This window comes from Micromys minutus (assembly GCF_963924665.1).
Source record: "Micromys minutus genome assembly, chromosome: 8".
NCBI classification, from domain to species: domain Eukaryota; kingdom Metazoa; phylum Chordata; class Mammalia; order Rodentia; family Muridae; genus Micromys; species Micromys minutus.
Genome location: NC_137977.1, coordinates 64,076,579 through 64,220,757, shown reverse-complemented (window position 1 = coordinate 64,220,757; position 144,179 = coordinate 64,076,579). Strand labels below are relative to the sequence as shown.

Here is a 144,179-nt window from a genome sequence, read left to right as displayed (position 1 = left end):
TATGTGTGTATGTGTGTGTATGTATGTGTGCATGTGTGTGTATGTGTATGTATCTATGTGTGTATGTGTGTATGTATGTGTATGTATGCGTGTATGTGTGTATGCATATGTGTGTGTATGTATGTGTATGTATGTATGTGTGTGTATGTGTGTGTGCATATGTGTGTGTATGTGTATGTATGTATGTGTGTATGTGTGTGTATGTGTGTGTGCATATGTGTGTGTATGTGTGTATGTGTGTGTATGTGTGTGTATGTGTGTGTGCATATGTGTGTGTATGTATGTATGTGTGTATGTGTGTATGTATGTGTATGTATGCGTGTATGTGTGTGTATGTGTGTATGCATATGTGTGTATGTATGTGTATGTATGCATGTATGTGTGTGTATGTGTGTATGTGTATGTATGTATGTGTGTGTGTATGTGTGTGTATGTGTGTATGCATATGTGTGTGTATGTATGTGTATGTATGTGTGTATGTGTGTATGTGTGTGTGCATATGTGTGTGTATGTGTCTGTATGTATGTGTGTGTATGTGTGTGTGTATGTGTGTGTATGTGTATGTGTGTGTATGTAGGTGTGTATGTGTATGTATGGTTATATGTGTGTATGTATGTGTATGTGTGTGCTTTTCTTTGTTTAACATATTAATCTCTGATTCTTCTTTTCTGCAAGTGTCGCACTATTGTTATCATACCAGAATAAAATTCTTCTGTGGGTGTGCATCATATTTTCTTTGTTCACCCAGTTGATGGCAGACACTCAGGCTGGTCCCATATTTCCATTCCATGGAATAGTTGTTCAGTAAAAAAAACATTTTTTACCTGACATATTTTAAAAAACAATCTTTAGTATTTGTGTTAGGGTTTTACTGCTGTGAGCAGACACCACGACCGAGGCAACTCTTGTAAGAACAACATTTAACTGGGGCTGACTTACAGGTTCAGAGGTTCATCTGTTATCATCGAGGTGGGAACATGGAAGCATCCAGGCAGGCCTGGTGCAGGAGGAGCTGAGAGTCCTACATCTCCATCTGAAGACTGCTAGCAGAACACTCATTTCCGTGTAGCTAGGACAAGCAGCTTAAAGTGCACACCCACAGTGGCACACCTACTCCAGCAAGGATACCTTCCAAATCGTGCCACTCCTTGGGCCAAGTCTTCGTTTTCATTCAGTTCCAGGATTTTTTTAAACTTCCTCTTGTGTTGCAGTAAATATTAAAAAATAAAATATCGATTTATCTCTTCACTGGTCTCACTCCTCAAACCTGACCCCAATATGGAGCTCACAGGGAGAGGTGCTGTTAGGAGGTGCGGCCTTGTTGGAGGAAGAATGTCTCTAGGAGTTGGCTTTGGGGCCTCAGAAGTTCAAGCCAGGACCTGATGATCTAGATGTAGAAGTCTCTCTCTCTGCTGTGATGCTTCCCTAGGACCATAAGGGACTAAGCCTCTGAACTGTGAGTCAGCCACAGCACCAGAAACCCTGAAATGTGTATGGGTGTGTACTCCTCCCCCAACTGTGTTTATGTTTGTGTACCAGACATGTATATGTGTAGTACCTGACAAGACCACAAGAGGGCAGAAGATCCCCTGGAACTGGACTTAAGATATGTTTCTGAGCCACTGCGTGGGTGCTTGGAGTAGAACCTGAGTTTTCTGGAAGAGCAGAAAGCGCTACCTTCTGAGCCACCTTCAGCACTCCTGATACCTGCAGATGTTCCCTAGCTCTCTCCTTTGTACCCCTCTATCCCAGATGCTTTTTTAAGGATTTATTTATGTATTTATTTGAGTTCTGTAGCTGTCTTCAGACACACCAGAAGACAGCATCTAATCCCATTACAGATGGTTGTGAGCCACCATGTGGTTGCTGGGAATTGAACTCAGGACCTTTGGAAGAGCAGTCAGTGCTCTAAACCGCTGAGCCATCTCTCCAGGCCCCCAGATGCTTTTATTCTGGCTTGGTTGAGGTATTTGTGGTACTTGTCACTGTGGGATTCTTTCGGGATCTCCATTTCCTTGTTGAACTTTTCTATTTTCGTCCACATTTCTGATCTCATCCGTTTCGGTAACTCCTTTATGCCGCAGGGTTTCCTTTCTGAGTCATTTCTGTCCTTTATCCACTTGCTTGTATTCTTTATGAGATCACTGGCCAGTTTTGCTACTAAACGTTTGAGATCTTCATCCAGGATTTTACCCATTTCTTTCTGTGTCCTTTGAGTTTGGTGGTCGAGTCAGAGTCTTTTGGAGAAGCCATGCTTCCTTGCATTTCTCCCTGTCTTCCGGTTTTACCCAGAGGTCTTCTCAGTGAAGCAGCCTGTACTTGAGGATTCAATCCCCAGTCCCGTTCCGAGCACAGAAAACAAGCGACCGTAGTAGCAAGAACACCAAACTATATGAGATACAGAAACACACAAAACTCAACAGAAGTGACGACATGCTAATATATTACCAATGACTATAAGGATGACAGGACAGCTTGGGTGTTTAGGATTGTGGTGCTTTCAATGAGATATACCTCATATTCTCAGGCCTTTGACTCTTTGGTCTCCCTCTGGTAGTGCTGGTTCGGGGAGGGGGCCTTAGGAGGTGTGGCCTTGCTGGGGTGAGTTTGTCACCAGAGATGGGATTCATGCCATTCTCAATTTGCCCCTCCCCCAGGGCTTTCTGCATGTGCTTGGGGACGTGGGCTCTCAGCCTCTTGCTCCTGCCACTACCCTGCCTGCCTCCGAGTCGCCCCACCCTCATCTCCTCTTTCCCTTCTGGAAATCCAAATAAACCCTTCCTTCTATAATTTGCCTTGGCCATGGTGCTTTGACAATACCAGTAGAAAGTAAAGAATAAATGGTTATGTTGAAGGAATGTGGTGAGAGATGGAGAAGAGGGTGATGCGAAGTTAAATTAAAGAGGAGAGGAATTGAGAGAAATGTTATGATGGATAAAAGAAGAAATTGGGGGAAAAAGTGAAATAACAGAAATATTTCCCAGTCATCAAAAAGATTTAACCAAAATTTAATTAAAAATAAGAAGGGAATAAAAGAACGCAAGTATTCGGGTCAGGGCTCCACGTCCCCTTTCACTGCCTTGGTGCTGCATGACTGCATCTGTCCTGTCCTTTGCCTCCTATTGGTGATAAAATACCACCAGGAGGAAAGGGCTTAGCTCAGCTCACCGTTCCACATCACAGCCCATCACAGAGGGAAGACAGGACAGGAACCTGGATGCAGAGGCCATGAAGGGGTGCTGCTTATTGGCTTGCTCCTCATGGCTTGCTCAGCCTGATTTTCTATACAACTCAGGACCACCATCCTAGCGTGGCACCACCTCTATGGGCCGGGTTCACTTCCAGCCAGCATCAGTCTAGAACATGCACCTCAGCTTTGCCAATAGGCCAAGCCGGTGAGGACGTTTTCACAGCCGAGGTGCCCTCTTCTAAAATGACTCTGGCCTGTGTCTAATTGATAGAAAAACTAGCCAGTGCATCATCTTCTGTTTCTTTGTACTTTTGAAATATAGTGTCTGTCCTATGAGGCTTTCAGAAGTTCTTCCTTTCCTATTCTTTTTGAAAAAGAGCGCGCTTTTCTTAGGCTAACACGTCTTCATTGGGTCAGGTGATTCTGATTCTAGCCTGAGAACTTTCTCAGTAGGTTTGTTCATTGAAACAGGGCCTTACACACCTAGGCTGGCCTCCTGCTTACTAGAGAGCTGAGAGAGACCTTGAACCCTTGATCTTCCCAACACGTTCTCCCATGTGCTGGCTTCAGACGTGTGGCACTATACCCAACTTCAATACATTTGTAAAGACTGTATAGGAATGTCACTGTTTTTATCCTTGGGGAAGCTTCCAATGTCACTGCATAGGAAAGAAAAATCAGATGATACCTGTGATGGATTGTATTCACTTGGGCCAGGGAGTGGCACTATTAGGAGGTGTGGTCTTGTTGAAGTGGATGTGTCACTGTGGGTGTGGGCTTAAGATTCTCGTCCTAGTTGCCTGGAAGTCAGTCTTCCATTAGCAGCCTTCAGATGAAGATTTAGAACTCTCATCTCCTCCTGCACCATGCCTGCCTGGATGCTGCTGTGTTCCTGCCTTGAGGATGATGGACTGAATCTTTAAACCTATAAGCCAGCCCCAATTAAGTGTTGTCCTTATAAGAGTTGCTTTAGTCATGGTATCTGTTCACAGCAATAAAACCCTCACTAAGACAATACCAAAGTGTCCACACAATGGAACATTTCAGCTTGGTATGGTAAGATGGTAGTCTTCCATCTCTTGAGGGTCTGCTAAGAGTCTCCTCTGGGAGGTGAACCTGATCTAATGACCAGTTTTCATAAGTACTTATGAGGAAAACCTAACATTACCATCTCAGTAGAGTTGGAGAAAGGATTTGATAAAATCCAATACTTTTTAATAATAAAATGAAAAAGATACTCAGCATACTTAAAAGCGGAAGGTGACTTCCTCACCATCATAAGGATATTTGTGAATAATCAACCTCCAGTATTGTACATGATGGAAGAATGGAATCTTCCCCAGGGATAAAAACAAGGCAGAGAGACTGGCCTTCACTTACACAATTGCAGTATTGTACTAGAAGTCCTGGCCAGAGCAGCTATGCAAGAAAGGAAATAAACATCATCTAGACTGAAGAAAAGAGGCAGAACTGTATTCCAGATGATTCTACACACAGTAAGCCCTATAGAAAGACAAGTCTTGTAATCTCAGGACCCTGGAGGACAAAGCAGGAGGACCATGGATAAAAATAAAGCCATATTTCCCTAATTACAACACTATCTACTGGCATAAATACAAACATATGGACCAGAGAAATAGAACTAGGTATCCATATAGAATGCCCTGTATTTCATATACAATTGATATTTGATAAGAGTGTTAGAGACAATATACAATATGAAAACTTTGTGTTTCGAAACAAATGGAGTGCCAGAGCAATGTGTCAGTGGTTAAGCACTGGCTGCACTTGCAGAGGACTCACGTTCAATTCCCAGCACCCCACAATACTCTCTGACTTGAGTCCCAGGGGTCTTGTGACCTATTCCAGCCTCCGTGAACACTAGCAGGCAAGTCGTGCATAGAGATGTGTGCGGGCAACACCCCCAGGCATGTGAAATAAAACCAATGGAAAGAATAAAATTATCTAAAAATTTCTCCACAGATCTATGTAAATGAACAAGAAGTATATGATACCCAGCATTCGCGGTCAGTAAATGTATATAAATAAAAAGCAAAACAAGATACCAATTCACTGCTACTCAGGCGGCGAGGAATAACAAGACAAAACGGTGAATGCTGTCTAGGTCAGGCCCTCAGATACTGAAACATAGAAGCAACATGCCTGCACATCTAGATGTGACACTCAAAATAACATGTGTTAACGGTTTTTCTTGTTTTTAATCATGTGCTACAATTTGGAGGAAGAAACCATCATGTACCTTAGAAACACAACAAACAAACAAGTAAAAGTTAGGTACAAAGACAAACATATAAAATGTGTTTTTAGTCATTTGAGTACACTTCGAAGTATACATAAATCTACTATTAATAAACTTAAGCTTCATCAACATCTATGCACACAAACAGACTATATGTCACGGCGCTCACAGCCTAGAGGAATGTTAATAGCTGTAAGGACTGTTAATTACAACTATGTGAGGTTAACAACAGTGTGCTGCTCTGATACTTTCGTGGCCACTTTAGTGAGTTCAGGCTTTTGCAAGTGTGTCCCCATCGCCTGCCTTCCAAGTAGTTGCACACCTCATAAGACTCAGTACTTTGGGGCTCACTGTATATAACACATACAGGATACAAAATACATGTGTGTTAGTCAGATGTTATCTCCAAAGATCTGTTATCTCCAGTAGTGGATGTCTAGTGTAAGTGTGAGGAGCTTAGAAGTGACTCAGAGTTTGATGTGGACCAGGAGCAGAAAGTAGAACACAAAGAACTCCAAGCTGCTGTCTTAGCATCATATATCACCATAGCAACACGATAGTCCTCAGTGCACCCTACTTACCACCACCACATCCCAGGCACACAGCATCACATTCTCACCATAACTGACACACACACACACACGAATCACACACACACATATCACACACACACATGACATACACACACATCTCACACATACACACACACATGCATCAAACACATCACACACACACATGCATGACACACACACATCTCACACATACACACACACATGTATCACACACATCACACACACATGTATCACACACATCACACACACAGATGACACACACACACTTCTCACATATACACACACACATGCATCACACACACAGATGACACACACACACATCTCATACATACACACACATGCATCACACACACACACATGTGTCACACTTTGCATGCTGTAGCTCACCATCACAGACCCCATCATCTTTGTACTCCATCACCATGGGATAGCTAGGCAGTCATCACTGTAACCTGTTACAGGTAACCTGGGATTTCCACAGCTCTTGGTGCTTAGTGCTGTCTATTCCTGGACACACAGTCATCTGTAGCACAGGCATTGTGGTCAGGTGACTTAATGTAGATTGTCCTGAAGCTGTTTGTATTTTAATGTTAATTCCACTTCCCCAGGAAGGGCTGCCTAGTCGTATGACTCCAACTGAACCTTTCCATTTTAATTAGTAAAATAAAGGAAAGCCAGTGACTGGGCAGGGTGAGGGAGGTAGAGAGGGCTGAGAGATCGGAGGAGGTCAGACGATGGAGGGGGAAGATCATGGCAACATGGAGCTTCTCAGGGACCAGCTAGACCCAGGTGGGATTGGTTAGTGTTAAAAAGCTATGAACATTAAGGATTTTACAGGTCTAGTATCTCATATAAAAGGCAGTTTGTATCTTTGTCTATTTGATGTAATCTTGTTGTGTAGAGGGTTTGTGGATTGAGAGTTGGATATATAAACTTGTATGAAAAGCTATCAGGCTGTAGAGTTGTGTTTGTGGGATTTTGGGGTACATAAACACCCTAGGACAGAGGCAGAGAATAGGTGTTAGTAAACCACCAAGGGAAGGGAGTTGTGTGGACAAGTTGGGCTGTGGTGGTGGCTCAGACCGGGCTCCAGAGGTGCGTGCGGCTCCGTATCAAGGTTGGGCCTGAGGAGTGAGACCTCAGGGCCGGAAAAGAAATAAACATTTTTTAATATTTACTGCAACACTTAATATCAGCTGTGCAGACAAGATCATTAGAATAACAGTTTTTCTATCTCATGACCAGGAAACAATCCTGGTGATGAAATATGATCCTATTGTGTTCCTGAATTTTCTTCCCCTCCTCCTTTACCTCCTCTTTCTTCTCCTTTTCCCCCTCTTCCTCTTCCTCTTTCTCCACCCCCTCCTTCTCTTCCTCTTTCTCTGCACCCTCCTCCTCTTCCTCCTCCTCTTTCTCCTCCCCCTCCTCCTCTTTCTCCGCCCACTCCTCCTCTTCCTCCTTCTCTTCTTCCTCCTCCTCTTTCTCCACCCCCTCCTCCTCTTCCTGCTCCTCTCCCTCCCCTCCTCCTCTTTCTCTGCCTCCTCCTCCTCCTCCTCCTTTCTCCTCCCCCTCCTCTTCTTCCTCCTTCTCCTCTTCCTCTTCTTCCTTCTCCTCCTCCTCTTCCTCCTCATCTTCCTCCTTTTTCCCCTGGCAGAGAGAGCATCATGGTGCAGGATTCGTCACCTAAGGGTAGCCAGGAAGGAGGGAGGAATAACAGGAAGGCTCCAGGGATAAAACAAACCCTTCAAAGGCAAGCCTCACTGACTTCCATCTAACATCATCTTTCCAAGTTCCATCGTTCCCCGGTAGTTCATTCAGATTTTGAATTCACCAACGACTTGAAACATCAATGAATTCACAATTATATATATGCTGTCTTAGTTTGGGTTTTACCGTTGTGAACAGACACCATAACCAAGGCAACTCTTACAAGGACAACATTTAACTGGGGCTGGCTTACAGGTTCAGAGGTTCAGTCCATTATCATCAAGGTGAGAGCATGGCAGTGTCCAGGCAGGCATGGTGCAGGAGGAGCTGAGAGTTCTACATCTTCATCTGAAGACTGCTAATGGAAGACTGACTTCCAGGCAGCTAGGATGAGGGTCTTAAAGCCCACACCCACAATGATACACCTACTCCAACAGGACCATACCTCCTAATAGTGCCACTCCCTGGGCCAAGCATATACAAGCTATCATATAATGCGTAACATATATTACACATACGGATTAATTAGATTGCCTTACAGGATAGGGGCTGGGTTGTCCCACAGTGGCGATATGTTTTCTGGAGAGGCTGAGAACCTAATGGATGCTCAGCCCAATAAGTTGGATGCCTCAGCAGAACAGTTAAAACCTGTTACAGAGAGACAGATAGACACACACGAGTGCGCGCACACACACCTATTGGTGTATCTGATCCACCTATTGGAGAATGTTATCCACACTGGTGGTGTGTCTTCCAACTTCAGTGTATCTGTCAGAAGATCATCCTGTCTTAAAGGAAACGACAAGTGCACTCCTGTGAGGGAGGTTATCATCTTCCTGCTGTACTCTGTTCTGTTTTTAAAGGATTTATTTATTATATATAAGTGCACTGTAGCTGTCTTCAGACACATCAGATCCCATTACAGATGGCTGTGAGCCACCATGTGGTTACTGGGATTTGAACTCAGGTCCTCTGGAAGAGCAATCGGTGCTCTTAACCACTGAGCCACCTCTCCAGCCCTCTGCTCTACTCTTAATACCCAAGGCAGATTTGCTGAATTAATATTACCCCAAGGTGATGCTCAACCCCCTCTAGTCTGTCTTCTTACATTCAATACTGTCACCTTGCCCAACTATTTCTCTAGTGAACATGCCACAAAAGTAGCAGGTATTACAAGTGGCCTAGAGATTCTTTTTCCCTATCTGTGTAGCCTGTGGTAAAACCCTTGGGCCACTTGCTGGAAAATCGGTCTCTGTGCCCTATGATGCTGACCTGTGATCATCCTTGAGTGAATTCAGACGAAGCAGAGCTCAGTGTAGAAGACAGGCAGGATGTGTTACATAACAGTAGGGGACACGTTCAAGGGTGAGAGCCAAGCTCTGAGAACCTCGGCCCTGTTCCAAGATAACACACGATGCGGATTTGGTCCTCCATGGAACTCCATGATTCCTCGTGGGACCCCTGTGCTCCGGCTGAGCGGGACACACACTTTTCAGCAAACCAGCCACCTTTGAGAGCTTGTAACTCTGTCTCCTCACATTCTGCTGAACACTGTCCCAGCTGTCACCGCTGTTCCATCAAAGGAAGAGGTCTTTGGATTACTGTTAGGGAACGTGATGTCTTACCTAGAGTTATGCTCTGATTGAGAATCCAGAAGGAAAACATGTGGGATGCTTGCTACAGAAGTAGTAGGCCTTGTGTGTGCACTGGGGGAATTGGTGGGGAAAGCGAGCCATGCTTAACATAGGAATAGATGGGGCTGGGCATCATCTTGGGTGAGGTTAATTTTTTTCCTTATTTGTGTATTTATTCATAACTCAAAGCCACAGCACTATTAAAGGAGAATTATAACCGTCTAAAGTGCTAAACTCACAGGTGTTCTTTCCCATAATAGAACAAATACACATTTCCCGAAGGTCTGGGCGGAGCAAACAACCCTTTAAAACAAATAGAGGCAGACTGCAAATAATTTCTGTTAACGTTCTTCTGCAAGGTGGAGCCAACTCAAGTCCTCATTTCACCCGCCAGTCCCCTGGCTCCTCTCCTGTCTTCCTTTCTCAATCACAGGGACACTCAAAAAGACTTCCATGCTTCCTGCTTAGACACCGCCTGAGTCCCGGAGGCCGTGAGCACTGCTGGCCACGGATGAGCTCCTGAGCAACTTTCATCCAGAATCTCCAGGGAAATCACGAGCAGGAGCGCAGCTCAGCGATGGCTCAGTGGCATTTCCTTAAACAAGAGTTTTAACTGTCAAAGTCTGACATCTGACAGGCCATCTGAGCCCCACAAACAAACCAAAAGCAAGCATATTCTTATCTCTTCCTTTGTTTTTGAAAAGTTAAGTAGACTATCCAAATGGAAAAGAAATATTCAAAGGGTTTGGGCCACTAAGTGAACCAGTCCTGCACAGGTAAATTGGGCTGCGAGGCCAGGTAGGGGGCGGATCAGGCAAATAGATAGATGGTGCCTCCCACTGCCTCACTTCAGGTGGGTGGGCACACCATCAGCCTTCTGGAAGAACTTCTGCGGCTCCTGAACTTTGTTCTTTCCAGCATAATCATATGCTGTCACACTGGGGGTCAGTTGGGTCGGTGTGACATATATGATAGGAGTTGCTTCTGTGGAAACCCGCTTCAACCCCTGCGGACTTCCGAAGCCCAAGCTCTGGCCAATGTCTGCGTCTGCGTGAGACTGCTAAACTTGTAGAACCCTTTGCTGAGCCCGGCTTCGCACCGCCGCTGCCTGAGCGACCACCCTAGAATAGAGAGGTTAATTTGTTAAACTGTTGTAAGGCTACTTATTTGTGAATTCTCTTCAGTATGAACTTGCACGTCACTGTGCATGACACGCTATGCCTCACGTAAGGTTTGCTATGGTGCAACTGTGCTGATTCTACGTTCACCAACGTTGCTCCACTAGTCAGAGCAGAGAATTATAAAGTCAGGTGGCAGGTGGGTGGTACTCTCTTACGTAGACAGAGAAGCAATCTCCAAAGTGCCAGGCATCTTTTTGTTATGCCAATAAACCGGCTGCCTCTGGCATTCTCCAGTAGCTTCAGGAGTAGAATTGTGACTTTCAGCCTCATTTCCCAGCCTCCTGGAGTACTGGAAGGCTGGAGATTGAGACTATTACCAGTGGCCATTGATTTAACCTATCACACCTACATGATGATACCTCCATAAAGAAGGGGCACCACTAAAGACTGGCTTCAGGGAGCATCTTGATAGTAGAAATTTGGAGGATCTTGGACTCTAATGCTTTTCTTGAGGACAAATGTGCTTCCTATATTCCTGGGCATCTCTTCCCCCTGGTGTTCACCAACACTCTGTCCTTTAAATAAACCAGTTAGCAGGTTTCCCCCGAGTTCTTAGCACCATCATTCTAAGTCAGTCCAACACGAGGAGGAGGAGAGCTGGAAAGGGTGACGGAAGCTGGCCTCATCTATCACATGGGCGTGAAGCGACCTGACGAGGTACTTTAATTGTAAGGGGGACCGGAGTACCTCCCAACGACAGTATTAAAACTGGACTGGATTTTAGGACACCCAGCTGGTATCCACTGCAAAGTCGCTTGGCTAGAAGTTGCCTCACATTTCTTTGTGACCAGAAGTTAACAAAACAAAGCAAAACAAACAAACAAAAAATCCACATCACCACCACTACCACCACCATCACCACCAAAATATCTGTGAAGAATGTTAAATAGAGACTAGAAAAAGAAAGAAAACACCCAGGTCTCTCCCATTCTGTCCCCATATTGTTAGAATATCACTTTGGAATATTCTGGAAGCAAAGAGTGTTGTTCACCTCTGCATGTTCCCACTCTGTGGTGAGCTACACTCGCCTGTGAGAAAAGTTGGAGCCCGCCTAAAGAGATTCCCTACTGATCGCAGAAGATGCTCTTTAGAAAGTCATATGTCAATCAGCTTTACAAAGATTATGATACCAACTAAACTCCTGAGCAACGGATTGCCTCCGGGATCCTACAGGCCTCTTTAGCTATAGCTTTGGGTAGGAAGACAGGCTCCCAGTGAGTCAGTTTCGGGCACTTCCTGGACATGTGGTGGTACAGGGTGATGTCAAATACAAAGCACAATGAAAGTAGTTGTCACAGTGAAGAAAAATTGGTTGTACTTTAAGTCAGTGTGGTAGCTTAAATGTGCTTGGCACCTGGGAAGTGGCTCTATTAGGAAGTGTGGCCTCACTGGAGGAGGTCTAGCCTGGTTAGAGAAAGTGTGTCACTGTAGAGGCGGGGTTTGAGGTCTCATATATATGTTTAAATCTGTCCAGTGTGATCCAGTCTCCTGCTGACTACCTTCCAATCAAGATGTAGACCTCTTGTCTTCTTCGGCATCTTGTCTGCTTGGAGCCTATGATGATAATGGACAAAACCTCTGAAACTGTAAACCAGCCCCAATTAAGCATTAACCTTCATAAGAGCTGGTTCTTTACAGCAATGGAAACCCTGAGACAGAAGTTGGTACCAGGAGTGGGGTATTACTGTGATAAGGAATGACCATGTTTTTGTTAAGAGGAATGTAGATTTGGGGACTTTGAATTTGGAAAGCCACAGAATGCTTTAAGTGGAACTTAGTGGGCCATTCTAGTAGGAATATGGAAGACATTGATGATGAGGGAGATTTGAACTCTGGAGATCATTTTTATGTTTTTGGCGAAGAATGTTGCTGCTTTTTGCTCTTGTCTGTAGAGTCTGAGGCTGAGATGAAGAGACAGATTAATTGCATTGACAATGGAAGTCTCAGAAAGATCCAGCATAGACTTTGTCCTCTGGTTTACTTTCATGAAGAGCATTTTGATCAAGTATAGCAAGCTTAAAAAGAAAAAAAAATACAGAATGTATGGATTAAGTATTAAAGTGGCCCACCAGGAAGTGCAATGGAGCTGAATCCTGTCTTTGAGGATATAAACAGATTAAGGGAGTGGTGACTTTGGGGCAACATCCTGCCCACCTAAGCTTATTGTTTATGTGTTTGCAGTTGAACAAGCAATAGTTACCCTGAAGTGATATCTTCTGGGAAGTGTTTTCTGAGAGCAGTGGAATGTGGTGGTTTGAATATTTTTGGCCCATGGGAAGTGTCACTATTAGTAAGTGTGACCTTATTGCAGGAGTCATAGCCTTGTTAAAGGAAGTGTGTCACTGTGGAGGTGGGGCTTTGAGGACTCATATATACGCTTAAGTGTATCCAGTGTGATCCAAAGTCTCCCGCTGGCTGCCTTCCAATCAAGATGGAGAACCCTTGTCTCCTCCAGCACCATGTCTGACTGTAGTCTGTCATGCTTTCTACCATGATGATAATGGACAGAACCTCTGAAACTGTAAGCCAGCTCCAATTAAATGATTTAAAAGAGTTGCCTTGTTCATGGTGTCTCTTCACAGAAACCCTGAGACAGTATTGGTGGGAAAAGTTTAAAAACACAGTTGAGTTTATATTCAGTATAATCAAACTAATGCCTACAAAGGTAAGACATGGTTGGGCTAAGCCCCAATGGTGATTTCAATACCTCCTGGTGGATTTTGTCCCTTCTGCTCCTTTCGTGGGTGTGTTTTACTTAACACGTATGTTCAGGATGGATTGAAGCATTTACTTGTCCCCCAAGCCAGAGCCTTTGCAGTTGCTAAGAACCTGCTTGCTTTTATGTTTCCCCGTTAGAACATGCCAACTTTCAGCCCAGAATGGTCAAGGTCTACACATGACAGGACTGTCACACAGAGCGTATGCTACCTTTTATCAAAAGCCACTCTACCGTGGCCACCTGCAAATTCTGGAAAACTTTAAGGAACCACACATTCCTGTAAGTTAAAAGTAGGAAAACTGAATGCAAGGTTCCCTCCTCCAAATGTGTCCTCCAAATGCATACTAAGGTTTTAGGAGCCAGGGCTTTAAACTGTACTAAGAATGAGGCCCTGCAAGTAAAACCTGGTGTGTCACACTTAGGTCAGATCTGTTAAATCTTTTCCTCCAGACACAGAGGAGTTTACCTGAGGATCTCTTGAGGCTGTTTTCTTTCTATTGGCAGAAAATTTTACATTCCCTTGTACTACATGTGACCTATGTCCAAGGTTCTCCTGAACCTCTTCATTTCAAAGGTGGCCCTAACCTTTCTCCTGTTTCCAGATGGCTTCTTCTAGTTCTTTCCTTTGAAGAGAGGGACAAGAAGGGTATAACACAATCTGACTGATCTGACCTGGAGCCCCGTCCTGTCACCTTTTCTTTTTTTTTCTCTTTTTTTGAAATAAGGTTGGTTTTGACTTGTAATCCTCCTACCTCAGCCTCTCAGGTATTGGGGTCATAGGTCTGTCTCCTTGCACTTGGTAAGATATGGACTCCCAAACTGAGTAACTCGGCTTGTAGTTGACAACAGGGGAAATGGGAAAGAGATGAGCCTAACAGGGGAAGGAGATGCCCAAAATGAAAGGTAAGAATTTGCAATATCTAGCACAGTAACAGGCACAGAAGGTGGGCAGTGACTACAGGCTGAATAATGAACACTGTCATTCACCACAGAGGAGAGCTTGGGAGCAGAGGGGCTAGAGAAGCCTGAATAGTAAGTTTTGTGAGTGTTTAGGGCTTTAGAAAGGGATTTCTCATAGGGGTTACAGATGAAAGACAGGTCCAAAACGATGAGGACTAAAGTCTGATTATTTTGGATTCAAAAACTGGGAAATCCCTGGTGACCAAGGTTCTGCAGTTGTACTGAGGAGGCAATGCTTGAGGCTGAAGAGTCAAGAGTGGGCGGGAAGGGACAGACTTTGAGAAATAGAAAGAAGGGAGATGAGACATTTGTGCGCATATCAGTTTGCATGAGGGGAGGCTGGAAGGCTGTAGCCAACTATTCATTTCACCCACGATTTCTCCACGGAGATGGGTAGAAACACTATGCTCACTTGCTGCTGTAATTTCACAATCAAATTAAGCTACAACTTATGAACAAACAGGAGAGGCAGGCTCTATTTCAGTTATGACTTGTCTTCATGTAGGAAATAAAAGCAGGTTGTGGTCAGTATCATCAGTCCAACATGTACCTATTATTTCTATTAACGGGACCAAACTGAACGGAAGGCCGACTAGACAATGATGCAACTGAGGCAGGAGGATAAAGGTTTCAGACAGGGCAGAGCAAATGTGGTTCACACCACCAGCTTGGGTAGAACCTAGACATGGTGATGGCAGTTGATGGGAGCCCAAGTCTTGGTTTGGTTTTATGGACTGATAAGTGACCTCCTGTGGAAATGGAGGGTTGATGAGGACAGGGGTTGTCAGACTGGGAAATCTCTGGGACCCATAGGGGGCGGGGATAGAAAACAGGCCCGTTTAAAGGACTGCAATGCGTTTTTTAGAGTGTTTCTATTTGTCTTCTCCAAAAGTTTCTGCTGAGCCTCTTGCTGCATCTAGAGCAGACAGGCTTTCTGTAGGAAGGGCTTGGTCCTTCCATGGATGGAGACTCAAAAAACAATTTGAAAGTTCCTTCTCCATGTACATTCCAACTTGAGAAATATTCTACCATTATGCAAATACATGCAATTAACTCTCCTCTTACACAGTGTGGTATGGATGTAACTTTAATTCTCAAAATTCTCAAAAGGTGTGACACAAATTTTCTTAAGAATGATGAGTCAGGAGATCCTATCCCGTTGGCTCACCAAGATATGTCAATCATAGGCACACTGGTCCAAGTTCCTAGAGTTTAAGTCTTATCCTCCAATGGCAAGCCAGTATCCTCAGGGCTGGCTTCTTATTGGCTTGTAGATATGGGCGGGGTCACCCATTTGGCTTCCACTGGCTCCGCCCCCATTCCATGCAAAAGAAGTCAGAGTTCTGGTGAGCCCATGTGATTGGTCATGTGGTCGATGACGGATTCGCCCCACCCCTTCAATGACGTCACCACCAACTTAAACTCTCTCGAGAGCTAGCCCAGAGGTGGTGAGGGCTCTAGATTCAGGGGGTCCAGGGGATGGGGTTGCGGCAGGCCCCACCCCCTCCAGATCCTCGAGGTCCTCAGGGTCCTGGGGCCTGGAGGGGCCCGTGAAGTGAGCCCAGGGGTCCCCAGGCACACTCTACACCCATTGGCTGGCCTCGTCGGCATGCAAATAAGGCAACGTCACTTCCTGAAGCAGCTGAGCGCCATCTTCTCTTTCTGGCGCGCGGGAGGAGGGACGGGCGCGGGGCGGGGGTCCCGCCGCGTAGGCGGAGGACGCGGCGGTGTTGCGACGGCGGCGGGTCGCGGCGCTCCTCGCGCCCCGTGGTAGGTACGGCCAGCCCGGCCTGCGCCGCCCCCGACCCTCCCCGCCACCCACCCGCCGTCCACTCCTGGGTCCGCCCCGACGTTCCCACCGCTGTCCGCTGTGCTGTCCTGTCCCCACTGTGGCCTGCCGCGCCGTCGCTACCTCGGTGCCTTCGGATTCCCGGACATTCTAGTGCGCGGCTCGGGTCCCCTCCGCGCCCGCTCGCGGGTCACGTGGGAGTGGGGCCGTTCTGGGGAGGGGGAAGGGCGGGGACTGGGGACGGGGAGGACAGAGGAGAGGACTGGGCAGGGAAGGGGGACCTGCGGAGTCCGCGCTCCCGGAACAGAGGCCCGGGGATGGATGGGGAGAGGGGGCGGGGCAGGGACGGGACGCCGGGCGTGGCGAGGGAAAGTGGTTGGGAGCTGAGGGAAGGTGGGAGAGGGAAGCTACCCAGAGGAGCGGGAGACTCCGCGATAGCGGGCATGGCGCCCCTCTGCGGTGACCCGGGAAGCAAGCCGAAGCCTGAGGATCAGCCGGTTGGCGAGGAGGGCGGGATGCAGGGCAGGATTGTGGCCACGTCTGAAGCGCGGAGTTTTCTTGAAGGAGAGACTGGTTTCAGGCACTGCCGAGGGCAAATCCCAGCCTCTCCATCCACGACACTAGGGCATTCGTGGCTGATACGCAGATGCTGGATGTAAAGTTTAACTTTGCATCTGCCATTTTAGAGGGATTGAAATAGGTTTTATTTGCGCACAGTTTCTGCCAAGGTTTGATTTGATGTAGTGTAGCGTAAAGCAACACATAATTTAAGTATGCTTGAATTTGAACCAAAACTTGTTTGAGTGCGGTGCTTAAAGCTAATGCGATTAGGATGAGCGATCACTCCCATACAGGTAACTAACCTGCAGTATGCATTAGTATTGGTGCAACCTTCGCCTGAGGGGTTTTGCTAGTTCGGAGCTTGGACTGGTCTAGTCTGATGTGGGAACAGGGGACAGCATGTTTTAAGAAGTTCTGGAAAGTGCGATGTTACGCTCTGGTTGGAAGTTACGCATATTGCCTGGAGATATCACAGGCGGTAGTGATATTGGCCACATTACGATGTCTTGGGTTAGATGGAGGCCATGCTCAGAAAGTAGCGTTGACACAGTGGTCCTTAGGTAGAGGTCCTTAAGCACAGATTTGTACTTAGGATAGGCAGGAAGCGAGGTCATTTCAGGCTATTTTAGGCATCTTGTTGAGAAATGAGAGGAAGAGAGGTCTGGATCATTGGCTTTAGGGGATAACAGTTAATGTGGTTTTTAGCTTGAGGTTGTCTTGGGATTTGACGATACCGTTTTCATTTGAAATCAAGTTTTCAATGCACTGTTGCTCCATTGGTGGTTTCCTGGGAATACCAGGTATACCCTGGGAAGGTAGGGCTTAGCTTCTCCACACTGCACCAAATCTTTGGCTGTTGCCAACTTGTTATTTAGAGAAAGCAGATTGATGAAGGTCAGGTGGCTAGAAAGGGGTTTTCCTGTGGGTTGAGGCAGACTTTTCGAATCACTGTTTGGAAGTTGCTAAAAGAAAGTCTTAATAGTTGGGCATCTCACTGAGTTTTTGACTTAGATTTTATCAAACTCCTGATGATTATGTGTTGTGGTTTTCCAGTGTTGTCATCTCACGGCTGCTTGTGAAGTAAATTCCTTGTATTGTTCTGCAGGTAACTGAGGCCCAGAGAGATGAGGTGATCGGTTAGGTTTACTTAGCTATAAAGTGCTTCAGTTGGTTTCATCCAGGAAAAAGCTCAGGACTTGTGCTGTGTCCCTTGCTGTGTTGCCACTCAAGAGAAACCATTTTAAAAATCAGATTTAGCTGGGCATGGTGGTACATGCCTTTAATGCTAGCACTCAGGAGGCAGAGGCAGGTGAATCTTGGAGTTTGAGGCCAGTTTGGTCTGCAGAGTGAGTTCAGGATCACCAGGGCTGTCTTGAAAAACCAAAAAAAAAAAAAAAAAAAAAAAAAAAAAAAAAAAACAAGTAAACAACCCAAACCAAAATAAAACCCAGATTGTATAGAAACTAAGATGTTTTGTGTCTTAGAGGGATTATCATCTGATCATTTTAAAAAAATGTATTTTGAAGTATGTGTGTGCACCCGTGTGTTATGTGCACATGAATGCAGGTGCTTGTAGAGGGAGAAGACCGTGTTGGGTCCCCCGGAGATAGAGGTTGTCAGCCAACAAGCAAACATTGGTGCTGGGAACCAGATTTGGATTCTCTCCAAGAGCGGTACATGCACCCACCCACTGAGCCATGTCCCATTCCTTTACATTTCTTTCTGACTCCCTAAACATGAACTGAGCAAGGACAACATGCCAAGGGAGTGGGAGACATAGTCCTCGTCAGGGAAGAGTGTACTAACTGGTTATCAAATACAAAGTGATCAGTCCTGAAGATGTACGTGAAGTAACATTATGCAGACTGATCAAGTTGTCTTTAGGAACATATGCATACACATAAGGATGTAAACAGTTTATGAAACGTGCTATGGGTTTGGAAGATCAAGGAGAGGAATGTGGGAGGGTTTGGAGGAAAGGGAAGGGGAGTAATGTAATTATATTAAAAATAAAATAATAAAGTACGAATTTATTAGAACTATTTTTACATGGCATGATACCAAAGCAACAATAGGATCTCCTTAAGAAATGTTACTTTATACAGGAGTCAGGTAATTTGAGGTATTTCAGTTTTGGTAACAAGCAGGTTAAAAAGTAAGTTCCTGTACATAGGTGGGTAGGAAGCTCAGTTGGGTACCAGCTACTCTTTGCAGAGGTGAAGGGGATATACAGATGTAAAAACAGGGTCCCATTGCCCCCAGATAACCCAGCATTCTCTGTGGTCTTGTATCTTAGGATGGATAACACCGTGATTAGAATATGGTGCCCTTCCCAGAGTGATTGTCTACAGTAGACCAGGGATGTTGGAAGGGTTGCTTGGGCATTATAAAGCTTCAATAATTGCCTGTTTTTTTTTAAATTAAATTAATTTATTTTTTTTTAACCACAATAACAGTGAAGGAATGGGGGGCACTTAGAATTGAAAATGAAAGAAAAAACCTAACAGTTCTTGCTTGGCCGTGTTCCCAAGCCATGAGCAAGTATCTACAGAACTGCCTTAAAGCTTGCTGGTTTAAACACATCCTCATTCTGTGACCACTATGCTTCAGAGAGCCTCCCAGTCTGTAAGCGCTGTTGTTTCTGAAAGTATGCCACGACCTGGGTCGTTCTTCCTAGATCCCCAATAAAGAGTAGGTCTTCTCTGTGTGACTTGACACTGTTCTTTGTAAATGGTGAATTTGACATTTTTGTTAGAGCTGAGTGGATGGGGCAGAACCACCAGCGTTTGGAGACTGAAAAGCCCTAGAAGATAACATTGGAGTTTGAAAGAGGAAATAGAAGGTCACTTGAGAGAGCAAGTGAACATAATTAACTTTGGTCTTGTCCTGCCTTGTTCTAGCTAATGTGTTCAGTCTGGCTTGCACAGTGACTGTGGTGTTTGGAAATGCACCGTTGGGGTTTCCAACAGCTTCTTCTGATAGTATAATTTTTCAAAGTGCATTCTATTTAAATTTTTTACTTAAGGTTCTTTGTTTTGCACCACTAATGGTCCCTGAAGCTCCAAGACAGCCTTTCCTAGGTAAATGACCTGACAAGAAACTTAACTTAGAATTGGCCCACTCCATAAACAGTGTTTCTTGTCTCTAAAAATGTCCTCCCTGTTAATCGTCTGCCTCCTCCCCTGGTTTGATTCTTCTAGCTTTGAGTCCTAATAGTTGTTAGATTAGGGTATTCTTTACCTCACTGGTGTTTGATGTGATCTGTTTGCCTAGAGTGTTGGACCTCAGTCTGTATCCAGCCATCTGACCATTTAAAATCTAAAATTTTTGTTTACCTAGCATTTGTGGTGTTTTGTGACATTCTTTCCTTGCGGGAAGTTCAGTACATTAGGGAAACAGCCAATAGGTGGTTGCAGCACAGTGACGGAACTAGTGAAGGAGGTGTCCCCATTGACCTGCCGAGTCCCAGAGACTGTCCTTTCCTTACATAGGGGTTACAAAGGCTGTTGGAGGCTTGATGCCCTAGAAACTGCTGTTGAGCTTTGGAAGGTGGTACCAATTACAAGTCTATTTAAAAAGCTAGTAGACTATATGGTTTTTTTTTTTTTTTTTTTTTTTTTTTTTTTAGTTGTGAAGTTAGTAGCTAAAATATTTCCTAATACTTTTTAAAGCTTTTATAGTTTACACGGTTAAAGATATCTAAAACTTGGGTGTGTCTGTCTCTCTTTCAGTTGCATAGAAGAGGTCAGAGGGCATCTTAGAGAAGTCAGTTTGTTCTTTACCACCTGGGTCTTGGATCTGTCTGGTTTGGCAGCAAGCACATCTACTTACCGCGTCATTTCTCTGCCCTGAAAGTATTTGTTGCAGTAGTTACAGATTTACAGAAGAGTCACAAATGCAGTACAGAGAGGTCCCCAATCATTTGTGATCAAATTGTCAAACAAGATCTGATAATCATTCCCGAAAATGTTCTTACAAACAGGAACATCTACACAAAGCCATCAGAACCAAGAACGCAGTCAGTTACACTGTTTAACCTTAGACGCCTTTGAAGATTTGGGAGTCATTCCAGTGATATCCTTTGTAGGAAAAAGATTCAGATTAGGGCTGCATTGTTTAGTTTATCCTTATTCTGGAATAGATCCTTAGTTCTTTTTCTTCCCTTTCCTGATACTAACATATTTTTACATTACAATAATTGTGTGTTTGTGTGCTTGTGTATTTCACCAAGCAAGGGAGCTTGTAAAGTCAGAGGGTAGTTGCAGGAGTTGGTTCTCTTCTGCAGGGACAACTCAGGTTGCTTTGCTTGGCGGCAGGTACCTCACTGCCTTCATGCTTTTATATATGGAGGTCAAATAGTTACCCTTCTATGTTCGGACAGTGCACTTCGCATTTCAACAAAAAGACAAGAATTGCAGTTTCACTCAGAGGTGCAACCATGAAAATGCAGAAGGAGATGACGTTTCTCAAGACCTTATTTCTAAGCAGAATAAAAGCAAATATATGTGGACTCTTCTGTTTGGTCATTTTGTGTGCCCTGTTCTCTCTCTAGCCCTGCAAGCCCAAGTTTCAACCCCCTTCCCCAGTGCAAGCCACAGGCTTCTCTCATTTTTATGTTTGTGGTGGCAAAGATAGACTTGCCTTATGATATTTCTTAAAATGTAAAACTTGTTGATCTGTAAAGAGAATTGGTGTGTGCAGCTGTCACCAGTCCTGCAGGAGAACATGTCAGCACCTCTAGGGTCAGTCTGTTTACTCGTTGGCCTCCAGCAGCCATCTACTAACCTGCTCACTATAGACTCGGTCTCTTCAGATATCTCATGGACTGGAGTATGTGCTCCCTCACTGTCAAACGGCATTGCTTTCTCTGGACATAGCACATTTGCTTATTACCCATGCACCGTTTGATGGACACCCAGTTGTGGCCCATGTTTACATGTTTAAGTAGCTGCTACTCTTACTTTCTTCCGACCCTGACCACTCAGTCTGTGTCTTCATTTATTTTTTGGAGACAGGACCTCACTGTATAGTCAAAGTTATTATTGAATTATGGTCTTTCTGCTTTAGCATCTTGGGATCATGCCTATGACGCTACCTATGTTTACTAGTAGATTTACTGTGAAGACCTTTTTGTCCCATGCTTTATCACATCTTTAGCTTTTATTGGTCTGGGCCACCTCGAGAGCACTTTGTCGATCAGAAGAACATTTTATCAACAGATTCATGATTCTGAATTGGGAAGTTCCGTGGAATGTGGAGATAGCTGACCCTCTGCTGTGTTGGGAGACTGAGGCTCAGTGGTGACTTGGTAGCTGGGACCAAACTTTGCAGACGTATCTTTACTATGTGGAACTCCCATGTGGTCCTGGGTTTGCATATAGAAATGGAGTTCTTAAGAACGAAATGTGCTCTTTTTTTCCATCTAGTCTTAGAGTTCATTTGGATGGCGTTGCTTCCGCCATACTTGAGTGGTTTGGCTAGAAAATTCTGTGCAGCGTTCTGGTAGCTATTTCAGAATCTGTCCTGAGAGGAACTTAGGGGAGAGGTACTGCTTCATGCATTTTTTTTGAAAACTGCCACAGGTTAAAATCTGTTGCTACCATTTTCCCGGTGCCTAAACAAACTGTCTTTGCTTTGGCTTGTGGAGACTTATCCCAAGCTTTCGTTGTCTTGTTGACATGACTGGTACTGGAACTTTCCATCTTGTCTTTACCTTGCTTTAGCCTTAGACTTCTTTCCCTAAGGTACTGTTTCTCTTCTCCCACGCCCTCCTTCCTTTTGTTCAGTTTGTGAGACAAGGTCTCATATAGTACAGCTGGCCCTTGAGCTTGCTCTGTAGAGGAGAACGCTTGTGAATTCTTGACTCTTGCCTCCATGTCTCAAGTTCTGATTTTTTATTTTTTGTTGTTGTTTCTGGAACTTATGTTGATCACTCTGGCTTCAAACTCAGAGATCCCCCTGCCTCTACCTCCCAAGTGCTAGGATTAAAGATGTTTGCCATCACCATCCTAGCCCCTTGATTTTTAGTAGAAGGTGGTATTTAGAAACTAAGATCCTGTACCTCTGCTGCTGTCTGGATGTGTGACTGCTACCGAGTTCTCACGGGCAGAGATGTGGACTGAGTTATATATGCACATTCGTGTCCATTGATGCATTGACTTTTATGATTTACGTTTGCATGTTGCAAACAGTGAGGTCACATTAGTGCCTCCTAATTAAGAACAGCAGGGTTTATCTTAATTTTTACCTTCCCAGACATTTTTAAGTTGGTCTTACTGAGAGGTAATGCACGTACCGTAAAGTTGTTGTTCGCAGAGTTAAGTATACTTTGCTAAGTTGGATTGTTCTCTTCTTTTGAGGCAGAATTTTGTTAAATAATTTAAACTAGCCTCCAACTGGTGATCCTCCTGCTTCATCCTCCCAAGTTTTGGGATTGCAGGTGTGTAATATTACCCTATTTACAGGTGTTTGAAAGGTGTCATCGTCCTTTTCTACAAGCCCTGTTCCCTCCACTGTCATTGACCCGTTCTCTGGCAGAAGGCAACCACTGCGATCTCTAGATAGGTCTCTCACTTTACGTATAAATTGAATTATAATTATGTATAAATTTTGTTCTTTGTGTCTCACTTCTCAGCAGACTTTCCAAGGCTATAGCATGTATTGGTACTTCTTCCTGCCTTCCTTCCTTCCTTTTTTATTTTTATTTTATATATATTAGTACACTTGTAGCTGTCTTCAGACACACCAGAAGAGAAGAGAGCATCAGATCCCCTTACAGTTGGTTGTGAGCCACCATGGTGTTGTGCACGGCTTTCGTAATGTGATGTATGTTGGAGTTGTACTTGAATAATTATCTGGGCATCCTTGCCTAACTTTTTTTCTTGGGTGAAGCTGCTAGCTAGCTTAGGTGGCATCTACACACTTGTTCCCTTGAGGAATTCAGGCTGCCTTCTGAATTGGCTGGCCTTCGTACCTTACCATTGGCATTATGTGCCAGTTCTGATTTCCCCACTCCTTGCCAGGCCGGTACTTTTGCTTTTTAAAATGACTAAGATGTGCAGCATCGGATGTGGAGAAAGAGGAACACTTCTCCACTGCTGGTGGGTTTGTAAAAACCACTCTGGAAATCAGTCTGGCGGTTCCTCAGAAAAATGGACTTGAAGACCCAGCTATTCCACTTCTGGGCATTTACCCCAGAGATACTCCAACATACAACAAAGATACATGCACCACAATATTCATTGCAGCTCTATTTATAATAGCCAGAAGCTGGAAAGAACCCAGATGTCCTTCAGTAGATGAATGGATAAAAAATGTGGTACATTTACACAGTGGAGTACTACTCAGCTATCAGAAACAGTGGCCTAATGAAATTCTCAAGAAAATGGATGCATCTAGAGAATATCATCCTGAGTGAGGTAACCCAGTCACAGAAGAACAGATAAAATATGCAGTCACTGATAATGGAATACTAACCCCAGAAAGCCCTGAACGCCCCAGAAACAACCTATAGACTGTGTGAAGATCAAGAAAAAAGGGAAAAAAATATATTTTAATTAAAATAGAACTGTATCACATCCCCCTTATCTTTCTACAGCCCCTCCCAGTTTCTCTCCTATCCCCTCAAATTAATAGCCTCTTTTCCTATATTATTGTTACATATGTACATATGTGTATGTATAGGTACCCACAAATACTTAATTACAACCTTATAAAAATGTATTTGTATACTTTTATGCAAAAATGCTTAAAAATCTGTACATTTATCTTTGTTTTTTTTTTTTTTTTAAAAAAAGATGTACAGCATCCTTTCCTGTGTTTTGTAAAAGGATGTTTAGATCATTGCTCATTTAAATTAATTTTTTTTCATTTTTAAAGATACATTGTATTTTATATGTGTATTTTGTCTGAATGTATGCTTGTGTACAGTGTGTGTGTAGAACAGACAGCTTCTATATGAGTTCCGAGATCAGAACCTGCGTCCTCTGCAAGAGCAACAAGAGCTCTTAACTCTTGAACCATCTCTTCAACCCTGTTCAGTTAGGAATTCTTTATTCTGGATAGATCAGGAATGTAATTTAAAACAATTCCCCTCATTTTTGTGGAATTATTGCTTTTTTGGTGTTGCCCCTGGAGACATTAGCTTTGTTGAAGTTTGCCTAATATACCTTTTCTTTTGTTGTGGGTGCTTTTGGGTACCATAGTGAGGCTCTGTTGCCAAATCCAAAGCCATCAAAATTGTGCCTCGGTTTTCATCTAAGAGTCTGCAGTTTATCGTTTCCCCGGTGTAGAGGAAGTGGTGGGGGTGTGTGGGGGGGGCGGTGGAGTGGGAGCGTCTTCTTAGAGGTGGGGGTGGGGAGGGCATGGGAGAGGAAGGAGATAACATTTGAAATGTAAATACATAAAATATCAATAATTAAAAAAAGAGTGCAGTTTAGCTTATGTTTTCCTGTTAAGTTTTGATAATGGAGGGAAGAGTCAAATGTCATCCTTTTGCTTGGTTAAGTTTCCTTAGCACCGCCTGCTACCAGTGATACTGTAATGTGTTACTAGCTCTGCTAAAATGACTTCTGTATATGTACGTGTATGTGTACGTTTTAGTTACAGTTCTTTTTTTCTTCTTTAAGGAAAATATCAAAAATGTTTCAAATTCCTGTGCAGAATCTTGACAACATCAGAAAGGTACGGAAGAGGGTGAAAAGCATCCTTGTGGATATTGGCCTTGAGAGCTGCAAGGAGCTGCTGCAGGTGAGTGACAGTGGTGAGGCTGGAGAGTGTCCAGTACTAAAGGCTGGCAGTCCTACAATCGCTCTGAGAAAGGAGAGGAAACTATCGGGGTCCCAACAGTTTACTTACCGACTTTAAAGCAAAGATTGACTTATTGTTGAGAATCCTGCTAACTTAGTTGTTCAGTACTAGATTTCAGTTACAAATAAAACCTAATCCAAAGTCTGAAATATTCTTAATAAGGTTAGGAAACTGGTCAGGAGATATAGCTCAGGGGCAGAACACTTATATAGTTCATTCACATAGTTCTCTGAACCAAATTTTCTACAAAATATGAAAATTCAGACAGACACTTTCTGTTTCCACAGCCAAGAATGAAGTTAGCACAGAGTGAGCCAGGGCTATGAGTAGACAGCAGCTTTGTTTAACATTTCATGAACTGTTTACACCATCAGTGTGAGCTGACCAGAAGTGTGTGACTATGACCCGAGCTCACCCTTGACCTGTTGCTATGCAGTGCTGGCTTTGACATATATGTGCATTGTACACGTGCCTGTCAGGCCATCCAGTAACCCATCAGTCCCTTGTAGTGAGAATTTTGGTTTCTTTGAAAAACTCAGGAATAAAAGAAATATCATGGGAATATGATTGTGTCTTAATCCCAGGTGTGGGACATGGGATTGTCCACGGCAGCTATAATTTGCCTCATGCTCTAGCACGGACATGATTTTGCTAGTGGCAGATAGTTTCTGTGATTGAGTGACATTTGGAATTCTGGGGACTTTTCAGAGGGTGTGTAAATTCTAGCTAGAGTCCTGAGAGTTGGGGGCTTTTGGTAGATCACTGGTTGTGGTTTGTTAAGTAGTCGTTTGTAAAGAAGAAATTAGATATACTGACAGCAAGGATCAAACTTGCCCCACAAACTTGAAACCACTCTTGGATAATGAATGTTCTTTTGCTTCAAGGACTTCCTTCAAGCTGTAGCAGCAGTCAGCCACATTAGCTGTTGGTTCTTTCTCCCCGAAGTAAGGTTTTCTGAGGTTAGACTTTGAGACGGCCTCACTGTGTTACAAGAACAAGGCTTACTTTGAACTCAGATCTGCCTGCTTCTGTCTGGAGTGCCAGGATTCAAGGCGTGTATTACCGTGCCTGGCTTAGGTTGGCATTTTTGTTATGAAATTCTAACATCCTTTTCTTATTAAAGATTTACTCATGTATATGGGTGTTCTGTCTGTATTATGAACATCTGCATGCCAGAAGAGGGCATCGGATCACATTATAGATGATTGTGAGCCACCATGTAGTTTCTGGGAATTGAACTCAGGACCTCTGAGGCATCACAGCAGCTCCTATTTGTTAGATTTTTAAATTATGCTTTATGTGTTTGGATTTTTGGTTATGTGTATGTATGTATACCATGTATACCATGTATACCATGTATACCATGTATGCACCACGTCCCTGCAGAGATCAGAAAGGGGCATTGGATCACCAAGAACGGAAGCCATCATATGAGTTCTGGCCTTTTTAAGAACAGTACCTGGTCTTGGCTCTTGAGCCATCTCTTCTGCCCTTCTTTATTTTTAATCTTTATTTTATGTGTAAGTATTCTGCGTGTATGTCTGTGTACCATTTGTGTGCCTGATACTGAGGAGGTCAGAAGAATGTGTTGGATCCCTTGGTACTGGAGGTACCCACAGTTGTCAGGTACCTTTGCTGAGAACTGAACCTGGTCCTCTGGAAGAGGGCTCAGCGACCAGTCCTTTTAACCACTGAACTCTCTCCAGCCCCTTTCCTTCCTCCTTTACCTGCTCAGCCAACACTCTGACACATACACCTGTCATCTATCATTGCTTGTGCTCCTGGTTTGGAGTAATATTTTACTCCTGATTAGGTAGCTGAAAGGTTTTGATTGGATACTGAATGTTGGTTTGTTTTATGCTTGCTGGATTTTGTATGGTCTGCTGTGCTGGGTAGTCTTATGTCCATCTGACAGCTAGAGTCATCTGAGAGAACTGTAGGGCATATTCTTAGTGATTGATAGGGGAGGGCCCAGTCCAGCCCAGCTCATTGTGGGTGGTGTCATTGATGGGCTGGTGGTCCTGGGTTTTATAAGAAAGCAGGCAGAGCAGGTCATGAGACAGACTAGCATTGGTGTAGGGGTAAGGTAGTGAGTGTATTAATTACTATTGGTCATTAACTGTTAATTAGTGAACTGACTCAGCTAATTCCTTCTTGATTATAAAGATAGTACTATAAACGGCAAATGTTATAAAGTGTAGCTAATTGTTAGGTACAGAGTGAAATTTAATTGCCATATTTAGAGAGGTTGACCTATATACTCTATTGTTGGGCTTCCAGTCTCTATGCATATGGGTGTCTGTTTACAGGTTTTGTTCCCCATGTTTGTACTGAGTGGTAAGTTTGCTGGCTTTTTGGTTATGTTCGTCTTGTCATGAAGTATGTACTTCACTGACTTGCGCACTGTCAGGACTTTGGGAGTGTTGCTGATGACAGGCTCATCTGGTCCTGTCATTTACCTAGCCTATAGCAGTCATTCCTTACTGACCACGGGTGCCCTTCATCCTTTTGAAGTGTCACCTTTCAAAGGAGTAAACTTTCCACATGGTGCATCATGACACCCCTTTTCTTTGGGCTTTTCTGAGCCCAACTTTGGCCTTCCCAATTGTATATTTCTGTTCTCTGTTTTAATGCCAAAAGGTTATAGCATGCAGATGGTTCTGTTGTTTCCACTGGAACCTTGCTAGGTCCAGTTCTCTGATGACTTGTCCCTTGAACATGTTTCATTAGTTCCCTTTATTGGCCCTTGTTTTGGGTTCCATGGGGTGACTTTGAGGGCACTGCATACCTTGACGTTCTCTCTGCTTCTTGACAGACTTTGAAGTTTTTGTGAGTGCTCTATCACACACACTTTATAGTGCATGCCAAAGGTAAAGCAAGCATAGGTTTTTACCTAGAAAAGTGTCACGGGCCATGTGAACTAGATGTGAAATACTCTGGCACATTTCCCTCAGCAACTGCTGTCAAGCCTGTGGAACAGCTTTCTTTATTCAGAGCCTCTGATTCCGGCAGCATTCTACACAGTTCTGCATTCTGCCCGTTTATCCGCTCCTGGCACTGTTGGCTACAAGTCTCCTGGTTGTGGTCAGGCTGGGCTGACTGCATTTGGTTCCCTGGTTTCTGCTTCTCTGCGTCCTGAAAGTGCTCATTACAGCACTGTCTCCGGCACAGGGTCTGCCTGTGCAGTTTCCTAATGCCTGCCTTTCTCAGCTGAGACGGAGCTTGAGCTCTCTCATCCTGTTCGGGTCCCAGAGTCTTAAACTTTCGGAAGCTTGGTGTTGATGACAAGTGCTGTCTGCTTCTCCCCATTTTTCTCCTGTCACTTGGGTGTGTCCCCAGTCCCTTCCCTGCAGTTTCTTTGGTGTGCTGGACCTGGTGCTGTTCTTTGCCCTGGCCACAAGTGCCTCTTCACTTCATGTCCCTCTGGTCAGACAGCTGCCACTTAGCTCACTGGCTCCAGTGTCCACTGTCCCATTTTCCCCCCTTTTCAGAGGAGCAAGGGGTGGTTGTTGTCTTTTGTGTGAAAAATAACTTCTGGGGTTAGAGAAATGATTCAGCAGTAAGAACCCTGACGGTTCGTTCAGAGGACTCAGGTTTGATTCCCAGCATCCATATACTGGCTCTCAATCATCTGTAACTCCAGTTCCAAGGGATCTGACATCCTGCTCTGGCTCCTGTGGACACTGCATACACGTACATGAACATGTAGGTAACAAATACACAAAAGTAAAGGAAAAAGAGAAGGGGAAAGAAGAAAACACTCGGTGTTTAGATCCTGCAAGGTGATCAGAGGGAATGACTGGGAATGGACTGTTGATGCTGACGTCAGCTCTTCTCTTGACTGTTTATGTGCTGCCGGCGTTCATGGACACTTGAGCCTTGCTTATGTGCATAAAGTATAGGTAACATTTTCTTTTGGGACAGAGATCTCTGTTTATTTCTTATAAAATTTTACTTTTAATTTGGATGATTTAAACCTTTTTCTTAACATGCATACTTTAAATGTCAGACTTTGTTAATGACTGTGTTTTCATTCTTTGCCATATAGATTTATGAGGTGGCAGATTGTTTGGTCATGGATTTAGTGCTTGTAGGAGGGGATTATATACACAGGGCCTTGACTCATGGTCTGTTTCACCTTTTTATTTTCGCAACAAGGTGTCATTAGGTTGCCCAGGTTGCCTTTGGACTTTGGGCTCCACTTGCTTCAGCCTGGTATTACAGGCATTCACCTTCACTTCTAGCTTTAAATATTTCTGTAATTCACAAATTGATGTGTTTGTTTTTCTTCCCCCCCTCAAGGATCTTAAAGGCTTTGATCCAGGAGAGAAGTACTTTTATAATACATCATGGGGAGATGTTTCTCTTTGGGAGCCTTCTGGAAAGAAAGCGGTATGTGTTTTGTAATTTGTTTTCATTAGGGGCAAGTGAACTGAGGCTGGACACACCATGACTATTAGGGCTGCTGGTTAATGGGGTGGGTTGAGGTGGGAGGGTCGGAGCAAGAGTCACTGCTGATGCCGACAGCTGTCTCCATGCACTGTGTGGTGACATCTAATGCCATACTCATCATTAATAACATCCCAGTCAGTGGGAGATTACATGTACAAAGGTGATTGTTTGAGATCATAACGGAACTAAAAATACTTGTCTGGTGATGTAGGTCATATCGTGATATATTGTATTTTTTGTAGGAATGCTAATCTTGGGGGGGGTGTTTGAAGATAAGGTTTATAGCCCTGGTTGTCCTGGAACTAGCTCTGTATACCAGGCTGGCCTTGAACTCATAGAGATCCGTTTGCCTCGGCCTCCTGGGATATTAAAGGTGTGGACCACACTGCCTGACTGATGCTGGATGTAACAAGGCCATGTGGCTGGACATGTTACGGTAAAGTGCACGCAGTCAAGTCTAGAAAACAGCACTTGGTACTCGGGACTGCCACGGGTGGCATTGTGACAGCTGGTGTTACAGTTGTAGTTGTCTGAAGATGTGCACTCAGATGAGGTACTTACATGTAAAAGGTTTCTCCAAAGTTTTTATCTGTGTGAACCCTGAGCTTGCAGGTTCTCCTGGAAGTTGTGGTGAGGCAGATGGTGACCACTGCCAGCTTCCTGAAAAGTGCACATTGAGACTACACTAGGTTCATAGTTTATAAATTCTTAACAGTTAACTTTTAATGTTCTTACTTTATAATTTTGACCTTTTATCTTTTTGACTTTTGTAAGAAAATACAATTAGCTTAATAATACAAGTACATCTGTGTGAAATATTCTTTCATTATACCGTCATTTCATAAGCTTTACCTACTTTTAATTTTTTGTAATATTGTGCACACATGCCTGTGCACATGCACACACTCAAACACACACACACACACTCATACTCACATTTTTCCACCCAGGCCTGTTGAGATTGGGGTCAGGTTTGACATCTCCTACTTCATCCCAGGATCCCCGTGGAGGGTCTGTGGGGCAGTAGTGTCAGAAGCCATCTCTTCTGATACAGTAACGCCCTCCTGGGTTACCCTGGAGTGACCATCTGGCTTACCATCTATTGTTACACATAGAACATAGAACCAAGGTTCTCATAGAATTGTAGGAGATCTATCTCACTGTTGTGGACTGAAGCCATGCAGAAAGGGAGCAGGGTTTCCCTGCTCGCACAAGGAGCACAGGTTATTATGAGCTAGGGGTGGCTTCTATGAAAAAGCAAAGCTTGCAGTGTTGTGTAAAATCATTTATCTAAGAGCTATAGTTCCTTGGGGTGTGGATTCAGTTTACAAATCTGATCCAACCTAGGCTTCTGTTGATAGAGCACAAGGCTCCTTTTGCAGGAAGACCCATAGCATGGGAACAGTGTTTGTTGAAACCCAGAGATTCGTGTATCCAGGAGTATGTCGCTATTACAGTCCATCTCCACGTATCCTAGACAGTCAGAGAATGATCAGCTGTGGACCGTGGACTTACCTCTTCTCCAGCAAGAGTTGTGTTCTTGTTTTTCTTTGTTTATATGTGAGCGTGTGGGGAGCACACATGTGATATGGGGTCAGGGAACAGCTTGAGGGGATCAGCTCTCTCCTTTGACTATGTGTATTCCAAAGATGAACTCAGGTTGTCAGGTTTGGTGTCAGGTGTCTGTCCTCTGAACCATCTTGCAGGCCTGAGAGTAGTCTTCATGAAATGATTTCTCATTGATCCTGGCTAAAGAACTGCAAGTTAGTATAGTAATAGAATGGATTGATTTTCATTGAATATTTTAAAGTAACTTATAAATAGTGTTTCATTTAGATGGTAGTCTTGTGAATTGTTTGAGATCTGTAAATATGGTGTGTGGTCACATTGCCTTTAAGAAAGACTTTTCACAGTGAAACCCTGTCTTGAAAACCAAACCAAATAAAATAAAAAGAGACTTTTATTGAAACAGATGTCTGTATGGACTTTCAGGTTAGGTTAGTGTCAGGTTCAAAGTGTTTGAGGACACAGGCTTCGGAGGTGGCTTAGTGGAGTGTTTGCTATGAAAGCAAGAAGACCCAAGTTTGGATCTGTCGTCCTGACCTAAAATACAGGTGTGGCTGTGTACTGTGTAACCCTGGAGCTGTGGAGGGACAAAGAGAAGACAAAGGGTCATTGGACCTTGCTGCCTACCAGCCTGGCTTCAAGTTCACTGAGACAGGGAAGGACAGAACAAGGCACCCAGGATTCTCCTGAGGTCCTCTACACATGCGAGCACACAGAAGACATACATACATTTTGGGGGCAAAGCTGTCTTGGGAGCAGCGGTACAGAGTAGAACTTAAGCATACTTGATCTGGCACTAGAAATTCAGGGCTTTCTGGTGTGTCAGAGCAGGGACTGCCAGGACACAGATGAGGTGAGAGGGAAGGCCCGACCCTGCTCTTTCTGAGATGTCTCCTAAATTGCTGGGCCAGCAAATGGAGATGTGTTGTTTGGAGAATGAATACATTTTCTCCAATTTAGCTTATTGACAATGTTTGCTGACATGTTTATTTTAATAATCCAGTCTGTGTTTCTCACACATACATATGTGCACATACAAATAAGTAATGAAAAAATATTTTTAAAAAAGAATTTTTTTTTAAAGAAACATTTCTATTATTTCAAAATCTTGCTCTTTAGTTATATAGACAAGATCCCTTGAGACAATTGTGATTTATTTTGTAAAGTTTAGCTTGTGGCTTCCAGTATGTACTTTTGGGAGTGTGTGTGGGGGTGTCTTGAAGTTTAGAATCTCAAGCCCCAATGAATTTTCTTACTCAAAAATTTTGAATATCTACTTATATACAATAGCATACGCTGTATATAATTACTGGGTCAAGTATTTTTTTTTTTTTTTTTTTTTTTTTTTGGTTAGATTTACTTGTGTATGCACATGATACTCTGGCAGGTTTCTCTACCATCTGGGTCCTGGGGAATACAGGTGAGCAAGCTTGGCAAGAAGTACCTATTGAGCTATCTTGCTGGCCAGAGTTAGAGGTTTTGAGTTGGAATATTGTATACATTTCTGCTGCCGAGTGGTCAGATGAAAGCCTGCTGTATAGAGATAACACTGGATCACAGACTGAAGGGAATGATAAAAGTTAGTTTCTTTAGTCAGGGAGTTGTTTGTTGGAGTGTTTAAGGCCTTGGTATAAATATTAATAACAGGGAGCCAGAGAGAGAGATGTCTTAGTGGTTAAAAGCACTTGTTGCTCTTCCAGAGGACCTGGGTTTGAATCCTCAGCCCTCCATGGAGACTCAACTGTCTGTAAATCCAGTGCCCCCTTTAATCTTCTGTAGTCACCAGGGACATTGTACATGGTGCATTTACATACATACACATTACACAAATCTTAAAGTTTAAAGACTAAGTTATAACTATAGCTTGAGATAATAGAGATTAGTGTATTATAGCTGCTGTGCTGTGGGAAAACAGTATGTACCATGTGTAATACTGGCCTATAGCCCCATGTCGTCGTCTCTTTTCTTTGGGGAAACGGGATTTAGGAACAGGGGTAGCATGGCAACAGGAATGTTGCCACCACACTGGCCCATGTGGCTTATACTAAGCAAGGTTGGGGAATCAGGATACATGAGGCTTTCTTAGGGAAGAGAACAGTGCCCATCTGATTGGTTTCAGAGGACAGGCCTTACACTGTAGAGACTTGGGGTGTATGCAACAGTTCCTGCCCTGACTTCTCTTAGTGATAGACTGGTACCTATGAGTGTAGGCTGAAATCAATCCTTCCCTCTCCAGTTGTTTTTAATCACAGCAATAATAACCCTCGATAGGACACTCTTCTAAGTTTATGTAGACCCCCTCTGTGGTGTGTGGGTGCCATCTGTTTGGATGATGTAACGATAGATTTTAGGGCCTTTTACATGTTTAGCAAGCTCTCCACTGTTGCTCTGTATCTCTGATCTGTGTTTTTATTCATTCATTTACTTGTCTATCACAGACAGGGTGTTACCATGTTGCCCAGGTTGACCTTATGCATTCTACCCTCTGGTTTCTTCTTGAGTAGTTGGGATAACAAGCCTGTCTTCCTAGTGTATCAATGTAGCCTAGATCTTAATTGTCTCTGGGAATGGGGAAAGTAGAGTTAGGAAGGTCTTACAAATTGGAAGTCAGGTCAGTTTTAGCTGAATTCCAAGTTTTACAATTTGGAGTGAAGGGGAAAGTGATGGATGGGAAGGTGGAGGAAAATAACTTAGTGGCAGAAACATAACTGAGCTTATTTCCATTGCTATGTTTTATTTAAAGGACAGAATGGAGTACAGGTTGGAGTGCCGAGAGAAGTGGGTTTAGGTGATCACTTAGAGTCAGCAAATGAGAAGTTTGGACTAAATCCAGTGTTTCTATAGTCCATAACTTAACAGTAGTTGATCATCTCCCAAATGGCTAAGAAAAAGCACAGAAATGAATAGTATTTGAGACATGTGAAAACTATGTGGAATTGGACTAAGTACCCACAAACATGGTTTTATTGGCAGCACAACTTAATTAACTCCTGAGCCTTCTGGGAGAGGCAAAGCAGAGGCCAGGGTACTGCAATATGACCTCCCAATCGGAACATTAGCCGGGAGAGTGCACTGTTCCTAGGAGTTGTGATATTCGTAGTGAAGTACACAGATGAGGGAGAGTGTAAGGGAAACCTACTTGTTACTCTGCCTAAGACTCTCTTCTCTTTTGACAGAGATACCGAACAAAGCCATACTGCTGTAGTCTCTGTAGGTATTCAACGAAGGTGCTCACTTCCCTAAAGAATCACCTGCACCGATATCACGAAGATGAGGCTGACCAGGAGCTGATGATCCCCTGCCCCAACTGCCCATTTGCCTCCCAGCCCAGGGTGGTGGGCAAGCACTTCAGAATGTTCCACGCACCTGCACGGAAGGTCCAGAGCTACACAGTGAACATTCTGGGTGAGGCGAAGACATCAAGGAGTGATGTGATTAGCTTCACATGTTTGAAATGTAACTTTTCCAACACTTTGTACTACAGCATGAAGAAGCACGTGCTGGTGGCCCATTTCAATTACCTAATTAACTCCTACTTTGGATTGCGAACTGAGGAAACAGAGCAACAAAAAGCAAGTGATCCTGTTTCTGTGGACACAGTTCTGCCATTTGACAAGTACTACTGTAAGAAATGCAGTGCCATCGCCAGTAGTCAGGATGCCCTGATGTATCACATTTTGACATCAGATGCACATAGGGACCTGGAGAATAAGCTGAGGTCTGTGATTTCAGAGCACATCAAGAGGACTGGGTTCCTGAAGCAAATGCATATTGCTCCAAAGCCAGTGACTCACTTAGCTTTACCGCCAAACAGCAGCGCTCCGAGCATTGCAGCCCCTCCACCCTGCTTCCAGCTTGCTCTGCCGCAGAACAGTCAAAGCCCTGGCACTGTGCAGTCAGTGACTGTGGCCCCAGGCACTTCTGGGAGCCTTACACACTCCCCACCTACCACTGCCCAGTCTCACGTCGCTCTGGTCTCCAGCTCTTTGTCTGTGTGCCAGAGTAGCCTCACCCTGCAGCAGCCAGCTCCCCCACCTGTTTTTCTCTCTCACAGTGTTCCACTTAACCAGCCTGTGAGTACTTCTGTGCTGCCCCTGACTCAGCCAGTTGGGCCTGTGAATAAGTCTGTTGGAACAAGCATCCTTCCTGTGAACCAAGCTGTACGCCCCGGAGTTTTACCCCTCACTAAGCCCATGGGGCCCATAAACAGACCTGTGGGGCCTGGTGTCTTGCCTGTGGGTCCCTCTGTTAACTCGGGGGTTCTCCAGGCTACATCTCCTGGGGTGATCTCTGTAGGTCGAGCAGTTCCATCAGCAGTCCTTCCTGCAGGTCAGGTGACCCCTGCTGGTGTGACCCCTGGGCAGACAGCCACTTCTGGGGTCTTGCCCACTGGCCAGGTGATCCAGTCATCAGTCCTTCCTGTGGGCCAGACAGCTCCACCTCGAGTTCTCCCTCCTGGCCAGACAGTGCCCTTGAGGGTTCTCCCTGCAGGCCAGGTGGTACCACCTGGACTGCTTTCCGCAAACCAGACTGTGCCCTCAGGAGTTGTCCCTGTGAATCAGGGTGTGAACTCTGGTGTTCTTCAGCTCAGTCAGCCAGTAACGCCAGGAGTCCTTCCTGTGGGCCCACCAGTGAGGCCAGGTGTACTGCATCTCAGTCCGTCTGTCAGCACCAGCATCCTGCCTGTGAGCCAGCCAGTGAGAGCTGGAACTTCACAAAACACTACTTTCCTTACTTCCGGCTCTATTCTCAGACAGCTCATTCCGACTGGGAAACAGGTGAATGGAATTCCCACCTACACACTGGCCCCCGTGTCCGTCACTCTGCCAGTGCCCTCTGCTGGAGGCCTTGCAGCTGTTGGACCACCACCCCAGGTGCCAGTGCAGTTCTTACCCTCAAGCTCAGGCCCACAGATGGGCAGCTCCTTGCCCAGCCTGCCCTCTCCACAGGTGCTAGTGAGCCCTGCCCCTAGTGTGTTTGTTCAGGCTACCCCACCTGTGGCAGATGCAAATCAGGCACTCAAACAGGCCAAGCAGTGGAAGACCTGCCCAGTTTGCAACGAGCTCTTCCCTTCCAATGTCTACCAGGTTCACATGGAAGTTGCTCACAAGCAGAGTGAGGCTCAGCTATGCCAGGTTTGCAACGAACTCTTTCCTGCCAATGTCTACCAGGTTCACATGGAAGTGGCTCACAAGCAGAGTGAGTCCAAGTCTAGTGAGAAACTTGAGCCTGAAAAGCTTGCTGCGTGTGCCCCATTTCTGAAGTGGATGAGAGAGAAGACAGTGCGCTGCCTCTCTTGTAAGTGCCTGGTCTCGCAGGAAGAGCTGATGCATCATTTGCTCATGCATGGCCTGGGGTGCCTGTTTTGTCCTTGCACTTTTCATGATGTCAGGGGCCTTGTGGAGCACAGCAGGACTAAGCACCTGGGCAAGAAGAGACTGTCTATGGATTATAGTAACCGAGGTTTCCAACTGGACTTGGATGCTAATGGGAACCTGCTGTTCCCTCATCTCGATTTCATCACCTTACTGCCACGAGAGAAACTTGGAGAGCGAGAAGTGTACCTGGCTATCCTCGCTGGAATACACTCCAAGTCGCTGGTACCTGTGTATGTTAAGGTGAGGCCTCAGCCCGAGGTTGCGCCAAAGATGCCTAACAAACAGAAGTTGACCTGTCCCTTCTGTTTTGGCACATTTGTGACTGCTGACGCCTACGAGCTGCACTTGAAGGAGAGGCACCATGTCATGCCTACAGTCCATACGATGCTCAGGTCTCCAGCCTTCAAGTGCATCCACTGTTGTGGGGTCTACACTGGAAACATGACCTTAGGAGCCATCGCTGTCCATTTGCTCCGGTGCAGAAGTGCTCCCAAGGATAGCAGCTCCGACCTGCAAGTCCAGCCAGGTTTTATTGAAAGCAGTGAACTGCTGATGGTCAATGGGGAAGTGATCCCCGAGTCCACCTTGCCTGTAAAAAGAAAGCTGCAAGACTGCCATGTAGGGCCAGAAGACCAGAGGGATGGGGATGAGCCCCAGCTCACCCTAGATACTGATGCAAGCTCAGAGAAAGGGCTGAGCGCTGTGCCTTTGAAGAGACAGAAGAATGAAAGCAGGACAGAGGGCTTAGGGGCCAGTGATGACTCCCTGCAGGTCTTAGCATTAGACCCCAGCAAGTATGAAGGTCGTTCGTATGAGGAAAAGAAACAGTTTCTTAGAGATTACTTTCACAAGAGACCGTATCCTAGCAGAAAAGAAGTGGAGCTGCTGACTTCCCTTTTGTGGGTGTGGAAAATCGACGTGGCTTCATTCTTTGGGAAAAGGAGGTATATTTGCATGAAAGCAATAAAAACTCACAAGCCCTCTGTACTTCTAGGTTTTGATATGTCTGAACTTAAAAATGTCAAACACAGACTGAACTTTGAGTGTGGATCAGAAAATCTGTGAAAGAGTCAGTCTGAAGTCTGGCTGACTTAGGACAGCCTGTCCCCACCTCTCTGTTCCAAGTGTCTGAGGGCCTTCAAGGTGTCCAGGTGCTCAGAAAGCCTGAAAAGGAAGCGCACACTTCCACAGATGAGCTGTTCTCTGCAGTTTGCTTTGCAGCCCTTTAAGTTTTTCCTTCTGTCATGTAAATTAAATCTTTGGTATTCCAAGCACGCCTTGTTTCTACACGTGTCAGTGTCAGTAGCAACAACCTGAAATCTACAAATACTTGGTTTCTCATTTTGGGGGAATTTCTGCTAGTTTGAGAATCCTTGATTAATAGAAAATTAAAGCGTTGCTCCCTCTTAGTTTACAGACAGCAGCTAGTGACAGTGTTTAGAGAATTGAGTACTCTGGTGTGTATGGCTCCCTAAGGACATGCTTTTAAGCATTAACTTCTGCTGATTCTGGGAACAATGTTTGTTTAAGAGTACAAATTTGATTTACATCTTTTCAAGTGTCCCCTGACAGCTATTTTTTTAAGATCATAATTCATTAAAAAAAAAAAAAAAAACAAATGTTTCCCATTTATTGAAATATCCTGAATCTGAGGTCTGGTGTGTAGTAATAACCGTGTGGCTTTGCAAATAAAGTCTGTGTAGGAACAGAAATGCTTTATGGTGCAAACTGTCTTGATGTGATGACAAGACATTTTCAGTGCCTTTAGAATAAACTGAGAATACCAAGTGCTTCCTTCCTGGGAGCTGCCTGTAAGCTAGTAGGAAGGGCGGGCCTGTGGTAGACACATTGTCCTGCTCTTGATTTACACAACTTAAGGTGGAATGCTGGTTTCAGGCACAAGGTGACAGGTAGACCTGAGTGGTTAGAACAGCGTGGGGTCAGTGTGTTAGCATTAGGTGTTCAAGTGAAGGGGATGGTGAATCAGTGTATGCCAAATCATACTTTTTTTTTTTGATTCCCTACATGATAATAAATAAAGAACCAGAATTGGTAATGAGGACCAGCCAGCTCTGGTCAAAATCTTCCCCCTGGGTGATGCTTAGCAAGCAGGGGGTTTGGCCTACATTCAGAATATGAGGGTTTGATGGCCTCTGGGAAGCACTGCAGTGTTGCTATATAGCATTTTAAAAATAGAATACTTGCATGTGATTACTAAAATGTGGATTTTGAGGCAGTTATCTGTGACTATTGGTATACTCTGTTGTAAATTCAGAGCTTGTTGGATCTTTTTTTTTTTTTTAATTTTCAGAGTGTCTATTTTTGAATTAAAACTTGTTAAACCACTGAAAATAGAACTGTTCAATTCTTGTAACATTAAAATACTACTCTAAGTCAAGCAGGGTGGTGTATACATATTGCCCGAGCTTCTCCAGAATCAGGGAGGCTTTGTGTGCCTAACAGATGTGTTACACGTTGCTTTTTAAGCCTCACCATATTCTTTCACACCAATGTACTATCCCTGGATCTGTATTGAAACTAGAGCATCATGGATAAGTTTGCCGTTCTCTGGGTTTCCATGCTTTTCAGTGTCAAGATATGTAAAACATCCTGATGTGAGACATGTTCTAGATACACAAACCAATCTGGAGACAGTTTTAGAGTATGTACTGTGTGCTAGGCACCCCTCTAAATCTGGATCCCCTTAATGAGGAATGGAAGGAAGGCCTGGTTAAGCCAGCATAGCAGAGCACACAGGGCCTTCACTCGGGTTGTCCCAGCTGAACTTTGCTACTTCAGAGTAAAGCTTCCCTAGGGAAATGCTAGAACTGCCCCTGTTGCCAGTCCAAGCCCACGCATCCTCTAGTGGCCAGGGCTGCTTCTCTGCATTTTCCTGACAGGACATCACTGCTGGCCTGAGAGGAGTCACACAAGGAGAGGATCCCAGCTTCAGAAGATTCTAGTTCCTGAGAGCTGTCCTGATTATTACTCAGTTTTTAATACCTATTTTGACTACAAGCTTAAATATCCTCGGGTGTTAAAGGATCTTGTTTGAAAGTGAAGTTTTGTTTTTTTTGAGACAGGGTTCCTGTGCGTAGCCCTGGCTGTCCTAGACCCTACCTCTGCCTCCCAAGTGCTGAAATTAAAGGCCTGGACCATCTGAGCTATGTTGGTTTTTTCCTTGAGGTCTTCCTGGGTAGCCAGGCCGCCCTTACACTCAAAGGCCCCGGAACCTGACTGATGCGATAGTGGACGTTGTGCCACCACAACACCTTATTAACAGGTCATTTTTAAATAAAGCATTTTGCCCTGAAGATAATTTTTAAAAGCTTAAGTTTGTTGACATGTTCTGGCAGAGATGCATTTATCAGATGATGACATACATGCCTGGGACAGAGTGTGTGTAGCAAGTGTCAAGCTAAGCCCCTGCTGATGTCTTTATTCTAAGTACAGATAGAGAAGCCAGGCTGAGCAGCAAGGCAGATGAGGCTTCCATTCCAGTAATGAAGCTGATCTGGCCAAGCCTGGTTTACCTGCTAGAAAGTTGACACTTTCTCCTGAACTCTGCTGCAGGGTTGTGATTGTCGGGTATAATATGACACTGCTGATACCCTGACTTTGCTCCTAGGGACGGTAGAGACCCGAAAGCTATACATTCAGAACTAAGCACACACCTCTGCCAATACCCAGGATTATACATTTTTTAGCCACATGCCTACTGTTTGTTTACTCAGCTCTTGAGATTCTATACAATATTCCATTTCCAATCGTCTTGAGTATATAAAAGAAAAGTTGAGCTCCAAATGCCATTGGGACCCGTGGTAGAGTGCTTGCAGTGCAAGTGGGAAGTGTTTAATCCGCAGCACCACCAAGAGCAGAACTGAACAAGAGTAGGTGATGTTGCTACTAAACCATTAACATGGTTTCAACTTGGTACTTTAAAAACATGTTAAAAGTGGGCTCTTTGTTAACATAATTTTGAGGTCTGTTCAGTTATAAGCTGTAAATCTAGGGAGGTTGCTTCATCTATAAATTTAAGTCCATTCCATTAAAAAGTTCTTTCATGTATCTTTGGAGCTGCACATTATTGTCCAAATTGTCCTAGAATCAAAAATGCCCACAGTGTCTCTGGACTTAGTGTGACTGAAACAAAATCTCCCATATAACACACTATATCTCCATCCATCCATCCATCCATCCATCCATCCAACCATCCATTCACACTCTGCATCTGAAAACCCATGCCAATCTCTTCCCACTATGCTTGCTTTTCCCCTTCTAGGATTTATTTTCTGTATCTGAGAACACTGCTGCGATCTTCAGATCCAGAAGATCCGAAGAGGGCATCAGATCCCATTACAGATGTGAGCCACCATGTGGTTGCTGGGAATTGAATTTAGGACCTCTGGAAGAGCAGAGAGTGTTCTTAACCATTGAGCCACCTCTCCAGCCTTGTTTTTCGTCTTGTAAAACAGCATGTGGGGAGGAATCCTCCTGTGTCTTTTCAAGAGAGGGTTGTTTGTTCTGTTCCCTTTGTGTTTTGAGTTTTTTGTATACAACCATCTGGTAGACATACAGCTTGCAAAGATTCTTTTTCACTATGGGTTTCTGCAACAGATTACTCCCTTAGCTGTACAGAAACCCATTCATCAACTGCTTGCCTTCACTCCTGCTTATAATGGAGTAAAGAATCCTTTCATATACCTGTTTCTTGTAAGGTACTACCTATGTTTTTTTTTTTTTTTCCTAGTAGTTTTAGCATTTCAGGCTTAAGATTGAACTCTTTGATCTGCTTGGAGTTAATTTTTGTGCAGGATGACAAAGAATGGATCTTACATTCCTCTTTTCCCAGTTACATGCATATCCACATAGATGAATATTTTTCCAGTTACATGTATATACATGTAAATATTTCTAGTTTTCCAGTTACATGTCTATATGTATATATAAATTTGGAATGGCAGTCCCTCCATTACTGTTTTTACCCAGGATTACTTTGGTCTTCCCTGGTTTTAATTAATTTTAAGATTTTTCCATCTTTCTGTGAAGAATGTTGGCAGGTATTTTGACAGGGATTGCATTAGACCTGTAAATATAAGGCAGGACACAAAGCATTTCAAATTTAGAAAAATAATCCCATGCATTTTACCAGATTACTAAAACTGAAAATCGACAGCAAAAATTCTCTGTGAAGTACACGTTTGCTTTCCTCTCTGCGCACTCTTCTCTCTCCCTCCCCTATTTTCCCCCCTTTTCCCCATGGCGACTTCCCAGGACTTGGTCCTCGGGGCCAGTGAGCTTGCCCACTTGAGCGCAGCATCCTTGAACGGAAGAGCTGGTTCTTTGAGAGGTAAATAGACTCTTGGCCTAGCTAACCAAAACGAAGAAAGACATGGTCCAAATTAGCTGACTTAGGAAGAAAGAAGCATTACAAGACCAAGAAACTGGAAGATACTGCTTAAATAACTTGGAAAAATTTAAAAGAAATGGATGAAATTCTAGGTTCAGACCAAAGTCAAGCCAAGAAGAGATCAAAACACTAGACAGATCCAAACAAATGAGACTGAAATAGTACTAGAAAGCTTTCCAACTCAAAAAGCCCAGGGCCAGAATATTCACTGCAGAATTATACCAGACTTTCAAAGAAACTGAACATTTAATTCTTATTAAAAAGGAAAGGAAGAAAACACTCCCAAGCTCATTTCATAAAGCCAGTATTACTCCTATATCAAAACCAGATAAAGACACAAAAGAACAAGATTATAGGCCAAGACCCTGGTGAATACAGAATGTCCTCAGTAAAACAGAGCAAACTGAAAACTGGCACATATCAAAAAAGATCCACTGTGAGCTGTCTTTATTCCAGAAATGCAGTTAAGCACACTTAAATAAATAGCTCATATAAATAGACTTAAAAGGAAAAAGCCCACATGATCATTACAATAGCTCAAGAACAAAGCTTTGACAAACTCCAATGTGCTTTCATGATAAAAATCCTAGAACGAGAGAGCTAGAGGGAATGCACCTCAACATCATAAAAGCTATACAAGACAAAACCACAGCCAGTATTCTAAACCGAGAAGATACTGAGGCAGTCCTGTGAAAGTCAGGAATGAGATGGGTTTCCATTATTCCCACTGCTTTTCAACTTAACAACTAACTAGCTGGTACAACGAGGCTAGAAAAAGGATGCCAGTAGGAAGCCATTACCCTATGTTTAGATGCTGTACACAGAGATCTCAAAATTATACCAGAAAACCTCTAGAAACTTTCGGCAAAGTGGCAGGGCACAAAACCAACTTAGAAAAACATTTAGTACCTTTCCACGTACTAACAAAGGTTGAGAAAGATCCTGAGTATGCTTCAAACACACATGGGCACACTTCACCTTCCAACACCGTCAAACACACATGGGCACACTTCACCTTCCAACACCGTCAAACACACATGGGCACACTTCACCTTCCAACACCGTCAAATACACATGGGCACACTTCACCTTCCAACACTGTCAAACACACATGGGCACACTTCACCTTCAAACACCATCAAACACACATGGGCACACTTCACCTTCCAACACCGTCAAACACACACGGGCACACTTCACCTTCCAACACTGCCAAACACACATGGACACACTTATTTCCAACACTTTCAAGCACAGTAAAACATCTCAGAAGAAACCTAACTCAGAAGGTGGAAAGACCTCCACAATGAACATTTAAACATTTTGAAGACACTAAAAACTGAGACAGAAAGACATCCCATGTTCACAGAACAGTAGAATTAGTACTGTGAAAATGAACATTCTACCAAATTAAAATTTAAAGAGCCAACACTCTACTAGTGATGTTCTTAAATATAGTGAGGAAAATTTGTGAGCAAGTGTTCAGGACTGTATGCTAATCCTCACAAGAAAACAGTAGGGGACCACTGATAAACAACTCCTATCCACTTTGATAACTGGAGTTCTAGAAACTGCAAATGTCAGATTTGTCTTGTCAGCAGACCTTCCTTTCTCAGGTGTATAGAAGACAGCATTATTTCATGTAAAACCAAAAATGCTAAACACCCCACCTGAAGGTTGGCTGGAAGGTCAGCTCCTGGCAGCAGCTGTACTTTGGGCTCATGACATGATGTGGCGGTGAATGAGAATGGGCCGTTTGTTGGCTTATGTGTTTGAATGTGTGGTCCCCAGTTAGTGGAACTGTTTGAGAAGGACCAGAAGGTGTGGACTTGTTACAGTAGTGTCGCTGGGAGTGGGTTTTGAAGTTTCAGCCCTGCCCCCATGCCAGACCCAGTCTCTGCTTGCTGCCTGTACATCAGATCATGTTCTCAGCTCCCGGTATAGTGCCATGCCTGTCTGCTGCCAGCCATGATCAGGGATTCACCCTCTGAGACACCCAGCAAGTCCCAGTTAAATGCTTTCCATTGCCCACATAATAGTCTCTCTTCACAGCAACAGAACAATATAAGCCTGAGGTTTAGGTCATGTATGTGGCCTTTATTTCTACCCAAGTGTCTGCACCTCTCACTACAGGATGTGAATGGCTGTGAAACTCAACCTCAGGAAGTGTGTCAAGAGCTGGCGTGTACTTGACAACCCCATAGCATCAGCTGCAGAGCTCCAGTCTTCCTGGCTCTGAGTTGGGGATGTGGTAGTTCACAGTCACCATTTATAAATACGGTGAAAAAAATAAACGGTGCTATTCCTTTTCTGGCATATGTGCGCTTCCTCTTGGAGGCAGTGGAATACTTAAGACTTGAGTGAACCCCGAGGACAGAATTATAGTTTTAGTAATATCAGAATGCTAGTGTTTGGGAAAACTGCAAACAAAGGTGAATGCAGGGGCCGTTGTGTCAGGACTCAGAAAAACTCCCCGCAAAGACTTCAAAGGAATATTCTCAATTATTTACCAGTGTGAGTATAGATCCATTTTTCCTTATCTGTAAAACAGTAATAAAACCACATAGGGAGTGTGCAGGGGTTAAGTGAATCAGTCATGGCACGTGAGGCATTGAGATGTGCCAACCAGTCTCTTCTGTGCGCTCATGCCATATTGCCACTGGCATGAGAACTCTTCCCTTACTCTAAGCACAGCTAAAGTGTGTGTGGAGGTTGGAATAGGAAGGGTCATGTATTTGAACGCTTGGTCTTGGTTGTTGGTATGGTTTGGGAAGGACTGGGAGGTGTGGCCTTGTTGGTAGAGTGTCACTGGAGATAGACTTCGAGGTTTCCGAAGCCCACACCATGCCCAGTTAGCTCTCTTCAGCAGCACAGGCCTTGCATTTGGGAACCAGCTGTTTAGCTTCTCAACTGCTGCTCTAGCGCCATGTCTGCCTGCCGCCATGTTTCCTGCCAGGACGGTCACGGACTCACCCTCTGAAACTGAAGTCAAGCCCCCAGTTACACGCTTCCTTTGATATGTTACTTAGTTCTCCACAGCAACAGAACAGTAACTGAGGTAGAGGAGTATCAATAATACACGTTAACTCAAAAGAAAAGTGTTTTATTCTGATATATACAACAAAAAACTTAATATATAATGACAGATTTTTTTTTTTTTGAAAGAAGAAATAAAATGGTAAGAGTAGCGTTCTGTTTAGAAAAATACTCTCAGGCATCGGATAAACACGTGGCTCCTCACAATAACAGCTCACAAAGGTCAGACCTCTTGGCTTTAAAAAAATTTTTTTTTGGAATAAATTGATTCACATTTGCCAAACAGCGTAAGCATGGTAAGAGACACAATTTTCTTCCTCAGTAGCAAACAGGCGACAGAGAACCAACTGACAGTACAACCTAGAACAAGAAGGAACCAAGCATCATATTTTTAGGGTCTGTAATCGCTGTCCCAGTAAAACACGTTCCGGATCGCTGCAGCAGCTCAGAAACCAAACAACTGCTCCTAGTGCTGTGGAAGCCGTGAATCTGGGTGTCTGGATCCTCACCGACACCCACGAGCGTCTTGTTCTCCTCGTGTTGATGATCCTCGGCATATAACTAAGAAACAGACACAGGCCAAGGAAACAATCCTTAGCCAGAGCCACTTCTGCCCGGTTAACAGTTCACAAAAGGAAAAACTATCGGACTGGATGAATTCTGGACAAAGGACAATGCTGAGGTGCAGGCTCCACCTGGGACTCATAAAGCCAGGACAGTTCTGCATCTTACCAGCAGGTGACGCTAGACCATAAGGGCAGCAGCTGGGGCACTGGACCTGGAAGACTCAGATACTTGAAACCTTTATTTACATGAAGGACTCATTGGTCAGTTGGTTCTCAATTAATGTGCTAGTGTCTCCCAACACTGTATCCAAACACAATACAATTCGTATAACATGTAATCGGGTTAGACATTAACAAACCTCTATGAAGGTCAGAGAAAAGTGATCTGTCAAAACTATGATGTTCCATGTGACTTGTTCTAGTTAAGATAATTCCTGCCATTGATCACTATTCTAGGAACAGGCACTGACATGCTCTAATCTCCTCTTAGAAAAATAACTAGGCTGTTTCAAAAGCAAAGCTAACATATACAAACACTGCGCTGCTGTGGGCTTTTAGAGGTGCATTTCTCATTTCCACTGAAGACGTCTTCAACCTGCCCACTCAGCCCAACCAAAGAACGCACTGAAGGAACAGTTGGCTTTTTAATCCCACATGGGATCACTAGCCTCGCCTCGTAGCCAGCAGAGTTCCTGGGTTCCTAACTGCACCGTAATCCTAGGGCTTCTTGAGCTCATTGTAAACAACGTGAAAACAGACGTTCAGTAATGGAGCCCAGCCTTAGTTTCCATTTTCCTGATCCAGCCACACTGGGTCAGTAGAGTACTCGGGCACCACAAGCTATTTTTACACGAACTGGTTAAAAACATGAATTTTACTGTTTTTAAAAAAAGTTATCTATAAAGCTTCATTTTAAAAACAAGTATTTAAAAAAGTGTTAAAAATACTCTCCCTCCCCCTGTGCCTTCTCCACTCTGCAAGGTTCTAGACAGGCACCGAGGCCCAGACAACCTGTGCTTGTGCATGTCTTAAGTTCTGTGGAAAAGTCCTATAAAAATAGTATTCTTGCTCAAAAGTTTAAATAAAGAATAAGGTTGTAGGAATGATGATGGGAAATGAAACACCAAGCACAGGATTACTTCTCTTATTTTAAAATGGACATAAAGATTTAGAGCATTTCCCTTTGGAGTCATACAGCTAACAGTACTACATGCTGTTTAATACTCACCACCCATGGGTCTGGGTCACACACAGTCTGTCTGCGACTTCAGCCCTAGAGTGTAATGGCTGGTCCATGCTCCTCCACCCCTCCTTGGGGGAGGACCAGGCTGTGTCGGGGGTCTGGTTTCAGAGAGCTGAGAAATCTGTGGATGCTGCCATTGCTTTCCCTCCCAGAGCTATGCAGGCCCATGTCCCCTCTGTGCAGCCTGTGAGCAAGGCTGCTGCCATTGGCCCTTGAGAGGCTGCCTGGAGGTACAGCCTGCATCTTGGGAATGTGTTGAGGTTCTAGAGCCCCCTCAATGACGATGTCGGCTTCCTCATCACTCTCTATTTCCTCAGAATTCTGCAGGACATGGGAACCCGGCACGCTGTGGTGGCTGGTGGCGCTGTCTGCGGACTGAACAGAACTGCCGGAGGTACGGCTGCTGCGGACCACATTGTTCCTCTGGTTGGCCGGCTTGACGGTGACAATGAGGTTGTGGCTGTTGGCTATCATCATGTCTGTGACTTGATCCAGTGTCTTTCCAGCTACCTCGATCCCATTCACCTCCAGGACTTCGTCGTTCACAGCCAGTAGCCCAGTGCTCTCTGCAAGGCCCCCAGGCACCATTCGAGAAATGAAGATACCCGGCACTTTCTCCAGCCCGTGGGGTGTCACACGCACGCTGGTGCCATCTCGGATGTAGAAGCCCAGTGGCTTTTCACAGCCATGCCTGTAGAGTCTCACTCGGCGGTGAGTCTCCGGGAGGATGTCCACGTCAATGATGGATGACACTGGGCGGAAGTCATGCGGCATGCTGATGTTGGGGTGGGTTCGCCGTCGCAGACCCTCATCCCTCAGGGTCACCAACACCTTTTTCTTCCGTGACAGGGTGCCTGCTCCAAAGCTGTAATGGTCTGCCTCTTCTGAAACAGTCGAGAGAGAGTAAAGAGAGAGATGTACGTCACACACGGGCAGGGAGGAGCACTGGTGTCCCTGTGGTACCGGGAAGCCTGCGTCTGCTTCCTCAAGAGCGCCAGCTGTCTGATCCCTGCCCTGTATCTACCGCCCCAAGTCTGAATCCTGGAAGAATCGCTCTGTCTACTACTTGACATACAGAAAACACTTGCTAGAGGTATCACCAAACTGGCCCACAGGTGACGAAACCAAAGGACTTGGAGGTAGAACGCAGAGTCTGCCATGAGGAGAACCAGCAAAAGAAAAAAGGGGCAAACATCTGGAGGGCTGGCAAGACAGAAATCGGGTTAAAGCACAGCAGGGCCTGGCTCCAGGACACTTCTGTGAGGCAGACGGCTGGACCAGGGGCTTCTTAAGCACATCCAACCAAGTCCCTAAAGGACCCCTGCTTTCTTGTGTCATCTTCCAGCTGTTAGGTTGGAGGACTAGTCCTCAGGCTAATTCTTCCCAAGCAGCATAGGGTCAGCACTCAGGGGCCCAAGGAGGAGTTTCTTAGGGAATCGGGGTTTTTTGTTTTTTATTTTTTTTCTAATATCTGGTCAGTGGCTGATGAGGTGTGACACAGCACCTTGCACCGGTCGGGTGACTAGCTTGGTCAAAAGTGCAGTTTCAAGAAAGTGGAAGGGAGTAGACTGGTGTTTGGAAAAGCCGAAGAGAACATTTTCTCAGGTTAGAAAAACACGCCACATTTGTTTCTATACTAAGCCTTTACTTTTGACATGGGAGGCTGTAGAAGAAAGCACATCTGGACGCTGATCAAAGGCCTCAGTCCCCTTGGCTTGCCTCCCGGGACACACACGTGTCTGTTCTGCACACTGGTCTAGCGGCACTTGCGCCTCATGGTGGCCTCCTCTGCATGGACTTGGGGTCGCATGACACCTCTTTGCCAACAAAAACCCACCTAGAAAACTGTCTTCCCAACACCCCCATGTCCAAAGGCTGACCATTTCCTAGACCTATGCCATTACACTCAGGACACTGAGCAGTGGCCAATGGCCTTTCATTGGCCTCCTTCACTTGCTTGACTGTAAAAGACAAAAGACTGAGGGAAGAAAAAGAAGCAGGTCACAGGCAGGGGTGGCTGGGTAAGAGAAAAGAGTAAGAGACCAAACTGGAAACACAGTTGGCAAGACAGTGCCCTCAACACCTAGGGAAAGTTGTCTTTCATCTTGGAAGGCTAGTGGGAAACTCCAAAAGCTCGACATGGAGAAGAAACTCAAAGCCACGAGGGCTAGTGCTAGGAACAGGGCCAAAGAGGGCTACCTCTAGGTTGCAAAGCCCAGCAAAGAGAAGTCCCACCGCAGCTAAGGCCTTTCTTAGGCACATATCCCCATTAGGTAGTGTTTCGATGGCTGCATGTAAGAAGCCTGCTCAGTTCAGGCCCAGGAAGAAAAGGCTCCTGCTAAGGTCACATAACTATCTGGTGATAAAGAATGGTTGGCACCTTCATGAGTAAGCTTCAAAAGAACTTTCATCACTATCTGTAGATTAATTCCATGACCGGCCGTGCAGTCACTGTGTTCGGCCTCCTCCTGGGAGACCCTAACACATTCACTGAGCCAGAACCTGGGGTGGGTTTGCGGTGTGTGACTCGAGTCCCTCTGCATAGAACCCACCAGAAGCCCATCACAAGTCCCACAAACACCAGCACCCGACACTATGCCGAGGCAGTGCGAATCAAGCAGCAGCAGCAGCAGCTGTGAAAGCCAGGAGGCCGGGACCTAGACGTGGGAAAGAGCCGGGAACATGCGGTGCAGGGTGAGCGGAAGGCTGGAGACTTGCAAACGTAAAGCTGGTCCTCAGCCCCACAGCTCCACATGGCCAAGCTTTGCTTTAACACATAGAAAGTGACGGTGAACTGTGTTCTAAATTTCTTACCAAGAAATTAAATGGGTGTGTTTTATCTGTCTTTTGAAAATTACCTGTTAGAGGTGGGACTTTTAGCTCTCCTGTGAAGTGGGGCCTAGGGCACAATGCATTCATTTATGTTAGAGACCCGGTAATTGTGATCAGTAAGACCCAACAAGCCAGGCTGCCTAACTTTTGGCATTTTGGTGTTGGTGAGCCCCTAGTGCCTAGCCCTTGTTTCTCTGGCCCTGACCCTGTATTCCCAGCCCCCATGTTTATTTAACTATGCGTCAGGAGGTGTTTCAGCAGAGCTGAAGCTCAGGCAAGGCAGCTTTTCCCTTCCTGTTCCTCGTGTTGACCAACAGAACCTCTCACTTTTTATCATAAGACGCTGGTCCGCAGAAGGGAACAGCAGAAGGGAACAAGTGGGACCTCGGTAACTTATGGAGCCCTGCTTCACTGCAGGCCCTCTGGTCTAGTTCCCAAGACCGTGACACCATGTGTGAGATGTGTGTGCCAAACACATATGAAGGGCTGCGGCCAGGACATAGCTCTGAACACAGCATCTGATGAGGTCGGGCCCATCCAGAGGGGTATGGCTAAAGATCACACATCTCAGGGCAGCAGCTTAGCTTCCAAAGGTGGAGCAGGTGCCCCTATGGCTCCCTGGTTTATCCACACTGACCTCCCCGGGCCAGTCTGTGGATGGTGGCTTGTCTCAGATGCTCTCATGATGTTGCTTATGGGGACTGTGACTATGAAGGATGTGTGCCCCAGAACGATCAGGGGCTCATGGAGCAGGACTTGTGCTCGCCCTGTGTAGTATTTCTTTACTGGGTGACCAGGTTTGCAGACCAGCTAACGAGGTCCAGAGCTCTAGTTCAGGTCTGCCAGTGAGCAAGGAGGGGCTGTGCTCCTCCTCCTTACAGCATCGTCCTGAGAACCATTGACTGGAAAGTCAGAGACTGTGTCTATCTTTGACAAATGGCTGTATTAGGAAAGGACATGTTGGCTTCTAGGAAATAAGAGTGGAGTGTTCTGGGGGGACGCAGGCAGATGCCACATGAGATGAAAGAGTCCTTTCTGAACTCTTGGGGAAATGGGTCCACTGTAGACTAACTGGACTGTCATTCCCCACACCAATGCGAGCTTCAGCCCACAGAGTTGCCTGCAGGATTTTCAGACAGTAGTGTGCTTAAATCTCTTGTTAAATATAAACCATCACACATGGATTTTATTTGTAAAAAATCCCAAACTCTCCTAAAAACAAAAATTGTTCTAAAGAATGCCCATTCCTAAAATTCCAACCTTGGTTTCTGAAATAAATACCTTTTAAAAGCCACAGCTTCTTCACCGACCAATATCCTAAACCCTATTTTCTACAAGTGAACAGTGAAAAGAATTTCATTTCTTAGCTGAATATATCTCATCTTGTTTTCCCTCATGTTTTCTTCCTTCCTTTCTAACTTTTGTTTCAAGATGTCCCCAGTAAGGGGGACAGGGAAGTGAATTAATGTTTAACCTTGTAAAACTCTGGAGACCACAGGTCTTTAAAAAGATTTTAAAGGAGACATTTTGTTACATACAATCTCTTACAGCATACATGTGTTTGGCTTGGTTAAACTGTCCCGAACCCTGAGCCAAGCCTTTTCTTGGTGAGGAGGGCTGTGCCTCCTTCCGTGGGGCTGTGTTCCTGGGAAGCCTGTTTACCGAACTTTGGCAAAGGACAAGGACAGGAAGGTACCCCATCCTGTGTGCTGGTTTCCTCTAGGAATGCAGGTGTTTGCTTCTGGGCCTGGGCAAACCCACAGCCTGGAATCAAGCTGGGTCTGCTGAGCTCTCGGCATAAAGACCCCTTTTAATTCTCCATTAGGTATTTTGGATGGAGATTGGAACGGGCATCAAAGTCCACTTCAAATTACTGCTGTGTGTCACAGCTGTAGACAGAAACCTCAAGAGAAGGTGACTCACCAGTGCCATGTCTAACATCAGATGGTAGTGAGGTCCCAGTGCTGGCCATGAGCCACCCACAACCTGTGCTATGAAACCCAGTAAGCCAGCCTGTGGCAGCTTGGCAGCCCGAGGCAGCATTCTTCTGCGTGTGCAGCTGCTGAGGATTACACTGCCTTTTGGCTCACAAGGAGACTCACCTGACCACTTCAGTCCACTGCCCTGGGACTCTTGGCTTCATCAGACAGAAAAATGTCTGAAATCACCAATCATCCTGTTCTAGGCCCTGGAGCGCCTGCATGTTGGAACAGGCTATTTCTAAGCAATGGGGTGCTTCAGGCCAGGAGCTGCTGTCTTGGCCTTACCATGGTGAGCAGGACCATCTGCTCCATGACCCCTGCTCTCAGCAGAGGTCCATGCTCATAGGGTCACATACTTCTGGGATGCTTTCCAATGCTTCTTTGCCATGGACAGTTGCATCCCTGGTATTCCCATTCCCAGAGAAAACAGAAATAGAACACAGATTCTCATCATCCATTGGAAGCAACAGGCAGCCCAGGCAGGTACACTGTGATCTCTGCACATCCTGGGGACCTTCCCTCTGAACAGGGCATGACATCAGCTCTACCCTTTGTTTATTCTGCTAAGTCTTCCAGAGAGCAGCAGCCTGAACATGTGTCTGCATGCCCACCGGACTGGGAATGCCAACCATCCACACCGGAGAACAAGCAAGGAAGGGGCTCTGTGTCTCTTTCTATGAGGTCTGAGCACAGATACTTATTCAAGATGACCCTGCGGGTGGGGCAGAGTGACAGCTATGACACGGGCTACACACAATGAGTACGTGTGAGCATGCTGGTGGTGTGTGAGCATGCTGGTGGTGTGTGAGCATGCTGGTGGACGCCCAGCACAAAACAGGACTTTTGCCATATGATGGCTTTATATACAGAATGGTCCCACTGTCACTTTAACCAGGAGGCACCAGAGAAGCAGGTGTGGGGACATCCTGGGGAGGAAAGTGAGGAAACCTGTCTCACCTGTCCTGCCTAATGCTCTTGGCTGTGTTCCTGGGCCTGTAAGGCATTCAGGATAGTCCTTGCTCGGAAGGGCTTGCATCTCCCACAACTGCTTGTCCTGGTGGAAGTTGTTTTAGAGGGCATAACTAATTTAAGTTTAAGTTAAAGACCTTTGAGGCAGGGTCTTACTATGTAGCTCTGGCTAGCCTTGAACTCACACAGATTCACCTATCTCTGCCTCTGAGTGCTAAGATTAATGGTGTGCACGGCCAACATGCTCACCACCGTGTTTTCTAAGTGTGATGCACACATAGGGCCACAGCACTTGCTTCGTCACAGTATGGGATAAAGGTGCTGATCTGTGTTGTTTGTTTCTAAGTGTATGGTTCACACAGTAGGATGCTTTTTCATTAAATGCTCAGACTGGGAGTATTTGTTCAGTAAATATTCCATTCTGAATTACTTTTAATGGCCAGATAAGAGTCTACTGTATGGATTCCCTGAATTTCTTCAGCCCACCCTGTTGTCAGACATTTAGATGAATTTCAGTTTGATCTAACGAGATGATGGAGCAGGCAGCTCGGCTGTGCATACCACTGAGTTCTAACTGAAGGTGAGTCCCTGTCAAAGTCCCTACGCGGATGGTATGAAATAACCCATCTCAGCTATCGGAAGGTAGCTGGGCCCTACATGTCCTGATTTAACCACAGAGACAAGTTCAAGGAAACACCATCAGTGGGAGTGTCAGTCTGTAATTCCCATCAACCTGGCGTGCGCAGGTAACACAGCAAGTGGCCTCCACACAGCAGTGGCAGCCATCTTGGGAAGGGGGCTGCAAGCTCAACAGGGAATGGTTTTAAAACTAAGGAAAGGGAAGCAGAGAGGCAGGACATGCCGTTGTTTTTTCCAGGACATCGGAATGATGGGCTACTAGCGAGACTTGAGTTGCTTGGCCGGCATGCCTTCACTTGCACACCCCCAGCCTCTACTTGCCTGAGGGCAGCCTGAGACCAGCCAGCTTCTCTGCCCACAGAGCTCAAATGCAGACATATGGGAAACACCCAGAGGAGCCACACCATTGCACACAAGACAAGCCGGTGCAAGACCTTATTTCTAACACCAGAAAGAGACATCAATATTTTTAATGCCTGTCACAGACGTTGGAAAGCCACATGTGCTGTGTATTAGGAACGAGTCCCTGGATTCCCCAGCAGCTTTACGTCCCTACCACTCCGTCTTGTCGCCTTGAGACAAATTTCCTTCCTCTGCTTCACTTTACCCTCTATCTAACCTCTAGGGCACCCCGAGTGGCATGACTACAGAAAAGTGCATCATGGGACTCCCTTGTATAGCCAACCCCCAAAGAGTAGCCACGGGCAGGGCTCTCGAGCGCCAGCACAGACTCTGTGACCTCAGAGCTGCATGCAGGATCGCGCTCAAGTCAAGGGCTGCTTTCACCAGTGCTCTCCAGTGTGAGCGGGAACAACGGCACAGCCTGAGGGTTAGGGTGCCTACTGTCCTTCATGTGATAGACAAACATCCACCTCCAGCTCTGCCGGGCTGGGGCTACATGCCTAACAGCGTACCTTATGAACTATCACTGTGGCTCCTTTCCCTGGGCTGTTTCTAGTAAAAAAAAAAAAAAAAAAAAACAAAAAAAAAAAACAGAAACAAAAATACAAGTCAGGACCTCAAGGAGCAGCCTGCTGGGGTTCCCATTGTAATCCTAGCCACTGGGAGGCTGAGACTGAAGATTAAGAATCTGAGGCTAGCCTGAGACAAAGGAACCTGTCTTACAAAACCAAAATAAAACCAAGTGCCACAGACACAAAAGCGAGTCGTTGCCAGGGCAGACTAGGAGGGAATGGCGGCTCATTAAGCACCTTCTAGCTGAGTGCTGGTGGCTCTCGGAGCTGCACACACCGGACTGGCTGACTCGGCACCCGTTCTTCCTGACAACTGTCCTTTTTCAAGGAGTCTTTGGAGTAGGCGCCTCTCTCTACCAGAGTCTGTCAGTCCTGCTCTGATTAGGTACATGCATGGGCTTCTCTGAAGCTGGGTGGTTTTGCCCAGTACCCCTCTAGAGGATTGTGAGAACGGGGGTGGTCATACTTAGGGTGCGTGCTTCAGTCCTCCTGTCTCCTTAGAAAGGAGACTCCTTCGTGATGCTAAGGATCAGACAGCAGGCTACAGAAGGAAGGTCTCCCCTACCTTAGTTCCACAGCAGTATGTGCTGACACTTAGGATCCCCGAGGATGTCACAGCAGAGGACACTAACCCATTAGAGTCAGCTTGGCACCTCCTAGTTAACAGGGAAGTAACTGGTGCGTTCTGACAAGGCAAGCTGGACCTCAGCAGCCTGGAGGCCGTGTATGCGGGAGTGTGAGGATCAGGTGCCCATGTGAAAGCGATTGTAGTGGCTCTCCTAAGCTTTCCCTCATAGCATTCACTCAGCCTCTGCTTCTCAGATGACAAAATCCATTATTATCAGAGGTAACTTCTGTGTTACTGTCTGTGGTCACCTCTTCCTTTTCCGATCCCCATGAGCACATGGGCAACCTGTGCTTACAGGTGAGCAGGGAACACGAGGGTATAGGATACACCCACCTGCTCCCTGCTGAGCAGCACAGGGAGTTCAGAAATAAGGATGTGTGCACTCAGAGGCAACGCTTAGTTACAGGGAGAGGTCAGCAAAGAAGGGAGAGGCGAACACATTGAGGGTCCATTCTGGGAGAAAGACCCACAAAGTCAGCGAGGCTCCACTTTTAACTTTGACACAGCTTGTCCCAAAGTAAAAAGGCTTGAAATTTCAGGAGGCTGAGAGCAGAGCATTACGTAAAAGACACTTTCTTTCAGCAACAGCCCCAAAGGACTTAGTTTCCACCTAAGTCATCTTCTCTAGAGCCACAAAGGAGCTCCTTTCCTTTCACACCTTCTTCCTATGGAAAGAAAGGCCCTAAGCTTTCTTTAGTGCTCTCCCTTCTGCACAGCAGGTCTGTTTGTGCTCTTGCTTGGAAACATTCCACCAGCTGCTGCGTCCCCAGGATGGAGCAAGAATGGTCAGTCCTGTCGGGACACAAGAGGAAAGGGACCTTCCAACAGAACACAAGCATTTCCTATCAAATATTGGCTCTAGCTTTTTGTTATTTCCCCCCATTAGATAATAATCCACACCACAGGAATGGGGATGTGCTGAGGCACTTGCCTAGGCCCCGAGTGCCCCAGCCCGCATCTGTGTGCACTATTGGAAAAAAGTAGGTGCAAAAACAATGACTGGAACTCCTGCCAGCCTGCTGTCACCTTGGTACTTCCTTTTGACAAGAGAATCCTCCATGAAGAACTTGTACCTTGTATTTCCTACACACTCTTTGTCTCTAGAGGGGCCCGCATGGTAAACACCTCTATTTTAAAAAGATTTATTTATTCAATGTATGTGAGCACACTGTAGCTGTCCTCAGACACAACAGAAGGGGGCATCAGATCTCATTACAGATGACTGTGAGCCACCATGTGGTTGCTGGAATTGAACTGGGGACCTCTGGAAGAGCAGTCAGTGCTCTTAACCACTGAGCTATCTCTCTTTTATTTACAGATTAAGATTTTCATGATCAAAATTAAGAGGAGACAGAAGGGCATCCACTCTGTCTAGCAAGGAAGTGAGACAGACTCTTCACCTACTGTCTGGTCATTAGCTCCCATTTGTTCTTCATCCCCCTCCTTCTCCTCCCCCTCCCTGTCTTCCTTCTTCCCCCCTCCCTCTCTCTGCCCCTCACCCTCTTTTGAGTTACAACCATTTTATAGAGAATACAATTTAGTGATTGTAAGTATGCTGTGGAACCATGACCATTGCCTACGAGAGGATTTATTTTCATCACCCCACAAGAGGCCTGTACAACTAATGACCCCATCTTCTTGTCCCCGATAATCTCATTGGTTCTTTTAGGCATCTGCCTGCTCAGGGCACTTCATGTGAAGGTAATCAGGCAACAGTCTGTGTCTGGTTTCTTTGGTGCCATGGAATGTTCTCACTTCCCAGTGTTTCCCCATGGATCGTCCACACTGTGTGAGCTCACGTAGCTGGATTCTGTTCTCTCCTGCAGACCCCACGGCATTAATCTATTCACTCAGCTGCAGACATCCACTTGGCTATTTCTCCTGTTGCCTACTGTGAACAGTGCTGCAGCAAGCACATGTCCACGAGCTTTAAAGTCATTGGTAATCCTGTGTGTGTGTGTGTGTGTGTGTGTGTGTGTGCGCGCGCGCGCGCGCGCGCGTGTGTGTGTGTGTGTGTGTGTGTGTTTTGTGAAGGGGACCAAACCTAGGGCCATCCTTGCACACTGCGCATGCACTCTGCCACTGAGCTGCATGCACTTAATGCTTTAAGGAACTTGGTAGACTGTTTTCACAGTGGCTGCAATATTTATATTCTGGAAGGGAAGGGAGGGTTTGAGGGCATGTGGTTGCTTCTTTATCTTCCTGATAGCACTGGTTTGTGTCTGCTGATATCACGTGGGTGTGGACTGGTTCTGACTAGCATTTTCCTCATGACCACTGATGCTGATCTTCAGGAGTGTGATGGTATTCTCTTATGTTCTTTGGACAGAAGCCTGTTCAGATCTTTTGTTCCCTTTCCTTTGTTCTTTTTATCACTGATACGGTATTTTTTAGGTCTCCTAGATACTGTTCCCTTAGAAGGTGGGGGAGTTGCAAATATTTTCTTCCATTTTCTAAGATGTCTTTTGTTTTCTTACTAGTGTCCTTTGGTATAAACCATAGTTTTACATTTTGATGTTCCATTTATATTTCTTTTGGCAGTGTGTGTGTGTGTGTGTGCGCGCACACACTCGTGCACTGTGTGTGTGTGTTAAATCATCTGCAGTGAACTAGCATTCATCTCTCTGCTTCCTCTCTGTGGTTAAAGCATAACGGACCAACTCGTATGCCTCTGCTGCCGCAGCTAAAGCAACAGCTACCCACATGCCTTCCCCAACATAATAAACTGTACTTTCAAATCATGAGCCAAAATCAACCCTTCCTCCTTTAAAAGTATAAGGGACTGTCCAGATCCAAAGCTATGTCCTCCTACATCTCTGTGTACCAAACACAGTGATTGCTGCCCTGGGTTATAAAAGCGAGCATCACCCTGGCCTCTCCATCAGCCTTAGAGAACTGGTTGCAGTCCACCAAGTGTTAAGAGACGGGATGGTGTGAAGATCAATGCTAGAGTTCAAGCACCGTGGACAGCCACCAGCGCCTCCAACTTCACACAAACGCATTGCACGTCAGCCACTGGACTCCTTTGGACTGCTTCAAAACATCTGCCAGGCTGGTAGGAAGATGGAAAGGTACAGAACGGGCAGGAAGCACGGTTAGAATTGGTACTAGAACAACCCGCAGGAACAGGCCACAGCCACAGAGAAGGGCAGCTGTACCCCAGAGCAGAAAGCAGAAAAGGTGATGTTCCCCCCCACTAAGTAAGTTTCTCCAAACAACTCTTACTTGAGAGTAAAAAGAATATCAGATGCTGACAATGCTTTCTCTGCAGAAAGGCAGCAATCCCTGAGTTCTGGGGTGAGGGCTCTGGTGGGCTCCTGAAGCTCAGGCCACACGTACACAGAAGCTAGTATGCTGTCTTGGCTCTAGCACCCAGAGTTCTCCGTGGATTCAGGATTCCCAGGTACTGAACATGCACACGGCTGCATGTTCCCAGCCTCTAGGCCTCAGTGCACAAAGGCCTTCCTGCTTGGGCAAGAGCCACTTTCTAAGTGCACTGGAGTTTGTTGGCCTGAGGAACTGTTTGCTATGTCTAAGCAGAGTTATGACAACATGACTTGAACTATGCTATTTATGTGGCCTATAGGGCTTCTTCGAAACCCTAGGTCTGTACCCGGTACTCTCTATGTTGTACTTGAGGAAGGCTATGGCCAAGCCCCTTTCCAGCAAAGTCCCTAGACACTTGTGAGAGCTGCCCGTCCAGTTCCTCATTGCTCTTGCAGATTGTGTGGCTGGCATCTTCTGACATAGGGGAAACTGAGGCTGGAGGCTGCAATGTGACCTCAGGACCCAGCTTCCCTGCCTCTTACGCAGTGACACAATGGCAAACAGGCCAGACAGAATAACAAAACAGGAAGGACCCAGCAGTCCTTCCCGTTATCCACAGTGTGCTGCTAACATTTTCCATTCCCAACTTCCAATCAGGGCTCTGCCCTTGCAACTCCATTTAGCCTTAGTTTTTTTTTCTCCTGATGATCCTAGAGCTGGTTGTACATTTTGCCTCCATGGCTCTCTCTGTCAAGACAGAGCCTACTCTGCAGTGCAGCGGGAAACAGTACTTACTACCAATGTCTTCCATCTCTGCGGGTGGGCACTGGGTGCCTAACAAACATCCCTCCATCCTGGCCATAGAGAAGATGCATGATCACCCAGCCCATGCCTTCGGTGACTTGTTCACAGAAGCAGGGTTGCTGCATGCTAACCGGCCTGTGCTTTAGGCTTTCTAGTCATGTGCAGCAGGAGATCCTCCGGGCAGCATCTCTAAAAGCAATATTCTCAAATGTGCATCAGCCTCTGCATCACGGGCACGAACCCCCTGCTGTCATCCGCTCGGTGGTCAGTGGGTCTAAGAGGCAGCTGGGTGGGGGAGGTGCTTTCAAAGGGGGAGAACCCTACACTTCGGGCCTGCAGTTAGGAATAATCCACCATGTGGAAGAGGAAAGAACTACAGCCAGGGTGTGGGCAGGACAGACGATGAGATGGACAGGTGGGCTTCACAGACAGGGCGTATCCACAGGACAGAGGCTGGCCCCAGACGACAGAAGCACCGTTAAAGGGCAGGGACCAGGAACCAAAAGTTACCTTCTGTTTTCAAAGTACATGGCTATGTCCTTGTCATTCAGGCTTTCTCTGTCTTGTTTAAACTTAGAACACCGGGCAAACTTTTCCATCTCAAGTTAGTTCTCAAGTGAGTCACAACCTATACTGTGCAACTCCCTATTCTATTTAAAATGAGACGTGAAGGAGCTCCAACTGCCCCGGCAAGCATCTGCCTCTCGTCCCGCCTGGTCTGGGCCCCCATGAAGAGCACAGGGGCAGTTCGCTTGGCCAAAAGTGCCTGGGTGTGAACATCTGTGGGACTGGAACGAAGACAGCACAAGCTAGTCCCAGAGGGGCCTCGCCCACTGCCGCCCAGACTCACGCTCTCACACAGACACGCAGGGAATGAAGGCGGAAGGGCCGAGCCTCACCTGGGACCAGCAGCTGGGCTTTGTGGACGCTCAGGAAGAATTGAACTCTGGGCCACGATCGTAGACCTTGAGTCACAGGCAGAACATCAGTGACTTATACAAGCCCTCACTAGCCCTGAAGAATAGGGCACACCTGTACAAACATGTACATGCACACACGAGTGAACAGCTGTTGATAGGGGAAAGTGATTTTCTTTTTTTTTTTTGTTGGTTGAGTTTGATCAGATAGTTACAATTTGCCCCTTAAAAACAAACAAACACAAACAAAAACAAACAGCCAAAACCCAGCCCTCCACCCCAAAAAAGACCCAGAAAACAAAACAAAACAACAACAAACCGACCAATGGCCAGTGAGTGAGTGAGTCTGGTCATTCTTGGAGACATGGACGTGTGGGAGTCATGGTGGCTAAGCCTTCTGGGGAAAGGGAATTATTCCTTATAGCTGTATTGGTTTCATAACATTTCCCCAAACAGCAGAGTCAATTCTGAGTCACTGGGTAGACAGGGCCCGTTTGCTCAGTGAGACTTTGGCTTTGCAAACATGGCGCCTTTTACCCAAATCCGTGTCCATGGCCGTCTGATGACATGCCACTGCCGCTGAGCTCCCATCTCTAGCTGCTCCTGCTGGGCGCTCACTTGGTCCTCTTGCCATGTGGGAATGGTTGAAGGGCAAGAACATGGGTTCCTCTACAGAAAGTAAGAGCTCTCCAGAGTGTCCTGTCCTTTGGGGGACTGAAATTCCACAAGGAAGGGGTGTGAGGCATCTCTAGGAGAGCCCCAGAGAGCTGCAGCTGCACCCCTCCCCCACACAGACCTTACGTGCCCAGCCCAACCTTACGGTCGTCTCTACCAAGCCGATTTGTTAAGACACCTTGTGTAGCCCCAGGCCTCTCCAGAGATTGCCAAATGATGAGTCAGTGCGTGGCCTGTGGATCTCACAAGGACTGGGAGGGTGGAGCCTTTCAGAGATTGCAGTAGTGCTGGGAAACCTATGGGTTTCCTCCCACATGACCTGACCCTCGGTGGTCAGTAGAGCTTAGGGGGAGACAGATGGAGTCACCTCACAGGTGAGGAGAGGGAGACGGAGTGAGGACAAGAGGATCGAGTAGCTTCCAGTCAGCTTCAGTCTCCTCAAATGTTCCTGCTCCTTTCCTTGTCACCTGTCCCCTTCGGGGCTATGCCAGAGGGCCACTGCTCACTATTCCCAGAAAGGAGGGCCGACGTGGAAGCAGCCTCCTGTGAAGCAAAGGTGGTATGTATGCCAGGGGCGGGGAATGAAGATTAGCCACATGATGAGGAAGAGCTAGTCACAAGGCACCGGGGAACTCGCTGTTCCTTCTCAATCCTTCAAGACCACGTACAGAGCATAGCCAGCCCCAGGTGGTCTGGCCCACAACACTCTTGAAGGAAGGGCCTAAGGCAGCCATGACCTTAGGAGCACTCTGGGGCCCACCAGGGGGAGGTCAGGAGTGCAGACAAGCTACCAATGTGCACTAACAAAACAAGTTTTTTGTTTTTGTTTTTTTTTTTTTTTAAAAAAACTCTGCTAACTAATGCCTGACCGAAAAGAGTTATTCGGCCAAAATATCCCCGAGAGAAAGGGAGAGACCCTTGTTTCATGCTCACATCCCCAGCAGAGAGGGCTCTTCAAATGCCTGGAATCTTACAGGTTTAGTCTACGTGACAGGAAGTAGCTGAGGGTTGGTCTTTACAGGTAGGAGGGGAAGGCAGTCAGCCCAGAGGCTCAGTCCTCAGCAGGATTCGCACAGGGCCCACCAGAGCTGACACTTCCCAACTCATACTGTCCAATGACCAAACTCCCCTCCTGTTCCCTCCTGCCAGAAGGCCTGAGGACCCCTGTTTTCACAGCTGAGGAAAGTCCAGGGAAATGTCCCTCCACACAACAATCTAGCTCCAAGCGCTGAGGGGGCTGAACACAGCTTCCATGGGGGTTGGCCGTTCCCAGGCCTTCTCAGTGCCCAGAACCACCTGCCTCTGCCCCTGTGTTCCTGTCCACTGTCTGATCAGCACCTTACCCTCCAGCTGGTTCTCAGTGCCTCCTCCCTTGTTCGTTGACAATTTAGTCTCAGCCCACAGATGCAGGGAGGGGTGGGCACCTGAATCGTGGAATCACGATTTGGAAGTGGGTGGACTCTCATGTGCAAAAGAAAACAAACAAAAAATGTTCTGGAAAAAAAAAAGTCTTTGCTCATTAAAGCCCAAGGAGTCAATCTTTTTCTGTCACCACCTGAACTCTGCGGTTCCTTCCGATGATAGCTGAGAATGTGCAGTAAAATCACTTTGTATGTTAGGCGGTGGTTTTGGCTAATGTGTTTTGAAAACGATTATAAACTAGCTTTCGTTGGTAATAAAGGAAGCTAATTCAACACTTTTGTGTCTGTAGCTGATTACCTAGAGGTCATCGGGGAAGTGAGGTGGGCTTTCACCTGAGTTCCCACGAGGCACATTCACTGCTCGTATCAGACTTCTGAACGATTGAAAAACCATGGCCTATTATTTGGCTCAGTGTTTCCGGAGGCTTTTTGAATTATTTCCATTTTGTCTTTCAGTTCTGGGCACAGGGCTGTTCATCTGACTGAAGCTGCCTATGTTTTTAAAGAGCTGTAAGCTACAGCCCAGCATCAGAAATCACTTCCCAGCCTTCCTCCTGGTTTCCTCAGCTCACAGTGGGGAGCCGGCTTGGACCTCATGTAGGGCCCGTTGGCAGGCAGTCTGTTCTCCACTGTGGGATACCTATGAAACCTGGTAGAAGCATCCTCAAAATGGAGACTGTGAGTGGAAGCCTGCGTCCTCTGAATTAGGCTTGAAGGGAAATTAAAGACGGGAGGAAGAGTCGCTCACAGTGAGAGATGGTGAGGAACAAGACAAGAGTCAGGTCATTTCAAATAAGCAGCAAGTGAGCACAGGTCAGGAAATGCCACTGGGGTAGAGCAGGAATATGTCTATTTTTCCAGCTGCTGTAAAGCTGCGCATCAGTCCCCCCCACTGCCTGGTGCCGGACAGTTCCCAGGGCCGGGGAGATTTCCTGAGGGCTCAGGCCAGTGAGGAAGGGAAGCCTGTCTGATAGAATGCACACAAACCCAAGCTCAGTGCAACCCGCAGCCATCCCTTTCTCCAAAGCTTTGTCTTCTGTCATCTGTCACGGGAGACCGCCATCTATGCCTGCAGAGCATTCCTTTGTTCCCAGGGCTCACTGCCTTCCAGACCACAATCAGCTAAATTCAGCAAAACCAGGCACAAAGATCCCTCTGTCCCAAAGTGGTCGGAACAGTTTCTATAAAATTTTAATTAGTAAAGAAGGAGAAATAAAATAAGCGAAACCTGAAGTCTTTGAGCCGGAGAGTCAATGTGGACACCCACCCTGGGCACAGAGCCCGGCACCCAGGGCAAAACTGTGGACTTTGTTTATAAGTATGTTAGTGGTCAAGCGGATTCCTTTTCCTTAGCCTTTTCTGTTTTCCAGACAAAATGAGCTGATGCCTCCTGACGTGGACAAGGCATGCCAGGCTTTTAACCAGAGGGGGGGCACTCACAAGTACCCCACCAGGTCAGGAGCAGGATGGAAGAGTCTCTCCTTATTCTTCTAGCCTTAGCAACTAAGCAGGGAGAGGAAACAAACTGGGTGCAGGTGAGCAGTAAATCCCTCTCTGGGAGTGAGACCGCTCTGTTCTTCTGTGACTGATTATCACCGAGCTTACCTAAGTGCACAGGGCCACACAAATGCTCACGATTACGACAGCTAAGGCCGCACACAGACCGAATGCCTGCCAACCAGAAAAGAGCAAACAAAGCAGGTAATACTCCACCCACAGTGATCCCACCCGGTCACCAGGAGCAGTTTGGCACGGGTCCATGCTGCAACACGGACAGACCTTGGAAATGACATGCCGAGTGGAGGAAGACCATTTATACAAAATGTCCAGAATGGGGAAACCTATCCACTCTGGAGGTAGATTAGTGCCTTTCAGGGGCAGGGGAAGTGTTAGGGTGACTGCTGATGGGGACAGTCTTTTTGCGTGGGTGACGAAAATGTTCTAGATTCTACTGTGGCAATGATGCGTCGCTCTGCGAAGGGACTGACAACCGACCAACGGGATACTCTAGGCAGGCCAGTGATATGGCGTATGAACCATGTCTCCACACAGCTTTGGCATGGTGTGTTCTGACGTGTTGCAGCACCAGATGCCTTTGAGAATCCAACCTTCAACAAACTGAAACCACAAAGCATCAGCTACACCCTCCTACCTGTGAGCGTAAGTTGCACATAAGCCCCTTATCCTAGGATAGTCTGTCTTCCATCTTTAAGCAGGTCCAGGTCTGTTATCTCAAAGATAAGGGAGTTACACCCACGGCTGTGAGCAGGCCTGAGGCCCACCACTGCTCAGGGTCTGGCTACCCTCGATGTGAATTCTGGTCAAACGGAGTATGGCTGTACCTCCCTGCTGAGGCCTCTTTATCCCTTCAATTCTTGATTGCTCCTATTTTGGTTACAATGGCCTTTTAGCAGTTTGACACTGCTGGGCCCAGATGCACACAGTGAGGCGCACTCATGAGGGTTAACCCTGGGCCCTTGCCTGCCTGTTTAGTCAGAGCACATGATTATGAGAAAGAAAAAGAGCTGCTAGGCACCGTGTTCAATGGTAAGGAGCTTGCTTCTCTGTGGCTCTCAGGAGTCTGCTAATGCTGCTTCACAAACAGGATCAATTGCATCTTTGTCGGATACCGATACATAAAATCATCGATTTTGTACAAAGCAGAAATAAGCTACAAGCTATTAAGGCAACGTGGAAGGACCTGGTCTTCAAAATATATACTCAAGATGGAAGAGATCAGTTCTTCCCTTGTTCCGGAATTCATTTTAGTGAAGTCCTGGCATCTTGGGGATCTCCACAGCGGGGAGATGAGCCACTCTAAGAATGGTGTCCTATCTCACCCTGAGGCATGTTTTCCGAGCCATTCTCTCAACTTGTCTAGCTGGAACTGGTAGCAAGGGGCTCCACATGGAAGCCAGATACACACCAAGAAGACAGGTCAGTCCAGCCCCAAGCACAGATATATGTGTACAAAGTTCACATCGGCCTTCAGCTTCCTGCTCCAGGTGTGATGTTCCTACACACATTCTTTCTAACACATTATTAGAAGTTTGTGAGTTTGCAGCTCACACCATGAGTGTGTGATACTGTTCAGTGTCTAGAGTCATAACCTGGGCACACTCTACTTAAACACTTTGTTGCACCCGACTAAAGAGAATGGGGTGAGGGCTGTGTGGGCACAAAGGTGTGCTTTTGCTCTTTCATAAAGATTCGCCCTCAACAGCCAATTGGATCCTCAGAAAGTAACCAATTTCAGTGCATTGTGAAGTGATTAAAATCCATTTTAACGAAAACACACACTAGCTTCTATTGGCTTTCTTACCTAAACTTGGAGTCAAAAGTACTGGAGTGTCATAGCACCCTGAGGTGAAGTTATTCCAAGTATATAATCCCAGGGTACATACAATGAGACGTGTGTGCACACACTAATCTCACACACCCTCACACGTACTCACTTGCCTTCACTATGGACTATGACCGGGATGGGTAAGCCATAAAAACTCTTTTACCACCAAGTTGCTTTTGGTCATGGTCTTTATCACAGCAGCAGAAATCAAACCAAGGCGTTGGTGTTAGACACAATTTAAGACATCAAAGTGGGGGCTGAAGAGATGGCTCAGTGGTTACGAGCACTGGCTGCTCTTCCAGAGGTCCTGAGTTCAATTCCCAGCAACCACACGGTGGCTCACAACCATCTGTAATGAGATCGGATGCCCTCTTCTGGTGTGTCTGAACAGCTACAATGTGCTCACGTACATAAAATAATAAATCTTCAAAAAAAAAAAAAAAAACAAAAAAACATCAAAGTGTTTTCTATACAGAATTCCTCTAGTGTTTCTGAGGCCAGTGGACCTCTCCCCAAAGATATGCCATGGGTCACTGCAAGCGGTGTGTGGCCCCTTGGGCCTACATCCCGTGTCTTCTCTAGTAAGGTGAGCAGAATACACCATCAGACCCTCTCCTGTGAGGACCAGTCTGGGAGGCGAGAGGCTTCAGTGGCTTTTAAACTTCTGTTTCAAAAGGAGTGGAACGCATGCTTTCTGTGTCAGAAAAAAATATGCGAATGCTAGATGTTGTAGGCTGAAATCCACAGGCAGCGAGCAAGTGGGAACAAGACATACAAATTCCCCGAGAGCAGCCCCAAGTCAGCCCTCTGCCTGAGTGGGTCGGTGGGTCACCGGCCAGTTCTGGAGTTACAGGAGAACAGCAGAGGTTACCTCAGCTTGTGGAAAGACCAGGCACGCCTGTACCCAGCTTCTCAGTGCGTGGAACATGGCTTCCCGTCCCTGCACACCTACTGTGTGAGCATAGGCTTCTCCCTGTGCAAAGACTTCAGTCAATCCCCCGAGACCTGTAGCTAACAAATGGGGAAACGGAGGCACAAGGGAGCTGAGACAACCGTTTCAGACCTCGAAGCTACTGAGTTATGAGTAGGAGTTCCAGTCGGTCGCCAGACTTTGTGTCTGCTGGGACCTCGGTGGCCCTGAGGGTGTCAGTCTGGAAAGCTGGAGTTTGGGTGCTGTTCTCAGACAATGAGCTTAACCAAAAGCATGCAACAGAAGGTTCCTCCCCATCCCTTTCTAGTCTCCGATGCAGTTTAATTAGATACAGAACTCTGTGGCACTGTGGAGGGCAAGGGAAACTCCCATGTGTCCCAGCCCTGCTGTCTGCCACCTAAGGGTCTGTACTGTGTCAAGTACGCCAGTTTGCATACTATACCCCATGGATGTCTGGGGAGTGGGGATCTGGATTCCAGATTCTGCATTTCTTCCAACCACGACTTTCCCCATTCCTCTCATAACTGAGAGGTCAACTGGAAGCAGATTTCTGAGAGCTAGGTACCTAATGCCAACCTGCCTCCCCAGATAACTCCCCCAGCCCATTCCCAACATGCCTTTCCCATGTACAGAAAGCACCAGAGAGACCCCAGCCTCTTCTGACTCTCACTCGCCCCCCCCCAAGAATGGTTGAGCCCCATTGTTCCTTGAATGCTCACCATGGAGGAGAAATTCAGAAAAACATGGGTCTTGCATTTCCTATAGAGATCTAAGTCACAGGCAGGGAGGGCCCTGTCTAACAGCCCTCCTAAGTTTGCTGGACACCACTCTGAAGATAATAGGTCCAGGAGAGTCAGGGAAGAATGTATCCCTGCAATCTGGGATGCTAGGCTTCGGGTGTGGACAGGAAGTGCATGAGGAATAACTTCATGACTACTATACGGCTTCTGGGGACTACCTGGCCCTGTCCTGCTCAGTGGGTCGCTTGACCTGACACTCCCAGGCTGTGGGCAGAAGACAGACTCCAGGCTTCCGCATGTTGTCTCCACCCCAGGGTTGGCTCGACAGCTCGGCTGTGATTCAGTCTGTATTTATGAGATACTGCAGTGGTTACCAGAGCTCACAACCATAATCGAAAAAACTGAAAATAACTGTTGGAAGAGAAGCCCGTATTTAGGGCAAACCTCTTTCAGTAATTCCCAGGGCTTTGTGAAGTCACCCATCCAGACAGATTGCAGAAGTCCCACGAAGGAAGGAAGAGTGCCAAGGTCCTGGGGGAGGGAGGGATAGACTACCATCCTCAGCTGTGGGCCCGCATCAACTCTGATAAGGCCAGATCAAGAAAAACAGGACAGCAGGCTACACTTGTGACGCCAGCAGACTGTCCACCCTTTTTTATGGACAGCAGGACATAGTGGTGACAAAAATGTCCCTTCTCTTCCTTCCTTCAGAAAAGTGCTAACTTCTAAGGCCTTCAATTATGCCTCCAGTGTGACACCAGGAACCCACTACGGGTCATTTGGGCCGACCCATCACTTTTTCAAGTACTCCCTGTCGGCTCACAGATACCTGCCATCCCGTGAGAGTCCCAAGTGTGTCCTCTCGAAGGCCCCTCTTCTCTCACCCGCCATCAGGCCAGACCTCTTGCGGAAACCTCAGTGGCCAGAAACTCAGAAATCCTGCTGACAGAGGCATGTGAGAACCGCTAGGTTGTCGTACCATATGGTTATGGTACATGACTTGCCTACCAGCCCCGCCTGTTTAAGTTGTTAAGTCGGACAATTCTGTGGCTTTCAGCAAAATTCACAGTTGCACGGTTACCACCACAGTCTAATTCCAGAGTGTTTTCATCACCCCCAAAAGAAACCCAGAACTAAGGGTACCCCTTCCTATCCCCGGCTAACCACCCCAGGCGGGGATTCTTCCTGGCTGATGGGCAGAGTTTATTTACACAAGAACTAGTGTGGATGTGGACCCAGGTTCCGCCTTCTCTTAGGATAGCGTACCTTGTGTTTTCCACTAAATATCGTAAAGACCCTGGGTTTTAATTCCTGAGTAAGCCTTCTTCCTGTTGTTCAAGGAGGTCTTCAGTACAGGATGACAATCCAGATTCAGGTTTGGGAATCCATGTGGATAAGGGTCCTGAACGCCAGTCCCCAGTGTGACTGTGCAAGCTGCAGCAGGGCTGCGCATGTCTGCCTCTGTGTAGACCAAAGGATGTCGTACAACCCACAGACATTTGGTCCAAGGAGCTTCTAGCTAGCAGGCCTCATGTGAACACATGTGTAGTATTCTGTAATCTCTAAGTCCAGCATGTGGGGGGGATGGAGACTTTGGAGGCAGACTCAGGAACAATCCTGGCTCACCTGCTGCCGTGTGGCTCGAGACAGTCTCATGTCCTGTCTGGAACTTGGTTTTGTCCTCTGTAGAAGGAGCAGCTCCACTTCTTAGAAAGACATGAAGTGGGAAACCTTGTGCTCAGGCAGAATGTATGTGGGAGCTGGCTTCGCTGGGAGTGTGTGTAAAGCCTGCAGGGAAGGGGTCCTGGCACCACCGAGGCAAGGAGCCCTTGGTGCTCTCCTAGGCTGTACAGCAAAACATATCCACGCTTGAGAGGCAGAGCTTGTTACCACCCCTTCTCACTGGTGCCTAGAACGCGGCCAGTAACTGCACGCCCACCGCCAGGAGTCAGGACTTCTGAGGTACCTCCACCTATGGGCCTTACATATCCCATGAGGTTTTTAGCACACACTGTTGGGGTGAGAAATGGGTCTGAGGCATTGCCTGGATAGACACTGTACTACTAAGCATCTTACAGTATGAGGCGTGCCTTGCAGCAAGGTCTAGGAAAGCTTATAGCAAGATTCCTTCGGCTAACCCAGGGGGTGGAGCGTAGTAACAAATCTCTGACCTTGTGCTGCACCGGCCTGTGTGGCAGAACCCCTCCCTCGCCTGGCGCTGGTGCTGCACACATCCCTGAAGTGGGCTATGGACCAAGACCCCCGTCCAAGCTAAGTCTCTTTCCTTGCCTTCGCATAGTCCAAGAGATGGCTTTGTGGAGCGCCTGAACTTGCTGTCCATGACGGTGCTTCCTGTGCTTCCCCTCCCTTGTATACGGTTCCTTGGGCTTTGCTGACGCAAGAAAGCCTTGTCCAGCTGGGAGGAGATGAGGGCAAAGCGGTGCTCAGAAGACCCAGGCCCTTACGGTGGCTCATGGACGGCAGCCCTCACAGAGTTAGTTCTGCGTCAGGATGAGAGTGTGGGAGGCTCAGCTACTGGTTCTTTGGTCTGTGCTCTAAAGATGTTAGAGTAACAGGCTCTAAAGATGTTAAAGCATTTAGACTCTGGTCCATGAGAAAGACAGATATACAGATGCCAGTGTGCACTATGAACACATTTGCCTGGGGACACAAGGCTATTAAAGGAGCCTCTTTAGGCCCCAGCTCCATCCTGGAAACCTGGAAATCTCTCAGTTTTCTGATTCTGACTAGCAGGAGGTCCCGCGTCTACACTTGGTCTTAAGTACGGGTGTGCACAGCTACAGTAACATCAAGGGCAGAAGGGCTGTTTGCTGTGTGAGTACCATCAGGGAGACTTGCTTCGAGTTCAGCTTTGTCTTCCAGCATGCACACCTGGCCCTAAGCTTGAGCCTAAACATTGTCATCTGTGTCTAAATTTGTGGCAGGAGTTATCCTGAACACCCGAAGCACGTGCCTTCACATCTTTTTATGTAAAGTCAGTGTGACCACACATGTTTCCACCTGATCTTTAAGGGATCACCAGCAATCCTGACGGCTGGGCATGTGGCTCAGCGGAGGAGTACTCCCTTGCACGCACAAGTTGAGTTCTATCCCTAGTGCTGGGGGGAAATTTTGGCAGATGTAGAGGTCATGATACTTGATGCAGTGTATCTTCCAGTGGGGCCGTGTGACACAAAGGGGTCCTCTAACTATTCCCACACCTAAGGGTATTTTTCTGGGTGGTCTCTGAGTCTGTCCTCCCCAGACTGGGGAGGGTCCCAGCAGGGGAGGAAATTACCTGGCAGGGTCCCAGCTCCACCTACAAGAATCCGTAAGCCTGTATATAGGACATGTGTGTCCCTTGACCTGTGATCTGGATGTGGTCTTCACCTCACTCCCATCTGGGGTGGGGGGATACAGCAGAACGGATAGATTCTACACATCTCTCTGGATCAGGAATGTCAGGGCTGTCAGTTCTGGGCCCTGCTCCTAGCAAACTCAGCGTGGAACACTGGAACCTCCAGAACCCATTTCCTACTAGAAAGGATGTGTTTCTGGTTGAGAAAGGCCCAGGGAGATGATAATCAGAGTGGCTGCTGTTCTGCACGCACTGACACGAGCTGGAAAACGCCTTCCTGGCCCCAGTGTGTAACTGTGAACCCAGGCGAATCACAGAGGTGCTTAGCACCATATTTCCTATGACTTCCCCATGGAGTATCTGTGCATAGGAGGCAAGGATGAGACAGTGGGTAAGGAGGCCACAGTCAGCGGGCAAGGGCCTGAGGTCTTGAGGATCGTATTTTAGCATGGGACAACTATTTCTCAAGTGATTTGCTCTTTGAAAAAACAAAACAAAACTAATTCTTTGCCTTTGATCTGGAATATCCAGCAAGGCCATATCAAATGATAAAAGTTCCCCACTGAGGTTTGATAGTAATCTGTACCTTGATGTACCAAAGACTGGAGAGTTCTCAGGTGGATGGCGGTGATGCTTACCTAACAGTGGGTACACGCTCATTGCCACTGATTCGTATCTAAAAATGGCTAAGATGATGAGGTCACAGCACAGGGTTTATAAAAAGCAGACCAGTATGTAAGTGGCACCATACTCCTTAGTTTCATAAAGCCTACCCTCGGTCCTTACTTACATCCATGTACCATGTAGCCGGCTCCATGTGGGAACCTGAATGTGCTGCTGGACACCGCCAGGGTGACCCCCTCCACCCCGTTCACTGTCACGGAGAAACAGTCCTGAAGTAAGCAGCTCTGAGCTCAACAGGAGTCCTCACCCCTGCCTCTGCCTGCACTTGCTAACTGCTCAGCTGAAGGGGGAGCACTCGCACACAGGTGGTGACCCCTGTGCTGACCCACTTTCCCACGGGGGAGGCGGGAGGGACAGAGATCATGGCAAAACAGGAAGGGAAAAGTGCTGTGTGAGAGGAAATCTAACTCTTCCCAGCGTTTCTGGAAAAAAAGAGCTCATGGTGGAAATTTTTGTATCTCTGGACTCTGAACGGGGAGAAGCAAATCATGCCTGTGGTGACCTCCTCTCCATAATGCACAGAAAGAAGGGCCCTGTGTGCTCTCAGGTGACAGCTTAGAATCCCCCATGTGCTGAGTCATGGGGAAGTTGGGTCACAGGCTATGTCCCAAGACTCCTGGGGCTGAGAACTGAGGCCACTCATGGGAAGAGAGGGGAATTCTGGGAGGTGACAGCGTTTTGGGAGAGCGAGTTGGGAATAACATGGATGGGACAGAGAAACCAAGGCGGGGTATCCGGAGGGCCCTACCACGTCTCAGAGTGACAGTGTAATTGGGGATGCGCTCAGTGAATTTTGGGAGCACAGGAGAAAAGAGACAGTAAGATGGACCAGTAGTCAGCTTAGCTGGGGTCCGGGACCATCCCTGGAGACTTAGAGGAGCACAGCCAGGCTGAGTGTGGGAAAGATGTCCACGATGCTAGAAGACAGCCTGGAGTCTGGAACGGACACAGGGAAAGCAGGAAAAGGCAAGCAAGCACCTTGGCGCTACAGGCTCAGCACCCAAATGTCATTCAGGCGGTTTAAAGCAGGGAACTGGAAACCACGGCCTGAGGCCGTTTCCCTGCTCCAGGTGGCTTCTTAAGATCTCTTCTCTCAGCTAGGTCCCGAGTCAGTCAGACTGCAGGGTGAACTGTGACTCCAGTGCCTGACATGCTCCATGGCTACCATCTGAACAAGGTGTCCTTTGACACTCTAAGCCCTTTGAATAGACTGGGATACAACATGGGGCCAGAATTTATGTCTTCCCATAGGGACTGACTGGAGCTACCTGTCTCAACCCAGCAACTTTTGGCTTTGGATTCAGAATTACCAGCAACTTGGTATCTAAATGGCTCCTGAGCTTGGTAGCCCATGGTGCATGGGTGCATAATCAAAGGAGCCCCTGGCGGAGGATAAGAACTGTGTTCCTGAGCATCAGGTAGTCACTGTGGACATGTCACAGTTGTCCCAATTCAAGGCAATTCTAATGCCAAGTCTCCCTCAGACCTGGTCTGAGCTCCGGCTGACATGTGGAGACCTCACACTCTACTTTATCTGAAGCCTCCTGTGAAGATGAACTTTCCTCAGAGCCCTTAACCCATGCAACAGCTCCTTAGTAAGCACCTACTGTCTGCAGGCCCTAGTGAGCACCTACTGTCTGCAGGTGCTCACGAAGATTGCAGCTCCTGGCTTTCCTACCAGGGCTTCCCAACGCACATTTCTGCTGGCACCTCTAAGTTGACCCGCCCGTCCTTCAGTTTCCTCTCTGACATCCGACATGACTTTGTGCCTGTCCCAGACGCTCCTGTTTTCAGTCCATAGTCCATTTCTGATGATACGGGCACTGCCTCCTCACCGAGCCTCCTGGGCTGGTCTCATGCTGTTAGCCGGAGCGACAAGAGTCTGTACTAATAGCAGTGCCCTCGGAGTGAGACCACAGGGCCGATATAGAGAAAAGCCTTCCAATTTTTAAACTATTTACTGCAACACCTTTTGGGCCGCCTTCCTTCACGCCGGCTCTGCTTACTCTGAGCACAGCACCTGTCCTCTGGAGAAGGCGCTCACTGCAGGCTGCTCAAGGCCCTGATCTAACCTTACATCCCTAGGAGGCAGCAGAGTTATGAGCACAAAGTAGGTGCCTGATAAGAAAAGACCCTGTAACGGAGTAGCTAACTGAACCAACCCTCAGAGTTACGGGTGTGTTAATGGAGAGTGTGTGACAAGTCTCTCAGAGTGCTGCTGGCGGTGAAATAAACACATGAGCAGGGAGGGGCAGCTCTGTTACATCGATGATGGTGGTGATGGTGATGCTGGAGGCCTACTCACTAGAAGCTTTTTTTCTGGAGAGCGCTAGATTTTATGGTATAAAGTTTGAGCTGGCTGACTTAGGAGCCACCATCTGTGCCAAAGGGGACAAAACAAGACAGTGACCTTTGAGAGATCACATCTCCAAAATCTCTGTGCTGAAGCAAACGATTCCAGCCAACACTTGTGGTCACTGTCACCTAGAAATCTCGTCACCCTTCGCACCCATGAGCAAAGGCATGCTGGGAGCGGAGGGAGACGTGCTGAACTGTCGCTTCCTCTTGCCGGCTCAAGGAGCTTCTTCCAAAGCTCACCAAGTGGAGCTCATACACTGATCTTTCAGATCAGAAGGAGGCAGGCCCACACTTTCAGAGTGGGCCCATGGCAGGTCTCCTTGGGGACTCATGTACTGTCAGATGGCAAGGGTAGCCGTGGATCCCCATTGGACACCTTTGGACAGTATGCCCTCATGTCCTTGGAGGGAGGCCCACTAGCAGCCTGCAGGCTGCTCCTGCCTACCACCTCTGCTAGACTCCCCTGTGCAGCAGCCTCAGCTGGCCTCTCAGGAAGCCTCAGTCAACCACCCGTGCTGCAGGCGGCCCCAGAGAAGTATGACAATACCCACAATGACCGGGCTCATGCTGCCCATCTGAATTCATCACGTGGCGCCCCATCAGCAGATACCTATGCTGAGAGAGCTGATGTCCAACTTGATGTGCTCACCCCAGAACCTAGGAGAGACCAGCAAGCTGTGGGGGAGGGAGTTAAACACTCTAGTTTGCACATCTGGGAGAGGTCACCATGAGACGAGAGCCTCGGGCAGCATTACAGTCACCGAGCAGCCTCTTAGTGGTTTGGGCAGGGTGCAGGTTACCCAGCAGCCACCATAGCTGCTGGAAGAATTCCTTACATCTGAAATAGCTAATGGGTCCCATGACAGGACCCTGACACACTCTGCAAGTAAGGGGGACAGCCCTCTTAGACTATTTTTACATGACTTTTCCTCTGAGCAAACCACATCACCGTGGCTCCAGGGTATCATCAGCCTAAATTTATATGGAAACCTATTTACTGCCACTCCGTGAGCACTTCTGATGCCAGAGAAAAGAAACAAGATGACATCTGGAGCTTTCTAATACACTGGTCAGGTGACAGCAAACTAATTACGCCATCATGCAAGCTGCTCACATGATCAGCATCCACACTGCCAGATGACATGTGACAGGAGGTCAGACTCTACAGACTGACAAAGGTGAGGAAGAGGAGCATCTGTGGAAGTCAACACAAGACCACATTTCCATAGGGCATTGCTACGTTCAAAGATGCTTCAGATATAATCCTGCTGAGGACAGGAACATCGTCTCATTTTGCTCATCTAACTGAATCCAGCAAGAACTCGTTTATCCCTAGAGATAAACTGACAGCTCTATTCAATTGCTCCACGTGGTTTAGAATGAAGAACGGCGCTGGTGGCGTTCACGTTTATCCTGACAGGACAATGCTCGTCAACCCCCAGCTGCAAACAGACAAAATAGAGAGCCAGGCCAAGGCCATCTCCATGACATGGGTACAATGACCCGTCTATCAATAGCACATCTGAGGTCTGGAATAATTTTGCCAAATGGTAAACGCTGTCTTGGGATGGGAGGTTATTCCATGCCGCCTGAGTTTCTCTACACAAGTATGTTACAAAACAGAAACATCTGGGTGGTTTTTTTTTGTTTGTTTTGTTTTTTTTTTTTTTTTTTGACATATTACACTTAGAAAGCAAGAAGCCAAATTATAAACACACTAGGGTTGACCCTGACAGAAAAGCTAAGACCAGAAAGAAAGAAAAGCATTAGCTCAGCAGGTGTGAAAATCTCACCATTTGCACATCAGGTCCCTGTTGGGCTACTGGAGACTATGCTAATCTTAGACAAGTGAGCCAGGAAGGACACAGGGACACAGGGACACAAGGCAGACGCGCTGAGGCGCTGAGGCCAACGGGGTGGCTCTGAGTGGGCTCCCAGACAGCCACGTTCCTCTGGGTGGTGGGTGCCTCTGGTGTTCAGCTTCACAAGCTGCCTCAGCACATTCTCCCCACGCCTACTCTGAGCCAGGCCTGCAGGCCTGTTGTTTTCTCCATATTCCCACGGTATTTTGGCCTTTTAAAAAAAGCAAAACAGAACAAAACAAGACCAACATTTAAAAAAAAAAAAAAAAAAGACAGAGAAAGGAAATCTCCCAAACATGCAGGTTTCTGGGAACCACAGCAGCACCAAAGCTAACGTGCTGCGTGGAGGAAGGAGCCTGTCCGGCAGAGTGGAGAGCCAGCTCCACGCCCGTCCCTGTATGCACCAGAGCAGGACAACACAGCGGGGGTCAGAGCAGCAAAGTCACAACCATTCCACTTCCTCAGAAGAGCATTCCTTATTTCTCTTAGGAACTCAATTAAATGAGATACAAACAGATGTAACCTCGCACAATTTCTGATACACCTAAGCATTTGCAGCCAACTGTGCTTAGTTCAGTCTAAGAACCTAAAGCGCCTAGCACAGCTGAGAACCACATGCTTACCTTAGGAACCCCTGCCCCACCCCGGAAGTAGCCCACCTTGCCTTGGGCAGGGCCTGGAGGTAGACAAGATCACAGTGGGCGTCACTGGTGTTTGAAGGACTCATTTGATGAATTAATTAGTGGTAATAATGTTACTGTTTGTACTTCCTGTTTTATTCTGTTAAAACAGGAGACACTGAGTATCCCTTCTGGCTTCAGCCCTCTGTTCTCTCTCACTACAGGCAGCATCTCAAGAGTTCCTGCACCACTGGGGAGGGTAGGAGAGAAAGGCAGGCGAGAAGAAAACCGAGCCACTGAATCCCACCAGGGCTGCAAGCCCTGCATTCTGACCGCTTTGTTCTGGGCTTGCTGCAGTCCTTGTTCCCCCGGACAGAGCATTTACGTGAGGAACAGGATGAACACTGTTATTTATCAAAGGGAAAGGCCTAGGGTTTCTAAGAGTTGCCCTGGAAGATGGTGGCTGAAGCCAACAAATGCAGAAGAAAGAAGTCTGAAAACAAGTTGGTGAGACTGAAGCCAAAGTTCTACCATGTACCCTTCCCAAGCCTCCATGGACAGACAGTCTTCAAAAAAAAAACAACCCCTGGCCAGGACCCAGTCAGACAAAAGGCAGGTGGTTCCTGTCTGAGCCCCAGATGCAGCCTTTTCTATGAGTGGGGACCCTGGACCCATATAAACCACACGCCCGGCCATAGGGAAGTTTGAGTTCCCAGAAGAACGTCAGACAGGCTCACACTTGGGACCCACTCCTACCTGGGTCTACATCACACCAGGGTATAGTTGACAGTGGACATGGCTCACACCCAGGCATAGCTCATATCTGGGGCATGGGCCACAGCTGGGCTCAGCACACATTAAAAAAATTAATAATAATAATAATAATAAACCAAAACACCCAGGAAGTTTCTGACTATCAGGAAAAGAGGTGATTAAAGAAAAATCTTCCAAACAAATATGTTGGTTAAAAAAGTCATATTCCGGGCAGCATGACCCACGTTTAAAGTCGAGAGTTTCTGGTGCCACTGTGATGCTGCGCCCTTGCCAAAAAAAAAAAAAAAAAAAAAAAAAACAAAAAGAAAAAAAAGAAAAAAAAGAAAAAAAAGAAAAAAAAGAAAAAGAAGTCAAAGTATTCACACACAGAAAGGGTGGTGAATTCTGGAAATAAAGGCAGGAGAAAATCCTGGGACCCTTGCTAAAGGCTGTATCTTAGGCCAGGTGAGCACTCGGTGATTGTGACTACTGTCAGCAGGTAACCTGTCCCCAGCTTTGCTGTGTTACCATGCATGAGAGCGACTTACTAAAGTGCACGCTTCCAAATTCACAGAGACCTCTAATTCCGTGATTTGCACACATAGCTTATGGACTTGTTAGTGTGGGTGTGTGCAGGTACACACGCACATTTATTGTGCTCAGGCCGGAGGCTGACACTGTATGTCTGTCTCACTTTCTGGGATCACTCTCTCCTTTTAGGTGTCAAAAACAGCTCCCTTACGGAACCCAAAGCACATGGCTGCCCCTTCAGGGATCCACCTTGTGTTGGATGGTTGTTTGTTTAAATCGACAAACTAGAGAGGTTTGGGCTGAGGGAAACTCAGTGAGAAAACGTCCACATCAGACTGGCCCTGTGGGCAAGCCTGTGGTACATTCTCTCGTTAGTGATTGATGTGGAGGGGCCAGCCCATGGTGAAAGGTGTCATCTTGGGGTAGATGATAAAGCAAACTGAGCAAGCCATGGGGAGCAACACTTCAGTTCCTCCTAGCCCCTGCCTTGCTTTGGCTCCTGCCCTGAATTCCCTCAGTGATGGCGTGTGCTGTGGAGCCCTGAGCTGAAAGCCCTCCCCACGATCTCTTGGTCATGTTTTATCACAGTAACAGAAACCCCCAGCAGTGGGGTGTTACAGGCACACTGCCAGACCTGGTTTGTTGTTTCACAGGTGCCAGAAGTCCGAACTCAAGACCTCAAGCTTGTGTGTCCTTTCTAGCCTGAATGGACTTACTGTCTCTATGAACTACATCATCCTGGACTTTGCACATACACAAACTCTCATTACTCAGGGTTCTTTCCTTCTGGGAAGGTCACTAAGACCAATATGAGGTAGTAAAGCCAGAGCCACGATCCCTGGAGAAAGATATGCTCAGGTCCTGAGACTCTAGTGATGATGCTTTCAACAGCCAATTAGCATGTCACTTTGACTCTGTTACTGAACTTGTGGCCTGAACAACACTTCTGTAACACAGCATCTCCACGAGGCAGTCCACCACACCCTGAGCAGAGAACATTAGATGGCACTCAGGCCACTGTACAGAGTGAAGTCACCAATAAAAAGAAAGCAACACAAAAATGATAACGGTGTCAGTGGACAGAGCGTGTGAGAGATGGATGCTGGTGGAACGAAGACAGCTCGAGGTGCTTTGCTGTATGTCTTCGGCCAGGAACATATACATCAAGTGCGTATTCTCCAGTGACCAGAAAACCACCGTGAGAATTGACTTAGGGTCGCAGGTAAATGTTGGCAAACAGACATGTTCTCAATATCAATATCAAGAGCATGACATCTGGGCCTGTGACCCCCTAGCATACCATTCGTGATGTCCACAGTCTCGAGGTAGTGCTTAGCAGGGGAGCATTCCCTCGCATGGGCACGCACACTTGGTTTTCTGTTCACTGGCAGACGGAGCCTTGGGTGCGTTTTTGTGAACGGTCCTGGGTACAAGTCTTTATGTGGATGTTTAGCCCCACGCAGAATCTGCTGGCAGTTTTAGCTGAAAGGAACACTAGTTTTTTATTTTATCGTTATGTCCTTGTGTGTCTTGAGGGAAGAAACTATTGTAAGAGGCAGACTAAATGTTTTCAGCACAGCTGGGGGCTTCATACATTTATGAAGATGGTAATAGAGTTTCTTCTTAAAAACCTGTGTCATCCAGGGTTGGAATCATGGTTCTCATTTTGGAGCATCTACTGCCCTTGTAAAGGATTTGATTTTGATTCCCAGCACCCACACAGGGCTGCTCACAACCACTTCTGGGGATCAGTCCAGCTTCTGTGGTTCTGAGATCCTCTTCTAGCCTCCATTGGCACTTCCATGCATCAACCAGAAGTGCACAGGAGTGAGTGAGCACACACACACACACACACACACACACACACACACACACACACATACACATACACACACACCAGCAAGTGACCTGGGCCTCACTGAGTGGGGCTGTGGTGGCACCATGTGGTTACAATAAGGACTGGCTTCTCCAGACCAATGGACACTTGATCTTCATGGTTATGTAGATCCAGCAAGTCTGTCCTGCAGACAAAGGTGTCCATCTGTCCACATCCAGATATCCAGACCCTTCTCCCACCCACAGTTACTCCAGTAGGAACTCCATGAGGAGGATAAGAAGGAGACTCTGAGCTATCCAGAGGTGCCATGAGGGCCCAGGGTGGTGAAGAGGCCGGGCCAAGAGTTCATAGATACGGGAATCTGACAGCCGTCCAGAAAGCAGAGGCCGATTTCCCACCTCAGAAAGGAGGGTGGAGCCTTATGAGAAGGACCTGAGCTCATTCCGCAGAGGGACTCACTCTGAAAAAGCCAGCCTTATGAGCACCATGCTGTTCCTCACAGCAGAGGAAAAATAATGAGGAAGAAAAAGATACTGACAGTGTGCCAGACCTCTACAGGCTGAAGGAGGGAGGGAAGCCTCCTGAACAGTGGACAAGGCTGACGCCACCCTACCTAGAACACGCAGCCCTGAGCTCCCACCCACCCCAGGTCAGACAGTTTGCCTCTACTGGGACCTCAGAGCCCCCACTCCACAGCCAGAAAAGATTAAAAACATTAGCTTCCTTCATGATGGGTAACAAGGCCCACGCGCACGTATGTCAACTCTCCAGAGTCATCACCCTCTGCCCGTCCCCGTGAGTGAGGCTGGGGTCACTGTGGCATAGCCAAGAACCAGCCCTGGGATGCTTGTAGTCTGGTGAAGATGAGTCACAAGCCACTCAAAGAATCTGTAGCAGGTTAGCATCCAGAGAGAAGAGGGCAGACAAGCAGAGGAAAACATGAACCATCAGAGCAGAGTGAAAATGGCCTTTCTCAGAAGTCAGTGTCAATAGGTGGATTTTCCCCCCAGTGGGAGATGGGCAGAGTTCCAGGAAGGGGTAGTGGGATGCAGCGGTTTAGACGGGACTGGCGGTGGCCACCGAGGACAGAGAAGAGATAAGACAAGCACTGTAGGCTGCAGGGAGCAGGAAAGCCCTGATTCCAGATGTCTCCTAATCACTACGAGGGAGGGACAGCTCTGTTCATCCCTCGGCATCAGCAGCCACACGCAGGTTCTGCTGGAAGACAGATGCCAGCATCTTCCCGTTTCGCACCAGTGAACCGGACTAAAGTGAGGTCAGGGGCTCCTCCATCTCCCATGACCACAAATGAGAATAACACAAAACAACGGCCACAGACTGTCCACTGGCATGCTATGTGCTATTCACAGTTACTCGAGCAGTGCCGTGTCACCCCCACAGACTGTCCACTGGCATGCTGTGTGCTATTCACAGTTACTCGAGTAGTGCCGTGTCACCCCCACTTCGCAAACGATGACACTAAGGTACAGGGAACACGGCCAGCTTCACACCTTGGCTCCCCATGTCCTCACTCGGCACACTACAGCGGCTTGCTCGGGGTCTTTCTAGGAAAAGCCACAAGAAGGATCTGACAGAAGTCCTGACACTGAAAAGGCCAGAGTTGTGACTGTCATGCTGCTACAGGGCAGGGCGAGAAAGAAAACTAGGTAAAGCAAAGGATGCTGGGAAAACACACCTCTGCCACGGCCCTCAGCAGCAGGCATGGTTTTCTGCAGCATGGCTTTACTGGGGTCTCTACGGGTTCCTGAGTCTGAGCGCACTGCACACACACAGTGCTCCACCACTCAGGAAAAAAAAGACACCCTTCTCCTAGCCATTGCTCACAGTGTTCAAAGTAGGTCTGCCCCAGGCACAGGGTAATGTATAAAAGGTGTTCTTTTTCTACTTCCAAATTTCCCTTGCAGCTAGCTTTTTCCTCTAACACAATGTTTTTACATGACAAGGCTCTGTTTAGCTTAGATGTGAGGGAAAAAGAATCTGAAGTGCATTTTTGAGAGGAAGGCAGGGAGAGTTCATAAGAGACAAGGCTGTCCCCTGCAACCCCCTCATAACTCCCTCCACCTTCAATCGCCAACCTATACCTACATAAGTCATTCATTTCAAGACAAAACAGCATTTGCTCACAACAATGCTAGAATTTTAGAGGTTAAAGTTAACCAAAGGTATAATTTAACGTTGATATTTTCCCTAGTCTTACAAAGATGTGAAAAGTACATGCTTAACTAGGGCCCTCAAATTTACTTCTTAGGATGACAAATGTCTCTTTGTTACTAATTCACTTGCCTCTACTTAAAATACTCAAAATATCAGCATTATCTATTCTTCATAAAAGACTGAAAGTATTTGTGTTAACCTTCTTACATAGTAAAAGGGCAGAGCTCAATGCTATTGAAGGTGAAAAGGGCAGTGTAGCTAGCTACTTTCAAGATCTTTAAGCAAATTAGCATTGATCTGAAAATTAATTTTAAAGTCTACTACACTAGGTCAGAAATCTGAACCTCAGAGTTCCATACCAACAGTTCAAAGCTCTATTTCTTTCCTTAGGTGTTCGCCACAGGAGCGGAGGGCACAGCCCCCCCATACCTCGCTTCTGGATGAAGACTCGAAGCAAGGGGTTTGCACTTGAGACTGCCTTGCAGAAGTTGTCATCATTGTTGATGGGCAGCAGGTCCCCGTGGACATCAGCATAGCCGATGGTCACTTCGGCGTTAGAGATGTGGTGGGTGTGCACCACCAGCTGGTAGAAATCTTCAAACTTCCCAGGCTTGTGACGGTCCAAGGAGAACCTTCGGAACTCGGCCCCAAACTACAAGGCAAGAGACGGAGGAGTGAATTTGGGGAAGAGACGATGAGGGGAAGTAGAGTGTGCTCATGGATCAACATAGTAACCAAGTTCCTAAGAGGCTATGGGCAGCCCCGTGCCAGTCTCGGGATTGAGCAAGTCGAGTTCTACTTAAAATATATAAAGTGCATTTTAATTTTTTAATGTTTTAGGTTTTCAGATGTCTTTAAAAGAATATCCCCTTTGTTTTGATTCATCCTCCCCATGTTTCCTACCCTCCTAAACCTTTCCACTCATAGAACTGACTATCAAATTGTCTATTCACTACTCACTGTCTTCCTTTAAGCACCCCGCCCTGGCTTCTACAGCAACTCCAAGGAAGCAGAAGCTAGGATCCACACAGGAGACAAGAGAAAGATGCTGTGCAGGCTGCTGGAGGCAAAAGGCATTAACCGGGAATCCTACAAACTAGGACACCAACCTGCCACACAAATGTGACTACTTCTGGGACAGTGACACTTCCTATGGGGGGGGGGGTGACCAACTGCTTTTGATTTAATGCCCACACCATAGGAGGGAATTCATGCTGGGTACTGAAGCCTGGTCAAAAACCCATGGCAGGCGAAATGAAAGGCCACGGGGGAACTGAACATTGCTATTTAGCTAAGCTTAATCAGAGAAGGTTCTCGTTGCAGCGAATCGTGGTGGATGAAGAAGCTCATGGTGTTGGGCATGGCTGCACACCGTGTTGAGAATACGTGACTTGTGTGCACTTTAGCCCTGAACAAGGTATCTGTGCTCAAGCTTAGAGAGGACACTGTGGGAAGCAGAAGGGCTGGAAGACGGGACGGACTGTGAAGTGCAGTCTCTGGCCGACACTTGACCACTGCAGTCATGAATCACAGTGGTTGCAGATGCCTGCCCTGGGTCTGCGCCGAATGGTCCCTTCAGATGTCAGACAGAAGCGAAGGAGCTCAGGGGGCCTTACCCCTCACTGCTCAACTATTTGCCATAGATAGATCTTGGGAGAGGGGAAGTCACTGGTGTAAACCAAACAGGTCACAAAACAAACCCATAAAACAAGCCATCAGTGTTGGAAGAGGAGCAGTCAGATCAGAATGCATTTTATACAAGTTAGAAAGAGAAGAGAGAGAGAGAGAGAGAGAGAGAGAGAGAGAGAGAGAGAGAGAGAGAGAGAGAGAGAGAGAGAAAGAAAGAAAGAAAAGGGGGAAGAACCAGCTTCTTCTCCGAAGGGCAGTAAGCATCCACCCCTGCATAGTAACTGGCGGCCCCACACACCCAAAGGCTCCAGAACCGACTTATTTTCTACAGACCCATGGAGCTGCACCCCAAGCATGTTTACCTCCAGAAGACCCCAGCCCACAGCCTATGGGTCACTTCTTGAAGGCTGCAAGAAAATGACCATGGTCAGTCTGACCTGAGAGTTTTAGCTCAGGCTAGTCTTCAGTACAGTTAAGAGGTAAAGAACAGGGGCTCGAAAGTACACAGGGTTAAATGTTGAGTGTTACGTGAGAATCACCATCACAGCATCTGGACATTATACTGGACAAGTCATCTCAAGTCACGGGGGTTTCTGTCAGAAACCACCTACACCGCTCTCAGGTTTGGGGCTGTATCCCAGGAATTTGTGTTTTTAAGAAAACTCCCCAGAAGTAACCAATGTTAGTGTCTGGGGGTCACATACAGAGGACCAACTTCCAGCGATCTGTGTGAAGACAGACTTGCCTGAGAAGAAGCAATTGCCGTTCCCACTTCTTGCAGGTCTCACAAAGCAAAGCCAACCTCTTACCTAACTCCCCTGCCCAGGACACACAACAAAGGGACAATTCAAAATGTTGGCAAAACTATCTCCAGTGACAAGTCAGAAGTCTACTGCCCCCGCCCACACACAGTAGGGGAAGAAGTATGGCCCAAGAGTTAGTGTCTGGCTAGTCCCATTATGCACAGCTAATGTCCATCTCTGCTGGTGGCAGAGGTGAAGATCTGTCACCCTGGCTCCCATTACTAAGACAAGTATGGCATTTCTTCTTCTCAGCAATTAACAAAGACACAATGCCCATCAGCGGCAGCCGACAGAGCACACCGGTCTTCATTCAGAGGGGTGGAAACCTCTCAGATCCAAGAGATAAGGCCTACAGTCCAAGTTCTATGCGATTCCTTCCCAGGGTAGGTATCCAATCGAATCCTAACACATTTACTTCATAAGCAGGCAGACTTCATGTTTCCCATCTGTTGCTGACTTCTGCTGAGTCTTTGAACACACCCCTTTCTTCTCACGGAAGACATGAAAGACCGTAATGGTGAGTAATGAAACCCCAGGAGCATTTCTCTCCTGTCCTGGGTCTCCTCAGCAGGATGTATCACTGTACACTCACCTGAGGAACTCCCTTCCCTCTGCGCTCACAGCACCCCGCACTGCAGACTCAGCTCCCAGAAGCTCCCACACTCAAGAGTTCCCCAGCCAGGTTCCCACCTCACTCACCTTGCACGAAGCTTGATGTATTTTTCACTAAAATAAACGAGCGCCTTCCTGTAGCAATTTGGAAACCAAAAGAATTTAGACTTTTCTTGACGTGAGAAGTCTGGTTTGTGTTTGACCATGTGACTGGCCTACCGCTCAATCAGAAAGCTTAATGTTAGATGCTGCTCACATCACCATCACAGATGTGAGAAATGCATTTTATCTAGAAATTAATTCTTTTCCACTTCACATAGAGTAAACAAGGGGCCTCTGAGTGAAGGATTTAGTAGGTGCAACTCATTCGTGCCATAGGATTCTTGGTAATGCCACCAAGGTTTCAGGAACTGAAAAGCTACAGGGCTCTAATAACCAGATAACACGTCTTGCTTGTCAAGTGCTTTCTTGTTGCTTACTTTAATTGGAATTAGAAACGGTCCATGTTGAACTCGCAGCAAACAGATTACCTAAATGGTTCTTGCGGCTGAGCTACTTCTGACAAGTGACCCAATGAGAGGGAAGAAGCGTTTCCTCACCGGCTCACCTAGGAGGCCTCACTACACCTGTCTCTGCTTTCACTGACAGAGCATTAGAGCCGTGTGTGAGTGAAGCCCATGATGGTGTTGACAACCATAGCAGTAAAAGGCAGACAAAGGAGACGTTTTCCTGGTCACTGAGCAATAAGTACCTTCCATTAAATGAAGGATTTGTAAGATGCTTATTCTGGGTGACCTACAGTTACCTACCAACATCTGTACCTATATTTCAACTGTAAATTGGTAAATGTTATAATAACTCAATGTTATTACATAAGACATAAACTATATAATCCACATTAGTCAATTTTGTTTTTATTTACAAATTTTAATTCTTTAATGACTCCATATTTTTATATAATTTTTATTTGTGTATGTATATAATGTATCTGAATCACATCAGACCTAGATCTTCCCTCCCACTTCTCCAGCCTCACCCCCAGTCCCTTCCCCTTTGTGTCCTCTTCTTTTGGAAGCAGTTGCTGCGTGCACATGTGTGTGTCTATTCAGTGAACACAGACAACCTCTCGGCAGCTACTCCCTTGATATTTGCCACTGTTATGTTCTGTTGATTTGCTTGCTTGCTTTGGGGACAGGGTCTTGCTATATATAATAGTTTGAACTCAGTTCTTGCTTCTTCTCCTGCCTCAGCCTGGTGAGAGGCAGGCTGGCTCACTTGAGTCATTTGGACAATGTACAGGTGATCATTACAATACATCTACAACGTGCCTGTGTCCCTACCTCTCACAATGATCTCTCTCTCTCCCTCTGTGTGTGTGTGTGTGTGTGTGTGTGTGTGTCTGTCTGTCTGTCTGTCTGTCTGTCTATGTTGCCTAAGCTGATCTTGAACTTTCAGACTTAAGAAACCTTCCTACCTCAGTCTCCTGAGTGATGAGATTACAAGTGTGTGGTAGTGTTCCTACCTCTGGAGCTCTTCCCACTTGACAAACAAAAAATACCACCAGCAACAATTTAGGACTGATTTTAACAGAGATTTTATAGCCACATAAAAATACTTCAACTTAAACTTATCTAAACATTTTATTACATAGAAGAATGGCAGATAACCAAGCATAAATTAGTGGACAGAAAAAGAGAAGAAAAATTTCTTGGGGTAACAACAGATAAAAGAAATCAATGAGAAAAAAAATTATATGTAAATTTTCTGATTGTAAAGATTGTGTTTGTTCTATTTAAATTGTCTAATGGAAATACCAAACCACCCCATTCAGAATTCACAGTCTACATTCAAAAGTCATCTGGGTGTGTGGTGATATGCACATAGGCAGGAATATACACGCTTGTGTGCCCATGCACACATTCACACACACACACACACACACACACACACACACACCTCTCCCAATGTTGCCTTGGACTCCCAAAGTCCAGCTAGGCCAGTAAGCTAGATACCATATACTATATTGTATATAGAAAGGGGGAAAAGCCCCTCTTTCCCACCAGCACTCAACTCAAACAGTTGACTCCTTTCTCCTGGAAGAATTAATTCTAGGCACAGGGAAAGATTTGTACATAACCTAGGTAAGGTCACCTTTCCGGAATTGTACTTATTAAAGAAAGGATCCACTAGCCAGAGTCACCTTCCAGCAGCCACAGACTGTGTATGTCTTGAACCATCAACACAAGATAGATAGGACCTCTTCTAACATATGTAAATCCAAGTGCTTATAATAACACAGACTGCTAGTTTTCTAAGAGTGCTAGGGAATCTATTATTATAAAACTGTCAAATAAGAAACATAATCAAGTTCTTTTAAAAGGAAGAATACTTGTCATTGGGGAATTCACAGGTGTGTAACTCCTTAGTTTCCACAACTTTCAGCAAAATAAATTGTCGTTCCATTACTTTGATAATACTGACACACTCCATTGGTGATCTCAGTCTTTATGTCTGCCAGAGTACAGTAAACACTGAGGGAGGCCATCAGCTTCACCTATTAAAGCTTAAAGAGGAGCTAATCAAAATAGAAAATTCTTAGACCAGTAAGCAAAAGTGCAAAAGTACATTATCCTCAGCTGGGGATGGTGGCTCATGCCTGGGATCCTATTGTTTAGGAGACTGGGGCAGGAGAATCACCAAGTCCACAAGTTCCAGTATAACCAGGGGCCACACAGTGAGATCCTGTCTCAAAAAAAAAAAAAAAGCAGTAACCTAAAAGTGAACTTCATTTGGATTCCCCTTAACATATATTCAACAACAACAACTAGATGACTATATAGTTCAAATAAAGATATATATATATATATAATATAGGTCATCTCAGTCTTGTCATTTATCTCTCCCATCTTACTTCCCCTCCCCCTTCTCTTGAAATGAAGAGCTTCCAGCTCAGTGAGAGGTCCTGTCTCAAGGCAATAAGCCAGACAGTGATAATATGATATCCTCCTGCCTCGGCCTCCAGATGTATGCTGCCCCTCCACCATACAAGCTTACAAACATACTACACATATACAAAAGGAGTTACAAGGAAACATATACTCACATGGAGATTAATTCAAATACATCATACTAGAACTTACAGAATGTGGTAGCAGCAGACACTGGGAAGCTTAGAGGTCTAAAAACCTAAAATGAAATGTGTTAACTTAAACACACGTCAATCGAAACTAAAAAGAAATAAAAAGTGCAAGTGTAACCCAAGCAAGCAGAAGAAAATAGACTGAAGGAAGGGAGGGAGGGAGGGAAGAAGGAAGGAAGAAAGGAAAGGAGAGAGGGAGGGAAGAAGGAAGAAGGAAGGAAAGGAGGGAGGGAGGGAGGAAGGAAGAAAGCAAAGGAGGGAGGGAGGGAAGAAGGAAGGGAGAAAGGAAAGGAGGGAGGGAGGAAAGAAGGAAGAAGGAAGGAAAGGAGGTAGGGAGGAAGAAAGGAAAGGAGGAAGGGAGGGAAGAAGGAAGGGAGAAAGAAAAGGAGGGAGGGAGGGAAGAAGGAAGGAAGGAGGAAAGAAAGGAAAGTTGAGTCTTTGAAAAGATCAACAAGATTGGCACATCTTTAAATAGGGAAAACTCTAGTTATTCAGATCATACAGGAAAAGGGGAATATTACTGTCGATCTTTAGAAATGAGGGATTACAGTCTTCCTGTAGCAATGGCCACTGTGATAAGGAACCTGGATTCCTGCAAGAGATATCTGATCCCAGGGACGCGGCTCAGGAAGCATGTGAGATGAGTCTGGCCATCACAGCAGAAAGCCAGGAAGCCAAATATGCCCCACAAACATGGAGCATGCTGAAGGAGACAGGAACCATCTGGGAAACATGCCAGTGGCCAAGTTGGGACAATCTGAGCAAGAAAACAAAACAGCACAAAATAAACATCCACGAGTCCACCCTGGCGTAAAGAGACGCCAGAGTAAACACTTGGTAGACAGAGCTCCCATGCAGGGGAGGACTAAAGAGTTCACCTGAATGTGTCACCCTCAAGGACACATGTTTGCACCTGGGATTTGCTCCCAAGGGTACAGTGTGGAAGGGGGAGTGGTTTCACAGCGGGCTCTCTCCTTGTGGGTCAGGATGAGCAGCGATAATGAAAACTACCGGCAGGTCACTTGGGATGATGGATAGAAATGGCGCCCTGCCGCTGTGGTTTTCCCTTTCAGAGTCAGATGCCAAGTGACACTCTGTAAAACAGTCACCACTGGTCCTCAAAAGCAAAAGGCCATCAAAACCAAGGAGTCTGAGGAGCTACCACAATCAGAAGGAGGCATCACAAATGCGTGGACGTCCCCTCCCCCACACACCATGAAATCTTGGAACAGGAGGTTAGAAAGAACAGCAGGGAAAAACTGAATAAAGTAGGGGTGCCATTAATTACGATGTATCAGCGTTGGTTCATTCTTTACAGAAACACCCCATGGTAACATTAGGTGTCCCAGACCCGGGAGATGAGTGTGGGTTGTATGGGAATCCTCTGGACCCTTACTGTAATTCTTCTGTGTACACTTAAGACTGCTCTGAAACATTTCATATTAGTCTATACATAAGTAACAGGCCTCCTGTGGCCATTTCTTGGCTGAGCCTTTCTTCTTCACACCCATGTCCCTCCCTTTGCACTTAGAGCTCCCCACCTTTCCAGTTTCATGCTACATGTGATATTTCCTTTCTGACACCCTCCTGACAGCACACCCCCATTTTATTTCACGCTTCCTTTCCTAAGGTCTCACAGATGGAACTAAAAATATTATATGAGGTAAACTTGGTCAGAAGGGAAAAAACAAATCCCATATGTTTCCCCTCATATGTAGACCTTGGCTTCTAATTTTTATATGTGTGTAATTATGTAAGCTTGAATAGTGAGCATAGTACATCAACCTAAAATAAATTTTTAAGAAAAAATGATACATGAATCCGATGAGTGGCCATATCCTGATTACCAGATACTTTAGATGGTATAGTTAAATTCCAAGAAAGATATAAACTGTAAGAACTTATTTAAAAGGAAAAGGAAACTCCAAATGACTTATTACAAGGGTATTGAATTAATTTCTAAGATGCCACCAAGATTATTTTAGGCTTCATGCCTTCTTCATTCATGAATTCTACCAAACGTCCATAGAATTGATAGGAATCATGCATATCCTTCAAAAGAGTATGAAGGAACACCTCTCACCTTAGTCTGCAGGCCTGCCCTAATACCAACACGAAAAGAAAAGAAAAAGAAAAAGGCATGAGAATAAATTCACAGCTCAAAATCTATCGTGAAGGAAAATCCACCAAAAAATACCAGCAATCTATAGTCATTAACATACAAAAGGAATTACACAACCAGAGCCACCAGGGTGAACTACAGTCATGCAAAGTTGTGGTCGCATTTGAAAAATAAGTTATTGTAGTACACAATATTAAAGGCCAAAAGCAACACAATCATCACAACACCAAATCGAGTAAAGAATGACTCAGTAATTAGGACCACCCCAGCAAACACTTGATGGCTTAAGGCAGACGAGTCTGGCCAAAACTAAGCAGAAATCAAGAAAGTTCACGTTCACATTTGAGCACAGTAAGAAGGCTAGGGGGATGTTCTAACCTTTCTATTCATAGACAGAATTTATCTAGAATTCCCTAGAGCTGATGAATGGGTTCAGCACAGTTTAAAGACACAGTATCACTGCCCAAAACAAAATTTATTTTTAAAGCATAGCAGTGAACAATAAATATGGAAATAAAGAAAAAAAATTCTACTAATAACATAATGAGGGGATACAAAACTTTCGGAATAAAGTAAACAAAAGATGAAAACTCCAAGTATCGTTGAAAAATTAAAGAAGATACAAGTGGATGAAGTCATTCTATGTTCATGGATTACAGAATACTTGTCCTTAAGCTCCCTGAGTTGCTCTAGAGATTCAAAGTAACTACCAAGTTGGTCTAAAAGTATTTGGACACGTGGAAGACACAAACTATCCAAAAGAATGGAGCTTCAAAGGAAGAACTGGAGGACTCACACCTCCTGATTTCAAACTTCCCAGCCTGGTGCTGATACACTGTGAGGATTCATCATGTCCACTGTTTTGGACTGAGAAGTACCCAGGACAATGGGCTCTCAACCTTCCTAACGCTGTAACCCTTTAATAAAGTTCCTCATGTTGTGGTGACCCCCACAAACTACAAAATTATTGTCATTGCTATTTCATAACTGTACTTTTGCTACTGTTATGATTCATAATGTAAATATCTGATATGCAGGATATCTGAAAGGGTCATTTGAGCCCCAAATGGGTTGTCACCCACAGGTTTCAAGGTTGCAAACCACTCACCTAAGAGGTTGTTAAGTCACACGTCTGGGCCTGTCCAGAGACATGTAACTATGAGTGGTACCATCCCAAGAGCTGGGGCTCAGATATAACTGGAATAAAGAATCCATGTGAACAGGCATGCACTCTCTCTTGGCTTTGGCGCCATGTGAACCGCTGTACCCATGCTGGATGGAAGCACTGCACTCAAGTCAACCTTCCCTCCTTCAGCTGCTCCTGCATGCCTTTTATCACCATGACCCAAAGTCCAACTAACACATAGAAGATCAACAGAATCGACACACAATGCATGGAATAAAACCCTTGATTTGTGACCAGCTGATCTCCATTAAGAATATCGAGACAATCTTTTCAACAGCTGGTGCTGAGACAGCTGAACACCCACAGAGAACAACAGACTCCCAGTTCACACCTCATTGATTCGGGGCTGATGGTGATGGCCCATGCCTTTAATTCCAGAGTTCAGGAGACATGTCTGTGAGTTCGAGCTAGTTCTAGGACAGCCAGGGCTACACAAAGAAACCCTGACTTTAGAAAAGGTTCTGATTGGATTACCGAATAAACTTGAGAGCTGGTGTTTCAAAAACTTTTAATATACACAGGATTACATTTTTATTACTTGGTTTAGGCGATTACTACTTAGATATGACACCCACGGCATGAACATCGAGAAAAAAACATTAGGCAAACTGGATTTCATTAAAAAGTAAAGGCTTTGTGCCTTGAAAGATAGATACTATCAAAAAAGTGGAAAGGTTATTTATAGAATGGAAAAAATATTTGCAAATTAAACATATGATTAGGAAATTGCATCAAGAACTCTAAAAATCCAACAACAGGCTACTGGATATACAGGCTCATGCACTTGGCAGGACAGGGCATGGTGGACGATCTCTATGAGTTCAAGGCTAGCCTGGTTGGTCTACACAGAAAGCTCCAGGCCAGTGCCACAGAGAAAGAGCCTGTCTCAAACAAAACAATGTAACTCAAGAACAGGAAGACAATCCCCCCCCCAAAGGTCAACAAACTGGAATAAACACTTCTCCAAAGAAGATGCACAGACTGACACCAGAGCAGGTGGTGATCAGCATTGCTAGTCCCTGGGGAGATGTAGAGCCAATGCACTAGGCAACTTTCCCAAGCACAACAGGAGTTCCCCGAAATGTACATGACCACCCTTTCTTCAGCATCTCTCTTAGCCCCCTGCACTGTTTCTTTATTGATAAACTCCAACCTTGAAAAGTCTTTATCGAGTAGCACCTATGGTTCCGAAGGGCATCCTCCAAAGGTCCACGTGAACGTGCAGGGAGGGAGAGTCTGCTGAGAGATGGCTTTAGTCAGGGATTTACTCTGCCACATGCTCTGGTCTTTATCTACGACCTCACTACAGCCTCAGAACACAATTTTGGATCAGAACTTCAGAATCACAAGCAGAAATACGCCTTTCTCATTGTAAGTGATTTGCCTCAGATATCTTACAGTAATGGAACTCCAGTTCATAAGTTAGCATTTCAAATCTATTTGGATGGCCATGATAAAAATGATAAGTGCATACTAGTGTGAATGTGGAGAAATATGAAGCCTTTTGCATTTTTAATGGCATTTCAACGGTTTGGCACTTTCTTAAAGTGTTGAACAGAGTTGCTATATGAAGGACCATTTCATCTCTAGATATACAATCAGATAAATACACATGTCCATGCAAAAAGCAACAAGACAAATACAATGTTTATAACAACATTTCAAAATGAAACAATACAAGTGTCCAGTTGTCCAACAGGGCAAAGGAAGTATATGTAGATTTATTCATTGTTTGAGCCATGCTACAATGAAGGCCCTTGAAAACATTATCCTAAGAGGGGGAAAGAGACCTGAAAGTCCACTTATTGCACTCTACTTACACGTTATGTCTAGAATAGGCAAATGAGAACAGATAAAAAGTGTAATGTAGAAATGACGTTGTGGGCTGAAGGGAAGAAAGGAAATGGAGAGAGTCGTTAGTGAGTACGGTCATAGGGGTTCTGTCCGGGTGAAGAAAATGTTCTAAAATTAGATCATGGTAATGACCGTACAGCTCTGAGACTATATTTAAAACCATTGAATTTTACAATTTATAGGTGTGAATTTCATTTCCTATTAATTATAGTGTCTACAGCTGTTATTTAAAAGAGCTCACCTTAAAGATTATGTTTCTGAAACAGCCTATTGGAAAGGCTCACAGAAGCTAATCTGAAGGGAAGGAGGGGGCAGGTGCTACACAGGGAGGCTCAGGTTCTGGTCCAGTAAACAGAAAGACCCGCTGACATTGGGGGTCCAGCATTTGTCAGCACACAATTCAGAGAACATGTAGAGCTAAGAGATCAGGGAAGGCCAGGCCCTGTGACTTCTGGGCCTTTGCAAGGAGGTACGGGCTGTGAGGCTCCGGCCAGATGAGCTGGCAAGGCCAGCTTTTCCAGTTTGAATGGGAAGGAGGTCGGAGGACAGGTGCTCTGAACAGGGTGAAACTTGCCTTTTCCCTCACACTCCTGTCTCCACCCTGACCCCAAACTGTAAAAGTTCTTCTGTTCATCTCTAATCCAGAAACTAGGTTTATGCAGTGGCGTTTCTGGAGTCAGAGGGATCTGGTCATGACTTCCACTGTTCTACATCCATCACAGCGACACTTTCATTACTTTCGAAGCTAAAAGACATACTGTGATTTTATTTTTCTCAGTACTTCAAGTGCTATGCAAACCTACGATATGTGTTTCCGTGTAGAAACACAATTCAGAGTTCAGGTGTCTCCGGAGACATTTTTATGGGGCGGGGCGTCTTATGGTCAGCAGAGTTGAACCCAGTGTGCTAGGAAACTGGCAAGACTCAATGCTCAGCTATTGTTATGGCTCTGATTAAACTGCACACTTCTCACCTCCCAGCAGGCTGTTTGACAAGACCCCACACTGAGGGCTCAGAGAGTGAGAGACTTGCCCAAGGCCACAAAGAAACTTGATTCCAGGCTGGCTGCAAGTGGGCCCTTTAATTCTTGACTCTTTATTTTTTCAATTTTATTGGATATTCTCTGTATTTACATTTTAAATGTTATACCCTTCCCCCCACTTCCCTCTCTCCTCCCCCTCAACTTGCTTCCATGAAGGTGCTCCCTCTTCCAATCACTCTCTCCATCTCAGTGCCTTGGCTGGTTGATGATGTTGTTCTTCCCATGAGGTTGCAAACCTTTCAGTTCTTTCAGTCCTTTCTCTAGCTCTTTCTTTCATTGGGGTCCGCATGCCCTGTAAGCATCCTCTTCTGTATCTATGTGACTTTGGCAGAGCCTCTGAGGAGACATCCATATCTGGTTCCTACCAGTAAACATTTCTTGGCATCAGCAATAGTGCTTGGGTTTGGTGGCTGCACATGGGGTGGTTCTCCAGGTGAGGCAGTCTCTGGAGATCTTTTCTCCAGTCCCTGCTCCTCTTGTATTTGACCTTGTATTTCCTCCCCTGTTTTGTTCTCTCTTCTAAGAAGGACTGAGGCATCCACATTCTGATCTTCCTTCTTTTTGAGCTGCATAAGTTCTGTGAATGGTTTCTTGGGTATTCCGAGCTCTTTTATGGGAGGCGGCTAGTATCTGCTTATAAGTGAGTACTCTTTTGTGACTGGGTTACATCACTCAGGATGATAGCTTCAAGTTCCATCCATTTGCCTAGGAATTCAGATGCTGGCAAGGATGTGGAGAAAGAGGAACACTCCTCCACTGTTGGTGGGATTGAAAACTGGTACAACCACTCTGGAAATCAGTCTGGCAGTTCCTTAGAAAATTGGACATAGTACTACCTGAGGACCCAGCTATACCACTCCTGAGCATATACCCAAAAGTAGCCCCAACATCTAACAAGGACACATGCTCAACCATGTTCATAGCAGCCTTATTTAATATAGCCAGAAGCTGGAAAGAATCCAGATGTCCTTCAACAGAAAAATGGATACAGAGATTGTGGTACATATAAACAATGGAGTACTACTCAGCTATTAAAAACGAGTTCATGAAATTCCTTGACTCTTACTTTGTTGTTCTTTCTGAAATATCTAACTGTGGCCACTGGTGGTCAACAGTCCTTGCATTTTTCTACAGAAAACAGCAGTTTGGAGAACAATTTAAAAAGAGCTCCTTATGGTCCATAAGTTGCAGAGCTGGTTGTCAGGGGCTTTAAAAGATGACTAGCTCACAAGGGATCTGATATAACCAGTCATGGGCTCTCCTAAGAGCAGCTGATCATCAAGAACATTCTTTGTAGGGTTTATTTTCTGCCACGTGCTTCCTTTTCCTATGCCTCTGCGTCCTAGCTGATGAGCAACTTTGCCTCGTCCTACCCTTCTGCCATGATGCTCTGCCTCGCCACAGGCCCAGAGCTAGCCAAGCATGAACTGAGTCCTCCGAAACTGAGAGCCAAAATACACTGCTTCTCTTTTTAAGTTGTTTTTCAAGTATTTTTAACACCTGATTAAAAAGCAATCAACACGTGGTCCCAAGACTTCATATCAAACACATGTGGATACTGTTTTTGCTTAAAAAACATGTTGGTAAAGAGGCTGAAGAGATGGCTTAGGGTCCAAGAGCATGCTTGGACTGCTCTTCCAGAGGACCCAAGTTTGTCTGGCAGTTCATAAGTATTTGTGTAACTTCAGGAGGACCCAATGCCTCTGGCCTCTACAGGCACCTGAATTCACATGCATATACTAAAAGCCAATAAAAATTTGTAGGAGACCTATGCCTTGTCTTGTTTGGAATAGCTATTTAGGGGTAAGAAATACAAATATAGCACACTGCTCTCTGGCTATTGTGGGGAGTTATGCCATCTCCTTCATGGGAGTAGGCAACAAAACTCAAGCAATAGAAGGTCTTGATTCCTCACTCTCTGCCAGGGTCTGAGTTATTTGAGAGATCACTTCCCTCTTCAATCAGGTTTCACAAAAAGGCAGAACAAAAATTGAAAGGCAAAAATTTTTGACTGTCTGTCATCCTTTGTCATTCAAAACATTCTGCTTTTGAGAAATATTCTTTCCTCTTCTGCACCCAAGTTAAGTCACTGCTTGTCTCTGCACTGGCCAGGGAGGTGGACCACACACATTACAAGCACGGTTGTCTTGGGTAAACCCACAGAGACCAGTTTCATTCAAGATACCTTCTGAAGAAGGACAGCCTGGTGTCTGGTGTCCCCAAGCACAACCTGGAGACCACATAATTCATGTGTGCCTGAGTCTAGGGTCTTCCTGCTAGAGCAACCTCAGTCGAGGTTGGCTCTCAAGGGTCCCACAGATGTATAACCGATGAAGACATCAAATGCCACAGAAATGCCCAATGAATATGGCGAGAATGCCTTGCCCAGCCGTGTGTAACAAACTGACCTCTTTAAAACAAAGATCACACAGCACGTGGTCTGCCTTTCTTTATGGTTTAAATAGAGATACAACCACAGAATTCTGAACTCAGAGAGATTCAGGATTCCCCCACCACGCATGTCCTCCTCCCCAAGCAATCAATGATGACCGCTTTGATGTGGTCTTCAAAAGATTTTACAAGAAGAAGGGTAAACTCGTGTGACCTGCATGTCCTCCTTCCATCGACAGGGTCTTGCTGTGCAGTCCTGGCTGGTCTTGAACTTGTCATTCTCTTGTCCTCATGTCTGGAATCCTGGGCTTAAGGCAGATACCATCTCACCCTGTCTTCTCCAAACAACAGTAGCAAACTATCTATCCACAAGGGCACACCCCGCTTTTTCATTAAATTGTTATATTGTGAATACATATATGGGCTATGGAGGAGATACCCCAACTTACAGATGCCCTCCAACTCGAAAAGGGTTATTTTTACTTGGTTGCTGGCATCCTAAGGTGGCCACAGGACAGGATACCTACCATCTGTCTCATATGACCAGTGAAAGCTAGCCTAAGGTCCATACCAGTCAGAACTGGCTCAGGGACCAGTCCACCTCCTAAACCCAATCAGTCACACATTTGACAAAGTTGATCTATATTAGGAAGTGGCAGGAATTGCCTAACTCACCACTGAACTAATGAATGAAGCCACAAGTCTATAGAAGCCTGTACACTGGCACTGGCTTAGGTCATGAAGCGAGATGGGGTGAGAAGGTTGTGAAACGGGTCCATGTTTCTCACAGGCAGTGGGTTCCCCTAGCCCTGCTGGGGGTGCATATATTTCCCAAATTCCCTATCCTTCTGAAGCCACGTGCAGGCCAACATGTTGGCAAAACCAAGGCAGCAATGTTTGAAAGCGTACTTTTAAGAATAAGAACCACAGCCAAGGGAAGGCAGCCGAACCTCCTGGCTGCCTGGAGGCACTGGGTACTAACATGAAAAGGGGGGAGGGACTTTGTTTCCAAGAAATACCCAAGAAGGAAATAGAATGAACCAATCACTGTGGCATACTCACTTGCTTTTGGCTGAGTCAAGTAGGGGCCCAAGCTAGCCCTGAACTGTGGCCTGTATCACACACATGCTGCAGGCAGAAACTCTCTGGAGAACTCTGAGGCTTCCACTCTAGTCTCACCCTGTGTAGACACTAGGAAGAGAGCACCCGAGAATGCTTCATCAAAGGGCAGCACAGGAACCAGAGCCATCCGGGCTGAGGGAGGGCCAGGACACTGTCACAGAATGTTCTTTTGGAGGTTATACACCGCTCTTTACTTGAACTTCAAACTATAAGTAGGAGCTTACTCATTGAACCGATTTCCTCTTGTTGTGCTTCAGAGACCTACAAGAACACGGTCTCCATTTTAACCAGTAAAGGGCTTAGTATGCAGTAGCAGCCAAGAAGACATTTACAGGTCTAGCAAGGAATGATACATTGAGAAGTCCTACTTTCATTTACTACTGAACAGTCCCAGGGCACCTTTGTGTCCAGATGGTATTCTACATACTTAAGACATGAGAGGGCCCAGAGAGGAAATGCCTGCCTTCCCTCAGGAAATCTGTACCCTACAGAAGGTGGGCAGCATGAACTAGAAAACAGCCAGCTCTGCAGTGAGACTCATGGGAGAAACAGAAGTGGGGGAACTCTACGACCTTCAGAGTCACATGTGATAGATCCATTGTGTCGGTCAGCTCCCTAAAACTGGCTCTGCCTGGGATGGCTCAGGCTCCTAGGTCTCCACAACTGCTTCCTAGGAAGGAGGCTCTCCTCCCCATCCTGTGGCCTGCTCTGTTTCTCCAGCTTTGGTCTCACTGCACCTGTGAAGCATGGCCCCAGCTGTGTTTTCCCATCTGGGATGACGCGGTGTAGCTCACAATGTCCAGACTCCCCAAGATACCTGAAGTGCTGCCGGCTTGCAGACACCCTTTCTGGCTCCCCGGAGCCTGAAGTGCTGGTTTCATCCCTTCCTTCCCACCCCAGGTTTTCTCCAACTGAAATTATTCTTCTTGCATCTCTGTCCCCAGCCATGGTGCAGGAGGGACATCGGTGTAGCTGGAATGGCACTGGCTTACCTGTATACCCAACAAAACACCAAGGAGAAGATGGTGGGGTGAGGTAATCCAGGAGGACTCTACAGTAAGTATGTAGGTATAGGAATGCCCATGTGTAACCCAGGCCTGGAGAAACCAAGAAAGGGCCCCTTCCTCTCCTCTCTAACATTCAGTGCCTAGAAACTAAACTCTACCTAGAGTCAATCAACCACCTACATCTAAGGACCTCGGGCACCTCACAGAGGGATTCCCAGCAGGCCAGAGCATCTCAGAGGCAAAGGGGAATGCAAGGTAATTGAGAGAGGAGAGAGGGCCTGAATGTGCCAACTGCTCTGGACCTCTAAGGGGTGTCGGCACCAGGCTTTACAGAGACATTTACATTCAGACTCCTTCCAAATCCAGAGGGCTCTCATTCTGCTCCCAGAGAACAGAACAGAGGCCTGACTCACCATCTTGAACTAGAAGGCTTAGAAGGCTTATTGTGAATGGGAAGCTCATCTATCTTTCTATTTAAGAACAACTCTATAGACTAAACAAAATCTGTCCTGCAACTCTGAAGGCTGCTCTGGCCCCAACCCTGCAAGGCCTTCTTCTCCTGCGAGGATCCACCCAGTAGGGCTGAGCTGTACAAGGTCCTGCTCTACAACCCACCCCCTTTCCCCTCAGGCCTTTCCTGGAGAGACCCACCCTACCCTTGTAGGCTCTGCCTTGTACAGACACTCTGCTATAGGGCTCTGCAAATGAGATCAAATGCAACCAGAAGCATCTGGCTATTCCCACAAATAACACACACCAAAATACTTACAGCAGTGAAAAGTGGAACCAGCAAATGAACAAGTATACAAGAGACCACATCAGCCATATCCACAGATGGAAATACCAGGCCAAAGAAAGGTGATTTTTAAAAATGTTTAGGGATTCAGTGACTTCTTTACAATGTGTGAGAAAACTAGAACTTGGTGCTGAATTTGCCCCATGAGTCTGATAAGGCCAAAAATATTTGGACACAAAACAACAAAAGGATAAATCCTGGCCTAAGGATCTCTGAGGGAGAAGACCAGCATACCAGGGAGGTTGGTCTGCTGGTCCCATGGCTTTAGAATGCACTGGCTTCTGCACAGACATGATCTTGAACACACAGCACCAGCATCCAGGCTTACGGGAACAATGTGGCTTTGACAAGTCAAAAAGGAACAGCTTTTATTATTGTTGTTGTTGTTGTTGTTATTTATTTATTTATTTATTTATTTATTTATTTATTTATTTAGAAACAGAATGTCACATACCCCGGGCTGGCCCTGGATTTGCTACTTAACCAAGGATGACCTTCAATAGGTAATCCTCCTGCCTCTACCCAGCAATATGAGGACAGCAGGCATGTTCCATACCTGGTTTAAGTGGTGCTGAGAATCAAACCCAGGTTCTAGCACGTGCTATGCACCCATTCAGTCTCCTCAGCTGTACTTTCAAGACTGACAACTAGGGCTGTCCACAGCCATTCAGTTAGGTCATTCAGAATACCATATCAGCAGTCATTCAAGAAAACTTCGAGTAGGGCCTGCTAAAGCTAGTCCTGGGCTGAGGTGAGCCTATGATGCTGAACGAACAACCTGACTTCACATGGCTGAAGCTCTGCTGACCGGCAGGAAATCAGTCACATAGGCAGCACGTAATTACAGACGGAGAAATGCCAGGGAAATGACTGAGAAGCTAGGCCTCAATTTAACCTGGGTGTGTGAAGCAAGTAGGTCATTAGGTAAGGAGACTGGGGAACACACGCTTCACCTATGGTGCAAGCTGAAGGGCAGCACGGGCCCGACACACGGTGCCCTGCCCTGTGCCAGGTGCTGTAAGGAAAGGTTGGGAAGGCCATCACTGGCACAAGCCGTGGACCTCTGCGTGTCTCTAATGTTTCCACTATTCATGGAGATGTCCTAGCTTCACAATAACCTAACTCCAGAGGAAGGACTCAGGCAGGGTCAATGATGGCTCCACCCAGCTACGGCTGAGACTTGCCTTGCTCAGAGACATGGCCAGAGCAGGATTTGCTAAGGGGGGAGAGAGAGAGAGAGAGAGAGAGAGAGAGAGAGAGAGAGAGAGAGAGAGAGAAAACCTGAATCATAGTCTTCATATATTCCAACTTGAATGGGAGTGGGTGGGGTGAGATGGATGGATGGATAGACAGATGACAGATAGAAAGAAGATGATAGATGATAAAGAGATAACAGATGGGATATATATATATTATATATGAATACTTAATAATATAATGTTATATAATATATAACAATCATATATGCTATATATTATATATCATATATATTAGGAAAAAGATAGATAGAAAGATAGATAGATAGATAGATAGATAGATAGATAGATAGACAGACAGACAGACAGACAGAGGGAGGGAGATAACAGACAGATATACCACAGGTGATGCTCCGAATTGCACACTGGGACACAACTTAGAATCAGGACATAAGTCTGTGAGTCAGACAGGGTGGCACTTGGTCCTTTCCTGTGCCTTGCCCTCCCACTGCTATCCAAAGTGATGATGGCATAACCGTCACACCTGCTTTACTGCCTGGACCAGCACCACCGGGTGCATGTCATTGCCCAGGGTGACTTCTGGGCCAAGAACTCTCACTGGAGTGGGCCCCATCTGGGAAGCCATGCGCCTTTGAGGGAAAGCCTGCACCATGGCTCACACGAATACTTTGCACTGGGGACCCAACGTGGACAGGGCAGGGACGAAGGCCAGAGACAAACAGGCATGACGGAGTCAAGACGTCACTGCCAGGCAGCCTACGTGTACTCTTCAATCCCGACAGCACGTCTACATACAGAGAGGTGTCACCGTCCCGTTTTACAGACCAGCAGAGCAAGACCTAAGGGCAGTGGTTCTCAATCTAAAGGTCTTAACCTCACAGGGATCACTATCAGATATCCTGCACATCAGATATTTATAACTCCTAACAGTAGAAAAAAATGACAGTTATGAAGTGGCAGTGAATTAATTTTATGGCTGGGGTCATCTCAACACGAGGAACTGTATTAACGGGACATAGCATTAGGAAGGGTGAGAGCCGCTAGACTAGAGGGATTCACTGACCTGCTCAGTAGCAAGGCTCACCATGAAGAAGCTGAGGCCCGCTTGCAAGAGCGATTGAGACAACTGTAATAAGATGGACAGACAAGGAGGACTAGAGGGGTAAGGGAGGCCCGGGGCAATGGCTGGCATGGGTAGGAGGGGCTGCCAGTGAGGAGGAAGGCTGCTTGGTACCTGGGCAGAGACAGACTCTAGGTAGGTAGCGTGCGAATGTACCTGCTCATCTGTCTCCACCTCCACGGGACTTTCCTGTACTGCAAACCCACAGCAAGGAGCCTGGTTACAGAGAAAACAGTCTGACCTCTGCTTATGAAACGTCGAAGAGTCAGGCAGTTTGCAGGCTGGGAACCGTACAAGGGAGGCCAGCTGGTCCTGGTGACTCACGACACAGGTTCAGACAATAAGAGTCAAGTCGGGGAGAAAGCGCCAGGCTCAAGACTACACCAGCTCCCAGGTCTGCTCCCTGCACTAGCTTCATAACACTGGGCAGTAGACAGCGCGTCTCTGCGTCTTAGACTTCTTGGTAAGCAGGGGTAAAGAGTGGCTCTTTATAGGGTCTTGTGAGAATCCAAAAGGCTCGCAGTGTGGAGGAGAGCAATATCCCTGAAGTTGCTCGCTGTCTGCAGACCCGGGAGGGTGTACAGCACCTCAGGGCTCTCACCAGCTTGTCAGACAGCCTTCCTCATGAACCAAACCTGCAAACTTGTGGACATTCAGGACAGACCATCGGCAGATGCTTCTTGCACCATGGGCCAGACACAGTTCTGCATCAGCTGGGCTTCACCTCCTAACTGGCTTATTAGGCTGTTCCTTCCACTGCTATCAAGTGGCCACTTCAGGGCCACCTTTCAAAACTGAATAATGCTCTTTTGGTTTGTTTTAAAAATAACACCCTGAGAGGGATGGAGAGATGGTTTGGTGGTTAAGAGCACTGACTGCTCTTCCAGAGGTCCCGAGTTCAATTCCCAGCAACTGCTTGGTGGCTCACAATCATCTGTATTTGGATCCAACGCCCTCTTCTGGTGTGTCAGTGATAGCATACTCATATAGATGGAAATAAATGATGATGATGATACAATGAGAGATGGAACTTGAAGCTTTGGGTGGCTACTAGCCTCTCCTCTCAGTGGTGTGATTCAAATGGGCCTCTGCTAAATGACCTGGCTGTGTCTGGAGAGCCCAGCAATACTTAGAGTAATACTGTTGTAGAGAGCCTGCTGTAGCTCTGCCAAAGGAAATGGTGATGTACCGAGTCTGTGCTCCCTGCATCCGCCAGACACGCTACACACAGGGCTGAAGCACCCATGCTGTGTTAACAGGCAGGATCAAAGGCTCAGACTGCTGAGGAATGGGGACCTCACAGGATACAGGAGGCCATTTAGGAAGCAGCCCAGCCCTGAGTACACGTCCGGGAGACAACGGGAGGGAGGTGGGTGGATACTGACCTCAGTAGGCAGGTGTTGCGTGTTTCCCAGGAAATGGGATCATGGACCATGGAACTGGATGGTTCAGGGTGATGTTGCAACTCAAATTCTGGACTCGAACACCTGGAGCTTAATAGTTTTGTCATGGCTTCTCTTGATGAGCCTCGGGGTCCTCATTACCACAGAGGAAAAAACAATACTCTGTAAGGTGTTGTATGCCAAGTGCCCGGAATGAGGCCCGGCTCAGATGTTACCCAAGGCTATAACCACCAAACTCATTCAGGCTGACGAGTAGGTGCCACCGTACCTAGACTTTGCTTATGATGTGTCTGTGTGACAGCTTCTCCCACAGGCTGGATCATGTTCCTGGAGCAAGTTGTACCCACTAAGCAATAGGTGCTAATTTGGGGCCAGGCTGTGACTACTGACTGGGCTTGGAAAGCAACCTCTATGTCCTGTCCGGCTCCAGCTCCCCCACCGCCAACAGGGCCAAAGCCCTTAGGAAACAGTGGTAGGTCAGGCAACTGGCTGCTCAGATTCAGTAGGGGTGACCCATCTCCAACAAAGGGTTAGGGTTAGGGTTAGCTTTTAGGACAAACTCGGCATATGAGGTGACTCCATACAGGCTCCAAAATTCAGCATCAACTTCCCAGGCTTAGCCTCAGGGACAAACTGCTGCCTCACTCCTTCCTTGTCTCTGTCAACAATGGTACTGACAAGTCTCGGGCACTATCATGAGCAGGTGCATCTCCTCTGCAAGGGACCACCCTGCGGGCAGAAAAGTTTATTTGTCCCATAGCAACACCCTGCTATTTCAAAACACTGAGGGAGTGAGGCCACACTGGCTATCCGGAGGTGGGGCAGCCAGTGGCTTAGGTCCCTGAGCCATGGAGGACAGGATACTAATATTACTTCCATTGCTAAATTCCTCTACAACAGCTGACCACCTAAAAACAATACCACACACAGCCCTCAAATCTCTGCCATGATAGTACCTCTGAGGGTCTTTCTATGGGATCACATGTCCCTCTCAAAAAAGGCTTCTGATGAGAGGTTTCCTGGGTCAGGGCACCTTTGCCTCATTGGTTTGTTCTGAGAGGCAGAGAGGGGGTTCTGGTATCATGGAATGATGTCAAATTTAGCTTTGATAAGCAAAGCAAGATGACAAAATGAAGAAACAGACGCATCTACTCAGCAGCCAGGACGCTGAAGAGGAACAGAGAAACCCTAATGGCGCTTTGATGTACTGGGAAGATAAGGAGCATCAACACCGTCAAGTGTGTATGAATGCGAAGATGCCCAGGGAGACCACCTCCATCCTCCATATGAAGGCGGAGTGTAAGATTTCTATAGGTTCCATGGCCTAACCAGCATGAGGCTTTGTTCCACACACACTGCTTTCTTTTTCAAAGGAAGATGGTCCAATCGTCCCCTCACACCAAGAATAAATATCAGAGATGACCCAAGATCACCTTAGTCACCTCATGTCACCTTTGGCCACAACACCCAGCCCACCACAAGGGTCTCTGAATGACCTAGTGCCATAAACTAATGGAAGGTCAAGAAATTCAAGCATAGAAGCCACCATTCAGCCATGGTGAAGCTTTGCAAGACCCTCTTCATTCACACGTCAGCAGTGGACGACCTAAACTCTGCAAAAATAGACTTTTCTTGATTTACTTTGACTAACCCACAAGTATATAATCAGTTGTTTTACAGTTCCTCAGAACTGCAGAGCTCTGGTGCTTCAAACAAAAACCTGAAAAGAGGTAACCTCCATGGACACACACACAGAACCGCCATTTTACACATCTGGAGAACCCTATCCCTAACCCAGGCCACACTGTCTGGCACTAAGCACTGGCACTGTGCTCTGCCTTGGTTTGCTGGAGGGTCACTAAATAGACCAGGGCAGCAGACAAACTACAAAGTGGATGTAGGTGGTCCAGACATGGATGTAGGCGGTCAACATATAGATATAGGTTGTCCACACATAAATGTAGGTGGTCCACACATGTTTACAGGTGGTCCACACACGGATGTAGGACATCCACACATCATGATGTGATGTTGCGCAGAGGGTAATTTCAAACTTTGTAGGTATAGAAGGCAAGCTTTCCCCTTACCCAAGTAAAATACTATACTCCATCCTATTTGCTAATAGGGTGTTGAGGTGGGGTTGGGGTGGGACTCAACCTAACTTTCAGAGCCAAAGGCCTAAGAAGGGAGAAGTTAGGGGGAAATAGCCCCAAATGACTGCTGATACACCAGCACAGGGTCCTCTCATTCCAAGGAGTAGGCCTGGTACACAGGTGAATAGCTCCGCTGTGAGGATGTGGGTCAGGCTGAATCTCAAAGACCCACTTCCACCCATATGGAAACCTGGAAATATCAACAGCAAAGGCTTCTCTGTCTAGTTTAGCTGCTCTTCTCTTCCTGTCCCATAGAATTAGCACTAGTTTTCTTCCCAGGCATGGGAGGGCTGCTCTTGGCAGAAAACCTGCCGTGAATCATATATCTGCCACTTTCAGAAAGTAGACGTTTTCTAAGGTAGTGCCTCAAATGATTGTTGAAGTCGTCGCTGTAAGGAAGATCCATTTGCTCTCCCTCTCAGTCGGCGCTTGCTGGATATGTACTGGATGCAGAACCTCACAGGTTAATGCTGAATCATTGAGAAATGCCAGTCACTTTCTGGGCTTATCTTCTCGAATGTTCGACCTGATGTCTGTGTAACGGGAGGATTAAAGAACTCCAACAAGGAAAAGACTACTAGAGCTCAACAGGCAGCTGTTGCATCTTCTGGAAGTTACAACCTGAGAACTGGAACAGAGAATCCCCAGAGCTGCAAAGAACAAATGAAGGTACTCCAGGCATTCCCAGAGGACAGACATAGCGACTGACCCTGCAGTCTGATAAGACAGCTGGGGCTGCTGACCCTCGGCTTCATACAAATTTAAGCTTGGGGACTAGTAATGCTTCAAATAATAGAATGAAGGACCATCCCCACCCCATATGCATGCCCCATGTCACTTTTTCCAAACCTGCCCTCCACTGAAAACAGTGGACACAGTGTCTGCTTTCTTGTCTTTTTACCCCAACATGGGCTCCACACTTGACTCACAGTAGTTGCCCTGTAAAAAGAGCAAAACCCCACAAACAAATGCCTGAATGGCAGGCAGCATTTTATAGCCAGCTACCAAATAGAGGGGTTCCCTTGAGGATATGCATCCAGAACCTTCTTCCACAATGCAAGGCAAAGAGAACATCTTAAAATCAAAAGACACAGCCTCAGTTGCTTCCATGAGCTCCAGACCTGGAGAACCAGGGAGAGCCAGAGGTAGGGTCTCTTGTGGTAATTGGGGACACTGGGATGTGGTGTCTGTGACCTGATCTGGATTCCATGACTTGTCAGTTCCTAAGAAGAGCCATGAGTCTTCCCCACTTGTCTTAGGGTTTCCTGCAAAAAAACATCATGACCAAGAAACAAGTTGGGGAGGAAAGGGTTTATTCAGCTCACACTTCCATATCACTGTTCATCACCAAAGGAAGTCAGGACTGGAACTCAAGCAGGTCAGGAAGCAGGAGCTGATGCAGAGGCCATGGAGAGATGTTACTTACTGGGTGGCTTCCCGTGGCTTGCTCAGCCTGCTTTCTTATAGAACCCAGGTCTACCAGCCCAGGGATGGCACCACCCACAATGGGCTGGGCCTTCCCCCTTGATCACTAGTTGAGAAAATGTCTTACAGCTAGATCTCATGGAGGCATTTCCTCAAGGGAGGCTCCTTTCTCTGTGATAGCTCCAGCTTGTGTCAAGTTGACACAGAACCAGCCAGTACATCACTAGTGGCCATAAGCTATAATGGCACTGATTGGGTTTCAGAACCTGGTAGATCTGGGCAAAGATGTTCCCAGGGGTTCAATGTTCCTTTGCAAATCATGGAAGTGATAGGAAAACCCATAGTATAGGTTATGGTGGGGATTGATGAATTCTTTCTTGAGACTTCAGTGTATTGGAACCTTGTCTGGCATATATTTCTCATATGTACTGGGAATATTAAATGTTAACTGCTTTAGAATTGGACCCTTACAAAAAGAGAGCAAGTACCTCATCTGTGCCATGTTTTACATCCCCGGTGAGTCTAGTACAGCTTCAGAACATGTCTTAGTGCATGCTGGGAGGGACTTAGGGGGTCTAACACCTGCACTTTGCGGCCTACATTTATGCCCAAAAGGAAGTGAGGAGCCAATAAACATGTACATTTATACATAAACAGCCAGCTGGACACATCTGCCTGTGTGTTCTGCTGCTGTCCCTAAAGGGCCAGAAGACCCTTTTAAGCCAAGGCACACCTCTCCTCTGTCAATCCAGACGTGCTTCACGGATGCTAGAGCTTCTGAGACCTTTAAAGGTCCTACTTGGCAATTTCTGATACCATTCCTCTCTCTAAGCTTGGGAGAACTCCAGCCCTGTATCTGGAATGCCCCAGGTCCTAGGCAAGAGTTTCCCTCCTTAGTGAGATATAGTAGCCTCTGGCCACACACCCAGAAAAGGTGGCAAACCTTTTGGGGGCAGTGACATCATCCATGCTCCCCAAACTGACATCCCACCTGGGCCCCTGTCAAGAGCCTCTCCTCAATGCAACTTCTCAAATCAAGTCCCAGAACCTGTTGAAACACATACGTGCACAGATACCACAAGGCAGACTCTCAGAAGGGTGTAGCTGACACACAGGTGAGTCAAACCGTGTCCAGGCAATTCTCAACTGGCCCACAGGAGTCAAGTCCTCAGCCATCCAACAGGGAGGCCTGGCCCAGCTTCCATCCCACCCCATGTCTCATGCCAGATAGAAGGGTGGGTCCCTGCAGGCCCACGGCAGCCAACACGCTCAGCCAGAGATAAGATCTTGGGGATCAGAGGAGACAGGCTGATGGAAGACATTGTGTGCCCAGCTGTCCACAGCACAGCTTTGCCAGCCATCACGTGATCAACTAGGCCATCTAGGTGCTTCTCACGCACGTGCCTTCCCAGGAGGCCCAGGTTAACATCTGAGCGAGGCTATACCAGGGAAAGGACACCGATTCCACTCAGAACCCAGAAGATCAGTCTCACCGGCTCTGGTGGGACACACTGTAGACGTGCAACTCCCAAAAGCCAACACAAAGAGAATGGGAAGAGGATTAAGAATAAAGCTGGGGAGAAAAAAGAGATGGGGAAACAACACACGGCCCTGATAGTTCCCGTTCATTGACAACTCAAGAAACACACAAATAAAACCAGTAGAAAAAGGACGGAGGAGGGAATGGATACCAAACAGCACATATAAAATAGCAGAAGCAGTTTCTCAGAACAGTTTTAAAAAGTTGTTGCATGTGTACGTGTGTGTGTGTGTGTGTGTCAGTGCATGCCATGCAGTGTGTGTGGGCAGCCAGAGAACAACCTTGCGGAGTCAGTAGTCCCTGTCTACCTTTATGTGAATTCCAGGGATAGAACCTGCGAGGTCAGGCTTGCTTGGCAATTGCCTTCACCGCTGAGCCATCTCACCCACCTAAACATTTATTAATTACATATTCAAAGCCTTAAAAATGTGCATGTCTTTATCCCAAGTACCTTCAAATGCACAGAGTTTTATACTGACTTAATACAACTTTCATTTGCCTCATGTGCATGTTCTTTATACGCTTTATATAAATACTTCAATAAGGTTTACAGCAGTTTAGTACTGGGGGAAAACCAGACAGAAATTCAAACAAGATATTGGTTAAACTAATAACTATTTGGACAGTGAATGTAATTTTATGTAGTCACTTTTAAAGTCCTCTAAAAGTATTAAAGGCATAAAGAAACATTTGTCACATATTGGCATATTGAAAGCAGGCTGCATATGATGTCTTTGTGATATTTGTTCTAGAAACAGTAACGTGATGTATGCACATCAGCATATGACATCCGAAGGCACGAGGCAGCATTTGAGAGAAAGCTTATCCGAGGACAGAATTACCCTCGTCCAGCCTCAAGTTTCTTTAGGGAGACACAAACAAGAAGGAAACCTTCAGTCTCAGACAGGGTGGGCCTCGAGAAAGGGGGTCAGGCAGAGTGAGCCAGGTTTTATGTGGGAACCTTCAGACTGGCTTTATAGAAGGGGGAACAGTTTAGGAAAGGCTCTCAGATGGGGAAAGCCACAGACTCATGATTACGGGCGTAGGCCAACCCAGGTGTGGATCGACAAGAACCTGGAACCACAGTTCATTTAATCCTGGAGGTGGGAGGACCTGTGATTCCTTTCACGTCTTATGAGCAAAAGGTATGGCTGCTGATATCAAGAAGGCCAAAGGCTTCCCTGAGGACAGCATGGATGAAAACTGTATCTGCTGAGACACCTCCATTCCTGACCAGTGGCCTTCTTGGCCTTCTTACTATCCTCCAAAGCAGCCTAGGCATTCGCCCTTCTTCCTTCAGCCTGAAACACTCTTCCCTTCTGGCTACAGGCTGGAAAGGCAAAAGTCACAGTGGAGTGAGAAGGGCAGGCAGAACCAGGAAACAGAAGGTGCACATGGTGCTGCAGAGGAAGAGATGATGAGCCAGAGTTAACACCTAGTTTAGGGAATCGTAAGGGACTATGGAGTGGGCAGCAGCTACCAGGCCAAGAACCTGTGCTCGCTGCATACATACCTGGTGTGCCCAGGAAGTGGCCGGTGTGGCAGATAATTAATGATCTCAATTCTGAGAGGACTCATGGCCATTTTCAGGCCAGGCACTCACAGTGCTGAGACCCTGAGCTGTGGGGCTGGATGCTGATGACTGTGGGTGTGGTGCAGTTCCCAACATGTCTTCACCCTCGCTGCTCCATCTCACCTCAAGAGAGCCCCTCCTCAAGACGATACACATGCCGCAGATGAAGTGACTCACACAGGGAAGCTAAACGACTCGCCTCAAGTCCCCAAATATACAGAGGACAACACTCGGGCACATCGGCTGCCATTTTCTTAGCAAAACCATGGTACTGTAGTTCTATGCTGGAGTTGCGTGAAGTCCTTACTGACAGGAAGTTCTGCCTCTGGCACGGTGACAAAAGCCCTTGCCTGAAGAGATGGGCTTCACAGTTACACATATCAACTACAGAGCGGGAGGACAGCGGGAGGACAGCGGGAGGGAGAGCGGGAGGGATGAGGAAGGAAGAGCCACATGGGACATTCTGGCCAAGCAATGAGGTTGGCGTGCTGTGAAGTGGGGAGTGTGTGACAGCCATCCCAGCACTGTCTAGGTCAGTGTGGGCCCTCCTAAATCTCCACTCAAAATAGCAGCTGAGCTTGAAGCCTCGGGGACAAAGTGGCATTTCTCCACTGAACAGAGCTGGAGGAGGCAGTTGGGCTAACATGCCAGGAAACAAAGGCAGGTGGCCTATTCTCCCCCTAAGCCTGAATGGACCACAGCCCAGAAATGCAGGATAAGGCCTGGTAAAGGCACTTCCTCCAGATCTGTCCCACAGCCCCATTTTGAGTCTGATAATGTACAGCGGCACACAGAGTGACTGCGCACCAGAACTGAGTCGTTAGCGTTCATCAGTCCACACTTAGCGGTCAGGAAGAATCCTGGTGCTGGACGGTGGTTTACCTTCATCATGTTGGCGATCACAAGAGTGTTACACACCTGTGGACACACACATAACACCCTACTAAGCTCCCTGCTATTCACACAAGGCATTAACATGGAAGAAGGCCAAGGCCAAGCGAAGCGACCTCAGGTTTCTGCATTCTTTTTTCACACCTCTGCTTGCGAATGTACCACCATTTCAAGATGGTTTAGAGAAATGAAGGGGCTGCTTATTCCAGTGCTGAGGAAGCAAGCAACACCCCCCCCAACCTACCACTGCCATTGATGGCCCTAACTTCACAGCTACATGATTTTGGGCTTGGGAGCACTCCTGGACAACAGAGGGAATGGGAAAGAGTCATAGACTTACCATCTGGAAACAGGGTAGGGTCTCATTATAATAAGAAAGAGATTCCCCAAATGTGGAGACCCTGGGATTTGCCACAATGGGTCCAACATGATACCCTGCTGTTACTGGGGGTCTGCTCCATCCTCAGGACTCTACAGAGACCCTGAAAACATTACACCGCTGGCCAGTAGCCTAGCGATAGCATCACCTCCCCAGATACCAGGCAAATGGATCTCAGGCCTTAGGCCTTAGGAAGCTTTGGGGAGAACTCACCCTTGGTGACCTGGACCATCCTCGAACCTCTCCTTTTTCACCCAGAACACCACAGAAACAAGACTACTTATCTCCTAGTAGGTAAAAAGCTCCAGGGACTTCACCCACCCGACCCTAAGCAACATCAGCTCCTTCTCCATCCCGCGGGGTCCACATTATAGACCCTCCCAAGACTAAAGCTTTTGCAGTGAAGGAGCTGCCTCCGCAGAGGGGAGAAGCGCCAGATGCTATCAGCCAATTATCCAGACACGGCTACTCACAAGTTCGGGCACGCTCTGCCTAGGCACAAGCAGCGGGAGGGGCCTGGGCGCGCCCAGGGGGTCTGAGTCTGCGCCCTGATCGCCCCCCCTCCCCCGTAGCGGATTGTAGTCTGGTCTAGGGGCGGCTCGCCCAAATGGGAGTTTATCCGTCTCTGCACCCTAAGAACCTAGGGGAATTTAATTTGGGGAAAAGATGTCTGGGTAGGAATGGTGCTCAGGGCTGGGTCGAAGAAGACTCACTGGACCTGGGCCAGGGGTATGATCAAGGAGTCTGGGTCTTGAGGTAAAGGAAGGGCGCCTGGGGCTCCGGGTCTGGTACCCAGCGCCAAACTGAAGGCTGGGTCAGGGCCCTGAACTGGGAGCCGAAAGCCGGTCTGCTCCTCAAGGCCAAAATAGGCGGCGCAGCCAGGCCCCCCTCCTGGTTCTGGCCTCTCAAAGACCCCTCCACGACCCGAATCCCAGCAGTCTCCAGCTCCAAGATCGCCCCGGAAACACAGCCCTCCCCTCCAACGTGTGGCGCGCCCGGGTCGACTCTAGTTCGTGGAACAAAAGAGCAGCTCTAGTGGAGCTGGTTCAGAGCCTACACTGACTGTCCCATGGCCCTCCGCCGCCAGGCTTTGTGTTCGCATAGGGAGCAGGGAGGATCGCCGGGGTCCCGGAGCACATCCCACGATCCCTGCGCAGAGGCATGCAGCGCCTCAGCTCCAAAGTTGTCGACGCCGGTCGCCTCCCACACAGCTCCAGTTCCCCTCCGCGGGGTGCCCCATTCATTTGCCACGGGAACGAGTGCAGACCGCCACGGTGGGCCTCGGGCACTTACCTTGCTCTTGACTTCCACTGCGCTGCAGTCGTAGAAGCGTAGGGTCTGAGACTTATGAAAACTCCGGTTCATGATTTCGGCCCCACTTAACCTCGCCTTCGCCCTCGCTGCTCAGGGGCCTCGGAGAGTCTCCGCGGAGACGCCCCCCGCCGTCTGCCCGGGCCCGGCGCCGGGCCCGCGCTCGCTAGGGCGCCCGGCTGCACGGCGTGAGGCGGGCCGGAGCGGGGCTGGCCGCGCGCCTCGGGGACTCCAGCGGCCGCGCGCGGGAGGAGCTACGGAACGCCTCCCCCGCGCCCCGCCTCCAGAGCCCCGCCTCCAGAACCCTGCCCCCAGCGCCCGTCAGGCTCCGCCCACGTCACGCCCCCACCTGGTGCTCTTCCAAAGGAAGCTCTGAGCCATTTTCTGAACTCACTCACGGATCTGCCTTGCCCAGAGCGGTTGGTTGGCCTGGAAAAGGGGTTCTCGATAAATTCTTAAGACACATGCTAAAGACAAGCACCCCAGGTCTGATCCGATTGCGCGCCACCTGCCTGCCTTAGTTGCCAGGTTGTAGCTGGTCCCGCCCATGAAGTAGTGAACTCTTAACACGCAGGCAGGAAGGAAAGACAGACAGGGTAGTAAACCAATGCCAAATTGTGAAGAAATAGTTGATGTTAAAACTAATCTTATTAGCAACAAGGACTAAAACTGTATTTTAAAAAGGCAAAAGGAACACTTACAGGCGGGTTTGAGGAGCAGCGAGGGTTTTTCTGGGACAGCTGATAGAAAATAGGATAGGTTTGGAGAAAGACAGAACTGGTTGTTATACCATAGAAGACTCATTATCGAGAACTCTGAAAGGGGAGAGAAAACCCAAATTGGAACCTGGCTTCTTAAGAGTTTGTAAAGAAGTTAGGACGAGACACACGGGCTTTAACAACTACCTGAAAATGTCTTATACGTTTCTGTAATCGGCACGTTTAGTTTTTGTGTACATCATAATATACTTTGCAGAATTGTGATCATTCTTTTTTGTCACTACCTGAGTTATAATGTATGTTTTCATCAGTTGTTTTGAGAAATTTTTTCTTAAAAATGCTATGTAGATAAAGATATAACTTCTAATGGTTATATTTTATTGGCTATGTTTACATTCTATACATAGTAATATTATAAGCGCTGAATTCAGGTTTCACTTATTTCTGAGGCTTTTAGAAGATACTATTAAAATGGAATTACTAAGCTATAAAACACACCTACCTCTAAAGCTTTTAATACAGACTGCCAAATTGCATTCTTTAAAATGTAATTTTTATTCACTTTTGCTGTGTATTTACTTTGTTACAGTCAGGGCTTAATGCTTGGGCCTGTGGTCACAGTGGTTTAGAGTTATAATCCTACCCTTAGAAGAAAGTCCAGATTGTTCGGAGAACCCCAGACAGGTACAGGTAAGGTGAGCCGGGAAGACCCAGGGAGATGCTAGTCAGAAAGCAGCAGGGACAAGCTTTGACTCCTCCCCCTCTCTCCTCTTTCCCAGCCGGTCCGTCCCTCCCCGAACCCACCCCAGCTCTTCCTTTACCTTCTCTTTCCCTTCTTTTCTCTCTCACAGGTCTTTACATAACCAGCCTCAGACTTGCTGAGACTGAAGCCGCCCTTCAGCTTCTCATCTTCCTGTCCCTACCTCCATAGTGCTGGGACTACAGGTGTGTGCCCACTTCCTTACCCTGTTTTATTCAGGTGGCATCTTTGTGTGGATGGTTCCTAACTCAGTGCAGCCCTTTGGTTTACTCTTCACACCAAAGGGACTGTTCTGTGGGTAGGGGAGGCCCAGGAGCTTGCAGGGTTAATCCTGGTTGTCAGTTTGACTCCCTCTGAAATTACCAAAATACAAGCCTCTTGGAACTCCTGTGAGGGGTATTGTAAATGCTGAACTAATTCCTAAATCCTAAATCCAGTTATTTCTGAGGCTTTTAAGAAATATTGGGGGATGGAGAGATGGCTCAGAGGTTAAGAACACTGACTGCTCTTCCAGGGGTCCTGAGTTCAAATCCCAGCAACCACATGGTGGCTCACAACCACCTGTAATGAGATCTGATGCCCTCTTCTGGTGTGTCTGAAGACAGCTACAGTGTACTTATATATAATAAATAAAATCTTTAAAAAATGTTAAAAAAAAAAAGAAATATTGACTCTTGATCAGATTATCTGAAGCATAAAGATCCACCCTAAATGTGGACAAGAGCTTCTGTCTGAAACATAGATTAAAGCAAGGATAACAGGAAAAGAAAACATTGCTTTCTGCCTGCTTGCCCCCACTCTCATTGGCAGGTCCGACTGTTGCTGCAGCGTACTTGGCTGTTACTGGAGCCGAGTTCTTTGGGGCTTCTAATGTAGACTGAAGACCAGCAGCTCTCTAGGGATCCTTCAGGCCTTCAGTGCCAGACTGGGGCTGCTGAGACATCCGGCCTCATAGCCTGAGCAGATACTGGATTCTTGGTTTCTCTAGTGTGAGACAGCTGTGCGCACATGTTCGTGTTCATTCATATTTGTCAATTCTATCACTTCTGGTCCTTTAGACAAACCTTGACTAACACAAGCTGTAAAGCCAGACATTTCAAAAATAGAATGATGAGTACTGTTTGGGGGAGTGGGTAGGGATGAAGGTTCAAGAGCAAGTTCCGGTTTAGCAGTGGTGGTGCACACCTTACATCCCAGGTGGCAGAGGCAGGCAGATCTCTGTGAGTTCGAGGCCAGCCTGGTCTACAGAGCAAGTCCAGAACAGCCAGGGCCACACAGAGAAATCCTGTCTCCGAGTGGGGTTGGGAGGATAGTAGGTTCAAGACTCCGAGACAGGGAAGGTGAGGAGGTAAGCTTCAAGAAGTCCTTGGTTGGCAAGGGGCCAGCCAGATGGGAGTGAGGTGGTTCTGTGAATCCTGTGGTTCACAGTGAGGCTCACAGCAAATTCTGTGTGCTCAGCTGCTCCATCAGTAACAGCCCACTGAACCAATGCCACAACTGAAGGAGATCCCCAGGTACCTGGCTAGCTCACCAGCACCACAGAGGGGTTGCACTTGGATATCGATCATCTTTTGCCTATATAGACTATGGCCTAAGGAACGGGCAGGCACAGGAGGAAACGGCTGGTACTTGAGTCTGTTTTCCTGTGCACAACTGGGGTATCCCTGTGAAAGGCTTTTTAAGCTTTAGAGCTTCAAGCTATTCCCTCTAGGTCCTGGCCCGGCAGCCTGTCTTTTCATATATCCATGGGGCCACAGGAGCTTTTGAATGCTTACTGGTAGACAGGCTTTGGTTGAGGACTGAGAAAGAAAATAGAGATAGACAGGCCTAATCTTCCTCAAGTCATGGCTTCAGAGAATCCATTGAAATTGGTAATCCTAACTGAGTTTGGTGGCTCATGACTTAGTCCCAGTTATTAAAGGGTAAAACTAGGAGGATTGAAAGTTCAAAGCCAGTCTGAACAATACAGTGAGATGGTCTCAAACCAACCAACCAACCAACTATATTTCAAATATAGCCTGTAAATTAGTGTTTTTCTCTTTAAGGTGGGGGCATTGAATGACCTTTCCATGGGAGTCACCTAAGATCATCAGAAACCACAAGTATTTACATTGTGACTCATAACAGCACCACAATTACAGTTACGAAGTGGCAATGAAAATAATTTTATGTTTGGGGGGGTCACCACAATGTGAGGAACCGTATTAAAGGGTCACAGCATTAGGAAGGTTGGGAACCACTTCTCTAGGTGGTCTGTCCTTGAAAATGAAATATCGTAGAAAACTTCAAAAATCTTAGATTTCTAGCTCAAAACATTTTATCAGAAAGATACAGGAGATCGGCCACCTCGGTTGCCTTTTAGTTTTTGAGATAACAAAACACCCCCAAAGGAGCTGTTATTAGGATAATAGGATCTGATAATAGAGGAGAGTATTGAGAATTGCTAGATTATCCAAGCAGTGGAACTCATGCTGATGCCTGTGCTGAAAAAGTTGATACCACTCAGAGAGGCCTGGGCAGGGCAAAGGTAAGGTCCGTGTGCTCCAGAGATTTGGGAGTGGTGATGCTTGAGTATGCTCAGTGGTGTTTGCCCTGACCTCCCCTTGCCATGGGAAACTTGGCAATGTCTAGAAGCATCCACTGTGAGGAAACAGGGTGTGCTTCTGACTGCAGAGACGAGCAATGCAGCCCTTTTTACAAAAGGGTTTCAACCCAGTCAAAATGTCAGCCAGGCCAAGGGCTGATGTTTTCGACCCTCAGGTGTTTGCTACTCCTCCCCGTCTGTCATCTTCACCCGAGGTCCCTGTAGGAACCCCGGTTTGCAGAACTCTGCATATTTTAAGTTTGCAGAAGTCTGCATATTTTGAAGTGTGCTGGACATGTGTTGCCTTTGTTTTCTTGGTCTCTGAGTCTGGTGATAAAGACTGGGGAAAGTCAGCCTGCTGTGAAACCAATAAAAATAAATACCAGGCTCAGCTCTGCTCTGGGCTCCTCGGCACTTCAAAGAAAAGCAACCGATGCAAGGCCCATCTGCGTCCAAGAGATGAAACACTGGAAATCTCATTATGAAACCTTTCCTTTCACTCGGGTACTTGGGTGTAAAAGTTCCTAAGAAAGTGTGATGAAATAAAATAAACTTATAAACACAAGGGATCAACTTTGTGGGTCAAGCTCCATCTCCTCGGAAGGCAGAGGACCCAGAATATCCCACCCAGACCGCCGACTGCCACGGCACCCCTCGGGCATCAGTGTAGGTCACAATTCAGAAGGCAATCTGGGTGCTCTGGGATCTGGCTAAGGCCTGATCAGTCAGAACCCTGGGGGTGGGGTATGGCACCTGTGTGAATGTCAAGTGTGCCCTGCTCGTAGTTTTGTCCAGAGCCTATTCCAGTGTTATTACAGGGAGAATGTCAAATGGGAGTGACCCGGGCCAGTGGGTGCTGCTGAGGCTCCTGTTGTATCTCATCATCCGGTCCTCTGGTGGTTCTCTGAGCTCATCTCCTGCCTCAAGTGTTTCCTGTCCCCCACCCTAGTCTTTATTGTCTACTTTATCTTATCTGTCTGTTGGATTTCAGACATAAATACACGTGTACTTTCATTTTCACTGAATAGATTAAAATTCTCAAAGAGGTGATTCCTTCTACTTTTTTGTTTTTGTTATTGTTGTTGTTGTTTTAGGAGCAGCAATTTAGAGACCTGCATTCCCCCCCACCCCATTCTCCTGTTGCCTAAGCTCTGTCTCCAGTGTTTCCCTATTGTCCCCTGTTCCAAGACTTGTCACACTGTATTCATTCTCTGACTGTTTTATTTCACACTAGACGATGATATCCCCAGGAATAGCCAACGGACTGGCCAGTAACTAAATAGGTTCTGGTTCACGTTGAACAGCAAGTTCAGTATTGTCCTGTGCAAGCGGGTACTGTCTGATCATCCTCCAAGCCAGGTAATGTGGCATAGGTGTGAGATTACGTGGTTGATTTCCAAGGAAGATTCATTCGTTCTTTTCAGCTGTAACAGGCTCCAATGGCAATTGTGTAATGTTACAGGGCAAAGAGAAGATGTAGCGGGATCTCTCCAAAAGAAGCAGTTCAGAGTGCACGCCTACAGATCATAATTTTGATGCCCATCAACAGAGGTGGCAGAGAGGCAGTGAGGACTGCCACTCAAAAGCAGACCTCTCTCCAAGTCCTGCTACAGGCCTGTGGGGCAGGAAGAAAGCCTTCCAAAGCCACTGTAGAAAACATGGAGGCGCACACCCAGGATCTCTTTGATCTTCCCCCCAATGTGAAGTGATTGTTTAGTTTGATCGTATTTTGAGTGATACAGTTGTTTAATAGATCCACCTCTACCAAGCACTCACAGAATCTATTGTTGGTAATTAACAAGGGGGGTGGGCTTTTATGTTCAGGTTGTTAAGATGTAATTTCTCAGGAAAACATTCTCTAAGGTATGGTTTTGGGGGGGTTACTTTTTATGATTGAATCACGTGATGCTGTGTGTGTGAGTGTCATAGTAATGCATCATCAGCATTTGATCTTCATGCAACGTGCACATCCTCCCAGATTTTGCTCTTGATCTCTTCGCAGAGGATGGTTCTGCCCTTGTGGTGAGGGATGCTTTGGGCCTGTGTGGAAGATCGGAGAGCAAAGACCCAGCAGCAGCTCCTTAGGCAGACAGTGCTCTCAGCTCCCAACCACAAAAGAATAAATTCTCCACATTCCAGAGCCATGTGGAAGCTGTTTCATTTGTTCCCATCCTCCAAAGAGGCTCTGCTGGAAGCCCCCCTCCCGAATCTATCTATGAGCACTCCACAGCACCTGGAAGACCCCCCCCTCCCGACAATCTATGTGCACTCCACAGCCCCCAACCAATCAGGGTGCCAGCCCCCAGGCAGCATGCACTCCCACCTCAGTTTGGAACTTACTGGTCCATGTGGGGCTGTTTGCATGTGTCTGCATAGAAACATGAAAGGCAGAAAGGCTCCCCGCCCCATTACTGTGGCTTTGCACAGAAGCTCTAATGCAAGTGTTCAAAATGTAAACAAAAGTACCTAGGGCATAACATAAGGTCCTCATTCTAAGAATCATACTAATCATGGATTAAAATACCAACTATTTTCTGGTTTGTTTGTTTGTGGGTACTTGTGCATGTGTGTGTGTGTGTGTGTGTGTGTGTGTGTGTGTGTGTGTGTGTGTGGCAGAGGGGAGGGGGTTGATTCTGCTGAGTTGGCAAATTCAGCTGAGTGTAATTTCCTCCTGGCAGAAAGAAGGGGCGAGCTTGAAAGTGGTGAAGCCTTTGATACTAAAGTGATCACTCCTGGCACTTCTACCAGGGAAGCAGGCCTTGTAGGAGAAAAGGATGGGACACTTGTTCTCTTGTGTACTTCAGCACAGCTCTGGAGTGGGTCCACTTCTGGCACTCTTGGAGACAATGCTTGCTTGCTTGATCTAATTTTGCCATGGTGCTGTCTGCTGGTTACACAAACCCCATGGAATCCTTCATGCCCTCTGGGCTACTGCCTGAATAATGATCCTGCAGCCAGACATGCAGAACTCATTCACTCTAGAACCAACACGTCAGCTCCTTACTTTCAGACTTGGAGAAATCTTCTGAGAGCTACCAAAGCATCTGGCTATCAGTCTAATATTTTGTACCCAGAAGATACAGACAAGAAAATCTCTGTACCCATCATTGGGTGGATGGGGGATGTTAACCATCTTATTTTAAAATATGCATTGGTGTGAGGGTGTCAGATCCCTTGGAACTGGAGTGACAGACGGTTGTGACTTGCCATGTGGACGCTGGGAATTGAATCTGGGTTCTCTAGAGGAACAGCCAGTGCTCTTAGTCACTGAGACATCTCTATAGCCTCAGGAGGTTGGTATTTTAAAGACATGGTTTCCCTGTGTAGCCCCGGATGTCCTGGAATCAGCTCTGTAGACCAGGTTGGCTTCAAACTCAGAGATCTACCTGCCTCTGCCTCCCGTGCTGGGATCTTTAAAGAGGTACACTACCATGTCTGGCATTTTGTAGCCATTCTTAACCCAAGAGAAGAGAAGCAATAATAAGTTTGCAATCCAGTCTTCTAGCCAAGAGACCCTTCTGTCCTCAATGTATAGGCATTACACAATGCAATATATGTGCATTATATATCTGCACATATGGAACCCATTTGGTTATTTGCCAGCCAGAGTGCAGTGCTGGAGATATCTGTCTAGCATGACATAAACGGACATAGGAAATGAACAAATGTGCAACTATTGTGACAGGGGACAAGGAAGGGCAAGGGGAGCACTCTGGGTCCGGCAAAGTCAACACGACGATGAGGAGGTGGCATCAAACATTCCACTGAACCCCAATTGTGTTATCTGTTCCCCAGGACAAATCACAAAACTCCCCACGTCCTGACTCATTTTCCTGACATTTCTGTTGGTCCCCTTTCCAGTCTCTACATTTTGCATCCTCTTCTGGTGCCTTCCAATTATTTGACTTCGGAGAGTAGTTGCAGAATCAACTGTAAGAAAGGCTCAGAAACCCGAGTCTCCTCTCTGTTCAGCCCACACATACGTAACAGATCCTGAGTTATATTCTTAGGCAATCTTCTGGACACTCATCAGCTGAAGCTGCAAGAGAGTGAAGGTGACCTCATCGTCTCTGCTCCTGCTGTGCCTTCCCAAACGGCTTGTTAGTGTTAGCATGTCATCCTGGATGCTATCCACGTGGAGGCCTCTAACCTGCCCCTATCTGGATTCGTGTTCTCCCAGCACGCATTAGGCCCATCCTCCTCTGTGGTCTGCAGAGCCTAGTGTTGCCGGTTCCCCTGGAAAGTGCTGCTGGTGCTTTCTGTGCTTGCTACTCTGAAAAGCTGTGTTGGTGCTGATGGTGGCACGCTGTTCCTTTCCCCTGCCTGGCTTACCCCTCCTCCTGAATGCCCAGGCTGCTTTCCTCCAGGGTCTTTACCTCATTTCCACTCTACAGAGACTAAGACTTTCTTCAACCAAGCAATGGGGGAGCCCAACATCCTACCTATATGTGACATGCACAGATGCCACCCGAACTTTTAAGTACCTGAGAATAAGAATGACTTGGGAAAACGAAAATTTGTGTTTTATTTTCATTTTTACGTATTCTTCGAAATTTTCATAAATGTATATAGTATGCCTTGATCATGTCTACTCCTCACCTTCCCTCCAACTCAAGGCCCAATATCACGTCTCTTCCCAACTTCAGGTCTTATTTATTTGTTTTTAACGGCAACAATGTGAAAGGCTAAATTCCACTTATAAACTTTTTATGTTATAATTAATGCTGCTCACTATTGAAAAATTAGAAAAAGCTGCAAAAAGAGATACTAGAAACCATCAGACACCTATGTTCAATATAATTATCATTCTGTTCTGATGTGTTGCCTTAGTTTGGGTTTTATTGCTATGAACAGAAAACATGATCAAGGCAATTCTTATAAGAACAATATTTAATTGGGGCCGCCTTACAGGTTCAGAAGTTCGGTCCATTATCATCAAGACAGGAACATGGCAGCACCCAGGCAGGCATGGTGCAGGAGGGGCTGAGAATTTTCATCTGAAGGCTGCTAGCAGATACTTACTTCCAGGCAGTTAAGGAAGTGTCACCCACAGTGATACACCTAACTCCAACAATGCCACACCTACTCCAACAGGGCCACACTCTCTAATAATGCTACTCCCTGGGCCGAGCATGTGCAAACCATCACACTCCGGGACCCCATTAGGGTCTCCCCCAGATGAGAGGTTTTCATATGGAAACTTATGAGTCTATGGGGGCCAAGCCAAAACATAGCATAATGCAAAATACATTAGTCCAACTTGTAGAATACCCATAGTCTATAGCAGTCTCAACAATGTTCAAAGTTTCTTCTGCGATTCATCCAATCACATAACTGTAATCCCTAAAGAAAGACAGGAAACCAGCTGGGCAAACTTCAAACTCTGCATCTCCATGTCTGATGTCAAAGCAGTTTTCAGATCGCCAACTCCTTTTTCATCTTTGTTGACTGCAACAAACTTCTTTCTGCTGGGCTGGTTACACTCCTTCTTAGTAGATTTCCACAGCAGATAGCCCATGGTTCTGGCATCTTGAACATCTTGGGGTCTCCGAGGCAACCTCAGTGTTACAGCTTCTTTTTTCAATGTCTGGGATCCACACATGATCTTCTGGGCTCCTCCAAACGGCTGATGACACTTCTCCAGCTCTGCCCTCTGTAGCACTCTAAGCTCAGGTTGATCCACTCCATTGCTTCTGCTGTTTTTGGTGATCATCCCATGGTATTGGCATCTCTAATACACTGGGGTCTTCCACCACAACTAGGTTTCACCAGTAGCTTCTCATAAACTCTCTTCATGGTGCCAAGACTGAGCTCCTTTGCATGACCCCTTCAGTCCTGGGCTGTCAATTCCAACTGAGGCTGCACCTTCACCAATAGCCTTCCACGGCCTCTCACAGTGCCAAGCCTCAGCTGCTCTTTATGGATCCTTCATGCCTTCAAAACCAGTACCACCTGGGTGATGCTTGCACATTACCTAGTACAGTTTCAGCTCGAGGTACAACCTTGGCTATCTCTGGAACACAGCTTCTTCGTGCTCTCAGGAGACACTTCCCAGAAGACTTCACCTCAGTGATGCTGGTCTCTTCTTAATCACCACCAATTTCTTAGCTCCAGCTGACCAGCAGCAATTGTCCCAGTGTCTTCCTTTTCCCCTCGACCTCAGAGGAATATGACCAGAGCTTCCAAGTTCTGCTTATTGCAGGAGCTGGAACATAGCCCCCTTGTTATATTACATTATCACTATCTTCCTCTTTTCAACCCCTTCACTACCTAATGTTGGCTGTCCTAGATCTTGTTCTGTAGATTGACCTTGAACTCAGAGATCTGCATGCCTGCTATGGTAGTGAGCCGCCATGTGGTTGCTGGGAATTGAACTCGGAACCTCTGGAAGAGCAGTCAGTGTTCTTAATTGTTGAGCCATCTTGTCAGCCCATATGTATCTTCTCTCTCTCTCTCTCTCTCTCTCTCTCTCTCTCTCTCTCTCTCTCTCTCACACACACACACACACACACACACACACACACACACGCAGAGAGAGAGAGAGAGAGAGAGAGAGAGAGAGAGAGAGAGAGAGAGAGAGAGAGAGCCTACCTAGTCTATTTTTTGTTGCTCAAACATACATGTGCTCTGGGCTGACCACATGAGATCAGACAACCTATGAGGGAACTTATCCCTGAGAAAAAAAAGATTCTCCCATGTCCAGCCACCATTGGTTACATCCAGTCCTTCATTTGGGCACAGGATGAAGACACTGTGGAACTGAACCCATCCATGTTGGCCTGTCATCTGATATTGAGAACACATTTGTCTTATTCAGGCAAATGTGTTGCTGGTAGTTTATAGGTCCATTTTCCCTGCCAGGCCTAGGGGACATTGTCTAGCAGCAGGTACCCTGCGCCTCTGGCTCTTACAATCTTTCTACCTCCACCTCTGTGATGATCCCTGAGCCTTAGTGTAGGGATCTCATTGCTGTTGTATCGGTTGGTGCTGGACACTTGTTCTCTGCGTATTGACTGGTTCTGATCTCTGAAATAGTGTCCACCTGTTGTGATAAGATGCTTCTTTGAAGACAGGTGAGAGCAACACTTATCTATGGGTGTGAATATAAGTATTCGTATAGTTAGAAATGATATTAGTTATGACAGTAACAGGTTCTCCTTTGGTCTATGACCTCTACAGTCACTGGTCATTGGCTAGATTTACAGTGTCAGGCATGCTTTGCTTTCTTTTGACTGAGTTGTAAGACTGTAATGGCTATTCCTGGTTGTCAACTTATCTATATCTGGAATAAACTACAATCCAGAATTGAAAAGTTCACCTGTGATCCTGATCTTGAGCCTGGGAGATACAGGTTTCTAATCTGGATCTTGGCATGGAGATCTTGAGGTATAGTTGCTATGAACCCCCGACACTAAGGCAAGGAGATCTCTGAGTTCAAGGTCATCTGGGACAAAGCAAGTCCCAGATCCAGGTGTGGAGGTACATACCTTTAATCTGGGACACACCTTCTGCTAGAGACCTACATAAGGACATTGGAAGAAGGAAGACTTCTCTTTGCCTGCTTGCCTTCAGGGACTGAACAACTGCTAGATCCTTGGACTTCCATTTACAGCTGCTTCTGACCACTGTTGGGGAGTTGGACTACAGACTGTAAGTCACCAACAAATTCCCTTACCATATAGAGACTACCCGTAAGTTCTGTGACTCTACATAACCCTGACTAATACAAAGTCCAATTAAACAGCCATTGATAATACCCAATATAAAAATGCAGTTAGGGTTAGGAAGGTCTAAGATTAAGCTTCTGGTAGGCCTGGTGTCTGGTGAGAGAAATCTCTTCTTGGATGGTGACTTCTAGCTGTGTCTTTATGGCAGAATTTATGAGCAGGTTCTCAGCACTTCTTGTAAGGGCTCTTTCCCATCCAAGTCATTCACACCACTTGCAATGAGTTAAGGTTATGCAGTAGGTGTTAAAGGTTGGGACTGGAGTTATATTTATGGGCCATGGGTCAGTGAATAGGTCAAGGGCCAGGAATCAGTAGTTAAGGTTAGGGTTTGGGGTTGAATTTAACGTTAGGATTAAATCTGGTTAGGGTAGAATTAGGGTTTGAGTTGTTAGAGTTAGGATCAGGGCTAGGGTCAAGGTTAGAATTTATGGTTAGGATTTGGGTTAAGGTTAGTGACAGCCATTGTTGAATGACTTTATAAGTCTTCTATACCACTAGTATAGATAATCATCCTGTGTTTTGTCCTCACAGTGTCAGAATTTGTTGAATAATGTAGTATGTTCTCTAGGTTTGACTATTTCATAAGTAGCAGTTTGCCTGCAGACCCTGCTTTCCTTGGAAATCTGGCCAAGGCAAATATTGTTTTTAATCTAATCTTGATTGCTAATGTTAACTCTCATGTCTTAAGCCACACAGTAAACATATCTCCATAGGGTCTATGGAAACGAACCGAGGGCTAAAGAAGTTGCAGCAGATTTTAAGGGCCTTCAGTAGTGAGATGATAAAAACTTAAATAGAGTCTGCATTTATAAGACACTCAATGCAAACCAGCTGCAGGGAGGAAACGGGCACTGTAGAGTCAGACTGCTGTGGAGGAAAGGCTGAGAAAGCAGGTGCATGAGAATCTAGCTGCAAGGTGAAAGCATAGGGAAGGGTGGGCAGACCGATGTGTTGCAGGTCCATGAGGGTGAATGCCAGTTTAGTAGGGCACATTAACGGGTGGGAATGCACAGAGCTAAAGGCTGAAACACGTGTTTAGGGGTAGGATTAAGCTCACTGTTATGATTTAGGGTGAAATGGGATTTAATACAAAGTCTCCAAATCCAGAAAATGCTACATAAAGGAAAAGGCAGAAAGCAATAATGTTGAATAACCATTAAACTAAAGTGTGTCTTTGGTCACAGGCAGACTCCTAAATAATCATAAAGACAGAAAGGATTCTCTTTTATAAGGTCAAACATATAAAATTTAAAACACACACACTCTCATACACACACGCACACTCATACACACAGACAAACATACACACACTCACACATACATACACTTATAGACACAGTCACACACACAGACAAACTCTCTCTCACACACACAGACACATACACACACAGAAAAACACACTCTTTCACACACACACTCACATATACTTACAGAGTCACATACACAAACTCTCTCTCATACATACACACACAGACACTCACACACATACACTCACACAGTCACACATAGAGACACATTCACATTCACACAAACACTCTCTCTCTCTCTCTCTCTCTCTCTCTCTCACACACACACACACACACACACACACACACACACACACACACACACACACAGGAGTTATTAGAATAGTTCACAGGCTGTAGTCCAGCTAGTTTAACAATGCCTGTCTATCGAAGGAGAGTCCAAGAATCTGGTGGGTGGTTGGACCACAGGGCTAGATGTCTCAGCTGGTCTTGAGGATTCACCAGAAGCTTGGAAAGGTAGGTTCTAGTGCCAGTGAAGGAATAAACTTGTCAGTGAGAGTAAGGGCAAGCAGGCCTGGGTAAAGGAGTGAGCTTCCTTCCTTTGTGTGCTTGCGTAGGCTGCCAGAAGAACATGTGACCCAGAGTAAAGGAAGATCTCCCAGCCCAAAAGATCTGGATTGAAGGCAGATCTCCCAAAGTCAAAAGATTTAATAAAGGGGAAAATGATCACAGGTGTACCCAAGTTGTTTATCTTCTAGCTGATTCCACATGAAGTCTAGATGACAGCCAAGAATGGCCTGTACAGCTCCTGAAGATTCAGCAATTTTCTAAGAAATATGCTTTCAAAGCCGGAGACAAAGAAATGGAGAAGTCTTAGCCATCTAGGAAGTGAAGGGAACACTATACCTGGGACTTACTTCACTGCAAGTTAGTGTTACTTAGTTCTAACTTTTATAATCCAAATATCTTACAAGTTTAATTAAAATATGTACATTTTGAAATCAAATTGACCCATTCTTAAATTGTGTATTGAAGTAGTTTTTATTTGCCATTTGAGAAATAAAATCCTATGCCCCAAATTTATATTTCTTTTTTTGAAAGATGTATTTAGTTATTATATGTAATTACACTGTAGCTGTCTTTAGACATTACAGATGATTGTGACCCAACTTGAGGTTGCTAGGATTTGAACTCAGGAAATCTGGAAGAGCAATTAGAGCTCTTAACCACTGAGCCAACTCTCGAGTCTAAAAATGATTTTAATTATTTCGAGCTTGTGTGAGTTATTTTTACAGTTGTTTATTTTTTGTCAGTGACTTCGTCAGGAGTAATGTGATCAAGGAACAAAACTGTTCATCTAACAGAAGATGAGAGCTTATGAAAAAAATAGGCTTTTCGGAGGTCCAGAGGCAGACACATCATTCATGAAAACCTGATTAACCTGGCATGTGAGAAAGCAAAGCCATGGGCTGGAGAGATGATTGGAAGCACTGACTGTTCTTCCAGAGGTCCTGGGTTCAATCCCCAGCAACCACATGGTGGCTCACAACCATCTGTAATGGGACCTGATGTCCTTTTCTGGTGTGTCTGAAGACAGCTACAGTGTGCACATATACATAAAATAATCATATAAATATTCAAAAAGAAAAAGCAGAGTCATGTTTCTTTTTTTTTCTTATCTTTATTTAATCTTGTTTTTTACAGTCCAGTCTTTATCCCCCTCATCCTCTCCCTTCCACAGTTCCTCATTCCATTCCTCCTCCCCATTGTCTCCAAGAGGATGTCCCCTCTCCCTACCTCCCCACCCCACTAGTCGTCCCCACTCTCTGGGGTCTCTAGTCTCTTGAGGGCTAAGTGCACCTTCTCTCCCAGAGGCCAGACCAGGAAACCTTCTGCTGTATCTGTCAGCTTTAGTGTCTAGAGGCCCATCTACTCCTTCTTCAGCTTCTGGCTTTCATGGTCATGTTCCTTGGGACGACTGCTTTCGGAGGGTCTTTTAGAACCACATTGCCGTTTTGCTTCCAAAAACGTGTCCAAATCAAAGGATCGTCCTCAAAGTGAACTGGGCTTCCTGGGTCTCTCTGTCTATGGTCTGAACCAGACTGGAGCCCCGAGTGATTCCCCATCATTAGTAGAATTCCAATGTGTGCTGTCACTGTGTATGTTTTGTTTAAGTAGCTATATTGTTGAGAGTTTGTGAATCTACATTTTCTTTTTTATCTAGAAGACTCCATAATGTTGCAGACTTGCTGGTCATCTAATTTTTTACAAACTTTATGTCCCTTCTTCCGTGTTGTCCCTGAGAGTTAAGTGTAAGGGATATGTTGTAGATGTCTCCCTGTGAGTTGGCTGCCATATGGCCAGTTCTCTGCATTTCCACTCGCTTTGTCTTTCTGTAATTGCCTTCATTTGCTGTGAATAAGAAGGATCCTCAACTTGGGTTGAAAGTTTCACCTGTCTGTGGGTAAAGAATAACATTTAGAGTTTTATTTAGAGTCATGCTTGTTTAAGAAAGTAGTAATAGGGGATTTTCCTTTGAGGTTGATGATGTCACTAGCCACAGATGGTTGGCTAGGGTTCCATTGTCGGGCAGGTAGGATTATTGAGTTATTTAGTCCTCTGGAACCTTGCATATCACCTTCTGGTACAGGGAAGGGGCTTTTTGGTGAGATCTAGTCCTTTGCCCAAAGTACATGGTGTTTTCAGCAACAGGGACTGACCTTGTTTCTGGTAGACAGCTGGGGCAACAACAATGGCCTAGATCATTTTGATGTTTTATTTAAGCACCAACTCTTACCAATAGTCATCTGAGCTTTATCATGCGCATTGTTCAAGTAGCTATCCCAAAACAGATGAAAACTCCAAGAAGAAGAGGTTGAAATGACATAACTGAGTTTATCTTTGGGTGTTCAGTGTATCTGTGGTCCTCTCACATGTTTCCCTGTCATAAGCATGTCCCACATGAGAGTTCTCAGCAGATCTGCGTCTTCTGTAGACTCCAGTCTACTGACTCCTCTCTGGTCACCCAACTCTACACACGCACAGAAGAAGACATCGAGATCAACCAGAGAACGGTTAGTTCACTAAAGAACATGACTTTAGGGGAATGATTCTTAAACATGTGGATAGGAATTCTCACCTCTCAAGCCATGCCTTTTGTGAATTTGTTTTTAATTTAAAAAAGATAGTCTGCAATGGTTGTTTCTATATATATATATATATATATATATATATATATATATATATATATATATATATATATATATATATATATATATATTTGTATTGGGGCAGGGAGTAGAAAAGAAAGCAGCCCCTATACTGGGCCCTATTCAGTGGCAGCTTCTTCTTCCATAGGGTCAAGGAAGACTTTGAGGAAATAAAAGTTGTTTGAAAAATCCAGGTGTAGTTGCTTTGTATGCTGTGATGGGTAGGAGAGATGAAGTGAAGTGTTGAAGGCCCCTCACACCCTCCATCTTGCCTCAGACTATGTCCTGGAACCCTGGGGCGGAGAAAGCGCCACTTTCATTCCTGCTTCTTGGGGTTGTTTACTGCCACGTAGTGATAGAGGACCACAAGCAAGAAAAGCGACACACCCAGCATGTTGGCGAAGATGGCGAGCTGCACGTCCGTGATCATCCTGACTAGCTTCACCCGACTCCGACACTACAGCCGCACAAACTCGAGGTAGGCAACCTGAGCCGGAACTTCGTAGTGCTAGCTCGCAATGGTTGTTTCTTTTCTTCAACTTCGTCATGACTTTTTGTTCGTTTGTATGTATGTATGTGGTGTGAAACTTCCATAGCTCACAATGTACACACACTTGTAGAGATGGAAATTGCATTGGTGTGGTCATTTTAAGATTATGAACTATGAGTACACTCATGAAATCTACTTTCCTTGACAACGTGGTTCCTGGAAGAAGGCCACACACCCTCGTCAGAGTGGAAGCGCAGCTCAGTTTCCAGACCACAATACTTGAAAATGATTCAGTCTGGACAGAGCCAGTTTCAACTAGATTGAAGTTTTTCATACAATGAAATTACTCCAAAACTCTAATGTGACATCACATACCTACAGTCCTAGCACTCCTGAGACTGAGGCAGGAGGATAGTGGATTGAAGTCTATCCCAAGAGAAGAAGCCAGATTCTGTCTCAAATGCATAAATAAAATGAAACAAAACAAACAAACAAACAAACAAGCAAACAAGCAAACCTCCCCCAAAAAAACCCAATTTGCATTTCTCTAAAGAGCCTCTGGGTCTATTAGGCTAAGAAAGGATTTTGACATTTACACAGCTGCTAGTGTAACATGCTGGTCTACTAGACCCTTCACTGACAAGCAGAGTGCTATAGTATAAATCATGCTCAATTAATAGAAATTAATTTATAGCCTTGAGTGATTTCAGGAGTAGGTACAGAATAATTGCTGTTGGAACAAAATAAACAGGTGGGACTGTCGCTTCTCTGGCTGTGCGCCAGTCTGACCTTCCCTCACTTCTGCTGCCTAAGCAGATTATATTCCTAAGAAAATGTTCTCTCGTTCATGAGAGAGCTTTATGAAGGTACCATTTATTGACTGTCATAGTCTGAAGCATAACCAGCTTAAACCTGTCACCCGACTTCTGAACTAGTCTCTAGCTAGCTCACTTGTCTACAACTTTCAGGAATTATCTGGGCTTAATTTACTCCGAGAATTAAAACAGTTTGTGTAAACTGGAAAAACAAATTAGAGGCTGGCGAGATGACTCAGAAGGTAAAAGTGCTTGCTGCCTAACCTGGGCACCTGAACTCAGTTCCCAGAACTCATATGAAGATGGAAGGAGAGACTGACTATACACATATCTCCTGACATGTATATTCTCACACTTACACAGGTCATTCACGCTCACACATGTTATATGCCTACACATGCACATTCAAACACACACACACACACACACACACACACACACAGTAATCATGTTCAAAAGAACTGTCTCGAAACCACCATTGTGTGCCATACTCACACACACATACACTCATACACACATTGTATATGTACACACCTTCACACACAATGATGTTAAAAATTGAGTTCCTCTAAATCACTGTGTTCTGTATGTATACACACATCATATACACATTTTACACACACACATACATATATACACATATCTACACACAACAATAGTAATGTTAAAAAATGGTTTCTTTAAACCAGGGCTGTGTGCCTGTAGACTAACTGGTATATTTTCCTGTCCTTGTAATAGCCACAGTGAGAAAGTCTGTATACAGAAGCCAAGTGCAGGAAGACAGAATGCAACCCACCACAGGAGGTAGGCAGAGTGAGGACCACTTCTAACAAAACACAACAGCTCAGTTCTTAAAACACTCACAGGTGGGGACCTAAGACATCATGGCAAGGGAGGGACGTGAACCACTGGCTCATACATAACTCCAGTACAATTAGACTTTCCATCAAAACAGGTTTGTTGTATCAAGAAAGGTATTCAAGCTGGAAGATGACGGAGTTAGCTACAGCATTAATGGAAGTGCTAACTCTCTCCCTTTTTCCCTCCCTCCCTCTCTCTGTCTCTGTCTCTGTGTCTCTCTCTCTCTCTCTATCTGTGTGTGTGTGTGTGTGTGTGTCTTAGTCAGGGTTTCTATTGCTACACAAAACATCATGACCAAGAAACAAGTTGGGGAGGAAAGGGTTTATTCAGCTTACACTTCCACATTGCTGTTCATCACCAAAGGAAGTCAGGACTGGAACTCAAGCAGGTCAGGAAGCAGGAGCTGATGCAGAGGCCATGGAGGGATGTTACTTACTGGCTTGCTTCCCCTGGCTTGCTCAGCCTGCTTTCTTATAGAACCCAGGTCTACCAGCCCAGGGATGGCACCACCCACAATGGGCGGGGCCCTTCCCCCTTGATCACTAGCTGAGAAAATGCCTTACAGCTGTGATTTCATTGAGGCATTTCCTCAACTGAGGCTCCTTTCTCTGTGATAACTCCAGCCTGTGTCAAGTTGACACAGAACCAGCCAGTACAGTGTGCTACCATGCTTCCATGTCGATATCAAGACTATTCTTTAGTTAATGTTCACATACTAGTTTCCCACTCAGATACTCAGCAAGCAGCACATACCATGTGCAGCATTTATATAAACCTACAAACAGTTCTACACATCATTCTGGGACACACACAAAACAAAGATGTAAAATAGATCTTGGAATGGCCACTTTAAAATCAAAGGTTATCACCAGGCATGGTGTCACATGCCTTTAATACCTGCATTCAGGAGGCAGAGGTAGATAGATCTCTGAGTTCAAGACCAGCCTGGTCTACAAGTGAGGTCCAGGACTGCCAGCGCTGCTCAGAGAAATCCTGTCTCCTGTCTCAAAAAACCAACACACACACACACACACACACACACACACACACACACACAATCTCTGAGGAGAAAAAGAAAGGGCAAGAAGCAGGAAAATTATCACGCCACATATCTGTAACGTGCTGTTTATTTAAAAATACAATGAAAAAAGAAAAGAAAGAAGGAAGGAAGGAAGAGGGGAGGAAAGGAGAAAAGAAGGACAGAAATAGATTACCACAAACTGGCTAATACAAAGTGGCTTACTTTTTTAAATTTTGTTTTGCTTTGCCTTTATGCTAAAAGAATATCAGTTTTTAAAATTAGGGGATGGCCCATGTTTAAGACATGTAAAGTATAGCACATCTTAGATGTTAGGCAAGTAAGAAATGTTAGGTCACGATCTGCTCATTCTAAGAAGTCAGACCCCCACAACCTGGAAAAGTCAGGCACATGCCTTTAATCCCAGCATTCGGGAGGCAGAGGCAGATAGATCTCTGATACCTTTGCTGCTCCCCCTGGGACAAACCCCCCTGGGACAAACCCCCTGGAAAGAAACCATCTTTCTGTGCACATACATTACTATACCATCTAATATGACCTCCCGAAGGCTTAGATTTCTCAAAACATTATAGCATTTACAGACCAAGATAAATTCTAAAAAACAATCAATAGCAACAACAAAACTTTAATGGCCTTACAATGCTTCGACCCCTCCCCCTTAACCCTTATGTCTAAAGGTAGGGGAGAAAAGATGGTAACTAGGACAAGGGATGTGGACCTGTTTAGAAGCAGTTCTTTGGGGGCCATTCACATCTCCATTGTCACGATATCAGCAGCCAAGTTCAAAAGTGACACAGAAGGAAAATCAGCGGCACATCCAGCAGAAACAGCCAGGCCTCTGATGAATCAGCATGAGTCAGCAGGAGCGACCAGAACCAGCTGGAATTTAAGCAGCAGTTCCTTACTGTGCCTCTCTTTACAAAGCGAAGATCAGCGAAGGCTCAAGGCCAAGGAAGCTTTGCACAGCTTAGCTCTGCAAGGGCGCAGGTGCTGTTTGTGGATTCTCCACACTTGATCTTAGCCAAAAGGCCGAGAATCGATGTTTGTGGATTCTCATAGGCTTATACTCTCTCCAAACATCACATGGCCTCTAATGGGCGTGGCTGCTCCAGCCAAACATCATGAGTCTGAAATTTCCACTTCAACCTCCACCAATACCTGGTTCCTCCACGTTCTTTGCCATGTACACTATATAGAGCTAAACTTCCCGCTACGTTTCCAAAAACTTAAAAAAGCAAGATTTTTTTTTTCCCCTATGCTTGAACGATTTTTCTCACATAGGCATCCTGCCCATGGTGGCCGTCTCTCATGTGTTCCTCTTACTCAAGCCGCTCTCCAGGTTTAAGGGGAAGCCTTTTCTTCCATTTAAGGCTTGGCTATACTTTATATATATATAAAATATATATGCATTGTTCCTTTCTAATATTCTCTCACATCAAGGTTGGATAATGCTCTGAGGCCCCCTTTCTCAAAGGGTCACAGTGTATCAGCTCCTTTCTCAGACCAACCATCTCTTACATTTAACAAGAAACACAGAGGACCTCCAAGACCTCATGTTAACATTACAATATAAACACATTATAAGTTTAAAAGTCCCATTTAAAAAAAAAACTTTAAACACCTAATAAAAATTTAAAGTCTCTTTAAAACATACAAAGATTTAGAAACCGGGTTTCTGTATAATAACAATAAAGTTATTACATTTTTTACTGCGAGATGGAGGACGCAGGGCACAGTTACCAAGGAACCAAAGCAAAACCAACAGCAGTGCAGATCCAATGCTGGTTCTGCGTGTGGCACTCAGCGCTCACGTATGATCTTCAAATGGCTTGGGTAGCCCAGCCTGTGGCTCTGCCATCCTCAGCACAGGCAGCTTATCCTGTAGGTCAGGCTGTCTTCACCACACTTGCAGCTGTCCTGGATAGTCACCCCATCACCCCACATTCCTGGCATCTCCTGTATGCTGGGAGTCTCCGCTGCAATTGAGGCTGCCCTGTCACCAGTGACATCCTGACCTGTCTCCAGCATCTGTAACCCTGCCACGTGTTCCAAATCTCATCAATCTGGCAGCTGTGGAAGACTCTTACTTACATCACCACGTTTGGTTGACAACTTGAGATGTCCCTTCATAGCCCTTGTCTGTCCCTTCATGCCCCAGACCATGGCTTCTGTGTGCTGACCCCGAGGAAACACTTCCCAGGTTTCATTTCAATGGATGCTGGCCGTGCTTCTTTGCTGCTTCAGTAAAACATTGGCCAGCAGTGGTTCAGGGATAAAAGAGTTTGTTTCAGCTTGTGCTTCAGTATCTCCATTCAATATTGAGGGAAACCAAATCAGGAACTCAAAGCAGGAACTTGGAGGCAGGAAACAAGGCAGAGACCAAGAGGAGTGCTACTTACTGGCTTGCTTCCTTTAGCTTGCTCAGTTGGGTTTCTTACACAGGTCAGGGGTACCTACCCAGAGATGATACTGCTCACTGTGGTTCAGACCTTCCCACAGCAATCATTAGTCAAAAAAAAATGCCCCCACAGACATGCCAATGGACCAATTCCATTGAGGCAATTCAACTGAGTTTCCTCTTCCCAGGTGACTAGTTTGTGTCAAGCTGACCCGAACTATTGGGCATAATTCTCAGATTAACAAAATTATTAACTAAACTGATGCTGGGCTTTTCTCTGGGGTGAAATATTCTTTTCTTTCAAATGCCTATACTTTTATTGAAACTTAAATCAATCAGAGAAAGAAATGATAGGGATATGTTTATTACAGTCACACTTAGAATGAAGCAATAGTTAATAGAAATATATGCATATATAGCATATGCACTAAAAGCACATATATTCATGTATATATACTAGAAGCATATATCCATAGTATTGTGTATACTAGAAGCACACACACACACACACACACACACACACACACACACACACACACACCTTATATATACTAGGAAGAAGGTAAGCCATTAGAAACGGGAGAGAGGCAATCAGGGATGGTCGTTGAGAAGATATTATCTGGACTGTGTTAAGGAAATAGATGCCCAGGCAGCCAGGGTAGAAGAGTTCCTCTACATGCTGCTAAGTGAGCCACTGGGCAGAGACACATCAGAATGACAAAGTCTCCCCAACTCTACATTCTATAAACCTTGATCGACATTTGCTCTGCCCCATATGCTGATACCACGAAAAGGATCATGTGTTCTCGTGAGGCTTTAACATGACCATACTTATCAAAGTTGGAACAGAGCATGTCTGTGCACACTGAGGAGTGGAAATGCAGTGTTTGACCTCATTCCCATGACAGCATCACGGGGTAATCTGTTCATTCATTTGACTGTCCACAAATCTCCACGTCCCTTACTGCACATGTAATCTCAGCGAGGAGGCTATGCTTCTGTGCTTGAGTAAAGTAATGTTTTGGCCTGCTCTATAGATGGTGTAGATATATGATGTGTACCAGCTTGCCTGGTCATTAGAGCACGTAACAGCTAATGTGCCTAGATGCAGAGATAGCCCCACGTGAACTGCATGCCTCCCGAGGCTTGGGCTGTTGTCTTGGCTCCTCTTAAACTAAGGTGTTGGTTGCGGACCCTTTAACCTAGAGTATGCAGCAACAATGATTATCCTCACCAAGTGCAGTAGTGTCTGTGTTTATGATCATGTGATCCCTTTATTAACATGCAGTGCATGTAGCTATACTGCTAGAGAGACAGCATGGGAAGAATAAACACACAAAAGACTGTGGGCAGACATGCCTTGAAAGTTCATGTCTTAAGGCTGTCCCGGTCTCCCATCTATGCCTGGCTGCCTGGTCCCTCCAAGGCACCGGTGTTCCCAGTGCACCCACCTTGGACTTTCCTGCTACAGTTCCTGGTGACGGTGAGAACACGCAGAAGTCAGGCAGACAAGTAGGGAAAGAGGCCATTACTAAGTGGGATGGCATATTTCCAGCTTCTTAACTTCACCCAAGACAAAGACTTGGTGGACTTCCCTGATCCCTAGGTGGGCCCCTTCCAGCAGACCTGTCCAGACATGTCCTAGGCAGGTTCTGGACAGGAGCCCTGAGTCAGTCAGCTTATTTTCTGTTTCTAAACTGAGCAATCCAAAAAGAGAGGAGAACTTGTCCCAGGCCACTCTAGAATGCTGAAAAATCCTCCACGGGGAAACGGACTTAGACTTCCAAGTTCCTTCCCCACTTGTGGCAGCCTCTCTCTTCCCCCCTCCCTCCTTCCCTCCCTCCCTCTGTTGTCTGTCTCTGTGTGTGTCTGTAGTTTTCTGTGTGTATGTGTGTGCCTGTATTGCTTCTCTGTGTGTCTACAGTTTTTGTGTGTATGTGTGTGCTTGTGATGTGTTTGTGTGTTCATGCCTGTTTGTGTGCTCTTGTGCTTTTGAGAACCCCGGACTGCTGCTGTGACTGTAATCTCTTTCCTGCCTTTTCCCTCTTTAATAAGCAGAGAAAACTAACCCACCCTGAGACCCCTGGATAGAAGTATTCTTGGGGGCATGTCCTCCAGGGGTTCATCTGAGAATCACTGGCTCCTTGAGGTCAGTGTGTACCAAATCAAACTGAACATCAGGGTGAAAGTTGCCACTGGAGGGAACAGGGCTGCTCCCTTGATCCTAAAACAGGGAAACTCCTGGACAAGATTAGTGTGGTGGAATTTATGAGCTGCCAATTTTGTTTCTCCTTTTTTTGATAAAAGGATGCCCCGTGGAAGATTTTAGCCCTAAGGCTAATTAGAGACCAGCACACACACACACACACACACACACACACACACACACACACACACACCTTTTTTCAGGTAGTTCCTACCAAAATTCTATGGTGGCAACTTCCCCTAGAAGCTAAGATGAAGGCCTCTCTTCTGCCTCCAGAGAGACTCCGTGAGCTTTACTCCAGAGAAGTGAATCTTCACCTTTATCCTGGCAATCACAGTCTTTCTAACTTAGCAGCAGGAGTCTTTCAGTCTCTCCTCTTTATCTAAATCAGAATGGGCCATTAGCAAAGCAGTTAAAAATATACAAGAGTTCCCTAAGCAGATTAAGCTGTTTGATAGTTTAAATGCTGTGTGTGGGGGGGACCCCCTACTAGAGGCTTGTCAATAAAGATTAAGCACCTCTGCCTGTTGGGCGGGCTTGAAAAGAATGCTGGGGAACCGCCTAAGGGCCCCCCCCACCTGGAGACTGTCTCCCTGAGGGTCTCGGTGGTGCCCTCTACCGGTTTTTATAACAAGGAAGCATCTTCTGGAAAAACAAGCAAGCTGCCTTTATTGCCTGTGTCAGAAGTAGGCAGCATTCTTTAGAGACATCTGGACAGGCAGGATTAGCTTGGAAGCAGACAGGGACCACTGGATTCTCTTTGCGTGCCTATATTCTGTCCTTCCCTGTAACCTTTCACGACCCCCCCTCCCTGCCCTGAGAACCTCGGCATGCAAGCCTGGAGCCCTGTGGCTAGAGGAGTTTCTCTCTGGTATGTTTTGCGGCAGATCTCACACACCTCCCGCATGTCCCTTGGCTAGCCTCAAACTTCCAAAAGTGGCCTCGAGGATGTCACCTGAGTTTTGGCTAATTACTTGGCTCAGGGTATTGATTGAGATGCCCCGGAGTCCCATTCCTCTCTGATGACATGGGAGATGGCTTCAGCACATACTGCCCCCAAGAGGACCATTATAAAGAACTCAAGAAGCTAGACACCAGAGAATCAAACAACCCTATTAAAAACGGGGTACAGAGCTAAACAAAAAGTTCTCAATTGAGGAATATCGAATGGCTGAGAAGCATCTAAAGAAGTGCTCGACATCCTTAGTCATCAGGGAAATGCAAATCAAAACAACCCTGAGATTCCACCTCACACCAGTCAGAATGGTTAAGATCAAAAACTCAGATGACAGCAGATGCTGGTAAGGATGCAGAGAAAGAGGAACACTCCTCCACTGTTGGTGGGGTTGTAAACTGGTACAACCACTCTGGAAATCAGTCTGGCGATACCTCAGAAAATTGGACATAGTACTACCTGAAGACCCAGTTATTCCACTTCTGGGCATATACCCCAGAGATGCTCCAACATACAACAAAGACACATGCACCCCAATGTTCATAGCAGCCCTATTTATAATAGCCAGAAGCTAGAAAGAACCCAGTTGTCCTTCAGTAGATGAATGGATACAAAAATTGTGGTACATTTACACAATGGAGTACTACTCAGCTATCAGAAACGACTTTATGAAATTCTTAAGAAAATGGATGCATCTAGAAGATATCATCCTGAGTGAGACAACCCAGTCACAAAAGAACAGACATAATATGCAGTCACTGATAATTTTATACTAACCCCAGAAAGCTCTAAACACCCCAGAAACAACTCACAGACTATATGAAGTTCAAGAAAAACAAAGGCCAAAAAAAAAAAAAAAAAAAAAAAAAAAAAAGAAGAAAATGAAAAACCATTATGCTTAATCTTTACACACCAAGAAAACTTCGACTATTTCCAGGTTACATCTTGTTTTACATGTACTTTATGCTCATTGTAACTAGTAAGATTTTAATGCATACTATCAAACCTTTAAAAAAATAAAATATGACAAAATGTATTCATATACTTTTATGCAAAAGTGCTTTTAAGATATGTACATTTATCTTTGTTTTTTAAAATAAAGTTGTTCAATTAAAAAAAAAGAAATCTTAATGTGTCAGCCATATGCATACTGCTTAGGAAACAGTGGAGTTGTCTATCATTTGACAACTCCTCATTTTAAGAAGAGTACTCAGGGAATGGGGGGGTTGGTGGTGGGGATACCCAGGAAGTGGGATATCATTTGAGAAGTAAATAAATGGAATGATTAATTTAAAACAGAACAAAACAAAAATTCCTGGGAGAGAGAATATTTTCTCTAAGACAATACGGTCTGTTTATGGATAAAGTCAGGACAGAACTAGGGTATTTTCATCAATGGAGGAATCAGCAATCTTTAGTGTACAAGAAAAAATAACAGGGACCCGCAGCGCAGGCATGGGTGAGCTTGAATGGCTCCCACTGGGGGAACTGGTTCCAGGGACATTTAAAGGGGTCATCATAATTGCCCCCATCAGAAGTCTGAGCTGCATCGGTAGACTTAGGGCAGAGGGGTAAGAGGAGAGATAGTTGGTCCTCTATCCATCTCTATCTCTTTGCTTTCTTTTTTATAAATTATTTATTTATTTTATGTGTATGAATACACTGTAACTGTCTTCAGCCACACCAGAAGAGGGCACTAGATCCCATTACAGATGGTTGTGAGCCACCATGTGGTTGCTGGGAATTGAACTCAGGACCTCTGGAAGAGGAGTCAGTGCTCCTAACCACTGAGCCATCTCTCCAGCCCCTTGTTTTCATTTTATAGATAATGACAGAGGTCTCCAAGATGACCCCAGGCTTTCCATTGGCTTGCCTCTTCGGCAGCTGGAGCAAGTTAAACCCCCAAGTGTTTAGGAGGAAAGTCTTGATCTCTTTTTCTCTACCAGCGAATGTCCTGACTATTCTCAAGAATGATAAAGCTCACATTTATAATAATCGCATCTTCGAGTTAGACTCAGTTTGCAGGTGAGAAGTCCTCTGAAATCTCCTCTCTACCCCTTCTCTTTCATCCATGAGGCCATCTAGAAGTTGCCCAGAGCTGCAGGCTGGATCCCAGTCATTAACTGCCATTCACTCCAGCCCAGGGAGGAACAGTTTGTAAAGGGGGCAGACTCACAGGAGAAACCCTTACAGTAAAGAAAAGCCACCAGAGCCTGGCCTGATCTCTGGAGGTCCAAGGCCCCCATACTCTGTCTACACTTGTCCCCCTTCCTAACGAGAAACAAAGGACCCATTCTTCCGCTCCTTAACCCTTGGGAGGAATGTCTCCCCTTATGAAGATGCCTGTTGGAGAAAACAGTCATAATTGTCCACATTTCCTTTTTCCTGGCAGGAGAGATGACATTAGGAGAGAAAATAGGAAGTTACACTGGGGGTCTGGAGTAGTGGCATCTCAACTTCCCTAATGCCCTGACCCTTCATGTTGTGGTGACCCCCAACCATAAAATTGTTTTTGCTGCTACTCCATAAGAGTACTTTTGCTACTGTTATCGATCATAATGTAAATATCTGTGCTTTTCATTGGTCTTAGGAGACGCCTCTGAGAGTGTCCTTCAATCCCCAAAAGTGTCTTCATCGCCAGGTTGAGAACTACTGATCTAGACCAACATATTCAATCATTTGAACCATTAGCTAAGTCAGACACATGTATGGATTTGCCTGGTGAGAAGTTAGAACAAACCCTAACCCCCTTAGCAAAATGAGAGTACTGGATTAAGTTATCTGGAGGTTAATAATGGTTTCCTTGTCTTTCAGAGGACAGAGACATTCCAATAAGGATAAGGTCATCCCCTCCCAGCATCTCCACGAGGACCCAGTCAATGAAAATGATTTGCCGTGTCACTAAGGTCTCAGAAAGGCTAAGGCAAAATACTGTTCCCACTCCTACTTATCCCGTGTACTCCAGGGAGAGGAGGAGGCACTCATACGATTTGTCCAGGCTGAGTTGGAACTTTTATAACCAGGACCAGGAAAAAGAAAGGAAAAGGGACTAGTGCCATGGAGAATAAATGGCTGCCAAAGGACAACCTGATAAGGGTTTCCTCTGAAAGAAACGCCACCTAGGCCTGGGAGTCGATTGCTTTGTGGATGGGAGGATGATTTTTATTGGGGTTGCCCTCAGACACTGGCATCTCCTTTGGACCCTGCTGTGTTTTTAAGGGAGATCACTAGAAGAACTGAGGACCCCAGAACCGGTTCTAGGTCATCATCTGCTCCACAACGCAAGTCCTGGGATTTCCTTTCCGGATTCCCATTATGCCCACTGGTCTAGAGTAGCCCTGGGATACTTTCACCATAGAGGACTGTAATGTGAACTTTATAACTGACTTGAGGTATGGTTCCAGCCATTTTCCCAGATCCTAAAAAACTACAGCTATTCAGGGCACATCGGGGCAGCCCCTAAAGTGCTACTTTACTCACTCTAAAATGTCACCTGTAGGCTGGTTAAGAGCACTGGCTGCTCTTCTAGAGTTCCTGAGTTCAATTCCCAGCAACCATATGGTGGCTCATGACCAGCTGTAATGAGATCCGATGCTCTCTTCTGGTGTGTCTGAAAGCAGATATAGTGTACTTATATATAACAAATAAATCTTTTAAAAATAAAATATCACCTGCTCATTCCTGGAGGAACTTTTATTTCTACTTAAAAAAAAAGTTTACAGACCCCTTCCTGATTTTTTGAAAAGTCCTTTTATTAATCTCAAAGTCAAAGTGGTTCTCCCTCCGGGACAATGCTATTACCTACCTCTAATAAAAAGCAATGTTAAGGTTTCAAAATGGCCACATGATAGGGACACCTTATACAGCCAGTTCAGTGGCCACATGCCTTGAAGATCCTATCCATTTCCCACATCAAAAACCGTATGCCCCAGAACTCTGCTCACACAGGGACTAATTCCCATAATTCAAGGACCAAAGAAACAAATTATTGACTGAGTGTTCTGGTCCATACAACAACTTCATTCTTGGTGTTAGCAAAGGCCCCAACAAGTGAAGGTTAGTCTATGATCTCAGTCTGATTAATGGTGCAGTGAACCCACTCCATCTAGTAGTTCCTAGTGTTTGTGCTCTCCTTACTCAGAGTTTGCCTAATGCTCTCTTCTTTTGTGTCTGTTCCACCCTCACACACAGCTTCTTTCTACATTTAAGACCCTTCCTAAAGTAGACTAGGACATGTCACCCGGAGAGTCCTCCCATAAGGATTTAGAGATGTCCCCATTTATTTGGCTGAGTTCTTCCTCAACATTTGATGATATGGGCTCACCCAGCAGTCATTTTTTTTTTTCAATATGTAGACGATATCCTCCCATGTGGGCCAACAGAAGAAATCATTTCCCTGAGGGAGCATAGAATCCCTACTTAATTTTCTGGCAGGCAAGGGCTGCAGGGTAGCTTAGGAAATCACCCAGATATGTGAACCAACGTCATCCACTTGCACCTTGTCTTACCAAGAGGGATCAGAGCCTTAGGGCTGGAAGAGTCAGATCCATTTTGGTCTTTAACAGAGACATTTCTGAACACCCCAGAACGTTGTCTCGTTCAGACCTCTGCTGAAGCAGTGTTAGCTACAGCTCTGTGTCAAGTGCATATGGAAGTTCAGGCTCAGGAACTCACTATGGTTGAAAGGACTCTGCAGTGAAAACAAGCCTTCCCTAGACTTTAAAAGGTGCTAAGACCCCTGCTTTGGGCCTGCTTACCTAGGTTAAGTCCCAGATGTGTGTATGTGGCTGAAAGATAGGGCATGGAGCAATTACACAACTCACAGGTATTTCCCTACAGCCTGTAGGACACCCAAGGGTGGGACTCAATCAGGTAGCAATGAAATGGCCTGAATGTTATTGCAGCTACACTCCCTGAGGTTTAAAAGTTTACGCTTGGGCGCCCTCTTATGGTCCACACACTCCATGACATAGGAGACATTCTAAATTCAAAGGAAAATTCATTCATGGTTGACTGACAGTGGGCTACCTAATTATCAGGGACTTCTCTTAAGTCCTGAACCCAGCTATCCTATCAGACAGAAAAGGAAGGGTAGGAAGTCTCTTAAGTCCTCTGGAGATGTCATCATAGAAAGCTACATACCCCACCCTGATCTCTCAGATCAGTCCTCAGAAACCCTTGATCCTGGCCCTTTATACAGATGACGTTTCTTTATAAAAGAAGAAATTCAATATGCAGGGTATACAACAGTCACAAATTTTCATGTTCCCACACCAGGACCAGTACCCGAAACCTCCAGGGCCCAGAGAGCAGGGCTGACACCCCTCCCCCCTTGCCCTGGAACTATCCCAAGAAACAAGAGTCGGAATCTACACAGACCTATATTCACCATTTCCATCCTTCACACTCATGTGGCTATATGGGAAGAAAGAGACATCCTCACTGCAGCCAGGACTCTACTGAGCACCCTTAAGAAATTCTAAGGTTCCCAGATTCAGTCCCATTGCTCACTCAAGTGGCTGCAATCTATTGTTTTGGACACCAGAGGAGAATGGCCCAGTGTGAAAGGGAAAAATGATCTCCTACTAGATATTCTGTATCTCAGATACTTACATCAAAATTCATAGTATAGCAAAAATACTGATATGAAATGGCCACGAAAATAATTTTACAGTTGAGGGTTACCACAACATGAGAAACTGTATTAAGGAGTCAAAACATTAAGAAGATGACCACTGCTTTAGAGGAAATGACCTTTGTGTCAGTACAAACCAGCCCCCCGAAGGATGCTGGCTAACACCTAATGATGAACTGTTATTACCAAAAGCTCTGCAATGGGAAGTTTTAAAATTTCTATATCAGATATATTGTTTGGATCAGAACATAGATCCTAGCAAAAAGGATGTCTGCCATGCAGAGCTTAAAAGAAACCATCTAACCAGTGTTACAGAGACATTTTAGGAAACTAAATGCCCTTCTATAGGCATCTCTAGTCCCCAGGGAGTCAGAGGCAGGCCACTTACCCTGGACTGGCAGCTGGATTTTACTCACATGCACAGTGGACCCAGTTTCAAACATGTCCTAGTCTGGTGTTTACTGGATGCATAGAGACTTTCCTTTACAAAACAGAAAAAGCTACAGAAGTGACTAGGGTATTTTTCTCAGAAATAGTTTTCTTATTTGCATTACCTTAAAGTGTCGATTGGGACAATGGGGTTGATCTGAAAGCAGGAATTACTAAGAATGTGACTAAAGTGTGAAAATTCAATACCATCTACACTGTGCCCAGTGACACCAGTCCTCTGGGAAGGCTGGGAAGACCAGTGATCTGTTAACAAAACATTTAAGAAATCTAAGTCAAGAAACCCAATCTTAATGGGTCTGACCACGCCCCTGGCTCTTCTTAGTCTTAGAAATGCATTTAAATCTCAAGAGCTCATGAATTTGAAGCCCCATATGGCCGGCCTTTCTACACATGACTTTGTGCTGGACCCCTAAAGAGGCAGATTTGCGACTCTCATCAAGCAATTGGCAAAAATTCAACAGATGTCAGGCTTTCAGGCAGGGCTGCCCAGGGAGAAGAAAAGGGTCTTTCCACTTTTTGTCCTGGGGACTTAATGCCAGTCTCAGCACCAGATCCCAGCAACAGCCTTGCCTATCTACAGGATGGACACATGGATTCATGACACGAGTCAACATGTGTGTTGTTATTAGACTCACCAGAAACTGCTGACTCCAGCTGTACCCGTGAGGACTTCTGTAGCTTTTCAAACCCCAGCATTCTACAGACCCAGGTAAGAGCACTTGATTGGGCCATCCTGTTGAGGAATTGCCATTTTCAGTCTCAGCCACACTTATGGCCCTTTGGTTAGCAAGTGTGCAACAGCATACTCATTAGTGTAATTCCCCTCAATAAAAAAACCTCTCTTGTGGTTTTATTTATCTTTTCATAATATAATCCCTCTCCCAATCTTCACCCCAGAAATCTGATTACTTAGAGTCAAGTTACAGGGATGAGCAGATGAAAGTAATACTTGTAGCATCTCTGACTCCAGTGCTCCTTGGGGATGTATTCCAATATCATTCCTAACTAGAGGCACAGGCAGGCTTTCAACATCA

At 46.1% G+C, this 144,179-nt stretch overlaps 3 protein-coding genes across 3 annotated transcripts; 1 reads left to right on the top strand and 2 right to left on the bottom strand.

The window, feature by feature from the left end:
- Positions 1–25,200: 25,200 nt before the first annotated feature.
- ADNP2 (ADNP homeobox 2) lies at positions 25,201–37,842 on the top strand (the record flags this gene model as incomplete). The annotated part of the gene is made up of 3 exons (XM_080919838.1): positions 25,201–25,321; positions 29,684–29,773; positions 34,576–37,842. Exons 1-3 carry the CDS (start codon positions 25,214–25,216, stop codon positions 37,840–37,842), a joined length of 3,465 nt encoding a protein of 1,154 aa, XP_080775964.1. The 5' UTR covers positions 25,201–25,213.
- Positions 37,843–47,062: 9,220 nt separating this feature from the next.
- PARD6G (par-6 family cell polarity regulator gamma) lies at positions 47,063–112,104 on the bottom strand (the record flags this gene model as incomplete). The annotated part of the gene is made up of 3 exons (XM_080920044.1): positions 47,063–47,916; positions 81,765–81,987; positions 112,033–112,104. 3 exons carry the CDS (start codon positions 112,102–112,104, stop codon positions 47,063–47,065), a joined length of 1,149 nt encoding a protein of 382 aa, XP_080776170.1.
- Positions 112,105–128,381: 16,277 nt separating this feature from the next.
- On the bottom strand, positions 128,382–128,776 carry LOC308423628 (dolichyl-diphosphooligosaccharide--protein glycosyltransferase subunit 4). Its single transcript, XM_080920422.1, has one exon. It carries the CDS (start codon positions 128,724–128,726, stop codon positions 128,613–128,615), a length of 114 nt encoding a protein of 37 aa, XP_080776548.1. The 5' UTR covers positions 128,727–128,776; the 3' UTR covers positions 128,382–128,612.
- Positions 128,777–144,179: the final 15,403 nt, after the last annotated feature.

Coding starts and splice junctions, on each gene's coding strand:
- LOC308423628 (XM_080920422.1), bottom strand. CDS start 128,726: ATGATCACGGACGTGCAGCTCGCCATCTTCGCCAACATGCTGGGTGTG.